Consider the following 144179-nt stretch of genomic DNA (forward strand, 5'->3'; position numbering starts at 1 on the left):
CGGAGAGTTTGTGAATGAGCAGGGCTGTTGAGCTTAGGCCCAAAGCTGTCTTTGCAAACCTAGGATCGAGATGTGAAAGGATGCTGGAGAGCCCAGCTGTGACCTGTGGAGCCTTTCCTGGTGGCCCTGGTTGCACGCCTTGGAGGGCATCTGTAAGAAGGTCTCCTCCTTACAAAGTAACCCACAAAATGAAAAAGTGAGAGAACCCCTGTAGCTGTTACTGCTCTCTACAGCAGGGAACCAAGCGCCATGGGGAGCAGCCGGGCTCCTGGCAGGGGGGAGCAGGGAGCCTCCTGGCATTACCAGGGCCGGGAGTCTTTGGGCAGCAGCTTGGCTGGGAGTGGGGACCCAGGGAGTAGCTGGGTTCTAAGTGGGGAGCAGGGCTGGCGCAGCCTGGCTGGGAGTGGGGAACCCAGGGGCAGCCTGGCTCTTGCTGGAGTCCTCCACCCACCCCAGTGACAGCCTGGATTTCTTGTCAATTTCCTGGCTCCAGCATGGACAAAATTTTAGCCAACAGCCGATGTAAGTAACGCAGTGTCTACATGGGCACTGCATTGCCCTAACTACACCAAGCCGCTCATGGAGGTAGAGTTATTGTGTCGGTATAGTAGGGCACTTACATCAGCGGGAGCAAGGCCGTAGCATGTACACTGACATAATTAGGTTGACGTAAGCTACCTTACGTCAACCTAACTCTGTGATGCAGACCAAGTGACAGGGAGATTAAGGAATTCAGGGGAGTATGGGAGACAGCAGCATCTCTGTGCTTCCCGCTAACGCTCTCATTACAATGTGATCTGGTCACAGCATGGTCCCAGGATGGCAGCCAGGCCCTTCCCCACAGGATCCTCTTGCTTGCTACATTCATTAAAGGACACCCTATGGGTTTCCTTACTATGGCAACAAAGGCCTATCTAGTCTTTAGAGCAACCAGACCAATTTCCCTCCACAGTCCCCTTCCACAACAAACAGCAAGAATCCAGAGAGTTCACAGAGGATGAGGGGCCAGGAAGGGGACATGGAAGACCCCAGGGCACTGCAGGTTATCAGTATGATGAAGTAGCTCTTGTGGAGTCTTGCAAACAGCACTTTCTGATCAATAGTTGTCTCTCTACTCTCAGGGAAATATCAGAATTTCAAAGTGGTGTTGTGAAAGGATCTGTAGAAACCCAACAACAAATTTGCACACCGAAGTATTGGTGCTTGCCTACTTAATCCAATAGAAACCACACAAGGTGATCTAATCAGTCACAACTAACCAACAAAGCTGGAACAGGAAATAGCCAAATCCCAAATATCAGAACTGTTTGCAATCAACCCAGAGTGCTGGAAAAAATGGACATGCACACAAAACCTGCCAGATAACTTCAGATAATGAAAAATCTGAGGACATTGCAGTCTGCTCCAGGATAGTCCACAAATGGAAAAAGAGCTACATTTGCTGAATACGTGATTCACTGAAAATTATTTCCCAAGCTTTAGGACCCAGAGAGAGAGACTATGGGGTGTGACGATTTTATCAGCAGGAGATGATCCTGTTGTTACCCATGAGTGGTGACAGTAGGAGGATCTGGTTTCCTATCTACGTCACTCAGACATGAGGCTATGGAAGAAAAATAGAAGCAGCTTTTTATCTGCAGCCCAGAGATCATCATCTTATGTTTACTTTCATTGCTGGTGTGTATGAGCATTTTGCTAAGATGTTTTTTCCATTTCTTATTTTTGTAACCCCCGCTTAGAGTTTGCCAGCTCCTGGATGGAGCCAGTAGTGGAGTCCTGCCTGATGAACTACAACCATGGGCGCCGACTCCGTGGATGCTCCAGGGCTGGAGCATCCATGGAAAAAATGTGCGGGTGGTTAGCACTCACTGGCAGCCAAGCTCCCACCCTTCCTCACAGCGCCTCCCATCCACCACGATTTGCTGTTCCACAGCATGCAGGAGGTGCTGGGAGGGAGGGGGAGGAGCAGGGATGGGGCGCGCTTGGGGAGGGAGGCGGAAAGAGGTGGGGAAGAGGCGAGGTGGGGGCAGGAAGAGGCGGTGTGAGAGTGGGGCCTGGGGGAAGGGGCGGGGGGGTGGGGATGGGGTACAGCAGGGGCAGGAAGAGGCGGGGAAGGGTGGGGGCTTGGGGAAGGGGTGGAGTGGGGTCGGGGCCTGGGACGGAGGGGGGACTGAGCACCTCCCAGGTAGAGAGGAAGTCAGCGCCTATGACTACAACAATAAAGGCCCATCAGAGTCCTCTGACCAGGGGTGAAAGTAACTTAAAGGATTTACTGGTATGCAGGGTGGTCGGGCTCCTGGGCAAGGTGGGGGGGTGGTTCTGGGCCCCCGGAAGTGGTGGGGCCTCAAGGTGGAAGGGGCATGGATGGGGCCAGACTCCCCAAGACAGCCCTTCAGCGCTGCCCGGCCCACACCGCCTGGGGCTCTGGTGGCGATTTAAAGGGCCCGGGGCTCCGGCTGCTGCCGTGGTAGTGGTGGCGGCGGCCAGGAGCCCTGGGCCCTTTTAAATCACCTGGCCCCGGGGCAGCTGCCCCTTTTGCCCCCCTTGTCAGCCCTGCTGGTACAGTCTTAAAGCACTGCCACGGCAGCGCTTTAATGTTGGCTGTGTACCGGCCTGTACCGGCAGCCACTTTCTTACCGGTATGCCGTACCGGCCTGTACCGGCTTACTTTCACCTCTGCCTCTGACACCATTTCCCAGCATGCTTGGAGTCAGGGGTGGGGACAGAATAGACCAGAAATTCCTGCTGAGGCCAGTAGGCTTCTGCATGGGGTGACAGGGACAGGCCATTTGCTGGGTCAGTGATGGGCCAGGGCTGTTTAGACTCACAGTGGGAGGGGACAGCCTGACTCAGAAACAAAGGCTATGTCTACACAGCTATTAGACATGCATGGCTGGCCCATGCCAGCTGACTCAGTCTCACAGGGCTCGGGCTAAGGGGCTGTTTAATTGCGTAGATAGTGTAGATTAATAGTGTAGATTTCCAGGCTTGGGCTGGAGCCCAGGCTCTAGGACCTTGCGAGATGGGAGGGTCCCAGGGCTGCAGCCTGAGCCCAGAAGTCTACACTGCAGTGAAACAGCCCCTGCAACCCAAGAGCCCGAGTCAGCTGGTACAGGTCAGCTGCTGTTTTTTCTTTGCAGCATAGACATACCCAAAGTGACTCGGTTTAGTTTCAGTTTGGGCTGTTTGAAGTTGGAGCTGAGAAGCAGAACAGCTCAGGGAGTGTCTGATTAACTCCCCTCCCCACAAAGAGAGTCTTTGAACTACTGTTGGATCTGGTGCCTGGATCAGACAGTTATAGCCCTGCAGAGACCAGCATCCAGAGTGGCAGAGACCCAACCCAGCACCAGCTACTGAGAGCCAGCTGAGACCTCCACAGGACTCCAGACAAGGAGCCAGGAGCAGACCCAGCCCCACTGAAGATGTTATCAGAAGGTCGTGTTTGTTTAAGCCGGCCAGTGTTCACAGTGCTGCAGCACTAGTCTCTGGACTCACCCTTAGCGTGCCGTCTGCCTGGGAAGGTGTGATGGAGGGAGCTGGGCTTGGGAAGAGCTGTAAGTGTAGGGAGGTGGGAAACTGGTTGATTTGTTAATGTTTAGTACTTATTAAACCCAAACCCTTTTCTTCCCCAGATCCTATTTTCCTGCTCCCAGTAAAGTTTCCCCTTTGTTATATTGTTGGTTTTGGATGTCTCGCTTCTTTGCTGGGATTTGTGTTGATGTACTTTATTGTTTCTTGTATACTGGGTTTTATGCTCTTTGCCAGCAGTGGTAGCATCATTCATTTTCCCAAGGGACAGCACCCCTTGTGTCCTGAGCACAGTGAGGTGGAGGCACCAGGCGTCACAAAAAGACCCAGCCCAGGTGAGGAGAGGGAGGAAGCCACTCCAAGTAGCAAGCACAAGGGCGGAGGCTTGAGCCACGCCTCAGGGGATGGGCTACATTTTTAGCAAATGCTATTGTTCTGGCTACACTGTCTGGTTTTACCCACATACGCTCTTGAATGAACTCACACGAGAAAATGATAAAAAAGACAGAAACACTCTATTACCTGTGGCTGAACACTTTACACAGAGCGATCACTCTGTGTCTGACCTATCAGATCTCATCCTCACAGGAAACCTGCACAACACCTTCAAAAGACAAGCCTGGGAGCTTAAATTCATAACTCTGCTATATACTACAAATCATTGACTGAATAGAGACACTGGATTTATGAATTATTTCAACAATCTATAACCCACTAACCCCCAATTGGCTTTCTCCCCCATGCCTCTTTTCCTCCCTATGACCTGAGGGGTAATGGCCATTTCACCTTGAATAGTCCTTTGAACTATGTGGTAACTATTTATGTTAAACCAGTGTTTCTCAAACTGGGGCCCCCGCTTGTGTAGGGAAAGCCCCTGGCGGTCAGGCTGGTTTGTTTACCTGCCCCGTCCGCAGGTATGGCCGATCGCGTCTCCCACTGGCCGCGGTTCACCGCTGCAGGCCAATGGGAGCTACTGGAAGCGGAGCGGGCCGAGGGACATACTGGCTGTTGCTTCCAGCAGCTCCCATTGGCTTGCAGCGGCGAACCCCGGCCAGTGGGAACCGTGATTGGCCGGACTTACGGACAGGGCAGGTAAACAAACTGGCCTGGCCCGCCAGGGGCTTTCCCTACACAAGCGGCGGCCCCAGTTTGAGAAACACTGTGTTAAACAATCTGTTCCACCTTGTATTTAGCTGTGACAGTCTGGATATGTCTACACTGCAATCATAGGCGCCGACTCCATGGGTGCTCCGGGGCTGGGCATCCACGGGGAAAAATTAGTGGGTGCTCTGCACCCACTGGCAGCCAAGCTCCCCTCTCCCCCGCCCCACCTCCTCCTCCCCCTGAGTGCACCGTGTCCCCGCTCCTCCACCTACCTTCCCCCGGCCGTCGCCAAACAGCTGTTTGGCCACTCTGGGGGGGAGGAGCGGGAATGTGGTGTGCTCAGGGGAGGAGGTGGGGAAGAGGCAGGGCTTGGGTGGGGATTTGGGGAAGGAGTCAGAATAGGGGCAGGGCAGGGGCAGGGCAGGGGTGGGGCCTCATGGAACAGGTGTGGGTGGCGCGGAGCCGGGGGCAGAGGGGGGTCGAGCACCCACTGGCGGGAGCAGAAGTCGGCGCCTATGACTGCAATTAGACATCCATGGCTGGCCCACGCCAGCTGACTCAGGCTCATGGGGCTCGGGCTAAGGGTCTGTTTAATTGTGGTGTAGACATTCAGGCTTGGACTGCAGCCCAGGCTGTAGGACCCTCTGAGGTGGGAGGGTCCCAGAGCCCAGGCTGCAGCCCAAGCCCCATTGTCTACACTGCAATTAAACAGCCCCTTAGCCCGAGTCTCATGAGCCAAAGTCAGCTGGCACAGACCAGCTGCAAGTTTTAAATTAAAGTTTAGACATACCCTGTGCGTTCCTTTCCCAGACCTGAAGAAGAGCTCTGTGTGGCTCAAAAGCTTGTCTTTCTCACCAACAGCAGTTGGTTCAATAAGTGATATCACCTCACCACCTTGTCTTTAAGATCCCAGGTCCGACATGGCTACAACAACACTGCATTGGGACAGAACAGCATATTAGAGCTCAGGTAGCTAGCTCAAATACATTTATAATGATCCCTCAACAGTTCAGTGTCCCTTGTGACAGAGAAGAGACAGCTGGACTGTGATGAACATAAAGCCTGCGAGCTATTCAGTTGCCCTTTCAGCTGGAGTTCAGGGTTGCCTGCATCTGGCCTTGCTGTGCTTAAAAGGTCAGAAAAGGAGGTAGGGAGTGAAGACGCTTTGTGATTCAGGACAGCACCAAGGCCAAGAGCTACATGTCTCACAAGACCATCTCTCACAGGTAAGGGGGACGGAAAGGACTGAAGCATTGTCTAGTGGGAGCAGGGGAAGGAGGTGGCTGCAGCCTAATTCCTCTCAGACAATCCTAAGTAATCATGAACATAGAGACGCCGTCTTTACTTAAAGTGAACTGTCAATTAAAAATATAACTTCCTGTTGACTCTTAAGCTCTGCGAATGATCTTCAGTCACTGGGCAGAGCTGACCTATGTGCTCTACTATAACAGCAGCATGAAATAAAAACCTCTCTTTGTTATTGCCACAGTCATCACTGGGGACCATGTAATGAGCAGTGCTGCCAACTCCAGGGTTTCAACATTCATGAGTCAGGCCTCCGCCAAATCATAAGATTTTAAAAGATAAATAAAAAGGCTCCAAATTGTATTCTATCTTCTGGTTTTTGAGCTTTTCCGTTTGCGTTTTCAAGCTTTTCTCCACAATCAGGAGGGCTAGAAACTTTTATTTTTAAAATGAAAGCTGAGAATCTCACAAAAATCATCTGCCATCAGGAGATAAGCCTTTTAAAAAATGCCAAGTGTCACGAGTAGTTGGCAACACAGGAAGTGTGATATACAGGAAACTCCTCTTTAGTTCCTGGCCCCTTCTGCCATGGCTGAGGCCAGTAACCACTGACTCCAGGAGCTACTATTAAGAGTTAAGTAATGGCTGAAATTGTTTGAACTCTCCACTGCCTTCCAAAACATGTTAAAGTACAGTTGTGCAGGACCCTGTTCCCTGTGTCCTGCAGTGGTTCAGTGTGAAATGTGCAGTCTCATTTCTATCTCCCCTTTAGCATCTGCATTTTGCAATGTACATACTGCTTCCCTGACTCTGCCATTCGCTCACACTGATTTCTGCCCATGGTCACTGTTCTGCACTGCCTGTCAGCTCGTGGTTTGTGCTCCATAGCAGCAGAAGCGTAGCTGGTTACCTACAGATTATTTTCCTTCCTGCAGGGTTTCTACTGGCCAACATGTGGGACTGCTTTTAATACCCTCCCTCAGAATAGTGTGGGTCTGATTTTCAAACAGCAACGGGTATTGCAAGTGCTCAGCATCTCTTGAAAATCAAATCCTGCATGTCTATGGCTCACTGCATTGGATTTCATCCAGCATGCATTAGGCTTCTCAGAGAGGTCACAGGCATAATGTGCTCACCTCCTTGTGCCCACTCTTTGGTTCATTTTTTCCTTCCCTCATGGAAATGCCAATGTTAGTTGGCATCTAGGTTTTGGAATAGATATTATTGACACCCTAGGCTTCTGGACTTCCAGTAGAACCCAACACAGACTAGTTGAAGGCTGTTCCTGTAATTTCCCCTAGGCGAGGGTAATGCCCTTTTGTGTATAGACAGGGGTTGGTTTCGGAGGCCTGCCCTAGCGGAAGGAGCAGAGTTGGAATTGCACTGTGTTCAGATGTGCTGCTGAGATTCCTAACTTTCATTGTAGAGACTGATGGATTGGCAGATAGACACCTCCATTTATGACTTTTTCTGTCTATTCTTTTTTTCCTTTTCTTTCTTTCCCCCCTTTTCATTGGGATTCTTCTCCCCTCACCTCTTTTTTGTATGTTCTGTATTTTTAACACCTGTGCTTTTTTGCTTCTCTTGCAATAAGTCTTGGGCTGTGGAAGGAGTTGTCCATTGGGGGCACACAACACAAAGGAGAAGTTGCGGGTTGTTGTCTGCACCTGCAGCCCAATATGCGTGAGTGGCTTCTGCTGCATTAGGGGCTGTCATGATGGGCGAGCACGTAGGAAAGTCTTCCCAGGAACATCCAGCTGCTAAAGCGTGTCCTGGCAGGAGAACAGTGTGGGGTAAAGAGGGGGAGGCAGATCCAAGCTCTTCCCCTGTGCCCTAGCTCCATAACTCATCCCTTCTGTGCTGTGGACCAGGCTGATTACCCCACGGGTTTGACAACACTGTGGTACAAGCGGTGTTTCTTTCCAGAGAGGCCTGAAGTGAGAGGGGCAATTGTTTCTTTTTCCCACTCTAGTAGTAGGTTATAAAGGGCTGCATAAGGCTTGGACGCCTGACAGTTTCATTAGCAAGTGTTGGCCCCTTTCCAAACAATTCTTTCAGGTCTCATTGTTTGGTAGGAAACAAACAGGGGGAACAGCACTGGGTGGGCATATTAGAGGGTCTAAAAATAGAAGGGCAGCTCCAGGGAGCCAGGCTTCTTGGTCATAATCTACTGCAAAGAGAACAAAACCCTCTTGCTCTGTCAGGAGGCTAATTTGCTACTGCCACCACTACTACACCGGGCCATGCTCTGACTGCTCTCAACTGTAGTCATAAGACCTGGCCTAACAAGCCAGGTACGCTGAGTTGACAGCCTCTTGATGCACTTCTGACTCTGCCCTAAAGTCTTTGGACTGACTCCTGCTGTAATTCTACACCACCCCAGTATGTCAGGAAAGAACTTGAACCTGTCGCTGCTAGGGTGAAAGAGCCAATGCAAGCCTGGCATGATGAACGGATGTTTTTGTCCCTCCTTGCTTGGAGATTTTAGGCCCTATTCCCCACTGCCTAGTTGCTGCAGCTGGTAGACCCCTAACTCTGCATAATGCTGAAGACAACGATGCACTACTAGGGATATTTGCCTTTGTAACTTCATTTGGAGTCAATATTATAAGTCATTCAAAAGTGGTGGAAATAGATTATAGTAGCATTGCATTAGCTGAACTGGGATCAGTGCTGTGGCATCGACTGCTGCTCACCACCCACACCCTTGCATTTGTCAGGGTAAGAAATGCCTGAAGAGAGGAAGTGCTGCAGCCAGAGGCATCCCAGAGCACAGATCCCAGCTCAGCAGCAGACAGCAACTACACACATGACCAAGATTCTTACAGGGGAGGGAAGGGAAGGGAAGAGAAGGAGGGGGAATTTTCTCAGTTTGGAGCACCAGCATCCTGGTAGGGAAGGACTCCCTGGAGCATGAGGGGTGCCCTTCATAGCTAATTTCCCTGCTCAGTGTCCCCCACACTAGGGAGAATGTCAATGGGGGCTTCAGTGATTGGAAAGCAGGTCAGAAGGACAGGTATTTATCCAGCAAACGAGGCGATGGGTCTGGCCATGGCGAGGGAAGTGCCTTCCTGGCAGGCAGAGAGAGCATACCGGGGAGAGGAACTGGCATTTTTCCTACAGGGTTTCCTTTAACGTTTGTACAATGTTAGGGCAATAAACAAGAGCAGGACCTGCCAGTTGCAATAGCACCTGGTTCTCTCAGCTACAGCCTATGTCTGCAGCTGCTAGTGGGTGCTACTGCTCACAGCTGATGGCGGGAGAAGGAGGGAGAGATTAGTATTCAGGAGTTTGAGTCTTTTAAATCCAGTTTAAGTTTTTTTTGTGTTGGTGGGGGAGGGGAAATAGCAGCTGGGGCTGTGAGGACTGGGGGCAGCACTGGCTTCACAGTCATGGCTAAGTAGTCACGGCAGCAAAAACAAATGCCACTGCCTTGAGGTTTAGGGCAGTTTAGGAACAGTTTTTTAGAGATCCCTAAATTAAAATGTATGCTAGGAGAACGTAAAAGCCTTCCATGGCAACCCCCCCACCCCCACTGGTAGTTGGGGAAGATTCATGAGTAAAACAAAAATCCCACAACTCCTAGAACAATGGGCAACAGAGAAATAATGAACATCCCTTTAAATAATTTACTTATTCAAAAATTCAGTGGGATCTTTTCAAAACAGTCCCCATCTTCCGTAGGAGGTAATCCTGATAGCAGGAGAGTTCTGTTTGAGGGACTAAGTGGATAAAACTCATTCCTGCCTTTCAGGCAAGCCTACTCATCATAAGACACCACACTCCCCTACATCCTAGTTAGTTAGATTGACTGTCTAGCCTTCCTTCCTATCCATGTGTATAAAGAACATACATCATCCACCAGCCTACCACCACTCACAAACACCCACCAAAATAATTCCCTTAACCAACACTCCTACCACCTGAATCACTCTATTGCACTGGCATACTGCTATTTTTATAGTGCCAGGTTAACCTAAAATTCCTTTCTTCTCAGACAGTGTGACAGGGGCAGTATCAGTCAATCACACAGTGAGGGTAGGACATCCTGTGCTCAAGAGGGGAGTGGTGCAGGGGCAATCTTCGAATGGCAGTGCTCTCATCCAATTAAAAATTGTCCATATGAGGATTTTATTTTCCATAGTGGATTGACATCATTGTTGGCAAATGAGATCATAGGGTGTCATAACTATAAAGGGAAGGGTAACAGCTCTCCTGTGTACAGTACTAAAATCCCTCCTGGCCAGAGACTCCAAAATCCTTTTACCTGTAAAGGGTTAAGAAGCTCGGGTAACCTGGCTGACACCTGACCCAAAGGGCCAATAAGGGGACAAGATACTTTTAAATCTTGGGGGGGGCGGGGAAAGGCTTTTGTGTGTGCTCTTTGTTTTAAGGGGTTGTTCGCTTTTGGGACTGAGAGGGACCAGACATCAGTCCAGGTTCTCCCCATCTTTTTAAACAAGTCTCTCTTATTTTTAAAATTGTAAGTAGAAGCCAGGCAAGGCGTCTTAGGTTTACTTTGTTTTCTCAACTTGTAAATGTACCTTTTACTAGAGTGTTTATCTTTGTTTGCTATACTTTGAACCTAAGACAGAGGGGGGTCCTTTGAGCTCTTTAAGTTTGATTACCCTGTAAAGTTATTTTCCATACTGATTTTACAGAGATGATTTTTACCTTTTTCTTTAATTAAAAGCCTTCTTTTTAAGAACCTGATTGATTTCTTCTTGTTTTAAGATCCAAGGGGGTTTGGATCTGTATTCACCAGGAGTTGGTGAAAGGAAGGAGGGGGGAAGGGTCAATTTTTCCTTGTTTAAGATCTAGGGGGTTTGGATCTGTATTCACCAGGAGTTGGTGAAAGGAAGGAGGGGGGAAGGGTCAATTTCTCCTTGTTTAAGATCCAAGGAGTTTGGATCTGTATTCACCAGGGAATTGGTGAGAGGTTTTCTAAAAGCTTCCCAGGGTAGGGAATGGTGACAGCGGACCAGAACTAAGCTGGTAGTTAAGCTTAGAAGTCCTCATGCAGGCCCCTACATTTGTACCCTAAAGTTCAAAGTGGGGATACAGCCTTGACATAGGGTATTAGAGCATCTGTTCGGTAGTACAGTTCCTCAACCAACTAGAAATCTCATTTCAGACTAGCACTGCTAGAGCAGAGGAGAAAGATGTTTTCCTAAGGTTCTGGCTGCACTTTTCCCCACACCCCCTGATTTATGCACTCCCCATCCATGGCCCCACAAAGTCGCGAGATCTCCTTATCAACCTCCTGCTGGTGCTGGCCAAGTTGGCCGTCCACCATACCAGGAGGAGGATGCTGGATGGGGAGGTGCTCTACGATTGTGGGGCCTATTTCCGCCCCTCCCTTTGATCAAGCATCTGGGAAGAGTTCCTCTGGGCCATGTCCACTGGCCCGTTGGACACCTTCAAGGAGAGGTGGGTGCCGTCTGGGGTTCTCTGCTTGGTGTCCCCCTCTGGCTCCCTGCTTATGACCCTGTGACCCCCATGCCCATTCCTGTTTTCTCATTTGTTGCCCCCCCCCGACCTTACTTGAACCCTGGGTTCAGTAATTCCTCCCCTTAGGCTTTCAGATGCAGGTGGGCTTGTGCCCACCCCCCCAGGATTTCAATAGTGTTAGCGTCCAGTACTCTGTCACAAGCAGCATTTTGAATTGATGTAGATGGGGCAAGCTGGCATTTGCCAGCTATAAGAAGGCCAGAGAGGAGTTTGTAGTAATTAAGATGATGAGGGCCTGGGCATGAGTTTTAGCTGTGTGAATGAAGAGAAAGGGATGGACGGATCTAAGGCAGACGTGGGCAAACTACGGCCCACAGGCCACATCTGGCCCACAGGATTGTCCTGCCCAGCCCCTGAGCTCCCGGCCCCTGAGCTTCCCGGACGGGACGCCTAGTCCCTGGCCCCTGCCCTGCTGTCCCCCCCGTCCCCCCGCAGCCACGCGGGCCGCGCTCTGGCCCGCCGCTCCCGCTGGGCAGTGTGGGGAGTGCAGCTGGCTCTGGCTGGGTGTCGCAGCTGCAAGCTCCTGCTGCTGGTAAGGGGGCGGGGAGCGGAGGGGTTGGGTAAGGGAGCAGGAGGTCCTGGGGGGCAGTCAGGGAGGAGGGGGCGGTTGGATGGGGCGGAGGTTCTGGGGGGGCGGTCAGGGGACGGGGAACAGGGAGGGTTGGGAGTGGGTGTCCCAGGGGGCCTGTCAGGGGATGTGGATAGGGGTCGGGAGGGCAGTCAGGGGACAGGAAGCAGGGGGGGTTGTTTAAGGGGGTGGGATCCTGGGGGGCAGTTAGGGGTGGGGGGTCCTGGGAGGGGGTGGTCAGGAGACGAGGAGCAGAGGGCGGTTGGATAGGGGGTGGGAGTCCCGGGGGGGCTGTCAGGGGGCAGGGGAGTGGATAGGGGTCGGGGCAGTCAGGGGACAGGGAGCAGGGGGGTTGGATAGGGGGTGGTCAGGGGACAAGGAGCAGGGGGGTAGGATGGGTTGAGGGTTCTGAAGGGGGCAGTCAGGGGGCGGGAAGTGGGAGGGGATCAGATAGGGGGCTGGGGCCAGGCTGTTTGGGGAGGCACAGCCTTCCCTAGCTGGCCCTCCATACAGTTGCGCAACCCTGATGTGGCCCTCAGGCCAAAAAGTTTGCCCACCCCTGATCTAAGGGCTTGTCTATAGGGAACTTACTGCGTGGCAAGCTGGGGTGTAAATCTACAGCATATCAGCCTGTCGTGCACTAAGCTGCTGTGTGGACCCTTGTTGCTGTGCACTATCAGTCCTGTAATGTGTTTTGACATACTCCCATTTCAAACAGCAGTAGATCAAAGCGCACTACAAAACTTTGGGTGCACAGCAGCAGAGTCCACGCAACAACGTAATGTGTGGCAGGCTGTACGCTGTAGAGTTACACCCCAGCTTGCTGCACATCGAGTTGCGGTATGGACAAGCCCGTAGAGATGTTGTGCAGAAAGAAGCATAAGACTTAGGCAGGGCCTGGAGGTGAGGGTCGAGAGAGAGGGCTGAGTCAAAGAGAGTACTCAAGTTATGGGCCTAAGTAACAGGTGGTGGTAGTGTCTACAGGGACTGAGCTCGAATGCTTACACTGCAATTCAACAGCCCCTTAGCCTGAGCCCTGCAAGCCCTAGTCAGCTGGTACAGACCAGCCACCAATATCTAATTGCGGTGTTGACATACCCCTAGCCATCAGTGATTGCCCAGGCTGCACCTGTGCTCCGCTATTCAAGGAGAAGAAAAGGCAACATCATCTCAGACCTGCCCCCAACCATCCAAATATCGGCAAAGGGGTGGAGCCTGGTGATCTCATGCTTCGTGCAGTCTGCTCCACCTGCTCTCCTCTGACGGCACACAATGACAGCAGTGACATCATTACATGAGCTCACAGCTACAGCTCTAGGTATGGGCCTATTTTGTCTAGTGGTTAATCTGTCCCTAGCACAGGGCCAGCGCTAGGGCTGTCCAACAGCATGCAAGTATGAGGTGCCCCCTTCACCCATGGTGCCCTTAAGAGTCTGAAGCACTGGGGCTCTGAGCCATGCCACAAAGTAAGGTTTTATTTTTTAACAGGAAGAAGGAGGAAAAAGATAAGAGTGGTGGGAATGCCATGGCGTGGGGTGGGAGGGCAGAGGAGGGGTGTGAGAGTGGAGGGTGTCCCATGGTGGGAGAGAGAGAGGTAAGAATGGAGGGCCTCCCATGGCAGGGGAGGAGGAGGGAGGTGAGGGTGGTGGGTGTCCCATAGCAGAGATGTTGGTGGGAATGATGGGTATCCCATGGCAGAAGGAGAGGAAGATGGGAGTGGGAGGGAGTCCTATTGTGGAGGGGAGAGCTAAGGGATAAATGTGGTGGGAAACCCATGCAGGGTGAGAGTTGTCCCCAATGCCTGATCCTATTGTGCATCCATAAAAACAAAGACAGCCATGCAACTCCACAATACACTCCAACTCTGTGGATGGGAGTAGACAGGAAGCTGGGCCGGAGAGGGGTGGGAGAAAAAAGCGAGGATGGGGAGGGAGGTTGAACTGACATGTCAGGGCCTAACAATGAACTGTCTGTGTCAGGAAAACAATCTTACTCGGCAGAGCTATTTTTAGGGGTTCATGTTTTTCCTCAGCTCTTCCCCTCCCCCTCGTCCCCACCCTGCCTTTTGTGCTGAGCGGCGCCTGGAAGATTGCTGGAGATTTAAAAGCCACGGATGGGAAAGAGTTCAACACAATGACGGAAACACAACAGGGAGGGCAGGGACATGCTCCCAGAAATAGCCCCCAAGTGGCGCCTCCCCCACAGTCCCTGGGTCTCAGAAGGGGCTAGGCATTATGGCCAAAGTTTTTCCTGGGGCCCTTTCTCTGTTTCCAGGACACAAATGTCCCATCTGTGGAGAAATTAGAGTCATTAACTGTCCCATATTCAGACATACAAACCTGCCTGTGGCATCAAATTTGTGAGGCACCCTAAATTCCTAGAGAAGCTGGATGTGTTGGGTCAACCTTCTGTCACAAAGCATTGGTGGGTCAGCCCCTTCTAACAATAGAGCTTTTGTGACGGCATGTGCTTGTGCCGTGGTCAGCCTCTGTCACGTATTGTACAGCAGGCTAATACTCTAATATTACTGCCAGCAGCATGTACTGCAACATCACAACCTATTCTTCAGCACAAAGAGTCCGGAAGGGCAAACTGCTTAAATAATGTACTAACCAAACCAAATCTCCACTAGCTCCAAATCCTGAAAAGGTTCAAAGTGAAGGTATTAAAATAAATGTTACGGGCTTTGACTTCCTGGGTTGGGCTGAGGTACTGTGGAACAAGTTGTTTTCATGGTGTTTCCATCCGAGCTGAGACCAGGAAGCAATGGGGGTCTCCTGAGAAAGCTTGTTCCTGTGAGGTTACCAATCTGATTTTGTGCCGCTTTTATTCTGCAGTCTCATTTTCAGGAGGGATGATTTCCCTCCCCCCTTTCAGCTTCCATCTCCAGCTTCAATTTTGAACTCTGTTTTGTTTCCACTGTCTGTACTTTTGGCCCGAACTTGTTGTCTCCTCCCACTTTGCCCATCCTCATCTTCACTTAAAAGAGAACTGGATAAATTCATGGAGGTGAAGTCCATTAATGGCTATTAGCCAGGATGGGTAAGGAATGGTGTCCCTAGCCTCTATTTGTCAGAGGGTGGTGATGGAACACTTGATCATTAGCTATTAGGTTCACTCCCTCTGGGGCACCTGGCATTGGCCACTGTCGGGAGACAGGATACTGGGCTGGATGGACCTTTGGTCTGACCCAGTACGGCCGTTCTTATGTTCCTGTGTTCACACACTCTTCCATGACTGACACTTGCTTGACTCTCTCTCTTTGTGGAACTCTCATTCCTGCCGTTATCTGCTCTAACCAACCTTAACTATGGCAGCTCTTTTCTCTATGTGCTCTCCTGACTCCAGTAGGTATCCTAGACTCCAGCACGTATCTGTAGCTCCTCCTCACACTGCTCACTTTCTAAGATACACAAAGAAATAGGACCTACTGGCTCCACTGTTATTTCAGGTTCCAATACAATAATGTCCTAGTTTTGAAAAGCCTCCATTGTTCTGCTCCAGCCTATCTCACTGACCTTGTCTGTCTCTATTCAGCCCCTCAGTCCCTCCGGTGATCCAGCAATGACCTCCCCTCTGTCCTTTCACAGAACCTTGTCAGTGCTGGTGTGAAAGCCTTCTCCTCTGAAGCACCTGCTGCCTGACAGGGCTTCCTGTGCTGCTCTGTTTCCTCGACACTAGAGCTGGGCAAAAATTTTTGGACAAACATTTTTTTGTAGAAAATTGCAGATATGGGTTGGCTGAAACATTGAGCAAATTTGTGTTGACTTCACCAGATGGTTTCAGCTGGAAGAAAATCGAACCCTCCAACCAACCAAAAGAAAAGCCCCTCAAAGTCACAACATTTTGTTTTGACATTTTTTAAATGAACCGTTTCAATTTTTGTTTAGTATTTGACTTCAATTTTATTTTTTAAAAAAGCTTAAAAAACATGAAACCAAAATGAAACATTTAATTTCAGGTCAAACAAAATGTTTTATTTGACCCAAAACAATTTTTTAAACAACTTTTTCAATTTGCCTCCATTGACCCAAAATGATTTTTTTTTTAATTTCATGTTTTGTTTTGGTCAGCACATTGAAAAATCAGTTATCTGCACTACTTGGCTCAATGCTCTGCCACATACCAAGTCTCATCTGAAAACAGATCTTTCCTCCTTGCATGTTATACCTCTTCATTCCTCTTCCCTGCTACTCCTTTCTTTCATTGTTTTGTTCAGCTCGGTGAAGCATTCTGGGATAGACTGGAAGATGCTATACAAACTGAAGTTGCATTGTATTGGATTCTAGTATGAGAGAGAGCAGCAGGGCTACTTAGCACCAAGGGGCAGAAGCTCCAGGAAGCCCTTACGTGATAGAAAGAAGGAAAGTACTGTACATTAGAGAAGAGAAAGACAAAGAGAGGGAGTCAGAATGACAGACGGAAGACTCCATTCTGCAAGCTCAATGAATGCAGAACATGCACTGAAGCCAGTGTGACTGCTGTGTGTGTAGGGGGAGAGAGAAATCAGCAGTATCTTAATAGACTACTAAAAATAGCAAGTAACCTGGGCTCCTTCCCTGGGCCACTACAGGCCTCCCTCGCCCTCCTCCCACTTCTTGTTTAAAATAGAAATGTTTCTTTTGGGGAGTGGGTTTCTGCTGGTTACCATAATCGCTGAGTGCCAGACTATGATATCCTTGCTCACAATGAGTAGTACCTTACTCCAGGGGTTCTCAACCTTTCCTTTCTGAGGCCCCCACAACATGCTATAAAAACTTCACAGGCCACCTATGCCACAACAACTGGTTTTCTACATATAAAACCCAGGGCTGGCACTAGGGGGTAGCAAGCAGGGCAATTGCCCGGAGCCCCATGCCACAGGGGCCCCCTTGAAGCTAAGTTGCTCAAGCTTCGGCTTTAGCCCTGAGTGGCAGGGCTCAGGGACCTGGGCTTCAGCCCCATGCAGTGGGGCTTTGGCTTTCTTCCCTGGGCCCCATCAAGTCTAACCCTGGGCCTGCTTGGAGGCCCCCCTGAAACCTGTTCGTGGCTCCCCAGAGGGCCCTGGACCCCTGGTTGAGAACCAGTGCCTTACTCCACCATTAGCCCCGTTTGACTTCACTGGGGCTAGGCTGTGGATTAAGGTACTATTCAAGAATGACTGAATACTAGCAAAGGTATCAAAATCTGAGTGCTCAGAGGAACTTCTCCCTCTGGCCCAAATTCTGGTGACCTCAGTCAGTTTTTACTCAGACGAAACCCCTAAAGAGTCCACTACGATTAGGACAGAATAAGGACTCAGTAACAGTTCAGACCTTCAGGATCTGGCCCTCTGTAAGGAAGCCCAAGAACTCCTCAGTCTTTTTTCCATCATTCTCCCCTCTCTTCTGTGTGTAGGGAATGTAGCCATGTTTTGGGCAACAGATTAGCAGGCAGCAGGGACTAAACTATGTCTGTACCATGGGGGTTGATATTAGACAATCATCATCAATCTTATTTTGAAGATGTCCTGATTTGGTCATCCTGTAACTCTGGCATAAGAGTCTAGCAAAGGTCTTGAGTGAAGGCAGGTGATGATACCTCTCAGAATTGGATCACTGGACATGGTATAAAATACAGACAAATGAAACATGTTGCGCATAAGTCCAGCCTTCTGGAATAGTGTCAGAACTCCTCAGCACCTCAAGAAGAAGCTGTTGTGTGTGGAAGGAAATGCTTCCTTTGAAGCCACCCAGATGGGCTTTCTCTTCCTATAGAAGTCAGCCAGCAGCTGGTCTGAATGAGATACAGAGAAACATCTGCATCTTAGTGCCTTTTTGTCTGAATCAGCCACTGGACCCTTTTGAAGTTTGCCTCTCATCAGTCACAGCATATGAATTTTTGCAGCAAGATGTTGCTGTGGCATGTGATGTGTTTGCGGCATTATGTTATAGAGCAGATCCTCATGTATTGAATCAACATCAAGGTGTTGCAAGAAGCCCAGAGTAAATTCAGGATGTTCAAATGTTCTGCAAGCCAGGCTAGCACTAAGGGAACAGAGAGGAGGCTAGTAGTGAGAGCAGGAAGTGGAAAGACAGGAGTTCCAGATTCTGGCTCTGGAAGCAGTGTGATCTCGTGGTGAGAGCAGGGGGCTGGGAGTCAAGAGAGCGGAGTATCATTCTCAGCTCTGAAACTGACTTCCTGTTTGTCTGTGGAGCAGTCATGTCCTCTTTTTGTGCCTCAGTTTTTCTAGCTGTAAAATGGGAACGAGATTAATTGGGTGAGCAAAGTAAGGTCCTACACTCAACGTGATGGTGTTTTTCTGTCTAACCATATGTAACAGGATAACTTTTTAAAGCTACAGCTGATCAGTTCCAATATTTCAGGGAATAGTCTAGGCATCAATGGGCAGAACCCTATTGATTTTGGTGACAATCAGAAGACCAGAAAAGTCTGATTTCCACTAAAATCACTAGTTGGTCACTCAGGATAAGAGATGAGTCAATGGCCTCATAGGGTATGTCTCTCTACACTGTAATAAAACACCCATGGCTGGTGTGTGTCAGCTGACTCAGGCTTGCAGGGCTCAGGCTAAAGGACTATAAAATTGCAGTGTAGACATTTAGGGTTGGGTTGGAGCCTGGGCTCTGGGACCCTCCCCCCTTGCAGGCTCCCAGAGCACGTGCTCCAGCCCAAGCCTTGCATCTACACAGCAGTTTTATAGCCCTGCAGCCCGAGCCCTGTGAGCCCAAGTCCACTGACATGGGCCAGCCTCGGGTATTTAATTTCAGTGTACACATACCCACAGAAGCCTGTGGGAGGGCAACAGAGTCACTTTGAATACGGGATGAGTACTAGGTTAGGGAAGGTGAGCCCTCCCCCCCAAGCTGGACCCCTTGATCCCCCAGCTCCAATCAGGTCTCACTCTAGATGAGCCTCTCATGACCACCCCTCCCCCCAAGCTCAGAGCCCTATTGATTTTGGTAAAAATGGGGAAACCAGAAAAGCCCGATTTTAGTGGAAAATAGGCGTTTCCAGTTTTAATCAAACTGAGCAGAGTTGGGGGAAGGGGGTCAGGCTGGGTGTATAGCTGGGCCTACATAAGCAACAAAGCATGCTGACCCTCTGGTTTACCCCCTATGTAAAGCGTTTGGAGATCCGGGGCAGAAAAGTGCAACAGAAGTGCAGATTTCTTCACACAACGCACAGTCAGCCTGTGGAACTCCTTGCCAGAGGATGTTGTGAAGGCCAAGACTATAACAGGGTTCAAAAAAGAACTACATAAGTTCATGGAGGATAGGTCCATCAATAGCTATTAGCCAGGATGGGCAGGGATAGTGTCCCTAGCCTCTGTTTGCCAGAAACTGTGAAGGGGCGACAGGGGATAGATCACTTGATGATTACCTGTTCTGTTCATTCCCTCTGGGGCATCTGGCATTGGTCACTGTTGGAAGAAAGGATACTGGGCTATATGAGCCTTTGGTCTGACCTACTATGGCTGTTCTTCTTATTAGCATGATGTGAGAGAGACAAGGTGGGTGAGTGAACTCATATTTTTTATTGGCCCAACTTCAGGGGAGCTGGAACAATTTGTTAGTGGGGGTGCTGACAGACATTGAACCAAACTGTATATGATGAAAACCACTTCAAGCCAGGGGGTGCAGCAGCACCTCCAGCACCTATGCCCAACTTCTGTTGGCAAGACAGACTGTGCGTGTGTGCCGGGCAGCCCCACCAACACTGGGCTGGGTGGCAGTCTGAGCTGAACTCCATGCCCCCAGCTGTCTGCTCCCCAGCCACTGGGGAGATTTCGGTTTCTTACCTCCAACTCCCTTCACTGGGAAGCCCAAAAGGAGCCTTTCCTGGCAATTAACTCCAAAGTGCATGAACGTAGGAGCCCAACAGCATCTGTTTCTGCTCTCTTGGGGGAAGGGATCCCCCTTCAGAGGTCTAGCGTTGGCGTCTCCGGGAGAGAAGCGTCCCGGCGGGCCGAGGGCTCCGGAGAGAGGAATCAGTGACCAGAGCCGGGCACTGATCGAAGCCATGTCTGTTCTCTCCTCCCCCCGGGCCTTTCCAAGGCGGAGCGCTGGTGGCCCAGGCAGCGCCCGCTCTCAGGCCGGCCCGTTATCTGTCAGGACACCCCCCTCTCTCCGCCCCCCCACCCTTGCACACCCCCTCCCCGGCGCTGCCAAAGCCCTCCGCCCCCTCCCCGGCCAACTTCCTTCCAGCCTTTCCTGGGCTGGAGCGTCCCCGCAGCGGCGGCGCGGGGGGAAGGAGGCAGCCGGAGGAGCCAGGACAGGAAGCGGGTTCCTCGCTGCGCTCCCGGAGGCAAGAGAGCGGGGCCGGCGGCTCGCTCGGCCTCTGCCCGGGGTGCGGTCCGTGTCCCCCGCTAGCGGGGCGCCGAGGAACCAGGCGGGGTTTGCTCGGGGAGCGGGGCCCGGGACAACACCCGCCTCCCTCCCCACCACCCCCTGAGCCATCGTCCTGCCCGGCCGCGGGCACCGCTCCGGCGCCCCCCGCTGATGAGAAGCCCGCCGGGCCCGGGCTGTGCGCGCCGCGGCCGCCTGCCTGCCGGGCAGCCTCCTCTGGCCCGGACCTGCCGGCGGAGCGCTGCGGCGGGAGCCCCCATGTCCCGCCCCGGGCGCGGGGCAGGGGCGGCGGTGTGAGGGGCAGCGCGCGGGGCAGCGGCAGGAGCGGGGCGAGCCGCTGGCGGGACTAACTCATGAAGAACAAGGGAGCGAAGCCGAAGAGGAAGGGAGCCGCGGGCGCCTTCGGCTGTGACCTGACGGAGCACCTGGAGAGCTCGGGGCAGGATGGTAATCGCCTCGTCAGCCCCTAGGGAGGGCCGGGGCCGGGGCTGCGGCGTGTGGGATCCCCGGGCACGGGCGGCTCGCTGCTGCCTGACCTTCTCCTGCAGGGTGGGGCCAGCCGGGCAGAGGAGGCTGGGTGTGTTGGGGGAGAAGGGGCTGATCCTGCTTTCCAAGAGCTCCAAGTTGGCAAGCCAGCCTCACACCTAGAGTCTGCTCCTTCCAGGCACTGAACACCCCGAATTGCCACTGAAGTCCATGGGTCAGTGCTTAATTTGTGCCAGGGCTGAGCCCCGGCAGGCACCTCTAGACTTGGCACTTTATAGCCCTGGCACCTCTGGGCTTGCCACATCAGTTATGAATGTAAAAAAATTGCTTGGAACCTGGTGCCTAATTGCTTGAGCCTGGGCAACTCTTTCATTACAAATGAAGCATGGGGGGAGAGGGCACTCAGCACCTACAGGACAGGGTCTGTAAAGAGGAACCCGGAATGCCCCTCAGCTGCCCCTCCCTATGTCCAATAAGGCTCCCATCTCCTCCTTCTGTTGCAGTGCGGGGTAAGGGACGTGGGATCTGGGCAAGGCGAAGGATGAGGGAGGGGTGTGTTTGGGGCTTTAAGGGGGCAGCTGAGATAATATAACCACATCCTTGCTTATTCTCTCTCTATCCTTGCCTCCCCTCCTTCGGGGCTTTCAGATGAGCATATGGTGGGTCAGACTGGGGGTGGCTGCAGTAAAGTCAGAGGGCTTTGGTTTTGAAATGACTGGTTTGGGATGAGGAAAGGAAAAGAGCTGACTTCTTAAAAGGGGACGGGGTGACGGGAGAAGCGGCTGAGACCTCAACAGATAGAGCAGGGGTTCTCAAACTGGGGGTTGGGACCCCTCAGGGGGTCATGAGGTTATTACATGGGGGGGGGGGGGTCGTGAGCTGTCAGCCTCCACCTCAAACTCCACTTTTCTTCCAGCATTTATAACGGTGTTAAATATATAAAAAAGTGTTTTTAATGTATAAGGGGGGGGTCACATTCAGGGGCTTGCTGTGTGAAAGGGGTCACCAATACAAAAGTCTGAGAACCCCTGAGATAGAGTCTTTGCTTCCGAGTAGATGGGGAAAGAATAAATATGCGTCTGCCCCAACTCCTCCATCTAAGTTAACATAATGTTCCAGTTACTGAGTTACTTTCCCCAGATTCGAGCTACTCTGAGTGACACTGCTCTTGCAGCAACGTCAGCTACATGGAGGGTGGGCCTTACAATTGGGTCTTTCACTGTATGATGATGAGGATGATTAATGATGTGCTGTAGGGAACAAGCCTGCCTTGGCAGAGAGGTAGACTAGATTATGTAGTAAGTCTTTTTCATCACACAGGAAAGATGTGCTATATATGTGTGTGTGATATTCATATATATGTGCATGTTACATATGTGCATCTCTCTGGTTACTGCAAAAGACAGTTTACAATGCAAATCAGCAGTAATATTAAGTAGTTACAATATCTTCCACGTATACAGTGCCTTAATCCCCAATGATCCAAACAGCAAGCAAATATAACACATTTTAAAACAAATAATTTTGCAAACATAACACATTGATACATGAATTATGTGTGCCAGTGAATTCCACCCATTACCACAGCAGCCACCTCTGGTGAGGAGCTGTTTACAGCAGCTCATAGCAACACTGCATAACAGTTTAGGATAGGAAAGAACAAGCATATCCAGTGGAAACTGCTGAGGCAATTTAGTGGGAAAGAACAGCATTATCCCAGGTGAAATTAGGCTAGGGCAGCTGGACTAAAAAGCAAGCGTTTATTACAAAAAATACAGTGGGTTGTTTTTTTATTACAATGAGGGGTGAGGACCTCATCTTAGGTGTCATTTGTAGGATGGTTCACAATTCAACCTACTTACATGGTCTGTCTTGAAAAGCAATGTGAGAAAATTGTGATATTCCTTTCCCTTATATAATACTGTGTTATTTGCTGAATAGCATGTCACATTGCCCAGTGCTGTAGGATCCAGAAAAGAAAGACCCAATTGTTATATATTCATTTAGAAGGATATGAGTTAGATCATAGGGTAGAAGTTAAATCAGGGGGTTAGGGGAGGATGGAAGAGACATGGGAGCACTCATTCCTCTATTAGCAGGATCAATACTCATCAAATATAATCTATCAGAGTGACTGGGAGGGCAATGAGGGGGCCAAATGTCACTGATGGGTTTACAAGCCTGCAGCTCTCCTCTAATTGGAACTATGAGATGAAATTTGAAGGGCTGCGAAGGCATGGAAGATAATTGTCAGTGGGACAATTTAACTATCCAAAAATCAACTGGCTGCAGGAACCAGCCAGTATCCCTGCAGGCAGGGGCTTTGTAGAGGTAATAGGAGATAACTTTCTCTTCTGTGCAGGCAGGATCCTAGAGGGTGTGAGTAAGTTTTTTGGGGGGAGTGATGCTGGCTCTAGCTATTGCCTATTCAGAAGCAATGTGGGACTGAGGTACTGGTTCAGAGCACCTGGTAGTCACGACATGGGGATAGAGCACTTTGACTGATGTCCAGAAAAGACTTTCTAATGTGGAACTTTGTGAAAGCAGATTTTCAAATGCACTCAGAAGGATTAATTGGAACTGCAGGCAAGGGTGTAGAAGGGACTGGAGCCAACTCAAACTGGTTCTACTTCACACAGAGTGGCTTTTTCCCAGCTTGCAAAGCTGCCTTGTGCGGTGATTCCACAAGCTCTCCTAAACCAGTGAGTGTTAGACCAGCTCTGTGCTTGGGAGGGAGATCTCTAAGGAACATCTGGGTGCTGCAGGATGTAGAGCTGGCAATTCTTTATGGTTTTCTTCCCTCTGGGTCAGTACATAATCATTAATTCAGCAAGCTCTTCAGGGGTGCTGTGCTCATAGACTTTAAGGCCAGAAGGGATGATCGTGATCAGGTAGTCTGACCTCCTGCACATCGCAGGCCACAGCACCTTACCAACCCCCTCCTGCAATAGACCCCTAACCTCTGTCTGAGTTATTGAAGTCCTCAAATCATGGGGTGCCGCTTTTCAGATGAGAGATAAAACTGAGCTCTTGAATTCTTGTGGTCAATTCATTTACGAACCAGTGGTGGTTTTTGTAAGGGCTTTAGTCCTGATGTCCTTACCAAATTTCCCTGGAGAGAATTCTATTCTGCTTAAGGTATTAACTTTTCTCCTTCTATAATTTTTTGTCCTTAACTGTTAAACAGCTACTATATTCCACCCCAGAGATGGCTGTATTTTAATGGTGGATGAGAAGATGCTTCTGTATTCCTTACCTACTATACCTAAGGCAGTGTTTCTCAAACTGGGGTCGCCGCTTGTATAGGGAAAGCCCCTGGCGGCCCGGGCCGGTTTATTTACCTGCCCTGTCCGCAGGTCCGGCCGATTGCAGCTCCCACTGGCCGCGGTTTGCCGCTGCAGGCCAATGGGAGCTGCTGGAAGCGGCGGCCAGGGGTGGCTCCAGGCACCAGCGCAGCAAGCGCGTGCCTGGGGTGGCAAGCTGCGGGAGGCGGCCTGTTGGTCGCTGTGAGGGCGGCAGGCAGGCGGCTTTCGGCGGCATGCCTGCGGGAGGTCCGCTGGTCCCGCGGCTTCGGCGGCAATTAGGCGGCTGGGACGCCGATGGCACGGCACCGGCGGACCTACTGCAGGCATGCCGCCGAAAGCCACCTGCCTGCCGTGCTTGGGACGGCAAAAAACATAGAGCCGCCCCTGGGGGTGGCCAGTAAGTCCCTTGGCCTGCGCCGCTTCCAGCAGCTCCCATTGGCCTGGAGCAGCGAACCGCGGCCAGTGGGAGCTGCGATCGGCCGGACCTGCGGATGGGGCAGGTAAACTGCCCGGCTCGCCAGGGGCTTTCCCTACACAAGCGGCGACCCCAGTTTGAGAAACACTGACCTAAGGCTTAATTAACAATTGCTTGTAAAGTGCTTTACAATCATGGGATGAAAGTTGGTGTAAAAGTACAAAGTATTATTATTAAATAGGGGCAGAGAGTCAAAATATGTTAGCAGGTACAATGGATGGCTCAGGGCATTGATAATGGGATACTGCGCATTTCTCTTCTAGGATGATTCTTCAAGTCCATCATGGATCAGCAGGGGCTGAAAGTTGTTGCTATCTGATGGCTGGTTAGTTGCTTGTGTGCAGGGGTGAAAGTAACTTAAAGGACTTACCAGTACGCAGGGCGGCTGAGGTCCTGGGCAAGGTTGGGGGAGAGGCTCGGGGCCCCTGGAAGGGGCAGGGTCTTGGGCGGAATGGGTGGGGCTGGGGCCAGACTCTCCCAGCCAGCCCTTCAACGCGGCGTGGCCCACGCCGCCCAGGGCTCTGGTGGTGATTTAAAGGGCCCAGTGCTCTGGCCGCTGCTGGGAGCCACGGGCCCTTTTAAATCGCTGGGCCCTGGGACAGCTGCCGCTTTTTGCCCCCCCGTCAGTGGCCCTGCCGGTACAGTGCTTAAAGCAGTGCTGCGGCAGCGCTTGAATGTTGGCTGTATACCAGCAGCCACTTTCTTACCGGTACACTGTATCAGCCCGTACCGGCTTACTTTCACCTCTGCTTGTGTGACGTGTATTTGCTGGGTCTCAGTCCGGTTCCTGTCATCACCGCAATTTATCCTCGCTGACTTCCTTGACAGTCTCAACTGAGTGGGTGGGGAGTCTAAACTCCCCTTTTACCCTTAGAGGTGATCCCTCTGGGCAGAAATGAAGCACGTTGGTTGAGTGGAGGGTGGCAGAGGGCACTGTACCTTTTGCGGGGGTAAACCAGTACTGCCAGTCCCAAGCATTCAATAATCATGAGTCAGCCCCCCCCAAATCATGAGATTGGTTTAAAAATCATGAGATTTTCTAAAATAACAAATATTTTTTTTTCCCTTTGCCTTCTGGTTTCTGAGCCTTTGGGGTGCACTCAGCTCACGTTGTCCAGTTTTTCTCTGCAACCGGGAGAGCCAGAAACTTTCTCTCTCAAAAAATAAACAGAAAAGCTTCAGATAACCCCTTGTTCCAAGACTGGAGGAGCTGCTCTGTGTCCCAGGGTGTCCCATTTGCAGTAGAGTTAATTCTACTGCTGCTGTACCCTTCTGTGGTTTGTTGCACATCTGTTTCCTGCATGATGCTGTCTGATTGGGATGCAGTGACCTCAGATTTTCCCCATACCGCCCCCCACCCACTCTTCGTAGTTCCCTCAATGGCTGAAGTATTCGCCAGTAGCACCCAGAGCTCTTTAAATTCCTTTGTTTGACTCCAGTTATTAGTTTTGTTCTCTGGCTGAAAAAGTGGGGCTGCTTCGTTAACAGCCTTTGAAACAAACGACCCTCTTGTGCTCAGCGGTTGAGGCTCCTTCTTTCCATGAGCAGAGAACTCTGAGTGGCTGTGACGTGGGGCCTGCTAGCAGTGCCCTCTGGAGAGGAAAAAGGGGTCAGTGTTCTGTGACTGCTGCCAATGTAACACTCTGCTCACCCTCCTGCAAGCCCTGGAATAGTATTGACCGTGGGGAGACAGCTGTGGAGTTTAGTAGTGGGGGAGCTGGGCCTGGGCCAGGGTGGGCAGGGCTTGCCCCAGTGGAGGCTGGATCAGAGCAGGGTTGGAGGAAGGCAGTCCCTGTGCCCTAGACACACTATGACATGATGCTCTTTGTAGCTCCTCCCCGTCACTGTGGCACAGCCCCCAAGTGGGACTTGATCACATTGTTAATCTCTAAACCTTCTCTCAGGCCTGGGTGGTATTTAGTCAGTTCATCCAGCCATCCATATATACCAAGGCTAAATCCTGAAAGCCATATTCACATTTGATTCAGGCACAAATTTCCACTGAGTTCACTGGGAATTTTGTCTGAGTTAGGACTTCTGGATTTGCCAATTAATGAATAGGAAAGCTTGGTAGCAGGTCGCAAGATTATTTGCATTATGGGAAATATCAACCCTCACCGCTAACTTCTCATCAGGTAGATGCAGCCAGTCCTATGCCTCAGCCATTGTGGTAAGATTCAACAACAGGGCAGCTTGTATAGAAGCTAGAACTTGTTGAGAACAGTTAGTGCCCACCTGGCAACTGACAGATCAGGAGGCAACCCTCCTACACTCCAGAGGAGCCCTGTGATGTTTGCACATGGGGAGGGAAACCAGGCACAGTGCTCCTATTCTCTCTGGGTTGGATTAAGACATAGGCATTTTTTATATGCCTAGTGCCCAGCTGCCGCAGTCAGGCGATTATGTCAGAATCACATATTTCATTTTATTTCAAGTAAATCTCCAGTCCTGGTTACACAGAAGAGCTTGAAAATGTGATCCAAGTGTGAGCACTTCAGCAACATCTTCCTGAGCCTTCAGACAGCCTCAGACACACAATAGGATTTCGGAAAGCACACACAACCAGGGCCTGTCTTCTTGATGACCCTCAAAAAGGATTTAAAATGACATATGAAGACAGGACTTCTTGTTCTATTGTGTGGGAATGTTTGGCTGGAGCAAGAAGCAGAAAATGACCTTGAATGTGTATGGATTGACATCCTAACAGATAAAGCTCAAGATGTGATATTATTTGGTGTCTGCTACAGGCCACCAAATCCCACTAGAATATGTAATGAGGCATTCATCCTGTTATCTATAATATGTTGTGGGGGAAAAAACCCTATATGATCATGGGGGACTTCAGTTTGAGTGACATATGCTGGAGGTCTCACGTTGCCAGTACTAAAACATCCTTAGAATTTTTAAACTTTATAGATGACAATTTCCTAACTCAAAACGTGTTGCAGTCAACATGGGAGAATTCTATAGTACGTCTTATCCTAACAGATAAAGAGGAACTGATAACACAACTAAGAATTAATGGCCTTGATCACATTAATAATGTGCAAGCAGAATAAAGTCCCGACCAGTACTATATAAACTTGGTGCTTTAATAGGGTCAATTTCACAAAGCTGAAAACAATTATAAGCCAAATCAGCTTGGAGGAAGAATTTAATCAGAAAAGTGTGAATGATAATTGAGAATCATTTAAGAGGACTTTACTAGATGCCCCAAAAGCCACAATCCCACATTTGAGGAAGAAGGCCATGCTGGTTAAAAAACTGAATTGATTTAGAGGGGAAGTGAAGGCATCTATAAAAAAAATTAAAAATGATATATAACACATGGAAGAAAGGGAAAGTTGATAGTAATGAATACACATCAGAAGTTAGGAATTGTAGAAAATTGATGAGGGCAGCAAAGGGACACAAGGAGAAATCTATGACCAACAAAGTTAAGGACAACCAGAAGGAGTTTTAAAAATATAATAGGAACAAAAATAATCCTGAGAATGGTATTACTTCATTACTAGATGGAAATGGTAGAATTATCAATAATAATGCAGAAAAGGCAGAGGTGTTCAATAAATATTTCTGTTCTGTATTTGTGGAAAAAACAGATGATGTAGTCTCATCATATGGTTATGAAAACACTCTTTCCATTCCACTACTATCTCTGGAGGATGTTAAACAGAAGCTGCTAAAATTAGGTGTTTTTAAAACAGTAGGTCCAGATAGTTTGCATGTAAGAATTTTAAAAGAGCTGTCTGAGGAGCTTGCTGGACTGTTAATGTTGATTTTCAGTAAGTCTTGGAGCACTGGACAGTGCTTCCAGAAGACTGGAAGAAAGCAAATGTGCCAATTTTTAAAGCAGGTAAATGGGCTGACCCGGGTAATTATAGGCCTGTCAGTCTGACATTGACACTGGGCAAGATAATGGAGCAGCTGTATAGGACTTGATTAATAAAGAATTAAAGGAGAGCACTGTAATTAATGCCAATCAACATGGGTTTATGGAAAATTATCCTGTCTAACTAACTTGATATCTTTTTTATGAGCTTATAAGATTGGTTGATAAAGGTAATAGTGTTGACGTAATATGTTTAGACTTCTGTAAGACACTTAGGCCTGGTCTACACGGGGGGGGGGGGAGGGGGGAATCAATCTAAGTTACACAACTTCAGCTACGTTCGACGTACTTAGATCAACTTACTGTGGTGTCTTCACGGTGGTGAGTCGACTGCTGCCGCTGCACCTCTCGCTGAGCTGGAGTACAGGAATCGACGGGAGAGTGCTCAGGGGTGATAGAATCATAGAATGTCAGGGTTGGAAGGGACTTCAGGAGGACCAAAGCAGGACCAATCCCCAGACAGATTTTTGCCCCAAATGGCCCCCTCAAGGATTGAGTTCACAACCCTGGGTTTAGCAGGCCAATGCTCAAACCACTGAGAATCCCCTAGACTAGACATGATAAATCGACTGCCGCTGGATCAATCGCTGCCCGCCGATCCGGCGGGTAGTGAAGACATACCCTTAACTTGGTACCACATGACATTTTGATTAAAAATCTAGAATGATATGAAGTTCACATTTCACACATTAAATGGATTCAAAGCTGGCTAATTTATAGGCCTCAAAATGTAATTGTAAATGGGAAATCATCATCATGTGGGTCTGTTTCCAGTGGGGACCCGCAGGGATTAGTTCTTGGCGCTACATTATTTAACTTTTTTATCAGTGACCTAAAACATAAAAGCATCACTGATAAAGTTAGCAGATGACACAGTGATTGGGGGAGTGGTAAATAATGAAGAGAACAGGTCACTGGTTGAGAGTGATCTGGGTCACTTGGTAAACTGGGCGCAAGCAAACAATATGCAATTTAGTATGGCTAAACGAAAATGTATGCATTTTGGAGCAAAGAAGGTAGGCCATACTTTCAGGATAGTGACTCTATCCTGGGAAGCAGTGATTCTGAAGAGGATTTGGGGGTCATGGTGGAAAATCAACTGCTGGCCCTAGCTGAACAATGTGATGCTGTGATAAAAAGAGCTAATGAGAACTTGTGATGCATAAACAGGGGAATCTCTAGTGGGAGTAGAGGTTATTTTAGTAGTAGAGAAGTTTGTATTTGGCACTAGTGTGACTGCTGCTGGAATACTATATCTCGTTCTGATGCCAACAATTTTCACAGGATTCAGAGAAGAGCCACAAGAATGATTAAAAGATTAGAAAACATGCCTTATAGTGATAGACTCAAGGAGCTCAATCTATTTAGTTTAACAAAAAGACAGTTAAAGAGTGATTTAATTACAGACTGAGTGTATCTACATGGAGAACAAATATTTATTAATGAGCTCTTCAATATAGCAGAGAAAGGTATAACATGGTCCAGTGGCTGGAACATGAAGCTAGACAAATTCAGACTGGAAATAAGGTGTACACTTTTGACAGTGAGGGGAATTGGCCATTGGAACAATTTACCAGGATTATAGTGGATTCTCCATCACTAACAATTTTTAAATCAAGATTGGATGTTTTTCTAGAGGATCTGCTCTAGGAATTATTTTGGGGGCAGTTCTGTGGCCTGCATTATACAGGAGATCAGACTAGATGATCACAATGGTCCTTTCTGGCCTTGGAGTCTGTGAATGTAAGAACTCAAACCAGGCATACAAAGGATACAAGCAAGGGATGAGGATGCGTATCCCACCAGGACATGGGAGTGGAAATGGCTCCAAAATGCCATTCCCTACTTCCTCACCCCACCGACACCCATCCTTAATATCCATCACCCTGCCCTTTCCAATACCCACTTCCTCAATATGGATCTTCTTCCCAGTCTCCCAGTACACATCACCTGCTCTCACAGTACCCTTTACTCCTGTTCCCATTACTCATCCCTCATTGCTCTCCCCAATCCCTACCATACAACCCTAAAAATCTCTCCCCAATGCCTATAATTAATCTACCAATATAAATCCTCCTCCAATAACGGTGTCTCCAGTACCCATCCTACAGTATCCACCATCTTTCCATTCCCAGTCTCCATCACCTCCCGTACCCTCTCTGCCAAAACTAATCACACCCTTCTAACATTCCTCCCTCAGCAGCCATCTCTTCACGCTCACCGTTCCTATGGAAGAAGCATTAGGATGACTGCATTGAGGGAGCATTAAAACAGGGCTCATTTAGTGTTAGGGAGCTAATAAAAAAATACTGCAATTTTGGACCGTAATAGCGCTCCCAAAGCATTGCAGTAGCACCGTTGTGAATTGTAATGTTTCAGAGCATTACAGCAGGGGGAGGGATAGCTCTTAGCCTATCTCCTAGAACTGGAAGGGTCATCTCCATTAATTTATTTTATTTTATTTAATTTAACATTTTTTTAAGGAGGTAAAGTAATAAATACTTTGCACAGAAGAAGGAAAACACAGAGCACTATCCAGTTCTTCATGCACTGACTCCTGATCTTGGGACAGTATCTTGTCATCAGATCAGCCATCACGACCATGTGCTAGGGAAACAGAGTTTTATGCCATTTATATTACAATCATACTGCTGCCCTTGCTCTGATGAGCAGGGAGACCTATCTTGCAGGCAGCATGTGATTTGCTCTAAGGAGATGCTCCAGTTGGAGCCAAGTTTGAAACCTGCTGTGCAGATGTGAAGCTGGTTTCTCCAGGCCACGTGGCCTTGCAGCCGCACGCATAAGCGTGCTCAAGCATATGTTTAGTATCAGAGGGGTAGCCGTGTTAGTCTGGATCTGTAAAAAGCAATAAAGAGTCCTGTGGCACCTTATAGACTAACAGCATATGTTTGTATGTCTGTGTGCTGTGTTGTCATGCATGGATGTGTGTGCATGAATGCATGCACATGTGTATCCATGCACAGGTGTATGTGCATTTGTTTGTGTGGTATGTTTTAATGCATTGCTCTGTGTGTGCAAATGTATTTGCATGCTCATGTGAGTGTTTCTATGCACAGGGACATATGGTGGGAGGGATAGCTCAGTGGCCTGCTAAACCCAGGGTTGTGAGTTCAATCCTTGAGGGGGCCATTTAGGGATTTAGGGCAAAAATCTGTCTGGGGATTGGTCCTGCTTTGAGCAGGGGGTGGACTAGATGACCTCCTGATGTCCCTTCCAATCCTGATATTCTATGATGATTATATACAGTAAACAGCTAGGTCTGTGTTTGTATGTTCATAAAGGTGCATTGGGGTCTGCCTTTTAAAGTATGTTTGTCTGCAAATGAAAATGTGTGTACATGGGTATGTGTTTGCCTTTATGAATGTACACTCGCAGGCCTATATTTGTGTGTAAGAATGCATGCACAAACCCCCACTTTTCTGAAAAGTGCTGAAGAATTATTAATGTCCACCCAGAAGACATAAGAGGGCGCTTCTTAAGGACTCATTGGAAAGACCCAATGCACATCTACTGCAGAAGGATGAAAGGCTAGATTCACCCTCCTGTGGTTTGAATGTGCAGTGCCAAGGATATCAACCTTGAAGTTTAGACTTCTAAGTCATCTCCTTAGTGGGCACCAGCTGGAGAACATATTAAAATGTATGTCACCAATATACTTAAGCAAATAATTTCACTATACTATGTGGAACATGTTGCAGTCTGTCGACTCGTGGTGTATATAGGTGTATCTGTATGGTTTCTCCTCAGGTCTGTGTATCCATGGTCTTGTGGTGGGCAGAGACTGCAGGCTCTGAGAACTGGAATCAGTTTCAAGGTGCTGTAATTTGACTCTTTGAGGAATGGATTAGTAAATTGAACCCCTCCCAGTGAGTGTGAGACCAACGTGCAAACGGGACGTTTTTCAAAGACAATGGCTGCATAGGAAATCAAAGGTTGAATGTATGAACTACGGGGCACATACTCATGTATGGAGCGAGAAGAGGGAAGGTATCATGTAGCACCTGGGTCTGCATAGGTGAAGGGGGTGCTTCTGTAGATTCCTACATAGATGTGTGCAGCCACAATGGATAGTGTGTGCGAATATGTAATAATCCCGAGGTTGCTTTCTCTACACCCACTTTCACTAGCAGTGCGTCATATTGCGGGTCTCAGACATCAGCCTTTATAGCAGCACTGTGAAAGCAACAAGAAGGCAAATCTGAGCTGGGTGTTAACATGGGAAACAATGGGAGCAGAAGCCATCTGTTTGCTGTTGTTACTTTGCTGTTCTTCCTTGTTTTAGATGTTGTTTGTATTACTTCCTCAGTCTGTTTGTTGGTTTCTGGGAGCTGGGTTTTCATATCCCTGTAGCTTGGTGTAAGAGCAGTTGAAGATTTGTGTTGCAAGCACAGCTCTCCCTTCTTTGTATCTATATTTCCCTAGCTAACTCCTGTGTGAATCACATATTCTGGGTCCAGGCTGCATCCTGCTTTACATTTACCTCATCAACCACTGCATGAGACACACATGTTGTTTGCATGCCTCATTCTGCTTTGATCCTGCATTTCCCTTGCAAACAGCATGAATCACATGTTCTGGCTGCATAATCTGAACTAGATTTTACAGAAGAGACATTCTGAATTAGCAAACATTTTCTCTTTATTGGTAACAGCAGATTTTATCTAAACTTGGTCACAAACGGCTGCGGGCTGCAGTATACAGGATTTCATAGCTCTAAAAGGCGCAGGGAGATATACTCCTTACCGGGTGAGATGCTAACATGATACGAAAGCAACAGCTGAAGTAAAGATACTTCAGAGCTCTTATCCAGATTTGATTTTTCCCAAATTTCAGGAGTTTTTGATTTTGGAACTACTGTAGATTTTGGGTCAGGCCCAGCTCTAGACTGGAGCTCTCATGATTCAGACACAGTACCAGAAAGGTTAATCTGTAATGGTGCCCTTATGTATAGTCTTCAATTCTACAGCCACCATATTTGCTGCAGAGTATACACTGTGCCACGGATTTCTGCTTCAGTATCTAAGTTCTCATTAAAAAAAAAATGTAGTCCTCTTAATCATAGAATCATGGGATCATAGGACTGGAAGAGACCTTGAGAGGTCATCTAGTCCATTCCCCTGCACTCATGGCAGGACTAAGTATTCTCTAGACCATCCCGGACGGCTGTTTGGAGATTTTTAAGAGCAGGTTAGACAATGTTGGAGATTCCATAACCTCCCTGGGCAATTTATTACAGTGCTTAGCCACCCTGACAGTTAGGAAGTTTTTCCTAATGTCCAACCTAAAGCGCCCTTGCTGCAATTTAATCCCATTGCTTCTTGTCCTATCCTCAGAGGTTAAGGAGAACAATTTTTCTCCCTCCTTATAACAACCTTTTATGTACTTGAAAACTGTTATCATGTCCCCTCTGTCTTCTCTTCTCCAGATTAATTGTGAAGTAAAACTTGAAACTATAAGCTGAGGGTGAGTGATGCAGTGATATCTATCTGAGTCAGCAGCCATCCTGAAACAATACCTTCAACAGAATGAACTGCTTGATTCATCTTATTTGGGGTATTGACTCTGAAACCTAAAGACGATAACATAAATGTAAACATTGCTAATTGGTTCACTGCTGATCATTGGGGAGACACATCCAGCTAACCTGTCTGTCCTACAATCCCAAACAGCTTCCCAGGTCTTCCCAGTGCCAAAAGCTCCAATTGCCCTCAGTCCTGCTGCCGAAACCTTCAGCTTCTCCCTTGACAACTTCTGCTGTCCAGTTATACATTGTCAACACAAAAATCTACAGCAGTCAAAGACTGATGTGGACAGAGGACATTGTAGCACAAATTGAATTTAGTGTCAAATTAAATAATACAGAGGTTACTATACTGATTGCAGAGGGGAGTTGGGCACCCATGCCTCGATAATAGTAATTGGGTGAGAGGGAAAAAATAAAATCATATTTGGAGAAAACACCCTTGACTTTAGTAGGAGTCCAACCTCTTTCCTCCCCCTACCACCAGCAGCTAATGCTGTGTGCCTCAGCATCATAGCAGAAGCTCCAAACAGTGCCCCAATTCAGGCATACATATAGGCAGGGTGGAGACACTAACAGAAGTAGCTTAGTGTTTAGTATTACAAAGTGAACATGTGAGACAATTCCTATCATAAATTGGCCTCAAGTTTGCTTGAAAGTCAGGCCAGGTTTGCAAACCTAGGGTCGGACTTTGAGTCTGTAACTAAACAAGAAAGCAGGGGAATTTGGTGTTTGGTTAATGACAGCTTCAGACCACACTAGTGCTGAGAGTCCTGTAAGGTGCTGTGGTTAGATCCTCTGTGTCGTAGCTAGTTCTGCAGTCCCACTGCTGCTGAGTTTGAACAACAAACAAATAGATGCTTTATTAACACACGGACGTGTGAGAACTATTATGAAATCTATGCAAGATCTTTGCCTAAATAAGAGCATACAAATAAAATTCTGGGGCAGCAATGCATGGTGCCTGCAATGGCCTCCCTCCCCCGATAATTCTTGGTCTGCACACGCTGCTGTAAAGCGATCCCATGTGCACCAGCACCTGACACATGCCCAGACTCTTTCACAGAGGCTTTGTTGCATGCCCCTCCCTGGAGTGGGGAACAGGCAAGAGGATGGGGAATGCATGTCCTGCTGCCAGATTCTCAGCTGCCTGCTGCTATTCTTGGAATTCTACTCTAGCAGCTGAGCAGGGTTGCAGCCATTCATCTTCCGCTCCTGCTCCTTCCATGCTTAGAGCTTGACTGACTGAATGCCTTCAGAGATGCTAATATCCCACATGCTCCCCAAGCCCAGGAGCAGCTCAAAGACTTAACATTTGGAACAGGAGGCTATGTCTGTTTCTACAAATACAGAACCGTTTAAAAAAAATCAAACAAACCTACATCTTAGGCCTTACTTTACATTCTCCCAATTATAGCTGGGTTGGGACATGGTTTGTGATATAGCGAAAGGTTGTCGTGTTGTGTGTCTCTGAAACTGGGTTAAAAACCTGGATGGTCCAAATGGACAGCGGCAGGGCCGGCTCTGGCTTTTTTGCCGCCCCAGGCAAAAAAGCCTCCGGCCGCCCCCCCCCCCCCCCCCGCTGGAGCCCCGGGGCGAGGGTGGCGAGCGGGGCGGGGGGGAGGGCGGCGAGCCCCGGCGGCGAGCCCCGGCGGGGGCTCCGCTCTCCCCCCGGCGGCCGGGGGGAGGGCGCCGGAGGGGAGAGCGGCCGGAGCCCTGGGAGGAGGGCGGCGAGCCCCGGCGGGGGCTCGGCTCTCCCCCCCCCGGCGGCCAGAGCGCCGGGGGCAGGGCGGCGAGCCCCGGCGGGGGCTCGGCTCTCCCCCCCCCGGCGGGGGCTCGGCTCTCCCCCCGGCGGCCAGAGCGCCGGGGGCAGGGCGGCGAGAGGGCGGCGAGCGCCGGCTGGGGCTCGGCTCTCCCCCCGGCGGCCAGAGCGCAGGGCGGCGAGCCCCGGGAGGGGCTCGCCGCTCTCCCCCCGGCAGCCGGGAGGAGGGCGCGGGGGGGAGGGCGGCGAGCCCGGCTGTGGCCCCGCTCTCCCCGGCTGCCCGAGCGCCGCGCCGCCCCCCTCCAGGTGCCGCCCCAAGCACCAGCTTGGTTGCCTGGTGCCTGGAGCCGGCCCTGGACAGAGGACAGTCATGTTGTAATTGGGTCCCTTGACTTGTTTCTAATTTTAGTAAAGGCAGGCAATTAGACATAAGCCCCAAACAAACTCTCAGATCCAATCCTTATTTAAAAATTACCACAGTGATTGCCGCAAACACTGCAGTATCTGTACTGTATATTGTTTGGGATTGATACTGTAGTACTTCTCTTTTTTTAATAAGGTCATCTTCAAAACTTAAGCTGAGATTCAGATCAGAACCGAGTAAATGGCTCCTGTCTTTATAATGGGCTAAATCAAAACCACTGATCTGAGCACCCCTAAAACTTAGATTGTGGATGTTTGAAAATCTGGATCCAAATTGTGAAGTTTGAGCCTATCTGTATTTCAGAACAATAATGTTTCACATGTGCTGTCTCTGGCAGTGTGTGCTATTCAGTATCTTGTTGTTGGCTTGCACCAAGAGAGGCTGGCAGAGCAAGTGTGTTAAACAAGATATTGGAGACTCTGAGAGTCTCATGTGAGGCCTGCACTGGTTTCCTTTTTGAACCTCCTCATTAGTGGGTTGCTTTGCTTATAGTAATGATGGTTAAACCTCAAAAGTTTCAGAGTTTTGCTCAGGGAGGATGATCCTTCGTTCTGGATGGGTATCCAAACCTCTTGGGTCTGTGTTGTAATTTGAATGAAATAAGCAATCAGCACGATCAAATTGGTTTCTTTGGACATGTTTAAATCACAGATGATAACAACTTTGAACCATATTACTCTTCTTTTGCCTCCCTTCCTCTCTCCTATCCTGTTTTCCTCTAGTGCTCTTCAGCGGGTATTTTATCTTCTCACTCCTGTGTTCAGTTAGCTTTAGCTACACCTTCCTTCCCATCTGGGCTACAGAGCAAATGAAAACAGGCTCTCTCATGAGACTTCTTGTACCTCCTGTTTCTGATCAGGCCAGAAATACAGAGCAACACCCATGTATATTTTAGTACTTTTCCTTTCAATCCCAGATGGAACCCAGAAGTACAACAGGGCAGAGGAATGAAACAAAGAAAAGTTAAACCAAATGGTTTGGAACCTCAGAAAAAGTTTGGGGTTTGGTTTGAGGCAAAGGTTTGGGATTGTGGGGAGGGGAAAAAGGATTCTTATTTTATCTGAACTGGTTCACTCACCCATCCCTAGTTGTTTGTTTCCATTTCAATAACTTTATTGGCATGACAAGATATGTGCATGTTGCCAAAGTCAATACATTAAGTGTCTGTGCCCAGGGCAGGCTTAACAGTAGTAACGGGAGAGCTGTGTTTGATATATGATGTCTGTTATTGTTCCTTTCTGACTTCGTGGTGGCAGCCTGCCAGTATTGTGGCTTTGAGCTTTGCCGTGCATAGGCAAGAGAGGTCTGAGCAGTAAAGTTTAGATGCTGCCGATGGTTTGGATGTGGGTTCCGGTTTAGGCTTGCAGGAATAGGAGTGGGGGGGAAGCTCTGATCCAGCCCAGTCACTAGAGCTGTTGGGCTAACGTTTCATTCTGGGGCAGTGTCCAGATCAACAGTGAGGAGAGGTTTCCAGTGGAGACCCAATTTCTGGCATTGTTAATGAACCTGCTTCAAAGAGAGAGGAGGAAGCATCTAATCAGCCCAGAGGAGGGTGACGAGTTCCAATTAGCCCTCAACTGTATCCTTGTTAAATACCCATCTGTCATTCTGCTGAACTAGTGAAGAAGATTAAGTGGATGTAGAGTTTTAAACACGGCAGACCTAAACCTACAGCCTTAAACTTTGCTTGAAGCACTTTCATATACACTATGCAGGATTGAAGTCTTCCAAGGAAATCTGTTGCAGGAAGTGGTGTTGATGATTCAGTAGATAGATGATAGCCTTCCTTCTCAGACAACACAGTGAATGCACCAGCATGGTGTGAGGAGGTACTGCCCTTTGTAAAACAAAGGGCACCTGACTGCTTGAGCTCCATAAAAAATGCTGTTTTTCTTTTTTCCCCCAGGACAGAGAAGTTTGTGGTGATTATTTGGTCAGATTATCATTTGCATATGTACTTTCTGCATCCCTCAGTTCCCTTTCTACAGTTTCAGTTGGATCTATGATTTGTCTTCACTCCCTGTCCTGAGCTGTTGTGTAGTGTTGCTGTACCCTGTGAAACAGCTGCCGAATCCCAGCCTAAAAGGGAAATAATAATGGTTCCCTGCGTCTGATTTTAGTGCATCTTTTATTATAGAGGTTAAATCTTTGTAAGGTGGTGGAATGATTTAGCAGAAGAAAATACAGTGTCAGTCAGTCAGCCAGCGTCTCTTCCTTAAGGGAAGAAAATTAAGTGAGCATAGATAAGCAAAGAGAAAACTGCTCCCCGTTTGGGATTCAGCTCAGAATTATTACCCTGAGGGTGGCACCCAGCCTCCCCAAAGGCACCCTGTCCCCTTGTCCTCCCTGGGTTATAACCCGTCTGCTAAACACCTGTGCCAGAGATGGGAAAAACTGAGGATAACCCCTTGTTCATGGGGTTCCTGCCCTCTTCCAGAGCCTCACTGTAGAACATTAAAAAGGATGCCACTCACTCACAACCCAGGGGAGACAAATAGTGTCCTTGATGCCCTGCACGGTGCTTTAAGAAAGTCCCTTTAGCTGCTTTGTGCCTCAGTTTCCACACCTGTTAAATGAGGCTGATAATCTTCAGCTATCCCTCGATGCGAGGATGATATGTGCCAACGGGGTTCATTGGTGGGTTTTTAAGTGTCTGAGGAGCCCAATTCTTGCCCTGCAGGTTTTCCCACAGAAGTGACAGGTGTAATCTTGGAGGAAATATAGTTGTTGGCTGGACTGTTGTGCCCTTTCTTTCCTCCCTTGTCGCTTCTCTGTCTCATGAGCATGTCTGTTCTCCTCAAAGTGAGCTGTGGCTTGGTGTATGGGTGGCACCACTGTGTTCTGTTCTGCGCTGAGTCCTCCCAGTTTGTTGGGTTGATGCCTCCTGTTTTAAGGTGTACTTTCAGTATGTCTTTGAAGCGCTTCTGCTGCCCTCCGAGAGCCCTGCTTCCCTGACTTAACTGAAAGAAGAGTACTTGCTTTGGGAGTCAAGCGTCAGGCATATGTACACAGTGGCCAGCCCAGCGGAGTTGGTGTTTCATGACCTGCGCTTCTATATTGCTGATGTTGGCTGCAGAGAGAACCCTGATATAAGTGCATCGGTCTTCCCAGCTGATCCTAAGAATCCTCCTGAGGCAGCACTGCTGGAACCACTCCAGCCGCCTGAGATGTCGTCTGTAGGTTACCCATGTCTCACAGCCATAGAGAAGGGTGGGGATAACAACTGCCTTGTAAACCAAGATCTTGGTGCCTGTTTGCAGATCCCTATCATTGAAGACTTGTTTGAGTAGTCTTCCAAAGGATGTTCTGGCACAGCGGATCCTGTATTCAATTTCTGTATCAATGCAGGCTGTTTGAGAGAGGTGGCTGCCAAGGTATGGAAAATGGTCCACATTTTCCAGGGGTTCTCCACTGATGGTGATTTGTGGAGTATGAAGAGTAGTTTGTGCAGATGAGGGCTGGTAGACTACCTTGGTTTTCCCGATGTTGAGAGAGAGACCCAGGCTGTGATAGGCATCTGCAAAAAGATTTAGGGTACTTTGCAGGTCAGTCTCTGTGTGTGCAAGAATGACTCAGTTATCTGCATACTGAAGGATCAGTGATGTCAATTCTCATGATCTTAGATTTTGTTTGGAGATGTCGGAAATTGAGAAGTTGACCGTCCATGATAGTACTGGCCTACTGTCCCTCACAGAAAGGGGCATGTGGAGCTTGCGAAGCTTAATTAGTTCCTGTTCATTAAGCACTTTGAGATCCTCGCAGGTGAGGGTGATGGAGAAGGCAAAGGGTTATTTATATCATACTGCAAACCCCAGAAATCAAGTGGCAAGTGCAGCAGCACATGCTGCAGGATTCCAGGCTGCTTTGGGCCTTACTTGGGAGTTCAGAACCCTTGCTTTCACGTGGGAACAAAGCTGTGGAAGAATCCCACACCCAAACCCAAGGAAGGCTATGTGTTACATGTAGGGCTCAAATATTAAACATTAGGAAGGGGGCTCCTTCTCTTCTCCTCCCCTCCCCCAGTGTCATTAAGTGTCCTGCTTACACATAAACCTTCTGTTTATTATCTGGGAAGGGAAGGGGTAAGGGCTATCTCTGACTGACTGACTCCCTCCTTCCTCTGGCAGTTTGCATGTTAATTAGCTCATCTGTACGAGACAAGCTTGCAGCCCTACAGAGATGTGATTCAGTGACCGAACAATGTCCAATTATCCCAGCTCGGGGAGCGAGAGGCAGGCTGCTGGCACGTGGACGTCACAACCCCAGCCAGATGGCTCCTTGAACTTACTTGGCTAGGGCCAGTAACACTGCTTGGGGAATTTGAGACGTGTCAGCAGTTTCAGCCGAGCACTTTTCCGAGCTACCAGCAACATAGTTGTCTGAAATATTAGGAATGACTTCGCTCCCACCACCAGCCCATTGAAGAATGCACAGAATGGAAGAAGCCACTGATGACTCGAATGCTTAGCGGCATAAAAATTCATATGTGAAATGAGTCTTTGGAGTCTCAAGTTGTTTTCTTTTTCTGTGGGCAGTTTAACAGACATAGTACAGTAATAACAACACCTTAGCTTCCTGAAGGACCTTTCATCTGAAAATGCTTCATCCATTTATCAATCTATTGATCTATCTAAAATACAGAAACAATCAGAGGGGATATAGGCCTATAAATAGGACACTGCAATAGGTTCAGGTTTCTACTCCAGGGTTGTGTTGACTTACTGTGTGACTTTGAGCAAGTCACTTCTCTGCTCTGTGCCTCAGTTTCCCCATTTGAAAAATGGGAGTAATGGTACTGATCCATCTTTTTAAAGATCTGTGGGTGAAAGTTCTCTTTGTGTACTCATTATTATTGTTACACAATTTCAGTGGTCTTGGATCCCATGAATTACTTCACCCATTACAGTTACCTTAGGGAACATAGGAACTGTCTTTCTGGATCAGACCAGATCTGGTCCAGTATCCCCTTCTGACAGTGGCCAGCACCAACTGCTCCAGAGGGAGGTGCCAGGAATGCCACAGTGGACAGTTATGGGATAATATGCCTGTAAGGAAAGTGCCTTCCTCCCCCTGGTGGGATAGGAGTTAGCTTATGCCCTGAAGGATGAGGTTTTATATCTTGAAGAGAACATGGCAGCTCTTTAATAGTACCCAGCAACACAGCCCAACACCTTAGGACAGGAAATAAAAAAAATAGTGTCTAAATGAAAGCGCAAAAGGGATAAACCTGAACAGGGATTTGGCCAGGGCTCTGGCTTTAACCCTGCTACTCTGGCAAAGAGTGCTAGGAGAGCTTTAGAGACCAGAACCTCCATTTTATAGCCATTCTAAAAGACAGCAACTTCAGCAGCTCAGCCTTTCCTGATCCCATGCTTGGATATTGGTGCTATTGACTCACAGCAAAGACTGCCACCACCACCTAGGTTTATCCTGAAGATCTCCTATCCAAGTACTGGCCATGTCCAGCCGAAGACCCGGAGCTTCTTCCGCTCCGGGTCTTCGGTGGCAATTCGGCGGCGAGGGCTCCTTCTGCTCTGGGTCTTCAGCGGCAATTCGGCGGCGGGTCCTTCACTCGCTCCGGGACCCGCCGCCGAAGTGCACCGAAGACCCGGAGCGGAAGGAGCCTCGCCGCCGAAGACCCCAGGCCCCCTGACTCCTCTGGGCAGCCCTGGTGGAGCAACTGGCTAAAGGAATGGCTGAAAGAGGCAGAGTGTGAATGAGAGATGAAAAAAATCCTGTGGTGGATCAGAATGGGGGAAATGAAAGAGAGGTGAAGGTGACAGAGAGAAACTGTGTGCGGAATCTGCAAGGCAAACAGTGGTGCTGAGTGAGAGCGGATGGCCATGGGGAAGGCATGGAGGGAGAATTGAAGAGTGACATGCAGTGGTAGAAGAGAGAGAACTATTCTGCCATAGGCAGGAGAATAAGGGCAGGTGCAAAGCTTTCTGAACAAGACTTAAAGTCATGGCAGATTTAGTGCTAGGGATAGAGCCAATGGAAAGACTCTCCTGTTTAGGTAGGTACAAGACAATTACACTGCCGGCAGGTGTAGTGCTCAGGAGAGGCAACAGAAAGAGAGAGAGAATATAGTATAGACGTGCAAAGAATTCTTTTTATTATCCTAATCCCCTATTTCCAGACACTGAAAAACATTGATCTTTGTGATGAAATTGCTCCTGGTTGTTTTCAGTCCAAGAAACAAATCTGGTTTTGGAAAGTTTGAGAAAATGCCATTCAGCTGTTTTCTGTGTGACTGGAACATGAGCAATCAAGCTTTTCACCAGTTAAAGAAATTTGCCCACTCTTCTTTTAGTGCTTGGATAATTTAAAAAAAAACCAAAACACCAAGCTTCGTTCTCAGAACAATGCCAAATTTGATGTGTCCATGGAGTGCTCCATGATCACCAGGTGTTGTGCTTCACTTGAAGAAATTTGACTTTGAAGTAAAGTCATAGACATTTAAAAATTGCCTTCTGAGAGTGCATCAGCTTCCTTAATTCTGGAAGCATGCGTCATGGTGTAATGATCTGAAAGTGCTCAGATTTCATAGTCTCCTAGAAATGAGAGGGATAATTGATTTACCATGTGGCAAGCCATCAAAATGTAAGGAAGTTTGATTAAACATGAGCTCAATACCCTTTTCCTGCAACAACCCTCCTTATATTGCAACTCGTGGTTTCTGCTGCATAATTAACATCTTAAAGCCAATGGCACAACAAACTCTACTTTCAGGACAAGGCATTTGGGGATCTATCTAGAAGACATACAAAGGAAACAGGGCCCAGAAAACAAGCCTTTGGCATTGGAATGTTGAGAACCCAGTGTTGTAGGCTGGGGATTTTCTTTTGTTCTTCGTGCCCTCTTCTTTCTTGTTCTCTACTCCCTCCTTCCTTGTTCCTTCCCTTGTTCCTCTTCATTCCCAGCAGCTACCCAGTCCCCCCCCCCCCCCCCGCCCCAAATTACTGGGCAGATGGGTTCTTCATCAGGGAGAGATTTAGTAGCACTACTGGAAATGGTGTAACAATGGGGCTTTAATCAGGGCGCTTGCAGCGGACACTATTGGCCAGGGGATTCTCAGAATTCAGAACGCAGAACAGTTGCTTCTTTCACAGACTGCAGGGGAATGAGCACAGATCTGTTCCCCCCGGGGCATTTTCATGCAGCAGCAGTCTCTGTGAAATAGAACTCTGCTGGGAACACATTGCCTGTAGTGACCCCAGGTACCAGCATGCCCATGTGAGAGCCTCTTTATTTAGGGCCTGCGTTGGGTTGCCCTCTTCATGTCAGCTGTGAACAGCCCTGTCCTGGGAAGTGTTTAGGAAAGTGGCCAACCTGTCTCTTAAAGAAAAACTGCAATGGGTAATAAAATAGTTTCCAATCCCTTGATCCAATGCAGCCAAGTCACTAATAATTATCTCCTTTAATTTTTTTATATAGAAAAGGCATCTAAATATGACCTATAAAAGCAGGAAGCAGCCCTATGGTCAACCTGGTCACATGAATCAAGTTGGGAAGGTAAGAGCAAAGAAAGAGAGACAGACACCAGCAGGAGATTCCAAGAGGACTTTTTAGTTCTGTTTTTTTTTTCTTTTTGTTTAGTGTGCACATCCATATAGCACTAATATTTCTTACCAAAAAGGAACTGTGGGAATCTCCTGCTGTTCCCTATCTCTCCGACTGCAGCCCTGAACCTTCCTGTCTTGATACATCCCATCAGTCTGTGTTTCCTGATGGATTTGGCAAACTCCCGGGGTTACACAGATGCCCAATTCATCTCAAAGGAGATTTTGAAACATTTTCAAGTATTTTTAAATACAGCTTTGTAATTTCCTTGTTTAACTTTCTGACTGACTGAATTTTTCTGAAGTCCTCTAAGGCAATAATGAAAATCAATGCTGCTTTCCTTCACAGGATTTTGCTGTTGCTGCTTCCAAGTTTCAACCCAGGTGCAGAGGGGTTTGTGGGTGCCTGTTGCCCTCAGATTATTAGGATCATGGCTGTACTGTTCCCTGAGTTCTTGTTTTCCAATCCTCCATTTTAAAGCCATCTCTAAAGAGTCCCATCAGGAGTGCCCATGCTATTGTGTGAAAGGGGAGTTAGGTCGCACAAGCTCTACTAAAATGGTCAATCAAAATGTACGAAACTTCCATAACAAGGTCTGAAAGTAGGGGAAACCTGTCTGGACTTAGGTTTTGTTATGAACTAAAACTGGGGCTTGGTTTGCAAACCCTTTGTCCAAATCTAGAGCATTTTAAAGGCAAACTTTGGTGGCATTTTGGGTTTAAACTGGGCCATATGAGTAGAAACCAGGTGAAACTTGGGAATCTTGGCTGAGTTTTGCTGTCAGTTTGTGGTTTTGTGAAGAAAAACTGGAAATAAAAGGTTCCTGTGACCTAAAACTGCTATGTCTTACCCAGTCACAGTGGCTGCCTGAATATATTTGTCCTGTGGAACAGTATAATCATATCATCATGGCTTGACACTGCATCATGATATTGCAGCAACTGGATCGCCACAGTACGACACTGCATCACATACAATATTTTAACATTTGGGTCCCCATGACATTGTGCATCACAGCTGTTTCAGGATGTGAATATTTGACATCCTCTCCTTGCTGCGTGATGCCTTGAAACTGGAAATAAATACAAAACTGTTTAAATGTTCTGTAAACCAGGCTCAGACCAGTGATACTGGGACTGGCCTGCTAATGTCAGAAAAGCTGGTGAATCTGTGCTCCCCCCCATCTTTAATATAAAAGACACAGGTACAATAATAATCTAGAGGCGAGCGACAAAGATGATCAAAGGGATGGAATGCAAGCCATATGAGCAAAGGCTGAAGGAAATGGATATGTTTAGTTTGGAAAAGAGGAGATTAAGGGGGGCACGTGATAACAGTCTTCAAATACTTGAAAGGCTGACATAAAAAAGATGGAGAAAAATTGTTCTCCCTTGCTACAGAGAGCAGGAACAAGAGGCAATGGGTTCAAACCGCAGCAGAGCAAATTTAGGAAGTTTTTCCTGAGATTTAATCTGTCTGTAAAAACAGTAGGACAATGGAACAGACTGCCTTGGGAGGTTGTAGAAGCTCCTTCACTGTAGGTTTTCAAAAGGAGGCTGGGTAGCCGTCTGTCTTAGATGGTTTAGACATAACAAATCCTGCATCTTGGCAGGGGGTTAGACTAGATGATCCTTGCGGTCCCTTCTAACCCTATGGTTCTATGAATTCCAGAATAAACTGAGAAACAAAGCTTCACCTTCAAAAGGCTGGCTTCAGTGCTGGCATATCCCAGTGAAAAGCCAAGGGACGGTCCCTTCTCGCCTTGCAATCTATGAATCTGTGAAGCTGGATTTGGTTGTATCCAGGTCCTGGGATATTCCAGGTACTGGCCTAGGGGGAGGAAATATATACAGCTTCCCATCCCTGAATCCTGCTTGGGCTATATCTCTGGAATCCCAACACAGAACTTCTTGCTGTTTATCGGGCTAAGGTGAAGAGTGAGAAAGGCCCTACCAGGCACCTATCTGATTCCAGGTCTGTTCTTTTCAAATGGTTCTGCAGAGAGTTGAGACAGAGAAGCAAATTCTGGATCTGAATATTCCCAACGTTCGGGGTGCTCCGGGCCAGTGTTTTTAATAGATTCATAGAATTGGAATCATAGAATCATAGAACTTGAAGGGACCTCGAGAGGTCATCTAGTTCAGTCCCCTGCACTTGTGGCAGGACTAATTATCTAGACTATTCCTGACAAGTGTTTGTCTAACGTGCTCTTAAAAATCTCCAATGATGGAGATTCCACAATCTCCCTGGGCAATTTATTACATTATTTAGCCATCCTGACAGTTAGGAAGTTCCTGAAATGTGGCGCCTAGAACTGGACACAGTACTCCAGTGAGGCCTAATCAGAGCAGAGTAGAGCGGAATAATTACTTCTCGTGTCTTGCTTACAACACTCCTGCTAATACATCCTAGAATGATGTTCTCTTTTTTTGCAACAGCATTACACTGTTGACTCATATTTAGCTTGTGATCCACTATGACCCCCCAGATCCCTTTCTGCAGTACTCCTTCCTAGGCATTTCCCATTTTGTATGTGTGCAACTGATTGTTCCTTCCTAAGTGGAGTACTTCGCATTTTTCCTTATTGAATTTCATCCTATTTACTTCAGACCATTTCTCCAGTTTGCCCAGATCATTTTGAATTTTAATTGCTATCCTCCAAAGCACTTGCAACCCGTCCCAGCTTGGTATTGTCCATAAACTTGATAAGTGTACTCTCTATGCCATTATCTAAATAATTGATGAAGACATTGAACAGAACTGGACATAGAACTGATCCCTGCAGGACCCCACTCATTATGCACTTCCAGCTTGACTGTGAACCACTGATAACTACTCTGGGAACGGTTTCCCAACCAGTTATGCATCCACCTTCTAGTAGCTCCATCTAGGTTGCATTTCCCTAGTTTATTTATGAGAAGGTCATGCGAGACAGTATCAAAAGCTTTACTAGAGTCAAGATATACCACGTCTACCACTTCCCCTCATCCACAAGTCTTGTTACCCTGTCAAAGAAAGCGATCAGGTTGGTTTGACATGATTTGTTTTTGACCAATCCATGCTGACTGTTACTTATAAACTTATTATCTTCTAGATTTTTGCAAATTGATTAATTATTTGCTCCATTATCTTTCCAGGTACAGTAGTTAAGCTGACTGGTCTGTAATTTCCTGGGTTGTCCTTATTTCCCTTTTGATAGATTGGCACTATATTTGCCCTTTTCCAGTTTTCTGGAATCTCTCCCGTCTTCCATGACTTCTCAAAGATAATCGCTAGTGGCTCAGATATCTCCTCAGTCAGCTCCTTGAGTATTCTAGGATGCATTTCATCAGGCCCTTGTGACTTGAAGACATCTAATTTGTCCAAGAAATTTTTAGCTTGTTCTTTCCCTATTTTAGCCTCTTCTGATCCAACCTCATTTTCACTGGCATTCACTACGTGAGACGTCCAATCACCACCAACCTTCTTGGTGAAAACCAAAGCAAAGAAGTCATTAAGCACCTCTGCCATTTCCACATTTTCTGTTGTTATTTCCCCCCCGCCCCCTCATTGAGTAATGGGCCCTACCCTGTCCTTGGTCTTCCTCTTGCTTCTAATGTATTTGTAGAATGTTTTCTTGTTACCCTTTATGTCTCTAGCTAATTTGATCTCGTTTTGTGCCTTGGCCTTTCTAATTTTGTCCCTACATACATGTGTTATTTGTTTATATTCATCCTTTGTAATTTGACCTAATTTCCACTTTTTATAGGACTCTCTTTTTGATTTTTAGATCACTGAAGATCTCCTGGTTAAGCCAGGGTGGTCTCTTGCCACACTTCCTAGCTTTCCTATGCAGGGGATAGTTTCCTCTTATGCCCTTAATAATGTCTCTTTGAAAACTGCCAACTGTCTTCTGTTGTTTTTCCCCTTAGACTTGCTTCCCATGGGATCTTACCTACCAACTCCCTGAGTTTGCTAAAGTCTCCCTTCTTGACATCATTGTCTTTATTTTGCTGTTCTCCCTCCTACCATTCCTTAGAATCATGAACACTATCATTTCATGATCACTTTCACCCAAGCTGCCTTCCACTTTCAAATTCTCAACCAGTTCTTCCCTATTTGTCAAAATCAAATCTAGAACAGCCTCTCCCCTGGTAGCTGTCTCCACCTTCTGAAACAAAAAATGGTCTCCAATACATTCCAAGAACTTGTTGGATAATCTGTGCCCTGCTGGGTTATTTTCCCAACAGATGTCTGGGTAGTTGAAGTCCCCCGTCACCACCAAGTCCTGTGCTTTGGATGATTTTGTTAGCTGTCTGACTCCATCTCTTGTTCAGAGCCCTGTGCTCTCTCTGCTGTGTGTGTGTGTGTGTGTGGGGGGGGGGGGAGGCAATCACCAGTCAGGAGCACAGGATGTATGCATAAAGCAGATGCAAACGTTTACAGGCTTTAAATGTCACCTGCTGAGCATATAATGGATGTTCTTTGGATTTTATGATTAGCCATTGTGTTCCACCAGCCAACACTGGCTCGTTGATGTGATTTATAAAATAGATTCAGATCACTGGCAGGCGAGCCAGATTCATAAAGCCCTTGGATTTCCTCAGAAATTTTATGATCTTTTACAAGATTTTCCTTGATTCTTATTCCAGTTTCACACTGATATGGGATGTTTTTGCACTGGTAGCACCACTCTGACATAGCACCTGGCTTGCCAAACACCTAGCCAGTATGGTGTTCTGGGCATCAATTCCATGGTGCGCTGTATCCCAACCTATCCTGAGTCCACAATGAATTACCCATTCCCCAGTCTTCCTGACTTGGTGCCTGATCCTGCATTCCTTGCACACTCAAGACTTCCCCAAAAACTGATAGGAGATTTGGTTGTGGAAGGAATACAGGATCAGGCACTGGAACTGCAGTTTGCTTTCAAGCCCAGTCTGAAGTGCTGGCGGGGAAAAGGTCTCTTCAGTATATTACTGTGCTTGGCTCTGCAAAGTTTATGGCTGTTCTAGCAGCACATGTCACTGTGATACCTTGCTCCTTCCCACAGAGGAGAGCATGCAATGAGCACTGGTCTTGGTATCAGCATTTGAGTGTTCTCACAAGCTGCCTTTTACCACTGAGTTACTCCAGATGCATAGACTGCATGGCGTTGGGCCTGATTCTGATCTCAGTTACACTGGTATAAATCCGGGGTGCCTCCACTGACTCGTGTGGAATTACTCTGGATTTATACCGGCATGCTGTTTTCCATATGTAAAGAGCAACATGAACTTAAAAGTTTCAGTGACTTTTCATGTAGTCTAAGTGAAGCAACAAGAAAGAACAAAAGTAAAGTCGCCAGGAGAGAGCACAGGGACAGGCTGCTTCTGGACTGAAGACAGATTCTTCTCCCAGTTACTGCCATTGTGAGCCAGGAGTAACTCCAATGAAGTCCATTGTGTAAGTGAGAGGATAATCAGGTCTAATATGCATTTGTCACTGCCAGGGTATTGTATTGGAACTGCATCTGGAGTTAAAGATAGAGGCAACACAAACTGCAACTTCTGCAGAACTTGTGCACCAGCGCACCTGTTTAGCAGGACAAACTGCTGAGAACACATCATGCCTATCCTCTCCACCTTCCACTGGTGGAGGCAACCCAAGCCCCTGGTCTTAAAATTCTTTGGAGCCCTCAATGAGTTGGGATATGGCTGTGTCAGAGTGACACTGGAGCTGACAATGCCCAGGGTGTGTAAAGTCAGAGACCAGCCGTTGACCACTGAGAGCAGTTGAGTGGGGAATCTCCTAAGGAGGGGATAAGAGTGACCACCTTCAGAGCATGAAGCAAACCTCACCATTTGGCCAAACCTTCTCCACAATAATTAGAGACAAGGAACCAGGGCCGGCTCCAGGCACCAGCCCACCAAGCTTGTGCTTGGGGCGGCACCTGGAGGGGGGCGGCGCGGCGCTCCGGCCGCCGGGGAGAGCGGGGCCACGGCCGGGCTCGCCGCCTTCCCCCCGGTGCTCTGGCCGCCCTCCCTCCCGGCGCCCTCCCCCCGGCCGCCAGGAGGGAGGGCGGCCAGAGCACCGGGGGGAAGGCGGGGGGGGGGGGGAGGGAGGGCGGCCGGAGGCTTTTTTGCTTGGGACGGCAAAAAAGCCAGAGTCGGCCCTGCAAGGAACCAAACCAGCACGAAACAGAAAAATCTCAGTAAAGCAAAATCTATTGGCCTTGGGAGAGGTGCAGAGCAGAGACTAAGGAGAACTCCATATGACCCTTGAGTACTGTAAATGCTCACACAGTACAGTGAACAGCTTAGGAATATGACAGAGCCGTGATGCCCAACCTTTTCAGACTGAGGGCCCAAGGTGTTATTTCCGAAAGATCACAATCGATACTCTGGGTCAGATTCTCAGGTAGTGCAGAGGGAGTCGACTCATAAGGAGGAACTCACAAGTCCCTTGCTGGGGATTCCTCTACTGTGGGCTATGCTGGGCTCCTGTGCCTCCCTCCTCACAGCCCCTGATGGAGGGACATCTTGAGACGGCTGTGGGGTGGTGGTAGCTGGTGTACACCACACTCCAGCTCTATCCCAGGTGCAGTATGGTGCCGAGGGGACCATTGCCAGATGGTGCAGGTTAGAGCAGCCCCCAGGCTGGGCAGTGAATCAGGGGCTGTGGTTCTCAGCGTCCCCTTTTCCCCCTCTCCTGGGCTGCCTGGGGGGACACCCTTTGTTAGCACTCCCCTACACTTAGGCAGAGCCCTGTGAGCTCTGATCCTTCTCTCCCTGGGGCTCCTACAGCCCAGCTTGGAATCAGGCCACAGAGCAGTCAGACCAGCTCTCTCCTTCCTCCCCTGAGGTGCAGCAGGTAGTCAGTGGGGAACTGCTGAGCAGAGAAGGGACAGCAGCTGTTCAGAGCACTGAACTCACACCAGGCCTGCAGGGGAAGCAGTGGGAGGCAGCTGGGGAGGAGTTGCCCCCTATCTCTCCCTCAGAGTATCCGGCCTGACTGAAACACCTGGGTTTAAAATCACATGACACGGCTCAGGAAGCACGTTTTCCATTCCCAATCAAACACACAGTTTCTGAACACAGACACCCTTGAGGGCCACAATTCAGAGCCTTGTGGGCTACAAGTGGCTCTGGGCCACAGGTGGGTCCCCTTCCCCCCTAGACAGATTAAAACAGATAAACTAGCACCCAGGCAGGGTGGCGCTAGAGCAGCAGTGAGGAGCTCAGACTGCCCCACAGCTGTGTGCCAGCCCAGGGGGGCTGAAACAGCAGTGATGCAGGCAAGCAAGTATTCTGTTCTTCTCATTTCTCTCCCAGCAGAAGCAGGCTATGTAAAGAGGAGGCCATGTGTTAAGGAAAGGGTTAGTTTAGCCACCCATCCCAATGTTCTAGGAGAGTCCTGAATTCCAGTGCGGTTTCCTGTGCTCCCAGCAGCACAATCAGTTAGTGGTTTGAAACAAACAGTATGTGTGTCCCTTGCTAGCCAGGGCAGCTGGAGGTGGATGTGTCTGTGTAGATTTTATGGCATTGTTGCTGCTTCAGGCCACTGCCTTGATGAGAGGAACAATAATGTCCTAAAGCAACTATCCCTATGATTTGATGACTGTTGAACACCCACCCCGTCACAGCACGCAGTGTGGGAGATGTTCAGACCACCCGGATGATGGCATCAGCAAAACCATGATATTTGCTAACATTTCAAGGGAACAGAGAGCTGAACAAAAGCTAGGTTGTCTGACTTCAACCCAATTTAGAGTTCCAGTCAGAAGAGGTGGGCCTGAACGAAAACCCCAGATCCAAACATCCTTAATTTTTGGTGTGTTTTAAATGTGGATTCAGGTCAAAAATTTGAGGCTTGGGACTATCAGCTTTGCCAGGCCGAGATGGGGAAGAAAAAATATAAGAAACCAAGTGTCCTGTGAAAAGAAGAAGAGGAAATGAAAAAGGAAAAGAGGTGGAAGAGATCAGATGAGAGAAAGAAATGGACGTGGGCTTAGTGAATGCCTGGGGACTGACATGATTGGCCTTTGAAGCAGGCAGAAAGTTCTTCTTTTCCAGTGAGAATTTAGCCCCATCTCTTTTAGCCTTTCCTGAGAAAATTAGAAATGTAGCTTCTCACTAGAGGGCTTCTGGGTAGCTTCTTGCCATTATGGTGGTATTTAGTCATGGGGGAACCAGTTGGGAAAAAATAAGGACTAGAGGTGGGAACAAGCAATATAGATTGAATTCAGTTCTAAACATTCCCAAGGAGGTGTTTTGGTCTGGGGTTTTAGTCCAAGTCCATCTCTCCGAAGAACCAGCCTAGAACTTTGCCCCAAACTTGAACCTGCTAACCCTGGCCAAAACCTTTCAGGAGGTTCCAGTGTATTTATTTCTTTAAATGTCATATGCCTGTTTGCATCTAAGTTTCAGATAGCGATGGAAATCTGGGGTGAGAAAGGTATTTCTGCCTTGGAAGTACAGGGTCTCTCCCAGAACAGCCTGTCCTTGTGAGATTTCCAGCCTGATTTCTAGACCCAGTGATTCTAGTAAGCTCATATAAATGTCTGGGTATGTCACCAACCCTCTGAACTCTGAGAGCTGTACGCATTGCTGTGAGGCTCATATAGAGGATGGCTGGTCTTGTGGTTGAGTCTCAGGGAGTGCAAGTGACAAGATTTGGGTTCCACTCCCAGCTCTGCCTCTGCCTCACCATGTGACCATGGACAAAGTCACTTACCCCATCTATGAGATGAAGATGAGAATTGCCCTCTGTATAGGGGCATTGTGAGGCTGAATTCATTACTGTTTGTCAAGAGCTTTGAGCTTCTCAGGTGGAAGTGAAATATATTTTTGTAAGACTGTGCTGGAGCCTGACCCTTTCACTGGGGGATTTGAATAACTCATTGATTTCAATGAGAGTTACGTGTATCGTGTGGGTTGATATACAAGCCCTAGAAACTAGAAAAACACACAGTATCCCAGACCAAGGCCTGGTCTACATTACAGAGTGAGGCAGCTTATGTCGACCTAACCTGTAAGCGTTTACACTAAAATGCAGTTCCCATGGATGTAATTCACTCACTACCCCAATTTAATAACTCCACTTCTGCGAGAGGCGTAGCCTTTAGGTCAATGTAGCTAGGTTGACAGTTTCAGTTGTAGACACTGCATTGCTTACGTTGACTATTGCTTCCTTTCAGAAGCCAACCCACACTGGTAGTTAAATTGGTGCAAGCGCTGTTGATGAGGACATGCACTGCCGACACAGGGAGTGTAGTGTAGATGTGCAAAACCGATTCAATTACTGTGGTGGCTGTACGTTGATGTAACTTAGGGCAATTTAATTTTGTGGTGTAGTCTTGCCCTGAGTAAATCTCAGTTGCCTAGACTTCTGTCCATGCAGAACATTGCTGCCCCTCTTTTCACATGTGCAAAGAAGAGCAAGCGCATTATTCCCATGCTCAGTCAACTTCACTAGCTTCCCACTAGAGTTGGTCAAAACTTGGAATTTTATCCCTACTTGGAACAAAAGGTGGAAACTTCCTGCAAAATGAAATTTCTGAAAAAATAAATATGATATTTATTGGTTTGATTTTTATAATAAATGTGAAAATGAAGCTCTTCAGCATTTTCAAAACAAAGTTTCAATATTTTTTCATTGAAAAATTCAACAAAATCCATACCTTCCCATGCAACATCTTAATTTAGTTGAATCAGTATTTTCCAAATAAAACTGTCATCAGAAAATTTTCAATCAGCTCTGCTTCCCCTGTTGTTCGGGATCCAGTTAAAAATTAAGCTGAATTTGGCTGCATGGAGTACGTGCTGTATATACTTTCATTTATTATTGCTATATAATGAATTCTCTGGTGGACTTGCCAGATCTTTTGTCTGAAAGTCTCACCTGATAATAGAGACAGAAAAGAACAGCAGGATTATTTTGTCTGTCTCCCAGAGGCCAATGCAAGCTGTTCCCTACAGTGTGTTCTTCAACCAAGTTTTAAATATTTAAAGTGATGGCATTCCCCCCACTTCCTTTGAGCAGACTATTCCACAGCATAATAATCTCTCACCGTTAGGACATTTTTTCTACAGTTCAACATAAATTCTGCATAGTTACACCCCCTTGATCAACCTAAACAATCCCTCTCCATTCTTGGTGTTTACACCCATGGCCAGATGTTTATGTGCCCATCTCCCCATTCATCATAATTTGGTCCAGCTATGCCTATTTACCATAGGTGTGTTATTTTTCCCTCATAAGTCAGTCACTAGAGATCGTTTGAGTTTCTGTTCTCTCTCTGCACATACAGTGTGGTATCCTGTTTGCTTTTACTTGTAACTACAGTCATGCACGAGGCTGAAGGATTCAAGGATTTTTCCATTAATAATCCCCACACCCTTTTCCTGGTCGGTGCAGTGCTTAAGAGGGACTGAAGTAATTCATTCACGAACAGAAAGCTACTGAGAGAGAGAGAGAGAGGAGGTGCAAAAGGAAAATGTGACTTTCTGTGGAATCTCTGATCCATTTCTGTAGAGAGCTTGTTATTTAGAGCGTGACTTGGATTGTGCAGGGATTGGGCCATCAGCAGTGTTTTCCCCAGGAATTGAAATGGGTGGTGGTGGTGGTGGGGGGGGGGTGTTCAAATTTACGGGGGGGGGGGGGAGATCAGGGCCAATGAGGGGTGAGACCATGAGGGTGAAGGTGGGCTGTATGGCACCATAGTAAAAACTGAAAGCTCTTTCATGACCATTTTATTAGATTTAAGTCATGTTTTGAAATCATCCCACAAATTAAAGTTGGCTACTCAAGCATTCTATGAAGCACGACTTCTACATCCTTCTTGATTTCTTGTTATAATTTTGCACAATTCTGTTAATGAACTTCTTGAATGCAACACGTTCATCTTTGGTGGCTTCTCGTTTGTCCAGTACTTCCATTCCTTCAGTTGATATGCTCATTAGTTCATTCACGTGATCAGGCAGAAGGTGACTTCTTTCAGAACACAATGATGAAAAAGAACACTCAACTGTAGCTGTTGTGACTGGGAGTAGCAAGAGATGATTTCCTACTTCTTTCATCCCAGGAAATATAGCATAAAGATCGGGTCGAGCCACTAGTGATGATAAAAAAGAAGTTGAAGTCAAATCTTCATTCATTTGTCGTATGATATTCCACTCTGTGTTCAAATTTTCTATTCTGTCCTGAGCACATGGCAGCCCCATTGCTGATAGTGCCTCACTTCACTCAACTACGTAGAGGTTGAGTAGAATCTAGAAGTCGCTGTTGTAGATTTTAAAGAATAAAGTCTGTGTCTTTAACACTTCTTGTCCTCTTCACTTAAGGATTCAATATAAATGCCTTCATTAGTCAACTTCTGGACTGAAGTCTTTGCTTCTTCCAGTACTTTTTCAATGGCTAGCTCTCTGATTGACTCAAATGTAGCTTCTATTGCTGGACAAAAATCTACTACTGTTGTAGCAGATGCCTGGATGGCATTGTTTAACGACCCAGTGGTTTCAACAGTAGACTTACAAGAAAGAGAATGGCAATAGTCTTCTCTGAACGTAGTAGCAAAAGTAATCCACCCGCCTCACTACTTAGATCCATCCCATCTTGGTAGATACTTTCCAAAGTCAGTAATAATGGCTGGAGTAATTTTAAGACAACATGAGAAAGCCAGAGGGTTTTCCCAGGTTGGACTAATTTGAACTTCAGTACCAGTGTATCTTCTATATTTTCCAAGATATTCAGTCTTTTTGGACTCTCGCTGAAAAAAGAATATAATGAAGACATTAAATTTATAGCTTTTTAAATGTCTTTTGAAGAGTCTGCAGCTTGTACTAGCGCTAGTTGGAGTAGATGGCCTCTGCAGTGTGTATAGGAGAGATTAGGGTTACACTTTTCTCTGAGCAAAGCTTGTACTCCACCATGTCTTCCAGAGAAGTTTGCAGTTCCATCAAATGCACAAGCAGCCATCTGCTTGGGGTCCAATTGACAAGCATTTAACTCTTCTAAGATGTGGGTTGTCACAGATGCAGCTGATGTGTCTTCTATAACTTGAACATCTAGAAATGCATCTACTGCAGGGCCGGTGCTACCATTAAGGCGAACTAGGCGGTTGCCTAGGGCGCCAAGATTTGGGGGCACCAAAAAGCGGTGCCCCCAATTTTTTTTTTTTTTACAGCGTTCCTCCCCAAGCGCGCGGTCGCTGCTCCACTTCTCCCACCTCCCATGCTTGTAGCGCCAATCAGCTGTTTGGCACCGCAAGCCTGGGAGGAGAATTAGAGCGGGGGCGGCGTCAGGGCCGGCTTTAGGAAGTGCGGGGCCCAATTCGAACATTTTCGGTGGGGCCCCGGCAGGGATGACTAACAAAAAAAAAATAACATGTAAAAAAAAGCCTTTCATTTCTTCCATGTATTATTTACTTTCCATAACTATATAAATAATAAAATTATATATTATGTATATTGCATCATATATGCTGTTGATCGGTTATTAATGAGCTCCGTTTCACATGTGTGGGTCTCCGCCACTCCCTGGGGGCGTTGTGCACATGTGTGGGTCCCAGCTGCTCCCTGCCCCCCTCATTGAAGCAGGTGTGCAGGGTTACTGCCCTGGAAACTGCAGGGCACCAGTGGACATGGGGCTGGCTGGAGGCAGGGCAGGGGCTGACAGGAGGTAGGGGCTGGCTGCAGGCAGGGCAAGGGGTGCGTGGCTGGCTGGAGACAGGGGTGTGTGGGGTGGGCTGGCTGGCTTCAGGCAGGGCCTCAGGGGTGTGTGGCAGGGGTTGGCAGGGCTGGAGACAGAGGAGTGCGGGACTGGCTGGCTTCAGGCAGGGGGGTGCGGCAGGGGTTGGCTGGAGACAGGGCAGGGGGTGCGGGGCTGGCTGCAGGCAGGGCAGGGGTTGGCTGGAGGCAGGGTAGAGGGTGCGGCAGGGGTTGGCTGTGGGCAGGGGGTGCAGGGCTGGCTGCAGGCAGGGCAGGGGGGGCGGGGCTGGCTGGAGATAGGGGCTGGCTGCGGGCAGGGCAGGGGGTGCAGGGCTGGCTGCAGGCAGGGCAGGGGTTGGCTGGAGACAGGGCAGGGGGTGCGGGGCTGGCTGCAGGCAGGGCAGGGGGTGCAGGGCTGGCTGCAGGCAGGGCAGGGGGTGCAGGGCTGGCTGCAGGCAGGGCAGGGGTTGGCTGGAGACAGGGCAGGGGGTGCGGGGCTGGCTGCAGGCAGGGCAGGGGTTGGCTGGAGACAGGGCAGGGGGTGCGGCAGGGGTTGGCTGTGGGCAGGGGGTGCAGGGCTGGCTGCAGGCAGGGCAGGGGGGGCGGGGCTGGTGCGGGCGGGGGGTGCAGGACTGGAGGCAGGGTAGAGGGTGCTGCAGGGGCTGACTGCAGGCAGGGAGTGCAGGGCTGGCTGCAGGCAGGACGGGGGGGCAGGGCTGGCTGGAGATAGGGGCTGGCTGCGGGCAGGTCAGGGGGTGCAGGGCTGGTGCGGGCAGGGAGTGCAACAGAGGCAGCTGGAGCCCCGGCCCTTTAAATAGCCCCCGAGCCCCCCACTATCCCAGGGCTCTGGGGGCTATTTAAAGGGCCTGGCCCTCCCCTGCTTCTAACGCCCCGGCCCTTTAAATAGCCGTGGGAGCCCTGGGGAAGCGGCGGGGCTCTGGCGGCTATTTAAAGAGCCGGGGCGGTAGAAGCAGCGGGAGCCCCGGACTTTTTAAATAGCCCCCAGAGCCCCGCAGCCCTACCCCAGGGCTCCAGCAGTGAGGCTCTGGTGGCAATTTAAAGGGCCTGGGGCTCCAGCCCCTGCTGGGAGCCCCAGGCCCTTTAAATTGCCCCCTGGGGAAGCCGGGCCGCCCTGGTACGGCGCACCGGCTCTTGCCGGTACGCCATACCAGGGCTTGGGCGCGGGGCCCTCTTAGGCGCGGGGCCTGATTCAGGGGAATTGGTTGAATTGACCTAAAGCCGGCCTTGGGCGGCGTGCTCGGGGAGGAGGCGGAGCAGAGGTGAGCTGGGGTGGGGAGCTGCCGCACGACTCCCCGGAGGGGGGAGCTGCCGGGGGCCTCAGGGCGTGGGGGGGAGCTGCCACGGGGGGGCACCTCAGGGCGGAGGGGGGGGGCGGGGAGCTGCCGCAGGGCTGGGCGGGGGGCGCGCAAGGTGGAAGTTTCGCCTAGGGCACGAAACATCCTTGCACCGGCCCTGATCTGCTGGCCTACCACTGATATCAAGATAACATACACAATGACTTAATACTTGCCCATTTGCATCGGTGCATTCGTCAGCCATGTATGCAAATTTTTTGAATGTGGTGAGAGAGTTCTTCACTTTTTCAGCTGTTGAGTCTTTCACTGTTGCACCATATGCTTCTAGCCAGTCAGTTAAGTTTCTTGCAGAAAGATAGTGAGCATTTGCTAGTCTTGTTCAGAACCAGTGTTCAACTTCAGGATGAACTAGTGACAATGCACTTAACATTGGTCTCCAGTTTGTAGTGTGTGGTATCTCTTGCTTAAATAGAAAGTATGATGCCACAGCCATGTTTGTTCGCATGTCTCTTGAGGTTCTACCCAGCTCACAGTGATTTCAGCTGAGCTCTCAGTGGGGGAACCTTGCTGCTAGTGCAGACTGGGCCCTCTCTTCCACTTAGACCTGATTATCAGTGATTTCAGCTGTAGTGGTCACTTAACAAAACAAAAGACTATCTATGGAGCCTAATCAGCTCTGTCTTTAAACAGTGGAGAGGGGCAGGTCAAATAGTACTTGTGACTCAGGCAGACCATCAAGTAAAAGACCGGTCCCCACCCTCTCTCTTGATTCCCTCAATCAGCACAGGCTAAGTACAGTTCTACTGCCCTTTACTCATACAATAAGAATAACATTTCATTCCCCTGCCCCCCGCCCCGCATTCAAGTGATTTGTAACCCAACCCCAGCCAAAATCTATCACTTGGGCAACACAGCTCTGTTTATGGATACCTAGGTAGATTAGGTGTGACTATAAATACAATCTGGTCCTGAAGCCTTTCCCCGCAGCCCCCAGCTCATCACTAGCTGTCAGAGAGAGCTCATTTAGACTTTGCTTACAACTCATAATTTGGCCAACATCACCAAAATGAATGCACTGACATCATCATAAAAATAACAGCTGTGTAAGGAAGCTAGTCTATGTTCATACTTTTCAAATCTATTATACTTTTTCAGATACACATATTTTATCATACATTTTATGTGCTTTTAAAATATGTATTAATGTTTCAATTTCAATTCAAATTTCTAAACAATCACTAAATTGGCAACACTGCATGTAACTAATTCACAAAACTGGGGGGGGGGGTGTTGGGGAAATTCAGGGAGGGTGTCTACTGAGTTTGTTTGTTTGGCAAATTATTTTCTAATTGTCAGTGCTGCTAGGGTGACCAGACATCAAGTGTGAAAAATCGGGACAGGGGGTGGGGGGTAATAGGAGCCTATATAACAAAAAGACCCAAAAATCAGGACTGTCCCTATAAAATTGGGCATCTGGTCACCCTAAGTGCTGCAGACTTCACCAGGGCCCTGCCCGCTATCCCTGATATGAGACTGCAACTGGACTCTTTCTACCCCTGCTGCCCTCTCCAGCGATAAAGATGCCGCAATTGTACAGTAGCTGACAATTTTGCTGATGATGCACAAGATGAAATACAATCCAGTTTATTCACATGCAATGGTGCTGGCTCTGCAGGGCAGATAGTGATGAGACTTGGGGACCAAATCTGCTCTCATTTATATTTGTGTAAATCTGGAGTAACTGACTTTTTTGAGTTTGCTAAACTGCACTGTGGGACTCTTACTGCATTGTAGCAATGCCCACGTGGTGAGTTCCTGACTAGCAGGCTGGCACAGTGTAGATTCACACCCTGGCATGCCATCTACCCATTAGCCATGTAGGAGGCCAACGTGGCTATTGCTGTAGCTTGCCTTTATTAAGACTAAATTCAATTTAATTTAATTTCACTAAATTCCTCACTGGGAAATCTGGGAGCCTAATCAGTCTCTGATGTTCTGTGCAATAAATTATTTCTCTGGTATTCACAAACACAGGCGGCGCTGAGATATAATTGTATTGTCTTGGCTTCTTTCTTTCTCTCTTTCTTGTTAGAGATAAGGGCTCTAGATTCATCCTGACTGAACACACGAATGCAAGAATAAAACAATCCTGGCAGCCTCCCCATTATTCCCATCCCCATTTTTTTTTTCAGCTCCTGTGTAGGAAAATGGCTCCTTACAGTCCTCATGGAAAAGGTTACATATGCTGACAGGAAGTCCATTTGCTTTAGGAGGAAGTGGGGCCTGACATCAACAGGAAGCCCTGTGCAGCATAGCTACTGCTGCTTCCAAGTGCGAGAGGCCTCGAAAACAATGTCGGCCTGCAGTTTAGGACTAGCTGGCAGGAAATGAATGCACGCTGGTGTGTGTGGTAGAGAGGAAATGATAAGCGCTACCTGCTCTGACTTGGAGCAGAGATAGCACAGCGGGGGGGAAAAAAAGGTGGGGTTTTTTTTTTCATGTTAGTTTGGAGCCTGTCATTTGTCAAATGGAAAACAAAATAAGGAACAAAATATGAAATATACCAGAAATCCATTAGGGAGTATGGAAGCTAGGGACTACAGTTGAGAAGAGGCTGTATTTATGACTCCTGTAACAGCTGGGGGTGCTGGCTTCTTCCCAGTGCTAGCATTGAAGATAACCCTCCACTTGGCCACACATGCATATCTATTGAGTGACTGAAGGGATATGAAGACTTAACCTCCCCAGGGTGGGGGAAAAGGGGAATCTAGGGGAATGGGTGGGGGGGGGGGAGGTGAAGGGAGAAGCTTAGAGACAGCCCCTCACAGTCTGGGACAGAGGGGACCATGGGATAGAAAGAGGATACAGAAATATAGATAACACTGCTGAACAGCCCTCCCCCTAAAGCCAAGGAAAAGAAACTCTGGAATTTAAGAGAAATACTGACTGTAATACCTCCTTTACAGGTTGTTTCTCTTAGTGGATGAGGGAGCAGACTTATTCTGCAGTGTTCAACTCAACTCTGTTCCAGTTCAGAGGGGCTGTCCCTTTATGACCGACTGTGAGGGTGACCACATGTTCAGCCTCATTATATTGTTGCCCCTTCTTCCAACTTCAGTTTCCTGTTCTGACAACAGTGTTGCTCTTCCACCCAACAGTAACAGATGTCTGGGACCTTGTAGGTCAGCTTCCCAGTGGAGGAGAAATCGGTGATGTGGAGTCTGGGTGGGTGTATTTTAAGTGTACCTTGCTTTATCTATACATGTACACCAGTCCGGAAACAGAGGTGGTCACAAACAGCACATAGAGGCAATCCCTTCTTCCAGAAATCTCAGCTCAACACCAGTGCCCGGTTCCCAGGTAGCAACTCTGCCTCAAGAATTGACATTAATAATAGACCAATAGAGGGTGCAAACTCTCCTGCTGCTTAGATGGCTCCCCGTACTCAGAACATTGCATAACAAAAGTTTTCCCAAGACTGAATATTTGCTCCCACACTAAGTGAAAGACCTTGAAATACTATATGTTAAAACAACACCTAGTGACACCTGCCATAACAATATGTTTATAAACTCTTAAAAACTGACCAAAGTTTTGCCCTGTCCAATCCCTCTTTTACACTGATGTAATTTAATGTCCCAGCCGAGAGCCCCCTGGCTGCTTGATTGAGCCAGGTTGGAACACGGTGGACAGTGAGGCTCACGTATTCTCCCTTTAAAAAGGGAGGCAATGAACATGCTTGGAGGCTATGCTGCAGCAGTGGCTGCCAGCAGCATTCCCGCACCTTGCTAACTGCAAATGCAGTCGTGCCTTCCTGTCTGTCACCTCTGACCTTTGCAGAGTGTTGTGGAAAACAACTGTCACTTTGAGCACGTGCAGAGTATTGATCTGACAAGGACGGCAGATGGAACACAATAGTACAGGGGTGGCCAAACTTACTGATCCTCCGAACTGCATACAATAATCTTCAGAAGTTCGAGAGCTGGGCGCACCTGCTGGGGCTGGGGGCTTCACCCCTGTGGGAGGCACTTGCCGGGGCTCGGGGCTTCAGCCCTGCTCCTGCTGAAGACCCGGGCCTTGGCAGGCACCTCCCGCAGGACTGAAGCCCCGAGACCCCCCCTCCCCCACCACCCTGCCACAGGGAAGAAGCTCTGAGCTCCCCCTCCAGTGTGGTAGGTGGAGAATGGGGGGAGGGCAGGAGGAGCTCTGTGAGCCACCCTTTAACTGTAAAAGAGCTGCATGTAGCTCACGAGCCACAGTTTCTTTACCCCTGCAATAGTATTTGCTGCCGACTTTGAAAGAGACACTGGGCACACAGCATGCATCCAGATGTTGGAGCCACGCCAGTTAGAAGTCTTACAGAACACACCACTCCCCCATTTCTGTCCTCTTTATTACATGGAAAGGAAAATTAAAGGGACCCTTGAGATCAGGGCTGGTGCACCTGAGAAGACTGCAGCCCTGTGGATTAAAAGATATGTCTGAGATCACCAAGCATCCATCACCTAACGGCTGCATCTGTAGACTAGTCCACTGAGTGAAGCTGAGTTCAGATATGAACTTATCTGAAGCTTCAGATATTTGTCCTGCTTTTATTGGCAGTGTATTCTCCATGCTGCCCAGAGAAAGAGTCCATGTCCTTGGGTGGGCAGGTTACTGCTCAGCGTTAGACACCCTGAGATAAAAACAACCAGGCATGATCTACATGGGTGCTCCTCCCATGCTAGTGCAGGTGATTTGCATGCTTGTGACTGGCCCCATCTTTTAACCCTTACATGTATGTAACTCCCATTGGGTGTGCCGAAACTAGGGAAATGACTTGTTCACAACATGTGGCAACTATGCACCCCAGGGGTCTTTTTCTCCACTAAGATTGAAAATGTTTTGGTTGCTAGACAACTTGTTCCACTTGAACTTCCACAGTATGTCTAGCTCCAGGTCTTTTACAGGTTTTCTCCCAGAGGTCTAGCAACTTTGTTGCACCAGGAGCGGACTGCTTTGTTGCACCAGGAATTTCACCAGAAGTCTAGCACTTTGGTATAACAGGAGCGGGTTTCATCAAGGGTCTAGCCCCTCATTCTACCAGGGAAGCATCGGCTTTCTGAGTTAAAATGATTTCACCCTCTTATAGTGGTAGACAGTGTTCCCTCTAATTTTTCCCACACATGTGTGGAATGAATTTTGTAATGTGCACCAATATGGAGGTGATGTGTGGAGGGGGCTCAGGCCTGGGGCAGAGGGTTGGAATGCAGGGGTGTGAGGGCTTCGGCTGGTGGTGTGGGCTCTGGGCTGGAGCAGAGGGTTGGTGGGGGGGATCCCAGGTGAGGGCTCCGGCTGGGGTTGTGGGCTCTGGGGTGGGGCTGGGGATGAGGGGTTTGGGGTGCAGACCACCCCAGGGCTATGGTGGGGAGAGAGGACTCCCCCCAGCTCTCTCTCCCTGTAGCAGCACCTGGGCTGGGGGGTGAGAGGTGCCTCTCCCCCCGTGACAGCTCTGGGACTGGGGCCACAGGATAGGTGCCTCTTCCCCAGCTGCAGCAGGTCGGGGGCTGGGTTGGGGCCTGGGCGCCTGTCCCCCGGCTGTGGCAGGTCTGGGGGATAGGTGCCTCTCCCCTGGCTGTGGGAGGTCCCCCAGGCCTGGGTTTGGGCCGTGGGGAGGAGCACCTGTCCCCCAGCTGCAGCAGGTCCACCGGGGCTGGGTTCCCTGAGCGCCTGCGCTTAATAGGCTGCTGCGCGGCCACACGCCCACGCAGCTTACAGGGAACTTAGTAGGTAAACTGTTTTCAGCCTCATTTGAGTGGGGCTGAAAGGAATGCGTGGCTGACCCCCGTTGTCAGCAATAAGTCTGACTCTCCACTCTCCCTTGCACCTTGTGTTGTTAATTACACCTGTAGAAAATGAATGTAAATTCTTCCTTCAGTCAAATTTGGTTACGTTGTACACTCACTTAGGCCAGGTGTAAATGACAGAGTGTAAGGCAGCAGAGAATTGGCACCAATAGGTTATTTTCCTAGTGTACAAAGGCCTGCTGAAGTCAGTGGGAGTTGTGCATGGGTGAGGTCTCCTGGAACAGGCCCAACAGGAGCAATTCTTGCAAGGGTAATACCGAACCCTAAATACATGCCTTGGTGAGTGAGCAAAGATGGAACTGTTTTTAAGTTTCTTTATTTATTATTTCTAATTCGCTTGCACATATTTTCTCTTACCGATTTGACATCTTAAATCCTTATTTCCTTTTTTCCCAGGCTGCTGTTTGCATTCACTTTTCAGTTCTCATTTGCAGGCTGTAAGGAGGCTAAGTTTGAGCTCTTCAGCTGTCTTTCCGTGATGCATAGTGCTTCTTAAAAAGTTTTGTACTGTTTGCCTTAAATCATGGGCTATCTTTAAAGTAGCCCATTGAGGTAACATCTGGAAATTGCTGTGCCTGCTCTTTATCAGTGGATCAGTGAAAAGCCTGAGTGAAAGTGTCAGTCTGTATCAGTTGATCAAGGGCAACATTTAAAAGAAAGCCATGACCTACCGCCGAAGATGTACTACATGGGGTGCAGCCAAACACTCCTCTGCCCACAGGGAAGCAGGTATACCAGGTCTGATTCTCCACTGCCTTGCACCATGTTGACATTTACATCTGCACTAAATGGGTGTAAAATTCTTCCAAATCCTTTCATGCCCACTTGGTGCAGATACAAATAATGATGCAAGGTGCCAGGTGGTGGGGAATCAGGCCTGTCACTTCCAGGATTCAGCTCTCTGCTTTCCAGACTACAAATCTGTTTGGCTACTAGAAAAACATTTATAGTGAAAAGATTCCCCTGCCTGTGCAAGGGAATAGCTGCCTACTTGAGCGATCTGGAGGCAGGCCTGAGCTGTGAAGTTCAGATCTGGATCCAGTTCTTGCCTTCCTCACACTGTCTGCAGATGTTCAGCTCTGTGGTTTTGGTTTGAACTGTGACAGAGACTGGGCCAGGCGGAGAGATCAATTGTGCCTGATTGGCACTGGGGGCAGAGTGGAGATGTAATACCCCTGGGATGTTCCGGGAGGGACTTCGCCCCAGGCAGCTATTGGTGTGCAGGGGGAGCACACCACCTGTTACACACCTGGAGGGGGTCCAGCATTCTCCCTCCAGGATGCCTGGCCAGTTCTGGTCCAAAGTTTGTCCTAGATCCAGACTTCTTTGAATTTGAATATCACGGATATTCAGCTCCAGGGTTTCAGGTTAAGCCCATCCCTGTTCTTCAGCAATATGTTCTGGAGGAGGTGAGACTCAGGGCCAGCCCTAGATATGTGCCCAGTATGTGGCCATACAGAGCACTGATCTTTTGGGGATCCCACTTTGTCAGCATCCTCTCCCAACTCACACATCCAGCTTCCCTGTCCTTTCCCCCCTAAGCTTGAAAGAACCTTAGGGCCTCAACCCTCCATGGCCCAACAGTGACAAGGAGTCAGCCCCCGCCAACTGCTGAAACCCTCCCTCCCTCTAATTGCCTAGCACAGCCATTCCTGAGGTGCTGTGAGAGTCACTGAAGTCTGTCAAGAGCCAGTCATGCTTTACTTCAAACAGGACCCAGCAAAACCTAGAGCCAGGCCTGAGGAGAGCAGACCTGCAGCACTGCCCATCTGCTTTCTTCATCTTAGTGTCTCTTCAGTCTATATAATGATAGTAATAACTTAGATGGAGCACCTTTAATCCTGAGGGCTCCTAAAACACTTTACTAACTGTACACAGACATCACTTTGCCCACCATTGAAATGCAGTCATCTCTGGTGTGGAATACGGCAGCTGTTGAGAACTATACAGCAACATAGCATTATCAAGGCAAAGCATTACAGTATAGGGCAGAAAATGAGGAAGAATTCTATATTTTCTAGACAATACTATAGGCTAAATTGTGTGTGTGAGAGAGAGCAACTGGGATAAAAGAGGGACATAGCACTGGGGTTCTAAAACTGTCTAACTTATACTATCTGCTGGTCCTCTTCGGGTATACCCCAGAACCTCTGCACCCAGAACAGTTTTCTAACAGTGAGACCTATGGGCCTTTCTTACCACCACCAAAAAAAAAAAAAAGGGAGGGAAGAAGCCACATTGGTTGGCATAGTTAAAACTAGACTGAAAAAAACCCCAAAACACTATAGCAAGGAACAGTTCTGCACTGGCCACCAGGGAGATGGACTAGAAGGGACCAAGCTGTTTTTAACTTCACCACTAGATTCAGTGATTCTAGGAATCCTTTGCAACGGTTCCCATTCTTCATGGGAGATGCTGTTTCCCATGGTCTCTTAAAGTAATGGCGGATGGGGCTCTGCTGGCACCTCAAGAGGACTGATTGTAAGTGACTGGGCAAATGTATTTCAGCAGGAGAGGGGAGACAGCAAATGGAAGCAGGCTTGCTGTTCATCATCTACCCGCTGCTGATGCCTTTGTGGGTTGTAACTCTCATGCTGAGAGTGAATGAGAAATATACAAAAACTATATATTTTCCTGTTTGCCTAACAACCCGAAGATGAGCTAATGTGGCTTATGTCCTTGTCCATTCCTTTTAACAGAGGGAGAGAACGGAGAAAAAGAAGGGAGATGAGGGTATGATGGGGCAGAGAGAGAAAGAAGCAGACATAATGGCACACCCACAGGCTGTGGACCGGTTTACTAATTTTGACTGAAGTCAGTGAGTGCTCAAGAAGCATCAGCTGGGGAGTCTTCATTAACAGAAAACTCTCCAATTACAGCTTTGCACTTTTGTTATTCTCCTGCTGACTCCTTCCCTCAGCTCCCTCGAATGTCCCATCTGTATATGGCATCAGCTTGCTTCTGTATTCAATCAGCTTTTGATACAGCACTTAAACTAAGCATCCTTTTCACTAGGTGTCACCAGAAGCAAGGTTAATGGTGAAACTTCTGTAACATCAGCATCGCAGCCCTGCTCATTTTCATATACCTAAGCCTCTACTACCAGGGAGAGCATTACATTACACCAGGGGTGGGCAAACTACAGCCCGCAGGCTGCATCCAGCCCATCAGATGTTTTAATCCGGCCCTCAAGCTTCCGCTGGGGAGCGGGGTCTGGGGCTTGCCTTGCTCCGTGTGTGCCATGGCTCTGTGCGGCTCCCGGAAGCAGCAGCATGTCCTCCCTCTGGCTCCTATGCATAGGGACAGCCAGGGGGCTCCGCACGCTGCTCCCGCCCCAAGCGCCCCTCCCTCCCCCAGCTCCCATTGGCCGTGAACCACGGCCAAGGGAGCTGCAGGAGCGGCGCCTGTGGACGGGGCAGCGCGCAGAGCCGCCTGGCCGTGCCTCCGCGTAGGAGCTGGGGGGGGGGGGGGGATGCCGCTGCTGCTGGGAGCTGCTTGAGGTAAGCACTGCCCGGAGCCTGCACCTCTGATCTCCTCCCACGCTCTAACCCCCTGCCCCAGCCCTGATCCCCCTCCCGCCCTCTGGACCTCTCGGTCCCAGCCTGGAGCACCCTCCTGCACCCCAAACCCCTCATCTCCAGCCCCACCCCAGAGCCCGCACCCCCAGCCGGAGCCCTCATTTTAGCTCCCTCAAAGAGTGTACTGAACACAAGATGGGTACAGTATCAAGGAGCAAAATCCTGGTCCTTTTGAAGTTCAATGAGTTTTGCCTTTGTCTTTGATGGAACTCAAGTTTGGCCCAAAGTATTGAATGCCGTGTTGAATTGCATTAGATTAGAATCAAAGGGCTAGAACCAATGTAGTCTGTGGGAGCTGAGAGTGCTCAGTGATTTGCAGGATCAGGCTCATTTTGTGTATGTATTTGCCAGTCAAAATGATAACATGGGACTGTGCTTTAGTCACTGGGATAGATTGCTAAGGGTATTTTTGTGGAAATCCCAGTGCCAGTGCAGCAACGGTTCTCACAAACGAAAAAAAGAAAGTGTGTTGGTTGGTCGATGATTTAGTTGCTCTGGCTCCTGCATAGACAGGATCAGAGCAGTGCCAGCGATTCATCTTTTTAACTGAATTGATGGCAGCCAAGGGGGAAGAGGGAAGGAGGGCTCCAATAAGATGATTAATTTTTAAACTTATTTGATGCTGTTTAGTTGTCTCTTACTATTTAAACACAGGTGTGTGGGGGTTCCGGTAGCGCAGCCATCACTGCCAAAACCAACAGTGGTATCTAATGGCGAGGCAGTTTATTTTTTCTTCTTCTGTAAAGTGAATCTAGTGCTGGTGAAAGGTGTTGCATTGACAGCCCTGGAGACTGAAGCTCTCTGTCTATCCCCATAGCTATGCAGGACAGGCTTTCCCCCATGCTGCTCCACACCAATGGGCCTTATCCCCGAGTTGGAGGGATTTCTCTGAGGGAGAGAGGGAAATTCAGGCTCCATGGTCCATTCAGTCTGAGGCTGCCAACAGGGGGCCCATTCAGTGCCAGTATGATGAGATTGGCGGGGGGAATTCAGGTTGTGTTTGGAACAGTCACAAATTGCAATTAAGAATCTGAAGGCAAGTTGGAACATTAACAGCTGAGTTTAATAGGAGGGCAGAGCCCCCTAGTGTAGATGCAGAATAAGCCAATAGCAGGAATTCTGCTGGCATAGCTACACCAGCTCTCCAACATTAGCCATGCCAACGAACGCATTCCTCTATCAGCATAGCCATGTCTACACTGGAGGTTTTGCTGGCATAGCTATGTTGGTAAGGGGAGGTCTACACAAAAAAGTTGTAACACTTTAGTTATACACTAGTATAGATAAAGTGGTACAACCCCCCTCATGTGAATGCAGTTATGCGGGTATAAATGTGTTTATGCCGGTATAACTGTTCTTGCAGGGCGAGGGGAAGGCACCTTTACACTGGTACAACCTCATCCACATGAGGTCTTTTAATAGTATAAAGGGAGTAAAGAATCATACTCCTTCCAGAAATAACTATACCTGTACAAAAGCCTTGGGTTCTATTCCCTGCTCTGCCACTGATTTGCTGTGTGATCCTGGGAGGGTCACTTCCCCTCTTGATCTCAGATTCCTTATCTGTAAATCAGGGATAATAATCCCACCATTGCCATGTGCTTTGAAATCCTCAGTTGAAAGCAGTTCTATAAATGCAAAGCATTATTGACTGTATTTATGTATTGATACTATACATATAATATTTCAATGCTAATATTATTCTGCTGAGTCTCTTTCTTTTCATGCTCTCTGTTTACCTAAAAATAAATGCAAAATGCAGTGCTAATGGAGCATTAAGATTGGAGAGTTAAAGTCACTAAAAGTAAGGAAATGCAAAAATAAAAGTTCCAGCAGTTAACCACATTAACTCAGTTGTGCTGCAATATGTAATAATGGCTATTCCTTTTTTGTGGTATGAAGGCAGATTAATATATTACTGTTTATGTGGTAAAATGTGTGCCCTAGCTGTGTAATGTATAAAATAATGGGTGGTTGAATGGAGGTAAATCAGGTGTTCTTCTTTACGCTCTCTTCTAATCTCAGAACAAAGAGGTATAAAATTAAATTAAAAAACAAGTAAAAACTGACAAAGGGAATAATTAATTTGCACGTTGTGTATATATAACATGCGGAACTCACTACCACAAGATTTCACTGAAGCCAAGAGCTTAGAAGGATTAGATGTGGATAATATGAGCATCCACAGTTACATTAGCTAGGATTAAAGAATTTAGAAGGGATATAGAGCCTTTTTAAATAGAAAAATTGGTCAAAATCAAAGTACAACATTTTGATTGACCCAAAACTGATTTTTTTTCTTCAGATTTTCAGTTGACAGAAGTTGAAATCTCAAATGCCTTGTGTTATTTTGGGATGGGAATATTGTTCTATATCTAGAAATATTCATGGAATGGGAAAATCATTTCATTCCCAGCTTTAGTCAGGAGCCTGGTGGGAGGTAAGAAACCGTGACCATGCATGGCCTTCATCAGAGGGATATTGATCAGGATAGAAGGGAGACATGATATATAACTTCTGTATGAGGAGTGTGACTTGGATAGGAATGTGACATGGCACATGTTCATGGAATGAGTCTATGATAAAGGTACATAGTCCCGTTCCGTAGGGTCCCACCATCGGCATTCAGCGAGAATGGTGTTAATCACTGAAACTGGTCTTTTGTTTTGTTTTTGTCTAAGAGGAAGAGAAGCATCATTTTCTCTCTCTGTGTTATGTTTATAACTCAGTTTCCCTTCTGACTGATGCCTGGTTCCACACTCTCCTCTTCTTCTCCATCTGGTTTCTATTGTAGTTTCAAATGAGGACAGTTTGGCTGTCTGGCAGAACAAGTGGGGGTTTGTGTGACACTGGCTGCCTCTTCCAACTTCCAAGCCTCCAGCATGCTTTTAATTATAGAAACTTATGAGGATTGGGACATCTACTCCCATCTCTCTCTCTCTGTCTGTCTCTCTCTCATGCACACATGACACACACACACACACATTGCTGCAAAGTTCAGATCCAAATCTGAACTTCCTCAGAACCCCAGAATGTTCAGATCCAAGATTTCTGGTTGGCCTGTTATGGAGCTAGAATCCTGTTGTAAAGTTCACTTTTGGATCTGAACTTGCCCCCAAGTTCAGGGATGATTAGACCCATTGTTTTGGTTCTGACTCATCTCTGAAATAGAAAAACAGCCAAACCAGAATGAAATGATCTCAGACTGGCACAGAATGGGGGTCAGCTGCCCACTACCACTCTCCCCTTCCCTCCTTCTAATGCCCTAATAAATCAGCTTGGTAGGAGATCAGCACTGCTGAGGGATTTCAGTGCTACAGGTTCTGCTGAAACAGAACGTTTATTGTGCTCCAGTTTCACACAAGTGCTGCATTTAGGGGCTTGCTTTGCAGGAAATTGATACAGTCCTTTCACCTCCAGGGACCTGAGGTCAAGTCTATAATTTCTGGCCACAAGTGAAATGAGTCCCATGTGAAATTTTTTGACATCACAAAACCACCACACAATTTGGCACAACTGGGTGTTTCTATTCAGAAGAATTGAAGGACTGGAATAGAAGGAAATCACGGTGCATGATGATTGAGAGGCACTGGCAGAGCTGTGTGGGGAGCCCAGCACTGGAATAGCAGGGGCTCTGTTTGTATATTACCTGTTTATGCCATGTTAGGCTGTCTCCGAAGTTATCTGCCCCTCACTTCCATGAATGCTAAATTCACACAGATGTTTAAACTCGATAAAAGTATAGAAAAGGTTTGCTGCTGACCTGTATTCCCTCAGGTCGCTTCTGTTGCTTGCCTGTGGATTGGGCTAGTCTCCCTCAATTGATGCATAACAGGGTGGATTTGATTTAAATCAAATTGATTTAAATCACTAGTCAGGAAGTCTCGATTTAATCATGGATTTCTACATAAAAGTGCATTCTTGTTGGTTGTTATAACCTTAATACATATTCTTCACAACTCCGAGATAGATGTAGGTTTCAGTTTTAGAAGGTACACACTATACATTTTTAAAGTGATTTATTTTGAAAACTTTTCAGATTAGTTTTACAGAGACATCAGAAAATGAATGATTGTTTGGTTATTTCATTTACCAAAGGTAACTGAAGCAGATATTTATGAAGTCATTGGGAGGTGAACTATCTCCAATTCAACAGGTTAATCATTAATATTTGGAGGATTTTCTTGCCAGGCTGTATTAGGAGGAGAACATCACCAGACAGATATTTAAATTGTTTTATTTAACTAAAACATCAGTGTTATGTATTCTGGATTTTTTTCTTCAACAGCAAACATATAATATTTAAAAAAACAAGCATATGAATTTTTGAATTTAGTTAAACATTCAAGTTTTTTTTAAATCAGGTTTGTTTTTGTTAAAATTGTTTTTAACTAACATAGTTAAATGAAATATTTAAAAAACAAAACAAAAATTAAATCGACTATGTCAGCCAGGTCAACGTGAGAAACTTAAAATATTGGCTTCTACTGCTAACTCAGTCGTCTTCACCTTCATTTTCCTGTTTGTTCATATTCTGGAAAAGAAAAACAAGCTTTCCTGCTTTTTCAGATCCCAAACGATTTCTCAATTTGGAATGAATTTAGTCCAAAGGAAGAAAATATTCTTTCTACATCGGCAGAAGAAGCTACTGAATAAGGAAAAGTTATTTACTTGTTCCCATAATATAAGAATTAGGGGTCACCAAATGAAATTAATGGGCAGCAGGTTTAAAACAAATAAAAGGAAGTTCTTCTTCAAACAGTCAACCTGTGGAATTCCTTGCCTGAGGAGGTTGTGAAGGCTAGGACTATAACAGGGTTTAAAAGAGAGCTAGATAAATTCATGGAGGTTAAATCCATTACTGACTATTACCCAGGATGGGTAAGGAATGGTGTCCCTAGCCTCTGTTTGTCAGAGGGTGGAGATGGATGGCAGGAGAGAGATCACTTGATCATTACCTGTTAGGTTCACTCCCTCTGGGGCACCTGGCATTGGCCACTGTTAGAAGACAGGATACTGGGCTGGTTGGACCTTTGGTCTGACCCAGTATGGCTGTTCTTATGTACTACTGTTAAAAGTGAGATTATCACTTCAACAGTCTCTGAATCCAAATGCTTAAGTGACTTCCACCAGTTCACTGGTGTGACTTTCTTTAAAACATCATCAGCAAACATATATTTCTTGAATGGTTCACCCTTAGCTTTGAAGTTTTTTATAGTTGGCATTATGGAGGGATGATTGCTGGATGTCCATGTGATAGCCAACTCCTCTTCTTCAGCAGTTAAGATTTGACCCTGGTACCGAGTATTGAGAATATTTGCAAGAAAATGAGCTGGAGATAGTGCTTGTCCCATTTGTTTTTTTAATGCTTGTAATTTAACTCTGTCATCGCATATTTCTCTTTTTAAGATTTCATTCAGTTCCTTCCAAATTTCAACAGCGTCAGCAATAAAACAGCTATTTCCCTGCATTTTGTTTGAGGCTACAGAAATAGGCTTCAGGGTACTCAGCATGTGTTCAATGTTTCTCTTAAGCCCAATGTTGAGAACTTTGGCTGTGACAGTGCCATCTATTTTTTCACGATTTTGTTCACAAACTGTCATCAGATTAGGCCAGTTCTTGATATAGTGCTCAAAACAGTCCACTACTGAGTTCCATCGCACGTCTTGTGGGAGAGTTAGCTTGGTTCCTCCCACTTTTTTCAGAGCAGCTGTTGCAAAGTGGTTGTTACGGAAGTATTTTGCAATTTCAACAAGATTAGCCTTTATTTCTGGAACACTGAAGTCTTTGGCTAGGAGGTGCATCAAATGAGCACTGCAACTGCATGTTATTTGCTTGGGACTCCCTTCACTCTCTTCTAAATAATTTCTTCTCATCTTGGATACATTTGCAGCATTGTCTGTGACCAAGCTGCATACTAGACATTTGAATTTTTTTCACAGTTTGTTATAGCTTTTACTGCTACTTCTTGTAGGTATTCTGCTGTGTGTGCATTTCCTGATGTATCAATTGTTTCTGTAAGGAAGACATTCCCTTCTTCTGTTGTCACACAAGCACATACAACAGGATCATTGTGGACATTGCTCCACCCATCAAGACTCAGGTTAACAATTTTACCCTCTAGACCTTTTGCACACTGCTCAATTTCTCTTACACTTTATCCAGCAATTTGCCTGCAACATCTGCTCTATTGGGTGGACTGTATCCCAGTCTTAATGACTGAACCATGTTAATGAAGTGTGGGTTCTCAATCATACGGAAAGGAGAGTTTGTTGCATAAACAAACAGCACAATTTTTTCATCAATTACCTCTTTTTGTAATCTGCTGGTTCTTATCACAAACTTATCTATGGTTGTTTCTGGATGATGGAGATTTCTTTTTTCTTTTTGCTACAGGTGATATTCTGTGGCTGACATACATGATGTGACTGAAACACTATAATTGGCAGATAACTCTGAAACTATAGAAAATGATGGTGATCTTGAAGGTGGATAGTCTTCAGAATCCTGTATGTTGAGGATGGAGTCTCCTAAACAAAATAAGTCAATGCAGTTATTTAATTATTATTACCATACTGCTCATTTAGTATTACTCATTGCATTCACTGACACTCAGTACTACTTCAAAGGTGAAATTGTAAAAGGGAGATCTGCCTATTTCAGGTATTTATTTTTTATCACAACTGCATCTAAAATGGTAGTACCATAGAGTAACAACTATATTTTTTGCTCAAACATGAGAATTCAAGAATAGTCCATAAGGAAGACAGGCAGTCCTCAATAAAGAAGTATGAAATAAAAAAGTTTACCAACCTGAAGATCCTGCATGTTCAGACATGTTCCTTTCATCATCTTCAGCGCAGCTTCCTCCTGAGAAGGAACACTTCTCATGATGTTGTTTCATTCTGGCAACCAGGCCTTGCATTTGTTTGTTGCACTGTTTGCATTTTACACGCATGCCTGTCTTACCCACAGGTAGAGGAACTTCATTAAAATATTCTCAAACTGGGTCTCTTTTACGGCCTACTGCCATTATAGGTTTTCCCTTCTAGTGAAAGAATGGTATGGTAGATCTCAAATCAATGAAGGCTATACTCAGAAGGACCTCAAGACTTCTGGAATATGCTGCTCAGTTTCACTTTTGTTTCTACTGCCTGTCCCTCCCGTCTCACATTTGTCTTCAGACTTCTTCTTGTCCAGATCTATTCCGCCCCAACAATCTTCTATTCTTTAAACTTTTTGAAACTTTGCACTTTTAGAGAGAGGTAAGGGATTGACTCTGTGTACACAAATTTGCAGAGGGACAATAGGGTTGAGGTCTGTTATTTCTCACCTCTATATATTTATTATTTATTTATTTATTTATTTATTTTAAAACATTTTTGCTGTTAACAAGCATGTTATCTCTGAAGACACAAATCCACAGTTTGAGAACTGCAAAACTAAGCATTTCTGATGGTATCTTCCAGACTGAGCACTGAGTCCCATTGGGTAGATAGAAAGATTAACCTAAATAATCTATACAGAAGCCCCTGGAGCCCCATAAAATTGGGTCCCTAATCCATGAACTATTGGAACTCATTTACAAAACTTTTCTTAAACCTTACATTAATACGGTATATTGTCTCATTAGAATTAGAATTTATAATCCCTAGTCCATGATGAGATATCTTTGAACTATAATGTACCTTAATTAAAATGATCTTTAGATAGGTTTTTTCCTCAAAAAACATTTTATCCAAAAAATCCGATTTAAATAAAAAAAATCTGATTTTATTTATTTATTTTTTTTAAAAAATAAGAACATAAGAATGGCCCTACTGGGTCAGACCAAAGGTCCATCTAGCCAAGTATCCTGTTTTCCAACAGTGACCAGTGCCAGATGCCCCAGAGGGAATGAACAGAATAGGTAATCATTAAGTGATCCATCCTCTGTCACTCATTCCCAGCTTCACTGACTTTTATCCACACTGGTACGTAAGAGATTCTCTCATCTGCCTGAGGCCTCTTTCCCCAATTTATTCCATGCAAATCCCAGGCTCAGCAGATGAAAATAACTTTTTTTAAACTAGTTTTTCCCCCTGAGGTCAAATTAGTCACTTGTAAATGACTCTTGAATTTCTGGTATCTTTTTTCTTATATCTGTTTATCCTTCACACTGTCTGACTAAGGTGTTTTAAGGCATAGACCATATTACTCAGCCATCTAGATGCTAGTAACTGGGTTTTTGTGTGGGTTTTTAACATTCTTTACAGTTTACTCAATTAATTTGTCTCTCATTAATTTGTCCTTTTCCTTGTGGCAAACACTAGTTCTGAATTTTGTGGATTTCTAAAAAGCATTTGATAGTGTTGACTGAGAGTCACTGTGGCAGACAGTATGAATCTATGGAATCCCCAACAAAATAATTCACATTATTAAAAATTTGTATCAGAATACTCAATATACAGTAAAGATAAACCAGGAGCTCACTGACTAGTTTAATGTTAACATTGGTGTGAGTCACTGTTGATTTTGTTATGCGACGGACTGTCAGCATGGAAACTGGCATTGCATGGATAGATGGTGAGCTTGGAGACTTTGACTTTGCAGATTACATCTGTCTTATAAATAATTCAGTTGAAGATGTTCAGTGAAAGACATTTGGTCTTGCAAATTCTGCCAAGCAAGTAGGTCTTCTTATCAATAAATCAAAGATGGAAATTATGAAAATTAATTTACCTACCGATGATTTTATCTACTTGGAAGGTGAAGCCTTGAAAATCCTCAATGAATGTATTTATATGAGTAGCATCATTCATAATACTGATGAGTGCATGTTTGATATGAAGTCCAGAATAGGTAAAGCGGGTGCTGTATTTCAAATATGTAATCATATGGATCTCCTCTGTGATTAGCAAAAACACCAAACTCAAGATCTTTAGAAGCAATGTCCTAAGTGTCCTTCTATACGGAGCAGAGTCATTGAAAAATAATCCATCCATTCAATGCAAACTAAACTTCTGTCAATGCACGTGCCTGCACAGAATACTCAAAGTAAAATAGATAGTTAAAATAAGTAATGAAGAGGTCCTAGAATGGGCACAACTATCTACAACAATACAAGCAGTACAAAAGAAGAGGTGGACATATTTGGGACACCTTTTAAGAATGTCCGATAATAGGCTGCCTAAACAAGCATTTCTTTGGCAACCCCATAGCAAGAGATGGAGAGGCTGGTCTAGAAGCAGTCTCCATAGCACAATAGTGGATAAAGTGGCATTATTACATCTGAATATAAAAGACCTAGAAATATGAGCCCATGATGGGTGCTGTTTGACTTCTGCCTTATGCACCTGCTGGTGTGGGAAGGAGGATGATGATGAAACAGTGATTCACCCACCTTCCCCCCAAAATAAATTTGAAATTAACATGGATCTGTCTATCTTTTAGTATTATTTGTATTTTATCCTCAACCAAGACTGAAGCCTCATTGCGTTAGGCACACACAGTCACTGTTAGAAAGAGCTGACAATCTAAACAGGCAAGGGTGATTGGGGGAGGGGAGAATTCTATTTAGTTTGTCTTTCCAGCTAATCATTCATATTATGCTCCTCATCACAGTGTCTGAGTGCTTAACCACGTTACAGATAAGCAGCTTTTGGTTGTACTCAGAGATGGAAATGTTTTTCTCTCTCCTCTCCAGGGGCATGTCCCAAAGGAACATTTGGCTTTTCAGAAAAGGGGTGGGAGAAGCTTTCTTCTTTCCTCTCTTCCCATCAGTGTCCTTCCACGTGATTTATTAGTGTAGTTGCCGTTGCTGGGAGGAGGATGCTGTTACTGTGAAAGGATGAGTCTCACATTTCATCTTGAAGGCAGTGACATCATGGAAGAACCATAGATTCATAGTTTTGAAGGCCAGAAGGGACGTGTCTGACTATCTAGTGTGACTTCCTGCATGGCACAGGTCATAAAATTTTATGGAAATAATTCCGGTTTGAACTAGAATAATTCTTGTTTGAATTAACCCTTCAGGATGGCGTTGTGTAGCTGAGGGGCTGCTGCTGAGAAAGTTCTGTCTCTTGCTGCCATGCATCTTGCTTGTTTTGTAGACAGTTTCATGGTTTCTAATGAGCACAGCTATTACGACAGGCAAAGGCCACAGAGACAGAAGTCACATCTCTGGGTTAGTCCTGACCCATCCTCTTGTGGGTCTTTAATCAGCACAAGGTCCTTGAGTTTGATCCAGTATTGGATAGTGAGACAGTATAGTGCTCTAAAGACACAGGACAAATTTGAAATTTCCAGAGAGGAGAGTTACTCGGTTTGGATCATGTGACTTTCAGAGTAATTGCTGTCAGATATATGAGATCTATGCATTGCTGGGGTTCATAGAATCATAGAATATCAGGGTTGGAAGGGACCTCAGGAGGTCATCTAGTCCAACCCCCTGCTCAAAGCAGGACCAATCCTCAGACAGACTTTTTCCCCAGATCCCTAAATGGCCCTCTCAAGGATTGAACTCACAACCCTGGATTTAGCAGGCCAATGCTCAAACCACTGACCTATCCCTCCCCCCATTTGTGTGTGTTTGTGTGGAAGCAAGCAGAGAGCAATAGGGATGTGCAAAGAGGGCCTTCCCAAGCTAAGGCACGGGAGACTAAAGGTCAAGAATTCCCAAAATGACTGCAGTGGGTGCTGCAATGAATCACCATTGGGGTCATTGATGTAATCACCCAGGTGAAACTCCACATAGAAATAATTCTATAGGGAGGGCTTCCCAGCTGAGTGCTATAGAGACAGTTCTGACACAGCTTAAACCTGTTGATTATCAAGCCATGTCGCAAAGCCTTTCTGTACCCTGGCTTTTGACAAGGGGGTAGCTTAGGGAGACTGTAGGTAGGCTAAGGAGGGATGGGATCTGTGAAACACAGCAGAGGGAGGGGTGACAAGCGGTCATGCTGTCTTACTGGTTTAATTTGCACGACTTGCTCATGTGCTGCTGAAATGATGGGTGCCATTTTTACACTGCCAAATGAACACATATGAAAGGAGATGCCCGTGAGCACCCAGTACATATATAGCTTGGGATAGTTCTATTCCAGCATGTTCACAACCTTTCATAACACTCAACATTTGGGCTGAATTTTTTCATACTAGGTGCCATCCCCAAAGGTGTATTAGATTATGAGGAGGAGGAGGAGAGTTTGAGGAAAACCCTTTTCTTCCCCATTTTTCCGTTATGAAAAATTGAATAAAATTAATCTTTCCCATTGCAAAAATGGTCAAACAAACAAATCTAACCACATTAGGCCAGACTCTCTTGTACCCAGTGCAGTTGAGAGGTGTGGGGAGCCACCCGGGTTGCTGTTAGTCACCTTTGGGGCAATCTGATCCTCAGGCTGCTGGTCTTGCAGAGCAACTTTGAACAGCCTTAAGGGGCCATTCCTGCAGCTGGGGATTGCTAGAGTGTAACAGTGTTCTAGCCATGCTTCCTTTCTCTTGGCCCCAACTTTTACCCTGGGGGTGGGGGTGGGGGTGGGTTAGTAACAGAGGTGGCATAAAGCTGGCTCAACACCACCTGAAGATTCCGTTCTGCTGAGGAAACCTCAGTGAGCCGCTTAGCCAGGAGCACCAAACCATAGAAATGTAGGGCTGGAAGGGACCTCAAGAGCTCATCTAGTCCAGCCCCCTGCACTGAGGAAGGACCATGTAAACCTGGACCATCCCTGACAGGTGTTTGTCCAACCTATTCTGAAAAACCTCCAGTGACAGGGATTCCACAACCTCCCTGGGAAACCTATTCCAGTGCTTAACTACCCTCATAGTTAGAAAGTTTTTCTTAATATCTGACCTAAATCTCACTTGCCGCAGATTAAGCCCATTACTTCTTGTCCTACCTTCAGTGGCCATAGAGAACAATTGATCACCATCCTCTCTAGAACAGCCCTTACCATATTTGAAGACTGTTATCAGGCTTTCCATCAGCCTTCTTTTCTCAAGACTAAATAGGCCCTGTTTTATTAACCTTTCCTCATAGGTCAGGTTTTCTAAACCTTGTATCATTTTTGTTGCTCTTCTCTGGACTACCTCCAATTTGTAAACATCTTTCCTAAAGTGCGGCACCCAGAACTGGACGCAGTGCTTCGGCTGAGGCCTCACCAGGCCAAGTAGATTGGGGACAATTACCTCCCATGTTTTATGTACGACACTCCTGTTAATACACCCCAGAATGTTATTAGCTTTTTTAGCAACTGCCTCACGTTGTTGACTCATATTCAATTTGTGATTCACTATAATCTCTTTTCAGTAGTACTACTGCCTAGCTGGTTATTCCCCATTTTGTAGCTGTGAATGTGATTTTTTTCTTCCTGACTGTGTAGTATTTTGCACTTACCTTTATTGAATTTCATCTTGTTGATTTCAGACCAATTCTCCAATTTGTCACGGTCACTTTGAATTCTAATCATGTCCTCCAAAGTGCTTGAAACCACTCCTACCTTGGTGTTATTTGTGAATCTTATAAGCATACTTTCCAGTCCATTATGCAAGTCATAAATGGAAATATTGAATAGCACTGGATCCAGGACAGACCCCTGCAGTACCTCAGTAGATATATCCCCCCACTTTGACAGCGAACCATTGATAACTACTCTTTGAGTATGGTCTTTAAAACCATTTTGCGTCCATTTTATAGTAATTTCATTTAGACCACATTTCCCTAGTTTGCTTATGAGAATGTCACGTGGGACAGTGTCAAAAGCCATACTAAAATCAAGATATATCACATCTACAGCTTCCCCCATTCAATAGGACAATAACCCTGACAAAGAAGGAAATTAGGTTGGTTTGCCATGATTTGTTCTTGACAAATCCATGTTGGGTATTACTTATAATTCTGTTGTCCTCTAGGAGTTTAGTAGTTTGTTCCAGTATCTTTCCAAATATTGAAGTTCCGTTCTTTTTCTGTTTTGGTTGCATTCCTTCCTGGTGGTTGTTAATATTAATTATGTTGAGTATCTGGTCACCGTTAACCTTTTTAGTGAAGATTGAAGTAAAATAGGCATTAAACACCTCATCCTTCTTGATATCATCAGTTATTAGCTCTGCTTCCCCGCTAAGAGGAGTACCTATACTTTCCTTCATCTTTTCTTGCTCCTAAATTATTTAAAGAACCAGTTCTTATTGCCTTTTATGTCCCTTGTTATGTATAACTCATTTTTGCCTTAGCCTTTCTGGTGTTGTCCCTAAATGCTTGAGCTATTCTTTTGTTCTCACCCTTAGCAATTTGTTCATGTTTCCATTTCTTATAGGATTCCTTTTTGATTTTCAGGTCATTAAAGAGCTCCTGAGGGAGCCATGCTGGCTTCTCACTATTCTTCCTATCTTTCCTTTGCACTGGGATAGTTTGCTGTTGCACCTTTAATATTGGCTCTTTGAGAAACTGACAGGTCTCCTTGAACTCCTTTTTCCCTCAGATTTTCTTCGCATGGGACCGTGCCTACCAGTTCTCTGAGTCTGTTACAGTCTGCTTTTTTGAAGTCCATTGTCCTTGTTCTGCTGTTGTCACTCCTTTCTTTCCTTAGAATCATGAAATCTATCATTTCACGGCTACTTTCATCCAAATTGCCTTCCATCTTCAGATTCTCTACCGACTCCTCCTTGTTGGTCAGAATCAAGTCTAAAATGTCTGTCTCCCTGGTTACCTCCACCGCTTTCTAAAACAAAAAGTTATCCCCAATACATCTGGCCCATTGTGTTCTGAATGGGAATACAGTGACAGTGGCTGAAGTTTGAAACCTGATCCTTGGCATGGGCAGAGACCTCACTAAGGACTGGTGCCTTGGCTTGGCTTGGCTTGCAAGGACAGGCATGAAAATATTATAAAAGGTTGAACAATCACTTCTGACTGACCTCATGGCATCTGCTAAGACTTTTAGTGGAGTGCAAAGATGTCCACTCCTCTTATGACCTCTCCACACATTCTCTCTGCCTGACCTGAGCAGGATCCTACTGCTGGGAGAGAGTGGACATGAGGGGACACGTAAGTGTCATGCTACATTAAGTAGCAAAATCCTCCAGGAAAAAACCAAAAACCTTTCCCTTAATGGCCAGGACAAGAAAAAACGGCACTGGTGGGTTGGTGTAGGAAATGGATCCAATAACCCCTTCCCGTCCCTCCCCAATGCACTGCTCCATGTTACAGCCCCAGTGGTGCTGTGCCGCATGGCACATAAGAGGTACAGCCCCCCAGGAAGGCTCCTGCATGCCTTCTCCATTGTGTAATGGAACCGCACTAGTTGTGCTACATTCAGACCCTCCTTGTTCTGCTGGATGTGGGTCCTATATGTCAAAATCCCGGCTGGTATGACCTTACTGCTGCATATTATAACCACTAGAACCCAGGAAAGGTTCAGTCTTTAGCCTCGCTTCGTGGCACTGCAGCAATGGCTATGCCTGCTTGTCTGGTTAAATGTAGAGCTTAATCTATTACTGTTTGTCCTACAGAGTGTACGGGACGCACAATGTGGCCGAGTTAATGCTGCTGTGAGGAACCTTAATGTCTGCATTTCCTGACTGTCTTGGGATTATAACTGTGCAACCTTCACACTGCATTAATGTAGTGATTTGCATTTAATAGGGAAGGACTCTGCCAGCTGAGTGCACTGGGGACAGCAGGGGATTGGATCTGAACCAAAAGGGTGACTGGCTCGTATACTTGTGTAATGAGAGAAAGCAAAACCTCAGATTGAAACACACTTGAACTCCAGATCTGGATATGAATTTAGTGGTTTGGGCTCTTTTCTAAATCCTTAGCTGGTATAAATTGTGGAGCTCTTTTGAAGCCCATGGAGCTATGTCGATTTGAGGATCTGGCCTATATTTCCATCTAATCTGATCTCTCTAGGTATTTCTAAGCCCTCGTCACTGGGCACTAGTCTCACACACAAGAGTAGATGCTTCTCTGATTTTTATCCAAACTAATCAGACCAGTTGGCACAACTGCTTTCAACTACCTGAAAGGGGGTTCCAAAGAGGATGGATCTAGACTGTTCTCAGTGGTACCAGATGACAGAACAAGGAGTAATGGTCTCAAGTTGCAGTGGGGGTGGTCTAGGTTGGATATTAGGAAACACTATTTCACTAGGAGGGTGGTGAAGCACTGGAATGGGTTACCTAGGGAGGTGGTGGAATCTCCTTCCTTAGAGGTTTTTAAGGTCAGGCTTGACAAAGCCCTGGCTGGGATGATTTAGTTGGGGATTGGTCCTGCTTTGAGCAGGGGGTTGGACTAGATGACCTCCTGAGGTCCCTTCCAGCCCTGATATTCTATGATTCTATGAACACAGCTAGGCTGGAGATCTCATGAGAACAGCTTGCTTGGAGGATTCCTGGTACTTCATGATCCCAGTTACGATTTAATCACTTTCCCCTCTGGAAAAAGCCTTTTTTTGCATTTCAAGGTATGGCTAGAGCAGCCTTTGTGATTAACAGCCATTATTGTCAGAGCAGATGATGACCATGGCTGCTGCAGAACTGTCGTGTGACCTGCTGTCTAGCTCTGTAAAGCAATTTGTGGCCACTTAAAGGATTTTATTTTGCTATTCTTGATCTCACCCATTACAATATCCTTTTCTGGTCACTGCAGAGAGGCTCTGCCACCATTTAATGGGATTGTCTTCTTGAGGACCCTCATGAAAGATCTTCTCTCTGCCTAGTCACTGCTGACCTCATCTTCCTTTCCGTTATTAGTCCCTTACGTGCTGAGGAGCTGTGCCGAGTTCATTGAGACCCACGGCATTGTGGATGGAATCTACCGGCTCTCTGGAGTGACATCCAACATACAGAAGCTGAGGTAAGGGCAGGGGTCTGACTGCAAAGGGGGGTTCAGTGGCATTGCTCAGTACCATTGTGTGGGGCTAGTCCAGGCATAGACTTGTTGAATGTGGTTTCTCGGTGGTGTAATGAGGGCAGCATGGCCCAACCCTGTTACAGAGGAGAGCAGGTTTAGAGACAACCTTAGTTCCTAACACTGGTAAAGACCAAACACACTACTTTATGGAGACTAACTTTTGTCCCCCCAAAAGCACCCCCCTCTGGATCCATTAACGGAGTACTTTAGGGGCAGCCCAGGAGTATCCAACCTCAGGAGAGGGTAGTCGCTGTATGTCAGTTTTCAGACCCATCAGTGGAGCTGTGTGAGGGAAACCAGAGATGAATGAACCTGGAGCCTGAGCTTCAGGAGAGGATCTGGGCCAGGTTGCAGGTAAAAGAGGCAGATCTCTGCTTTCCAGCCTATAACCTATTTCTCTTTTCCCTCTGTCTGTGACAGACAACTAGGCATGGACTGTTTCCAGCTCCTGTTCTTCCAGGCTGTTATGTCTCTGTCTGTGTTGTTTCAGGCAGGAGTTTGGCTCTGATCAATGTCCAGACCTGACAAGGGAAGTTTACCTTCAGGACATTCACTGTGTGGGGTCACTCTGCAAGTTGTACTTCAGGGAGCTGCCAAACCCCCTCCTCACTTATGAGCTCTACAAGAAATTTACGGTGAGCCTTTTATTCTTGTTCACAGCCCGGCATGCACATGTGTTTTGGTAAAGGTAGTTTGTGTTTTAGTCTCACTCTGATGACCCTGTGTCAGGGGTGTGTGTGTGTGTGTTGGGGGATCATCCATCAGTGCTCATGCACCCTTGTTCTGTCTTTTCATTTTGTCTGTTGCAGTCTCTCTCTTTCTCACTTTCTTTGTTTCTCTCTGTCCCTTCCTTGTTTCCCTCATTCATCGTTTCCCTCATTCTCTTCACTATTTCTGTCCCTCTATCTTTGTGTTACACTGTCTCCTTCTCTTCCATATCTCCCTCTCTCGTTCTGTTTTTTTCTCATTCTTTCTCTTAATCACTTTCCTTTCCCTTTTTCTCTTTGTCTCATTGAACCTTTCCTTCCTTCCTCCCTCCCTCCCTCCCTAATTCTGATTCTTTCCTCCATTGCTGTCCTTCGCTTGTAATTTTTATAACATGTGAATACACAGGGCCTGATTGTCTGATGCACTGTGCAGTCATTTACACCTGTTCACAGTGAGTGCACAGTGGGTGTAAAATACTACATCTTGCTGATGTGCTAGTGTCTTTCACTTCGTTTGCATTGGTGTATATTATGACACAAGGTAGAGGGCCATGGAAAATCAGGCCATAATGATCATGTCCTGGATACAAAGAGCAGGTGAAAGTGGAAACTGTTCAAGCAGAAATCTATAACCTCATTTAAAGTAATAACTCCATTTTGCAAAGCGAATATAGTTTATGTGTGGATACAAGTAGGAGTCTGGGAACAGACTGCTGGGGGCAGAAAAATAGACCATAACCCTTGCTGCTGAGCCTCCCTAAGTCTGTGCTGGGGACCATAGCTGGATTTCTAAAAGGGCTGGACAATTTGATGACAGATAATATTTTATTATTGGCAGTGCAGATAGTAACACCTGTAGTTAAGGTTGCCCTGATGCTTTCCACTATAAAACCCTGCATTCATTTGGTTATAACTTTGCCAATCTTTAACCATTTTGGCTGAAATTTTCCATGCTGCCTGTCTGTTTCATGTTGAATGTTTTTAGAAAGTTTCAGATAAAACAGTTCAGCCATTTCTCAGAACGATATTAGGGAAAAATACATCGTATTGCCCATGTTCAAAAATTCTTACAACTGTTTCGTTGAGAAGCTCTGGTGTCCCCCTTTAGCTTTGAAGCAGGGACTAGAAATTTGGCAGGGGGATCACCCTGGTGTCAGGAATGTTAGATACTATGGTGATGAGCATGGTATATGAATTTATATAGAACAGAATAGCCTTTTGTTTTCCCCTTGAAAGTATGCGCAAGTTGGCCAAGTTTTAAGTCTCTGAACAATCTCAGTTTGCACTTGCTCACTAGAGACTTGTTAGAGTTTGGCAGCTAAATTCTCCAAAGGTTCCATCTGTATTGAGCATGCTCCAACTAAGGGCTGCAGGGGCTGAACAGGACTTTCCCTGCAATTAATGCTCCTGGCTGCCCAGGGACAACTATCATGCCCGACATAGGAACTGAGAGCAGGAAGATAGTCTCTCTTGTGTTTTTACTGCTGGGCCCAGGCAGGAGGACAAGAAGGAGGAAAAGGCTGATGGGAATGCAAAGAGGTGAGGAGCTGGGTCTGGGGGGTAGTGAGGGAGGAGACTGAGATAAGGAGTAGAGGGGATGGAGGACTGGGATGATTAAGATTTGGCAAAGTTAAAAGCAGCTGAAAACAGGTTCTTATTACAGCTGTGTGAAATTGTTCAGCCAAAACCTTTTTTGGCAAAAAATGCAAGATTGGGTGACACTGGAACATTTTGTGAATTTGTGTTGGTTTTGCCAAATTGTTTGGGTAAAATAATAAAAAAAATCCAAATGTGAAAATGTTTCATTATGACATTTTTTTAAAGGAAATGTCTCATTTTTTCATTTCTAAATGACTTTTTGTTTGGAAATTTCCTTCACATTAATTTTTTTAAAATTAAAATGTGAAAAAACACTCAAAATCAAAATGAAATATTTTGTTTGACCCGAAACAATTTTTTTCAACGTTTTGATTTGCTGAACATTTTGAAAAATGTTGGCTTCAGGTTGACCCGAAACAATTAAAAAAAAAAAAGTCAGAATTGCAAGCGCACGGAAAAATCCATTATTCGTAGAGCTCTAGTTCTTATAATGGGAACTGTTGGGCAGCCTTAACTATAGGCATTGCTACTTACAGTGGGTAACCCATTTGGCTAGAAATACTAACAGAAGCCCGCAAAAAAGAAACTATTCCCCAGAGTCTAGCGAAAACCACCAGATGGGGAGTTTGGTTGAATGTAGGATGGGTGCCCCAGTGCCTAGACAGCAGTATGCGGGTGGGAGGCAGGGATGCCTGCTAATCCTACCCTGTCTGCCTCACTCAGCACTGTGTCCGAGGAAGGATAGACACAGCTTTGAGTCACCACAGTGATTCAGACATTAGTGTCTCAGGATAGGCAAATTCTTAATGACCAGAGAGGGATTAGCCTTTCGGCTTCAACGGTATCAAGTTTATATATGCGATGACCCTGCCATGGCATTGCTGCATATTTATCTTTGTAGTATGACACTCCCTCCTGCTCTGGGCCTTCACCAGCTCATAATCCAGTTCTGATCAAGTTGGTGACTCTGGCACTGGCAGACTCATTCTAACACTAGTGTAAAGGGACTGATTGCTCCATCAAACCAATTCAATAACAGAAGGCCACACACCTTCTTCCTCCCTCAGTTTTACTCCACTTGCTTGCCAGAGGCTAGGAGGAACAGGGTACCAGCTGAGCACATCCAGTGTGGTCAGTGGAGTAGAAGGGTAATAGATCATGTGTGTCCTTGACTGTGCATCTGAAACGCCCTGTCTCCTTGCAATTTTTTCTTCCCATTCACAAGGTGAAAGGTGAAACAATCAGTAATTAATGCTACATTTGAAAAAAATACATTAAATAAAAGCAGTTGGTTTTTCCTGGGATTCTGTATCCTCTGCTTCTTGCTGTTCTGAATCAATAATTCCACATGTTGAAGATGATCCCCCCTGGTTTTGTAAGCCATGCCATGGGTTTCTAGCTCAGTTGGCTGAGAAGTATGGCTGTTGGGTCTGAGTCAGTCATGACATCACACAAATCAGCATTTGCTTGCTGTCTGTTTCAGCTTCCTTTCCTAGAATCTAGAAATGAAATGTATGAGCCAAAATCTGCACTGATTTACAGCCATGCAACCTAGCTGATATCTGATGTTTCAGATTTGCATCCAAATGTTTGGATGCTTCTCCTGATCCATCTTTGGTCAGAACCAATGGCCTGGAAATCTCACACGAGAAGTGTTGGATTTATTGTGTTTCTTGTCTCTGAAATGGTGGAAACGGGTCTTTTTTATAGGTCAGTACTTCCACTGGTGGACTGAAACAAAAAATAACACTGGTCTACAATTTTTGAGACGTCGTCTGCTTCAGAGATAAAATGTGCTGTATAAAATATGTATTTTGATGTGCTGAATTCAAATATAACAATTAAAACAACTGATTGGCTACTGTTTCTAAAATATTTAAGTTTTTACATTTTATGTCTATGTATATTGTGTAGATAGTAGAGTTTTAATCATAAATTGTAAACCTAGGTCTTTTCATGTGTTTATGGTTGCTTTACATGATAATATTTCACCTGTCCTGTTTATGTAACACTTTAAAAATCAGCAAAAGGGTTATATAAATAAAATTTATTATGAAACAAAAGGCAAAAAACTATTATGTACATAGTTTAGTCCTATTCAGTGTCTACTCGGCGCTTCTTGGCTTGTCTCTTGTATTCATTAAATGGAGCATCTCTTGTCACTGTCCAGCAATAGTCTGCAAGCATTGATGGTCTCCATTTGCCCTGATAGCGTTTCTCCATTGTTGCAATGTCCTGGTGAAATCGCTCGCTGTGCTCGTCGCTCACTGCTCCGCAGTTCGGTGGAAAAAAATCTAGATGAGAGTGCAAAAAATGTATCTTTAGTGACATGTTGCAACCAAGGCTTTTGTATGCCTTGAGGAGGTTTTCCACCAACAACCTGTAGTTGTCTGCCTTGTTGTTTCCGAGAAAATTTATTGCCACTAACTGGAAGGCTTTCCATGCCGTCTTTTCCTTGCCACGCAGTGCATGGTCAAATGCATCATCTCGAAGAAGTTCACAAATCTGAGGACCAACAAAGACACCTTCCTTTATCTTAGCTTCACTTAACCTTGGAAATTTTCCACGGAGGTACTTGAAAGCTGCTTGTGTTTTGTCAATGGCCTTGACAAAGTTCTTCATCAGACCCAGCTTGATGTGTAAGGGTGGTAACAAAATCTTCCTTGATTCAACAAATGGTGGATGCTGAACACTTTTCCTCCCAGGCTCCAATGACTGTCAGAGTGGCCAATCTTTCTTGATGTAGTGGGAATCTCTTGCACGACTATCCCATTTGCAGAGAAAACAGCAGTACTTTGTGTATCCAGTCTGCAGACCAAGCAAGAGAGCAACAACCTTCAAATCGCCACAAAGCTGCCACTGATGTTGGCCATAGTTTATGCACCTCAAAAGTTGTTTCATGTTGTCATAGGTTTCCTTCATATGGACTGCATGACCAACTGGAATTGATGGCAAAACATTGCCATTATGCAGTAAAACAGCTTTAAGACTTGTCTTCGATGAATCAATGAACAGTCTCCACTTATCTGGATCGTGAACGATGTTGAGGGCTGCCATCACACCATCGATGTAGTTGCAGGCTACAAGATCACCTTCCATGAAGAAGAATGGGACAAGATCCTTTTGACGGTCACGGAACATGGAAACCCTAACATCACCTGCCACGAGATTCCACTGCTGTAGTCTGGAGCCCAACAGCTCTGCCTTACTCTTGGGTAGTCCCAAATCCCTGACAAGGTCATTCAGTTCACCTTGTGTTATGAGGTGTGGTTCAGAGGAGGAGGATGGGAGAAAATGTGGGTCCTGTGACATTGATGGTTCAGGACCAGAAGTTTCATCCTCTTCCTCTTCCTCTTCTGACTCAAGTGAGAATGATTCTGGTGCATCAGGAACTGGCAGTCCTTCTCCGTGGGGTACTGGGCGTATAGCTGATGGAATGTTTGGATAATGCACAGTCCACTTTTTCTTCTTTGACACACCTTTCCCAACTGGAGGCACCATGCAGAAGTAACAATTGCTGGTATGATCTGTTGGCTCTCTCCAAATCATTGGCACTGCAAAAGGCATAGATTTCCTTTTCCTGTTCAACCACTGGTGAAGATTTGTTGCACAAGTGTTGCAGCATATGTGTGGGGCCCACCTCTTGTCCTGATCTCCAATTTTGCAGCCAAAATAAAGGTGATAGGCTTTCTTAACCATAGTGGTTATACTGCGCTTTTGTGATGCAAAAGTCACTTCACCACAAACATAGCAGAAGTTATCTGCACTGTTCACACAAGTACGAGGCATCTCGGCTCACTTTGGCTAAACAGAAATGTGTCCCTTTGCAAAATCAAACACTGACAAATAAGAGAGCACGACACTGTATGATTTCTAGAGCTGATATAGGGCAATTTGTTCAGCAGAGTGATGTAAGCTTCGTTTTGATTGCATCATCCATGACTTCTAGGAATAACATGATGCAATTCATATCATGTATGACGCAATACCAGCTTCAGATTGCATCATTCATTGTTTTGCCTAAAAAGCAAGTACTGTCCAAACCCAGTCATAGATTTATTCATAGATCCAGTCAAAGATGTATTTTAGTCATTTCTGGTTTAAACTGAGATCCCTTCCCTTTATAACTCACTTATCCTCCGCCATTCCCAAGTCAAGTGTCGTATATACTGACCCAATAGCATATCTTGAAAACTAGAGCCAATCAACAATTTTAAGCATCATTTTCGTTCTCAGTGACCCAGAATTAGTAAAGTTTGACTACATTTATTTCAGAAGCATTTTGGCTGTAGAGCAGTGTAATCAGCTGAGATGGGTCTGAGTTGTAAGATTTAGATCTGGAGCAGAACTTCCCCGAATTCAGGAGTTTTAAGCTCTGGGTTTTCAGTTCAGCCCATAGCAGAGATGGGGTCAGGCACAAAGCTCAGATGTGGATTTCCCAAGTTCAGAGGTATCAGAGCTGCCTTTTTATCTGGGACTCTCTCTGGAGCTGAAGCTTGTGGAGATAAAAAAAAAAACAGGTTAACTTTCACCCCACTAACTTCTTTGAACCTCAGAAAAGGCTCAGTTCCTGCTTTGAATGAAGATTACGGTCAGATCTTATTTAATCCAAATAAGGTGTCCGTCTCTCTCTCCATCAAATGTTTTGACGTTGGAGGCAGGCTGGTGGTATATGAACCCCTGATCTCTCTCTCTATATTCATTATTGCTGCAAAGTCCTCTCCTTGATTGATGCCTGATTAATGGTATTTAAGTTTGACAGCACACGTGTACCATGTCAGTGATGTTAAAGGACTGGTGTTGGTGATCCTGGTTATGCTCTTATTGGTGAGATCATTGGTAACAATGGTGAAGTTATTGACTGATGACATCAAAGGTTTTGTTGATGATTCTGCTGCCTGGTGTGGTAACTGTGATGGTGGTGGTGTCTACTATGCACCTGTGGTTGTGGACTGACAACAAAGATCAGAAATAGGTTCAAGCCACAGAATTCAAATCTGGGTTCCCAAAGTGGGGGCTGCTTGGATCCCGGCATGCAGTTCATGCCCATCTCTGGTAGCGAAATTGATGATGGCAATTTACACGTGGTTTTGCATAAAGGATGGCTTATAGTGAAAAGAATAGTGACGAGAATAGTGACAGCAGAAAAAATAATGGGAATGTAGTAGTGACAGTGAAAACACAGGAAGGTGTTTCTGTGGCTGTGGTTGGTGATTTCAGATTAATAATATTTAAGCAACTGATGGTTAGGAATGGATTGTTTTCTTTATCTCAGTTCTAGCTTTGCTGACGTCCTTATGTAGGCAAAACTCCAATTGGCAGGAGCGGGTCACAGTGTCTTTCTTTGAACTCACTCCAACCCCTGGAAGTAGCAGTGTGGGCAGATGGATCCTTGATAGCCTCACATTGTTTGAAGTTCCTAGTGGCTTGTCCTCTCCCATTGCAATGTTGAAAGGGAATAGCTGACAGAAAACTAACAATGCAGAGAAGAACTCCCAGGAATTGAGACAATAGGTCAGGGGTCTCAAACTCAAATGACCACGAGGGCCGCATGAGGACTAGTGCATTGGCCCGAGGGCCACATCACTGACACCCACCCCTTGCTGCCCCTGGCCCTGCCCCCACTCCACCCCTTCCATGAGGCCCCGCCTCTTCCCTGCCCCCATTCCAACCCCTTCCCCGAAGTCCTCACCCCAACTCTGCCCCCTCCCTGCCCCCATGGGGTGCAGGAGGGGTGTGGGGTGTGGCAGGGGCTCAGGGCAGGGAGTTGAGGTGCAGGAGGTGTGCAGGGTATGGCAGGGGGCTCAGAGCAGGGAGTTGGGGTGTGGGGTGCAGGAGGGGTGAGGGGTGTGGCAGGGGGTCGGGGTGCAGGGTATGGCAGGGGGGTCAGGGCAGGGAGTTGGGGTGTGGGGTGCAGGAGGGGTGAGGGGTGCGGCAGGGGGCTCAGGGCAGGGGGTTGGGGTCAGGAGGGGTGCAGGGTGCGGGCTCCGGCCCGGCGCCGCTTACCTAGAGCGTCTCCGGGGTGGCAGCGCCATGCACCGTGGCCAGGGCAAGCTCCCTGCCTGCCTGCCCTGGCCCCTGGCCCCGCTCTGCTCCGCTCCAGGAAGCAGCCGGAGTCCCAGGGTGGGGGGGAGGGGAACGGCGCCATGTGCTGCTCTTGCTGCTCCTCCAGGTACCTCCCCCAAAGCTCCCATTGGCCGCGGTTCCCTGTTCCCAGCCAATGGGAGCTGCGGGGGGCAGTGCCTGGAAGCAAGAGCACAGAGCCCTCTACTCCCCCCACCCCCGGCCCTGCCCGGGGCTGCAGGGCCATAGTTCCAGCTGCTTCAGGGAGCGGCGCAGGGCTTGCAGCGCCACGGGGTAAGCAGAGGGGTGGGGGGTGCGCGGGCGGGGGGGCACGGGGAGCTTGGCGGGCCGCACGAAAGAACCCCGCGGGCCGCGTGTTTGAGACCCCTGCAATAGGTTCTTATATCCCTCTCAGCTCCTACTCTGAGGAGAACTGCCTGGCTAGTGGTGGTGGGGAGGTGCATAGTCTCAGTTTTATCTACGCTATTCCACTCTAATCGCTAATGGAGACGTTTGTTACTCTGTCTATGCAATTGTATTTCTAGGCATTTCATTGTAGCTAATCTAAAATACCTCATCATCACAGGAGCTGCTATATCTACATACAGTCGATAATAATGCTTGTTTTTATTTATAAATTACTTTGCCTTTCATCCCCATAAGCCCCAAGCTGTTTTCATTTCACAGGGTTTAAAAAGGACCCATTTTTTATTTGTTTTCAAAAAAAATTTGGAAAAAGTTTCAATATTTTTCATTTATTATTTATCGTTTCCTCCTCTTTTCCTTTCATTTCTTTTCCCTCTCTTCCTCCACCCCCTCTCAATATTTTTTCTTTTTTTTTCTTTCCATTTTTCTCCCAGTCATTGTATGTGTGTGTGGGAAACCAATTTTCAAAAATGAGTGGGAGGAAGGGGGGGGGGAAGGAAATTGTCAAAAAGAAGAAAAAGGAAATACATCTCACAGCTGAAGATCTCAAAGTGTTTAATGAATTAAGGCCCAGACTTTCAGCCATGAACTGAAGGAGACTAGGGCTCTATGCCCCACAGCGAGGTGGGTAAGTATGGTTATCCTTACAGGGAGGTGAAGTGACTTGCCTAAGGTCTCACAGAAAGTCAGTGGCAGGACTTCCTACTCATAGCTCTGTAATGTAATGAGACAATGCTCCCTCTGACACCTGCCAGGCCTCTGTACGTGTCTGTCTCTCTCACTCTCTCACTCCCTCTAAATCCATCACTTCAACGGACTATTTCCTCTCTCTCCACAGGAGGCAATATCTCGCTGCCCGGAGGAGGAGCAATTGGCCCGTATTCAAAATGTCATCCAGGAACTTCCACCATCACATTACAGGTAAGAACTCAGTCGTTGAAACTGTGGGGATCCATGCGGTAGCTCTTAGGTGTGGGAAAGATTCTCTGTGGGAAAGGCTTCTACTTCGGGGAGGAGCTGAGAGGTGGGTTCATTCATTGCCACCAAATTCAAGAGCAATTCACCTGTCCACTAAATAAAATTAAACAGATCATTGCATTACGTGTCTGAAAGAGCAACCAGCCCTCTCCAGCTTCCGTCAACCCGAGTCTCCCTCCTATCTGCCATAACGTACTTGGCCAGTTGCGCAGTGCTGTCCAAGTGGGAGAAGGCAATTAAGCCCATGCATTTAAGCATACAATGTGATCTGAGCTTCCACAGCCACCATATGCATCAGTAGCCCCCTTCTTCCTGTTTCCTACTGTCCATCCTCCTCAAATTCATTTGGGTTGTACCACATGAAGCCATCCACAATAACAACATCCACAGTGTTCTGCACCACTGCTCAAAAACCCTGACATCACAAATCGCTGCTCTGGTTTTGAGCCATGGTGCCCATTTTGCCAGTCTCATATATACAGACACCACAGTCACTGGGGGAGACTGAAACCAGTACCATCAGCACCAAAACATAGGCCTCTCTACCTCTTGGGCTAAAGGAGAATTCCGTTAGCAGATCTTATATGGCAGACTGCTGTAATCTTGGGGGCTAGCAACTAATGGGAGATTTGATCACGTGTGCAGGAGCTGAAGACTTTTTCTTTATCCAAACCAAATGCTTGCAGGACTTTGGAATACCTGATCAAGCATCTGACTCACCTGGCCTCCTTCAGCAACATGACCAACATGCACACCAGGAACCTGGCCCTAGTGTGGGCACCTAATCTCCTCAGGTACAGTAAGGACCTCTTTTCACTTCACTCTTAGGGCAGCACTGCTGAGCTACTGCTGGAGCATCTGAGAGTGAAACTGACCAGACAGTAAACAGAAACTGATCAGTCAGTCACAGACTGATCCCGCTGAGAAAAATGCAAAGAAATAAACAGCATAAATAATAGTGCCAAGTAAATATGATTTAAAAAATTCTCCCAGATTGAATAACCTGAGGTTTTACTAATAATATCCAGGGAAGGAAATCTATGGATTTCTAAAAACTATATTCTTTTTGACAGTGTCCATTTAAAAATGAGGCGTTTGCTCATCACTATGGGATTGAAGCAAGTGTTTTCAAAATATGTGTGGTGAAGTTTGATAGGACAGAGCAATGAGTGACTAGGGAAGGGGAGATAGTGGTACATGTTATAGACAACTTGAATCCAAATCCATTTTGGTCACAAGTGAAATGAGTTTGAAGATCTTAAGATAGTTGCTAGTGGACATTTGCTGGTATCACAATATCAGCATGTAGTTTTTCATAATTTACCCTGCCTGAAAATCTCTGCTGAGAGCCAGTCCTGCAATTGGATCAAATGTTGAAACTATTGAACATTGCAAAGTGGACGTTTACTATTCAGACATTTCCATTCCAGCTTCTGTCCTTCTTGTCAAATGACCTGAAGTCTGTTTCCTTTGTAATGCAAGTCCCAGGGAGGACAAGAAAGAGGCAGGCAATGCAACTGCAGTCTCCTTACATGGTTATCCCGTTGGCAATGCCCCAAGCCGTTATCTAACAAACCACTCATTAACTTTACAAAGGATCCATTGCCCAGAGATAATTTCTTCAGTAACACTTTGGCATGTCAAGATAAGGAAGGTTTTTCTGCTGAGAGAGTGAGAATGCAAGAGTGCTGGGTGGAGTGAAGGAAGGGACAGAGACATAAAGACAGTCATAAAAAAATAGAAGGAAAAAGAAGAACCTGAGACATGGAATTCAAATCTTCTCTTCCCTCAGATTTGATTGGGTTCAGTTCTGGTGGTTTGGCTTCAAATCCACCTTACAGAGATAAGCTCAAGCCACAAAGTTTGGATCCGAATTGGGAGTTTGGATCCAGAGTCTGAGGGGGAGCTGGGCCCAGTGTTCTGGTTTAGTCTCTAAAAGGAATAGAGAAAGAGGACAGAGAGAAGGTGAATAAGGAAAAATAGAATGGAAATAGAATGGTGGAAATAGGAAAAAGAAAACTTCTGATGAATAAAACTGGTGAAAATAAAAAGGGGAGAGAGGAAATGGAGAAAGCAACTCAGAAGGAAAAAGGAGAGATGAGAGAGGACATGGGGAGAGAATAAAGAAAGAATGGAAAGGTAAAGAGAGAATAAAGGACTAGAAGAGTAAAAAGAACGAGACTCAGAACAACAGTGCGTAAAAAATTCCTATTCCAGGACATTCCTGCTGTATCAGGGAAAGGTTCCATCCATGACCCACTGGGGAAGGTCAAAGCAATTCTCTCCCTCACATACTGTATCTTAGGATGCAGGGGTTTTATTGTATTTATGGCCGCTCCCCCTGTGGTACAGGTCAAAGGAGATCGAGGCTGTTGGCTGCAATGGGGATGCAGCTTTCCTGGAGGTGCGAGTCCAGCAGTTGGTGATTGAGTTTATCTTGAATCACGTGGATCAGATCTTCAGCAACAACATAACAACCAGCTCCATGGAGAATGATGGTAACTACCTCCCCTGCCACATATGCTAACTGCCGGCTGCTCTAACCCTAGCCCCATCCCCTCCCACCAACACCCCAATTTGAACCCCGTCCTTTCTCATAGACACTCCCAAACCTTCTCACCAGTACCCCAACCCCTCATTGACCCTAACACTTCTCACCAACACCCCAAATCCTTCTCCTCAACATCCCTGATCGTCCCTACCAAAACGCAAACCCACCCTAAACCTTCCCACCAATGCCTGACCTGACTAATCGTGACACTTTTCATCAACACCCTTCTCACCAGCATGACAGTACTCCCAATCCCAACACTAACCTTTCCCATCGACCCTCACAGATCTACCCTGGATATCCCAACCCATCCTAACCTTTCCCACAGCCACCCCACTTAGCTCTTCTCACCAATGCCTAGAACCCTAAACCTTCCCACCAACAGCCTGAGCCCAGCCTAAAATCTTCTCCTTGCAATGTCAGGCCTTCTCCAATCATAGCTCTTCACACCCTTATCCCCATCTCTGTTGACAACCTTCTCCTCCCTTTGCTTGTCATGTCTTATCCTAGCCCTTCCTGCCATCAAAAAACATGCCCAAAACTACAGTGTGTGCTTTGCATGGCATTCGGATCATATGTCTAAGGATTTGCTGCTTTATAACCAGGGGCATTATTTCATAAACTGAGAATTTGTCCTGGACTTCAGCAGAGTTGGGAAATACTGTTCTTGTTACTCAGAGACAGGCTTGTAGAGAAAGTGCTTTTAATGGGGGCTCTTGGTCCTGATTAGCCTCACGTAACCTCAAACATGTGCACCCCTATAAGTCTGTAATTCTTTTCACCTTTTATTTGAACTTTAGGGAATTTTTAGCACTTAAGGAAGTGAGGGACTTACCATGTCGCCTAAAGACACAGTGTGGACAGTGGCTGTGCAACCTCCCCACACTCAGCTCTTTCACTATCCATCAACCCTGACCTGCAATGCCCCCTTAAAGTCCTCTGCTGGAAACCACCTGCTCAGAGCTCCAGCCCTGACCTGCAGACACCCTTGTTCTTCCAGTGCTAATGCAATGCCTATGGCCTTCTGTTCTCCCATGGCAGAGGTTGGAGGCTGCAGAGTGAAGAATTCTGCCCTAGGATTATTTCAAACTGGCATAAATATCATGATGGAGTAGTGACTCGCCAACATAAAGGGTTGGTGATGTGTTGCAGAGCCTTTGATCTCCAGGTCACCAGCTCAAATCTGGCCCGTTTTGGTAGTGACTGAACATTGTTGTCTGCTAACAGCTGTGTGGAGCCCTGTGAGGAATAAACGGACAGTCTCAGTCCAGTTCTTAGTGGGAAAGTTCCCATATCACAGAACCCACCAGCACTGGCGCTCATTGGTTTCCTTGCTCAGCAGATAGGCCAAGAATTGACTAGACTGTAGAGGCTGAGCTCCCCTCCCACTCTGAGAGGAGGTTGGCCCATTGGTGAGGCAGTGTGTGGGAAGCTAGTCTTGCTATTGCCCACACAAACAGAGGCCTTCACTCTCCAGGGTTGTCCTTTTGTCAGAACTAAAATTAATTACAAAGGAAAAAGAAATGTCACTGTTCAAAACAACCCCCTAAACAAACAGGGAGAAAGATTACAGAGTAGAGACAAGGGCCAGCCACAAAGTTGGGATCTGGATCTGAACTTCCCCAAAGTTCAGGGGAATTGGGATCCAGGTGTTTTGGAGGGACACACATCTTCCATACTCAGGCTTCAGCAGCAGCCAGTACAGCGCAATACAGAGCGTGGCTAATGAGCAGAGCCTTGCTGGGAGGCACTGCAGTCTGATGAAGAAGATTGCTGTGGTGACAGAGGACACATTGGACAAGTGCATCTCTATGCAAGTGCTTTTCCCCCTGCAAGAGGTGATCCTGTGGAGGAAACACATGAGAACCCTTCTTAGATCCCCCGTTCAGGGTTGGAATCTTCTTTTTTCCTTTTCAGAGAATATGCCCATTGTGAAGAGTCTGACACTGCCCTCTGCCTCCCTGCCTATGAAACTGGTGAGCCTGGAAGAAGCTCAGGCACGGAGTCTGTCAGCCTCCCACCCTGCCCGGAAAGAGAGGAGAGAGAACAGCTTGCCTGAAATTGTCCCAGTCACTGGATCCTTCTTCCACACTGTCGTCGACCTACCCGACAGCAAGTAGGTGCCCAGAGAAAGCTGAAATACTAACCAATGAAAGCATACCTCCCCACGGTCATGGGTTTGGTGGGACTATCCTGCTTTGATCCCCCTAAACCTCCTGTCCTGACTGAAGTAGAACATTTCCCGCATTCAGTGGCGCCCGCAGCTGTACACACCATTGGCTGGGCAGAGCTAGGGAGGGCAGTGCCTTCAGCTGCTCCAGGGCATGCTCAGCCCCCTTGGGTGTGCTCAGTGGCTGCAGGGGAGCACAGGGATGGGGAATGATGCTGCTTCTGAGAGGGGTGGGTGGGAAGGCAGGGGCTGAGTGTGGCGCACACTCAGCAAGTGGCGCTCTGGTAACAGTGCCTGCAGCTGGGATGGCTTCATAGGGATTGGCAGTGACCGGCTGTGCCCCACTTTAGCCATTTGAAATGTTATGTGAAAGACAGAGAGAATGCTCCCGCTCCTGCTGCACCCCCACTCCCCACATTGTGATCCCCTTCTCCACCCACTGATGAACATACCATCACCATCAGGGTTACTGGACTCCCATCTCCAAGGAGAAGAGATCAGACTCTCCTTGCAAGCATTGAAAATGTGATCCTACAACTTCCCTAGGTCTCTGTGTTCTCATGCGTCCACCGTTCCTCAGCACAGAACCAGGCAGGCCCATGCTGTAAGGCAGCTGCCTTGGCTTCCCTGAATCTGCCATGAATGTCAAACAGATCTTGAAATCATTTGTTGTAAGAGCTCCACCTGCTGGTGGCTGTCCTGAACTGCAGCCTGAGGCATCCATCTGCCTAGTTCAGTAATTTTCAACCTGTGGTCTGCGGACTAAGATTTCCAACGGGTTCCACAGCTCCATTTGAAATTTTTTAGCAGCCCGCAAATGAAAAAAGATTTAAAACCCCTAGCTTAGTTGTATAATTCACTGTGTTCCTTCATGAAAAGAGAAGAGCCACTAGGGCAAATATCAGTCCTGCTGTATCACTAAGAGTACATCTGCACTGCACACTCCTCATGGCAGCGTGTAGAGTACATACCCTGAACGCCCCGCTAGCACGGGTATAAATAGCAGTGTAGATGGTAAGACAGGGAAAGGCTCTGAAGGGGGGAGAGAGCGTGGAGCTGCTGGAGCCTTTCCCCATTGCCTCTTCCCTGCCAGAGCCTTTCGCTGATGTGTGTAGCTACATACCACAGTGTGGACACAGCCTGCCTTTCACTGCAGTGTGTATCTACACATACCCTGTGCACCAGCACTGTCAGTAGTGTAGGTATATAGCCGAAAAGATATTGACAAGAGGGCACAAGTTCAGAGAAGAAGAGTGTGAACTCAGATGACCTTGCTGCACTTGTCAGGTAGGTGTGTATATAGATAGATAGATAGATTAGATAGATACATAGTATTATCTATCTAATCCTAATCCTAATCTAATCTAAGTAAAATATGGGCACTGAATTGTCCTGGCTCAGAGATAATAGCCTCTACAGCTGGAGACTTACTAGTGACCCATAAGGAACCATAAGCAGTGATGTATCTACACACTTCATATAGTAACAGCAAAGGACTACCCACCAAAGGTAAGAGGTACAGAGGCAGCCCACTCCCCGAATAGGATACCTCCCCTCCCCTCCACCCCCAGAGTGTCCTTTTCCTCACACTTTCAGGATAACGGGCCTACTCTAAACCTCTGGTCCCTGTAACACAATGAGAGGGGACTCTGTACCTCTAACATCCTCTTCTCTGTACCAAACTTATAGGAAGGGTTGTTGAGGGCAAGGCAGAGATGCAGGGAGCCTGTGTCCAAAAGCAGGAGCTGCAGAAAAGGTTCTTGCACCAAAAGAGGTGAGAGTGTGGGAAGGGTGAAGACCAGTCTGATGCTAGATGAACAGAGGGAGTGAGGCAGGGAGGTGAAGGCAAAGATCCACACAATACACTATACAAAGGAGAATATGCATGTGCTTCTCCTGCAGTTTTACACTCAGCTTTTCAAAGGGTCCCAAGGGAGTTAGCTCCCAATTCCCACTGAAAGTCACTGAGATTTGTGGGCCTAAACCCCTGGGACTCTTTAAAAACCTCTGACTTAAGGTTATTATAACATTTGCCTTGCAAACCCCAGAATTAAAAAGAGAGAGAGAGAGAGACTAAAAGAAGAGCAGAGGCTGAGGGGGATGGGGGAGACAGGTTTCTGTGGCACACCAGGACTAATGTTCAGCCCCAGGTACTTGGCACTAATCTCCTGTGCATTTTCTCTTCCAGGAGAAAATTGTCCACCAAATCCAAGAAATGGAAGTCAATATTTAACCTGGGCCGGTCTGGATCAGATTCAAAATCAAAACTGAGTCGAAATGGGAGTGTGTTTGTGAGAGGGCAGAAACTCTCTGGTAAGAACCAGCTTGTCAGTTAATTTCCTCTCTCAGCCAGCTTCCCCTAATCACTCCTCTCTGGTCTGGCAGTGGTACAACAGATAGCCTGTTGATGTTAGTGCTGCAAGAATTCAGATCTGGGATGAAAGTCAGATTAGGCTTCTAGAGTTGGGAAGCAGGAGGAGTCACATAGTTAACTCCTTCCATCGTGGGCCTTTCACTTGAGTATGGCAATGAGAGGCAGTCAGAACCAGGGACTGCCAACCCAGAACATCCATTGTGGTGCTGGGGTGAATACGCTTCGTTGTCCAGCACCCTACCCTGGGCTTAGGAAGCACTAAGCCCCAGTTCTGCAAAGCTTTTTAGGCTTAGGAGCCTAAATACCATAGAGGATTTGGGCCTTACGTGTTGTATTTGATAGCTTGGCTAACCCAGAGTGGGTTTAAGGGGAGCTGCGCTCCTGGAAGTATTATGCCTCATATGGTGCATGGCCAGGTTAACACATTCTATGTGGTACTGAGTCAGAGACTGGTCTATGCCTCCATGGCATTAAAGAACCAAAGTGTCTTCATATAAACTGGCATCATGAGTTCCCATGTTTATTGTCTTGTGGTATTTGGATAAATAAGATCACATTTGCCGAGTTTACAGGCGAAAAGATGTTTTTCCTAATGGCCAGCATCCCAAACTCTAGATTCTCCTGCACTGAAATCTAACAATTGCTCTGCTTCCTAGGAGCATATCCAGTATTGCCAAGCCTCGGGGTTCAAAAATCATGAGTCAGCCTCCCCCCCCCCCCCGCCCCCCTGCCCCCAATGATGAGTTTGGTTTAAAAATAAGGAGATTTTAAAAAAATAGGGCTGTCGATTAATCGCAGTTAACTCACACGATTAACTCAAAAAAATTAATTGTGATTAATCACACTGTTAAACAATAGAATACCAATTGAAATTTATTACATATTTTGGGATATTTTTCTACATTTTCAAATATATTGATTTCTATTACAACACAGAATACAAAGTATACAGTGCTTACTTTATATTATTATTTTTATTACAAATATTTGCACTATAAAAATGATAAACTGAAGAAATAGTATTTTTCAATTCATCTCATACAAGTACTGTAGTGCAGTTTCTTTATTGTGAAAGTGTAACTTACAAATGTAGATTTTTTTTCTTACGTAACTGAATTCAAAAATAAAACAATGTAAAACTTCAGATCCTACAAGTCCACTCAGTCCTACTTCTTGTTCAGCCAATCGCTAAGACAAACAAGTTTGTTTACATTTACGGGAGATAATGCTGCCTGCTTCTTATTTACGTCACCTGAAAATGAGAACAGGCATTCACATGGCACTTTTGTATCCGGTGTTGCAAGGTATTTACGTGCCAGATATGCTAAACATTTGTATTCCCCTTCATGCTTTGGCCACCATTCCAGAAGACATGCTTCCATGCTGATGATGCTCATTAAAAAAATAATGCGTTAATTAAATTTGTGATTGAGTGGACTTGTAGGTTCTAAAGTTTTACATTGTTTTATTTTTGAATGCAGTTTTTTTTGTACATAATTCTACATTTGTAAATTCAACTTTCATGATAAAGAGATTGCACTACAGTACTTGTGTTAGGTGAACTGAAAAATACTATTTCTTTTGTTTTTTACAGTGCATATATTTGTAATCAAAAATAAATATAAAGTGAGCACTGTAAACTTTGTATTCTGTGTTGTAATTGAAATCAATATATTTGAAAATGTAGAAAACATCCAAAACTATTTAAATAAATGGTATTCTATTATTGTTTAACAGCACAATTAATCGCGATTAATTTTTTTTATTGCGTGATTAATCGTGACTAATTTTTTTAATCGCTTGACAGCCCTAAAAAAGTACATTTGGGGTTCTTTTAATTAGCTGTCTGGTGTTGGAGCCTTTAGGGTTCATGTGTTCAAGTTTTTCTCTGCAATCATGAGGGCTAGAAACTTACTTTTTCTTCTTCTTCTTCTTCTTCTTCTTTTTTTTTAAAGATGGGATTGAGTCTCACATAATCTTATGAATCCAGGAGCTGGGACTTTATGAAAAAAACCTTAATACCACAAAAATATCAATAAACTCACTAGAGTTGGCAACATTGCAATATCACTTGTATGGTTGGTACTGTATAATAATTAGAGGTGAGGTTGGATGAAAATCCTGGAGCCAAATCCCCTTGAACTTTGGGAGAGTTAGGATCCTGATTTAAGCTTTGTGGCTCCAGCCCATCTCTGATAGTATACTTGCGCACCTGCAATCGCACCCACCCCATGTGATTTGCATATGCAGTGCGAGGTCACACAGGAAGCCTGTGACAGCCTCTTTTTTAACCACAAGACCATCCTACATCTCTGCTAAGGAATACTTTCAACATGCTACCAGCCCAAACCAGTCATGGACCTGAGCTACAGTGCTCATTTCCAGGCCTGGCCTCTCCCAAAATGTAGGGGTGTTGGAGCCTGAGGTTCTTTCTGGGCCCAGATCTATGCTAAACAGTGCACTGAGGGAGATTGGGCTGTTTCTTGTTAATAATGGACACTAAATGCCTTTTCACTGCATTAACCCACCCTCCGATCATTGCATTGGCTTTAATTATGCTGTGCTCTCCAGCTGCTCGGAAACTGACAGGTCCCAGGAGCTGACGTAGGTTTCTAAACTTATTTTTTCACAGAAAAAGCAACTATTCGACCAGCTAAAAGCATGGACTCTCTGTGCTCCCTGCCTGTAGAAGGTGAGACCCTGACAGCCTGTACCTAGGGCTGCCGAGCTGCGGGATGGGCCTGTGAGCTCTAACGAGTGTGTGCATATGTGTTGGCAGGTGTTTTGTTTCTATGCATGCTCACACACCTATGTCTGTGTTTACTTTTCTCTCTGTGTTGCATGTTCTCATGTGCTTCCACCAGGTGTTTACACATGTCCATGCGTTACCATACCTGTGTATATGCACTGCTCTCCCTCTGTCTGTGTGCTTGTATGTTGGCATATGCATCCGGGCATGTATATATGTGTTTGTGTGAATATCTGTTACCAGTACAATGGGTTTCATTCAGCTCTGCATTATTCCAATGGGCGCGAGGTCCCTATTTGTGGGAAGGCTGCCTGGAAAGAGGATGAGGCATTGCCTGATGCCTGTAACCAGCCAGCAAGGCCGAGGCACGGCTGATTGGCAAGGGCACACGGGGATACACGGAGCCAGTAAGGATCCTGCACAGTTTCCAGTGGAGAGGATCCTGTCTAGCTCCAGCTACCTGTGAGAGCTGCCATCTCTGGGTAGAGTCCCTGGGGGAGGAGCCTGAGGGATGTAGGTCCTGTCCCCTGCCCTGTATCGGAGACTCTGAAGGGCTGGGGCTGTTCAATAGGGCCCGTCTTGTCTCCTGGGTGTATGGAGGAAGGCTTCCCGCTGTCACTGCTCCCTTTGCCAATTCTCCATTTGTCTCCTCTCCCTAGGGGAGGATGAGAAAGGCCGGTTCAAACGCACAGTCGCTGCTGGAGGGTTTTTCATCCCGGTGATGAAAACACGGACAGGAGGCGCAAGCAGCTCAGGTGACCTCAGCAAGGAGAGTGAGTGGGACCGTGAGGGGGCCCCAGTGGGGGCCGAGGGAGGCTCAGAGCTCAGCGGGGATAAAGCTGGCCCCAGGGCCCCCCAGGCAAGGCCGCTCCCCGAGCAGTTGAAGGTGTTCCGGGCAATGGAGGACACTGAAAGCGAGCAGACCTCCCCAAAGACGTGCCGCATGTTCTACACCTCCGAGACAGCCTCCAAATCAGGCTTCCCCAGCAGCCTCTTCCCTCTGGAAGCTTCCCCCCGGCACCAGCGGAAAGTCCTGAATATCTCAGAGCCCTTTGCCGTTTCCGTGCCCCTTCGGGTGTCCGCAGTCATCAGCACCAACAGCACCCCATGCCGCGTGCCTGCCAAGGACAAGCCTGCCCTCTCCAGCCTGGAGGAATCGTCCGCTCTGCGGCCGGGCAGTGCTGCTCCCACAGCGCCGGAAGGGGATGGCCAGCCCAGGACTGAGCAGGCCACAGACAGGGAGGAGAACCAGCCCAGGGCTGAGGCTGCACCAGGTGAAGCTAGTAGAGGTGAGCAGTGCACAGCCCAGCAATGAGCTATGCAGGGCTGAGGAATTTCCCCTGGTAGGGACCCGGGTCCAGTAAGGCCATTCAAGCCAGTGCAAGGCAGTGGAGAGACCTGGGGCAGGGAGAAGCTCAGTGGTCCCCAGTGGAGGCATGGGGGGGGGAAGGGTGGGCATTGAGGGGACAAGCACTGGGTTGGTATAGAGAAGTAAGGTCGTTCCACAGGGGCATGGGAATGGGGGACTTAAACCATGTGAACTTCCTGACAGCAGTGCCCTGTCCATGGCAGCGGGGACTCTAAGCAGTGTAGTGAAGGATTTTGGGTTTTATCAGTCAGGATGAGTTGAACCTACACAGGTCCTTTATCTCAGTGCCCTGGGCCAGCTGCAGGCCCTGTGTTGTGAGTGGTTTATATTGCTGATTCGTGTTTCTAATCCAGGTTCTACCACCGAGGAACTGATGGCAGCCAAGAAGCCTGAGTCCTCGGAAACCTCAAAGCCAACAACAGAAAACCAGGAGCTGTTAGGCAGTGGCAGCAGCACCAGTGGCAGGCAAGCCCCAGAGCAGAGCCCTGGCTTGAAACAGACACCAGCACCAGAGGGCCCGGTAGGCCTGCACTCAGCAGGTGAGATCGAGCAAGGCCAGCTCAGGCCGCAGGAAAACCCCTCAGAGAGAGGCAGCCGGCAGCAGGAGACACCAAGGGTTAAAGCAGAGGAGGCCTTGTTCCCGAGAGAGCTGGTAAGGAGGGAGCCTTGAAAAGAAGGAATATCCATTGTCTCAAAGGACCTGAGGGAGGTGGAAGTATCCCCATCTTGCTGGGGATTGCTACGGGGGACTGGGGAACTGCTGTATGTGTGTCTGCATCCGAGCAACCTCAAGCTGTGATCTTGACATGTAATATAGGCTAAGCAGGGTTAGGCTTGGTCAGGTGTTAAATGACCTTCTCTATTCAGTATACAGCTGTCGTGTCCTCTCTCACTCCCCTATTCTGTTAACTATACCCTGCTGTCGGTACTGTCTTTGGAAGCCTCTCCATATGTCTAATCGTTTTGACCCTCCATCTCTGACCCTTCTCCCCCTGTTTCTGCCACGTCCTTTATGAGGACTGTGATTTTTCTCAGGAAGATTTTTTTATTCCATTCCTGATCATCCGGACATGTTGTAGGGTCACTGCTGCATGCTGAGTGGAGTTTTGATTTGAGTCACTCAGTCAGCCCAGATCTTTCCTCTGAGTGGTTTCCTTCCAGTGTGCATGACCTTGCATTTGGCAACATTTCTTTACGGGGTGTGTAGTGTCCCCTGCTGGGATAGGTGAGTCTATTTCATGGGGCAGGTTGGGAGGCAGTCTGAGGAATTGTAGCTATTGTTTCTTAGCTAATTCACTTTGGGCACTTGCCATCAGACCTGAGTCCTAGCTCCACCTCTGATGATCTCCCCTGTAAACCCATTTGTTTACAGGCATATGCAAGGGAGGCATTGTGGCCTAGTGGATAAAGCACTGGACTGGAGCTCAGGAGATCTGGATTCTATCCCTGGCTCTGTCAATGGCCTGCTGGGTAACCATGGGCAAGTCACTTCACCACCCTGTGCCTCAGTTTGCCCATCTGTAACCTGGGGGTTGTGATATTGACCTCCTTTGTAAAGCACTTTGAGATCCACTGATGAAACTGCTACATAAGAGTGAGATATTATTATTATTATTTATTATTTTATTTAGCCAGATTTCTGGTGGCATGTGTATGTGTGCCGGCATTCCCACTATCCTGATGGTATTCCCGGCGGGCTGCTACAGGCAGCATTGTGGGCAGAAGGCAGATGGGCATGTGGAGTGATTGCTGTCAGGTTATGACATTTCTGGTGTTTTTCAGGCTGAAGATGCTGCTGCCAATGCCCTGATGGAACCGCTGTGGCCGGAGATTCAACAGGAACTCAAAATTATTGAATCTGAAGAGGAGCTCTCATTCTTGCCTACAGATGTCCCCAAGACAGGCCCACACCAGCCTGCGTCCTCTGCTTCACCACAAACGGACAGCTTCTCTTCTGGTTCTGTGCTTGCCGTGACACTGGCTGAACAGGAAACTCCATCCAGAACCCCACAGGTCACATCTCAGTTGCCTTTATTTGGTGCCACCTCCAAAGAAAGTTCAAAGGAGCCTGGCAGCCTCCAGGGTGGTAAACCTGAAGTGGTAGCACAGCATGACTGCTCTCCTAACATACCTCAACTGGATACTGTCCTGTCTGGGACAGCTTCTCCAAAGAACCATCTAGTGCTGGAGAATGTCAGCAGTGATCTTCCACCTCCCCACCAAGACCAGAAGCTTTATGATGAGAAGCAGCTCATTGAGGGTCCTTTAAAAGAAGATGTCTCAGATAACAAAGGGATGTGTCCAGACCAAGCCAAGGAGAAAGGCAACACTGGCCTGCTGCATAGCAAAAAGGATGGCATTGCTGTAGGCCAGGATGGAGCCTTGACCCAGAGGGAGAAGCCTGATAGAGTGCCTGCAGAAGATGGCCTGATCTCATCAAAGAGGGCAAGTGGAGCTGGAGCCCAGAAGCCCAAAGAGGGCGGCATGGCTAACAGAGCCCAGGACTCTTTCGACCATGAAGAGGAGGATGCATGGACAGACAATGTCCAGGGCTTTGAGCTGGTAGAGCCATGGGAGGATCACCAGTGGGTCACCAGTCCGCTCCATTCCCCCACCCTCAAGAACCTCCAGGAAAAGGCAATGCAGGACTTCCAGTCACAGAGCTATGAAGTGGAGAGGGGCCTTTCTGTTCGGCCACGGTTCAGTCGCAGTCTTTCTCTGGATAGCAAAGACATGGTGCTGAGTGTGTGGGCTATCCAGCCACCTCTCACAAGTGCAGCTGAAGAGCTCCCACATGGCTGCACTAGATCGGGGACCAGGGACCTGTTAGAAACACTGCCAACCTCATCACCCAGGCCAAGCCACATCGAGCGAGCCAAGACCTGTCTGAGTCCTCGAGAGGACTCTTTAGAGCCTGAGGGATCAAGTGATGCCCTGAGCAGTGAGGCAGAGCCTGCAGCAGGGAGGCTGCTAGCCAGGCATGAGGAACTGCGCCCTGCCTCTCTTTCAGAGCCAGGGGAGAAGGTAGTGGATGGCAGCAAAGAAAACCCTCAGGACTTAACGCCCAAGTTGCCTTTTCCACACTGTAATACCCAAGATGGTTTCTTGCAGGCAAAGAAAATAGATGAAGATCCATCCAGGCCTCAGGATGCTGCCCCCATTGGAGCAGCTGTCACCAAAGGGCTGTGTTCCACCAGCGATTCACAGCTGAGTAACAATAAAGGCGAAGACGCACCCCGTAAAGTGAGAACCAGGCCATCATCTCTCAACTTGGATTCACTCCTCCCTGCCCCCGATTTCTTCAAGTTTGAGAACCTGGCGGTGCCCACTTCACCTGGAAACCTCTTATGTGTGCAGAAGGAAGGGAAGAGCAGCGATTCTGTCCTGTCACTGCCTGCTGCCTGCCCTGCCAGGAACAAAGGCGACCCCTGGGGATCTCACTTCGATCCCCGGGAGCTAGACCTGGATTACATGGCAGTGGCCCACGCTGCCACCGGCCGTCGTAACTCTGCCCCTGTGAGTGTGTCGGCGGTGAGGACCTCCTTCATGATTAAGATGTGCCAGGCCAGAGCTGTGCCAGTGATACCGCCCAAGATCCAGTACACACAGGTCCCACAGCCGCTGCAGACTCAGAACGCCGACCGTGACATCCCTGCATCGTTGGGGAGGAAGGAAACAGAAGCTCACTCAGTCAGCAGGCAGACCCCCCGAGCAGCTTGGGGACAGCTGGAGCCCCCAAAGAGCCCTCGGGTAGAGAAGAAAGCCAAAGAGGAGAAAGAAAACAGTGACCCAACTCAAATGGATTCAACTTCTTCTAGGCACGGCAGCCTCAACCCTCTGCCAGATCTCTCCCTCTCCAGTCATAATTCCACCCAGGAGGCGCCCGTGCTGCGCCGAAAGCACACTTCAGAGAGGGAGACCACAGGAGACAACCCACAATCCTCAAAAATGGAGAGGCCATCGGGATTTTCCAAGCCTTCCTACAGATCCAGACCAGGAAGGCCCCAGAGCCTTATCCTCTTCAGCCCACCCTTCCCCATCATGGACCATCCATCTTCCTCAGCAGACTCCAGGGTGTTGTTATCACCCATAAGAAGCCCCTCTCAGAGCAACTCTCCAAACCCTATTTGTGGCGATCTGTCTGGGAACCTGCAGACAACATCTGAGGGGGTCACTCTGCGGAATAAAATGACCATCCCCAAAAATGGGCAGAGACTGGAGACCTCCACCAGCTGCTTTTACCAGCCCCAGAGGAGGTCAGTGATTCTCGACGGGAGAAGCGGGAGGCAGATAGAATAACGCCAGCTCACCTCACCCCTCTTCCCTGGTGGATGAGATGGGAGTGCCCACCTTGAGACCAACTGTGCTATTGTTGTTGTTGTTATGATTATAAATATTCTATGCAAAAGGGACACAAATCCTTTATTTCCTCCTGCAGAGCATTTTGCTACTGAGGTTCTCATTCTCTTTGTCTCCCTCTCTCCTTTTCGGGCAACCCCACATTATCTGCTCTATGGAAAAAAAATTCCTAAGGAAGTTTGTTTTCTTCAGTGTCACCCTCTGTCTGAAAAAAACATGGCATGGTCCAATGGACATGTATGTGAAGGAGGTAAGACCAGAGGGTACATTTTTCTCCCTTGCACCCCCAGGCGATGATGCAGGACCATCTGTCCAGCCATCCCTGCTGTACTGCTCTGGATAGCATAAGCAAACTGCAGAGGAGAATGGTGATAGCTGAAGGTGAGAAGGTAAAGCTGACCTGTAAAGATCACACTGAGTGTGTTAACCTAAAGAGCTTTCAAAGCAAACACTCTGTCTTGAAGACATTGCCTTCAGCTGTTCTCTTGTAACACAGAATGCAGAATGTGCAATGTCTGGAATGAAGGTAGCTGAACAACATAAGCCCAGCTTCCCTTTCAACTTAGTGATTCCCACTTGCCTGGCTGTCTTGCAGTCAGTCCCTCCTTATTTGTTGGGGGTTGGCTTGTACCTGGTGCTCTGGTTCCAAGGTGGTAGAGATCACTCTGGCTTAATTTAGTGAAAAGAAGGTTCTGGCCAAACAAAGACCAAGAGTATCAGTTTTCAATTAAGCCTAGGGCTTAATTACCTGTCCACAGAGTTCCCCAGTCGCTCTTCGCACCTGCAGCTGCACAGTGGGATCTGAGCAGCTAGGCAAGATCATGAGAATCCTCTGATCAGCACATCCTTGGCCAATGCCCCCTCCCCGCCTGGTTTGCATGTTCCCAGCCACTGGCCTCTGGCTACTCTTGCACTTCAGATTCCTGAGATTTGAGGCCAGCTCACTGAGTGCCCGGCTGACTTTTACCTCCCCGGCCGTTGGTGCTTTCAAATTGATTAGGAGGAACATGCTAGAGAGGATGATTTGTTGGTGCACAGGAATGGAGGAGCAACATGCATGTTATGGGAGGGAATTCAGCTGGAATTAAACTGTATCCCGAGGGTCTGTTATCATTACTGTCAATATGTAGTCATACAGGAACAGCTGCCATAGGAATGGAATTAAGGCTTCCGCTACAAAGTCTTTGACTTAGGGTTAATTGCAGGCTCATCTGTCAGCTGGTGTGTGACCAGGGGCAGCTCCAGGCACCAGCGCTCCAAGCACGTGCCTGGGGCGGCAAGCCGTGGGGGGCAGCCTGCCGGTCGCCGTGAGGGCGGCAGTCAGACAGCCTTCGGTGGCATGCCTGCGGGAGGTCCGCCGGTCCCGCAGTTTCGGCGGCAATTCGGCGGCGGGTACGCCAAAGGCACGGGACCGTGGGACCTCCCGCAGGCATGCCGCCGAATCTGCGTTACCAGCAGACCTCCTGCAGGCGCACCGCCAAAGGCTGCCTGACTGCCGTGCTTGGGGCGGCAAAATACATAGAGCCGCCCCTGTGTGTATCCAGAGGCAAGTGCATGGCTTTGTACTATCCTTGGTGTCTCCACAGTTAAAATGTCACTAGTGACCTTGCAGTAGAGAGAGACACCAGTACTGATACAATCCTAGTAATGGTGTCCATGAGGGCCATTCTTAGCCAGTCTTAGAGCTCATAGTCCTTCTGTGAGCTAGCTTGGGCTGTGGTAGGAATAGTAACTGAGCAGCTGCAAGGGCAGGCCTATGACTCCCATAGCCAATGACAATCAGGAGATGCTCCCATCCAAAGTTATAAATTAATTAACATCTGTTAGTTATCTGTGTTTAGATCTTTATTTGAAGGCACCTGCATTCTCGGAGTCTCAGGTGAAGTGTCTGCTGGTCTGCAAACCCAGCCAATGGGGCCATTCGGTCTGGGTGGAGAGTAAACTGCCGTGTCATTGGTCTGGTTGGGACTAGAGGTGTATAGGCTCCAAGAACCAGGGATGATTCCCCACCACCTGGCATCCAATTTTGTTATTTACTCCTGTGCAAAGCGAGGACAAATTACTGAATCAGAATGCTCTGCCCTTTGACACCATCTTACCATTTGACCCCTGCTTTGCCCGGATGTAAAAGACCACACAAGAGGCAAGGTGGTGGAGAATTAAACCCATGCGGGTTCATAAACTCAGATGGGATAGTAGTCTGGAAAGAACCTAGAATCCCCACCCAGATTCATGCTTTCCCATAGACTTCAGCAGGGGTTTTACTTGAGTAAGCACTGTGGGAGCTGGGCCTGAGCATGCAGCCCCACAGCAGTGATCTCCTCCTGGCCCCTGCCTACGCAAAACCCTCCGCAGCCCCCAACTAAACGAGGGCATAGCTAGTTCTCCAGCTTTCATTGAACGTGATACAGCATGAAGCTGCAGTTCCACATATGCCAAGAGCCCTTGAGTAGCTCCTCTCCGGTGGAGGTAACCATCACCGCAGAGTTAACAGGAAATGATGAAAGTAGGTTAGCTGCAATATTTAGGGGTTTATTACACAATTCTGCAAAAGATAATGTGACTGGAAAGGATTCCCAGGTTTTTCAGTTTCAGGGAATGCATTTATTTTGGGTGGTGACTTACACCTTTCCCCCGATCTTGTAGGAACCCAACCATTGCGGCATTGTGCTAGTGACTGGGAACTGGAAGGTGAAAGTAGAAATAGACTAGGCTAGATTCACAAAGTGTACTGTCCAAAAAACCAACAACAACAACAAAATGAAAATCTGACTCCTTAAATTCTTTCATTTAATCAAACCTGTTACTGAAACGGAGGCAAAGTCACTCTATAGAAATATAGAATTTTAATCTTGACAGTGCCCCTTCAAGAAATAAGGCTGTAGGGTTAAGTGGGAAAACCCTTCTAGGGAAGATCACTTTATTAGGAAATGCTACTTAACACTACTAAAGCCTGGACCCAAACACCACATCCTTTGAGGGTCTTCAAAATTTGAGCCTGCTCCCAGATCTGGATTTTATAAATGAGCATTCTCTTGATAGTGGGTAAAACCTTGGACGTGAACATCTCCAAATCTTGTGGTGTCTGAAGTCTGATCTGAATTTTGCAGCTTGATCCCATTTCTAGTTGAAAACTAACTGGCTTCAGCTGGTGCATAAAGTACTAAGGTAGGCCTCAGAGACAGACAGCTCTTGTGGCAAGCTAGGGAAGGTCTAGCAGAAACAGTCCTGTGCTTATAGAATTATAGGATTGTAGGACTGGAAGGGACCTCAAGAGATCATCTAGTCCAGCCCCTTGCATTCATGGCAGGACTAAGTATTATCTAGACCATCCCTGACAGGTGTTTGTCTTACTTGCTCTTAAATATCTCCAATGATGGAGATTCCATAACCTCCCTAGGCAATTTATTACAGTGCTTAACTTCCCTGACAGGAAATTTTTTTGCTAATGTCCAACCTAAACCTTCCATCGCTTCTTGTCTTATCTTCAGAGGTTAATGAGAACAATTTAGCTCTCTACTCCTTGTAACAATAGTTTATGTCCTTGAAAACTGTTATTCTGTGCCCTCTCAGTCTTCTGTTCTCCAGACTAAACAAACCCATTTTTTTCAATCTTCCTTCAAAGGTTATGTTTTCTAGACTTTTAATCATTTTTGTTGTTCTTCTCTGGACTTTCTCCAATTTGTCCACATCTTTTCTGAAATGTGGCGCCCAGAACTGGACACAATATTCCAGTTGAGGCCTTATCAGTGCGGAGTAGAGTGGAAGAATTATTTCTCGTGTCTTGCTTACAACATTCCCGTTAACACATCCCAGAATGATGTTCTCTTTTTTTGCAACAGTGTTACACTCTTGACTCATATTTAGCTTGTGATCCACTATGACCCCCAGATCCCTTTCCTCAGTACTCCTTCCTAGGTAGTCATTTCCCATTTTGTATGTGTGCAACTGATTGTTCCTTCCTAAGTGGAATACTTTGCATTTGTCCTTATTGAATTTCATCCTATTTACTTCAAACCATTTCTCCAGTTTGTCCAGATCATTTTGAATTTTAATCCTATCCTCCAGAGCACTTGCAACTTCTCCCAACTTGATCTCTATGCCATTATCTAAATAATTGATGAAGATATTGAAGAGAACCAGACCCAGAACTGATCCCTGCGGGACCCCACTCGTTATGTCCTTCCAGCTTGACTATGAACCACTGATAACTACTCTCTGGGAATGGTTTTCCAACCAGTTATTCACCCACCTTATAGCAGCTCCATCTAGGTTGCATTTCCCTAGTTTGTTTATGAGAAGGTCTTGTGAGACAGTATCAAAAGCCATACTAAAGTCCAGATATACCATGTCTACTGCTTCCCCCCCATCCACAAGGCTTGTTACCCTGTCAAAGAAAGCTATCAGATTGGTTCAACACGATTTCTTCTTGACAAATCCATGCTGACTGTTGCTTATCACCTTATTATCTTGTAGGTGTTTGCAAATTGCTTAATTATTTGCTCCAGAGAGCAATTAGAGATGGACCAGTGCCACAAAGTTTGGATCAGGAAATCAAGTTCTGCAGAGTTGGGAGGATTTAGATTAAATGGTCCACGTCAGCTGATTGTAGAGCTGGGCCCAAGTCACCAAGTTCAGCTCTGGAGACAAACTTTCCCAGAATTCATGGGGCTTGGAACTGGGAATCGGTTTCAGACCTGTTGCCACTAGACTAGAGAAAAGGTCTGAGCTATGCTGTAGGGTCATGGTGCAGTTGGTAGAACCGTGTGTACAGTAGATAACTGCACCATTGCAACTTGCACCAGTGCAGCTGAACCAGGGCAAGTTGTAATAGTGTAGCACATTCACATTAGCCAGCCCATTTTTGGGTGCACTTCTGCCCCATGTCCATGTGCAGCATACCCTCCACCCATTGGAGTAGCATTGATGGGAGACAGGTCCGTCCCACAATTTAGAGTCTTCCTAAGTGTAGGGGAGGTGCCTGTTGCCTGGTTTTATTAGCATGGAAACACTTTCCCTAACTAGATCACAAGGCTGCAGTTCCCCCCATCCTGTGAAAAGCGTGAAGGCCTCTCGTTTAGGGTTTGTAGGTGGGCTCTTATGCCCTCAGGCCTAATCCTGACATTGTCCATCACACTTCTGTTGGTTTATAAGGTGTAGAAGACGGGACAAGGAATACCCAGATGGGTCACTTCCCATTCTATAGAGTACAAAGAGGGGATGCATGCAGCTCCCATTAATTGCAGGGTGTTGGTGGGTATGGGAGTGGTGTTGGATGGTGGGGAGGGGGGTCACCTGTATCAAGGGGAGGTGGGGGTGGGGTTCACCTAGCTGGATAGGTGGTGTGGTGTGCGGGTCACCTGGCTGAAGGGGAGGGGTGCTGGATGTAGGGACCACCTGGCTGGATGGGCGGGGTGTTGGGTGGGTGGGAATCACCTGGCTGAAAGGGAGGAGCTTTGGTGGCTTGTGTGGTGGGGGATGGGGGGGGAGTCACCTGGTTCCATGGCAGGGACATTGATGAGTGTGGGACTGGCTGGTGCACTCATGTCCTTGGGGACAAACAGGAAGTAGGACTGTACAGTACATTGTAAACGATATTAACTTAGACTGTCCATCCCATTTGCTCATTTTACAAAGGGTGAGGCACTTCTTTGATGCAGCCTTTCAGCACGTTAGGGCTCTGGAGGAGGTTAGGTCTGCAGCAGACACCAGCAGCAAAGCCTGCAAATGTTTCCACCAGCCAGAGTCCAAAAAGTGCAATCAAAATCCTTTTATCTTTTCTTTCTTTAGATTGTAAAATGCCTGTACTGAGGAATACTGTGTTAAATTTATATATATATATATATAAAAGAACATTATATATAAAGATATTAAAATGTAATTAAAAATGAAGGAATTGTCTAAACAGGTCCATCACGTCTGTGAAACTTGGGCTGATGTACAGATATTGTTTTCCGTTAAAATTTCTTTACCGCTGAGAGTGTGAGCTGGAACAAGTTATAACCAGCACAGGAAGGTGAAGCTAGAATCTTAGATCTGATTATTGTCAGTCGTGGATCGACGCTAGATCCTACCGCCATTGAAGTCAATGGTAAAACTCCCACTGAAATCAACGGGAGCGGAACTGGGTCGTAGAAGAGGATGGAATAGATTGGTGAGTCCCAAAATACCATGACAGATTTCTCCCTTAAATGTCCGATGGAGTTTCAACTCCACATTTTCCCTGGGGCTCCCTGATTTTTAGATCTCTGCCATCTTTCCTCTCAAAGATAAATATACATGGGTTGGTGAGATCCTATGGTTGATCCAAACCCTGTTTAGTCTTAACCTGATCCTGAGTAACAGCCTGCTCCTGCTACTAGTGTAATGCATGGAAAGCTTACCATTGACTTCAATGGGAGCTGGACTGAGCCTGGAAAGAGAGGGCAATCAGTAGCCAAGTCCTGTTTAGGGCCCAGTGGTAAGTGCAGACACCAAAAAAGCTTGCAGCTCACTCCTGCATCCATTGGTCCCCTTCAAAATATTGACTTGATGCAAGTCAGGGGGAAGGGTTGGAAATCAGATATCGGGTGAAGAGGACTGGCTTATGGGCTATTGATGATTTCTTCTGCTACTCCTGATGGATCGCATTTTTGTTAAGTATTATTGTCCAGGTGGATTGCCTGCCTTTGTGCCTTTTATTGCTTTAAGAAATTAAGTTTTGCCAGATCTCAACCATGAGATTAAACTGGAGTTTTTATAAAACAGACATGTGCCCTAGTGGTGATTTGAGACTTTATTATCCCCTGTATGATCTTGGTGAACATGATGAATGAATGCTTCTGTCTCCCTCTGTTATCACCTCTAACCCCTAATTTGCCATCTAGAAGGACCATGGAATGGGGAGGGGGGTTTCCATTAAGGGAGCAAAATAAGTTAGTGGCCGGATTTTCAGAGGTGCTGAGCACTCAGGACGCCTTCTGAAGTCAATGGGAGAGGTGGATGCTGCTCAGTAGCTTTGAAAGTCAGGCCAGAGGTTTTGGGCTGTCACAAAATCACCCTTATTTTAAGTGTTTAAAGTTTTATGGGCTAAAGGTCATATTCCTGCCAGCCTCTTATAATATTGAATAGATGATGTTTCCGTGGTGTTAGTGCATGTTTCCTCATTAGTACATTACATGTTGGAGTCTGCTTTATTTAAAATAACAAAAGAGAAATAAAAAGATAGGTGGTCAATACATTTCTAACACTAAGTAAAGGAAAAATTAAACCAGGCTAGAAAAAAACAACACAAGAAATTACTACGAGAACAAGCACTTCATTTTAGTTTGATGTTTCTTGCATATAATTATGAATTATAAAGGAAAACTATGAACCTAACTAAAATCATAAACTGGATTTCTCTGATATAACTGCCTTATTGCCATAGCCTCTGAGCACCTGCCATTAGGGCATTAAGTCAGTGGTTCTCAAGTAGGCGTACGTGTACCCCCTGGGGGTACACAGAGGTCTTCCAGGGGTATTATCTAGATATTTGCCTAGTTTTACAACAAGCTACATAAAAAGCACTAGCGAAGTCAGTACAAACTAAAATTTCATACAGACCATGACTTGTTTATACTGCTCTCTATACTATCCACTGAAATGTAACTACAATATTTATATTCCAACTGATTTTATAATTATATGGTTAAAATGAGAAAGTAAGCAATTTGTAAGCAAGTAGTTTTTAAGTGAGGTGAAACTTGGGAATACATAAAACAAATCAGACTCCTGAGAGGGGTATAGTAGTCTGAAAAGGTTGAGAGCGACTGCATTAAGTGACATTACTTTTTGTTTACACCTGTTCTCTGTCTTGAAAAAATGGAGCCCTTTGTAAACTGCAGCCAACTCTGCAATCTGACCTGCTGTTCACTTCCTCGAAACAACTGAGCCTTTAGGCTAAAGAAAATACATTTTGTCAACGTATCAGCTGAGTCTGGGACTAGAATTGGTTGGGAATTTTTTTGACTAACATTTTTTCATTGGAAAATGCCAGTTCATAAAAATTGACACTATTAATGGGAAAGAATTAGTTTAAACTAATTTGCCATTTAAAATTTTTTTAAAAAAACTTTCAGAATGCCCCATTTTGGCATTTTCAGAACAAAAAAATTCCATGTTTTGTTCTGAAACAACTTTTAGTTTCAAAATTTAAATTAATGTATAGTAAAAAAGGTGTCAGAAAAATTGGAAAAGATCAAAAGTCAAAACAGTGTTTTAGAATGGTCCAAACAAATATTTTTGCTTGACCCGAAGCTAAATTTTTTTTGTTCAGTTCAGAAATTTTTTTGAGATTTGACATTTTGTCCCATTTTGGGATGGGAAAATTTGTCAAAATCTCAAAATTCTTGGGGGAACAGGAAAATGATTTCCTGTCCAGCTCTGCATGGGACTGGATTTCCACTCCAAATAAAGCCTCCACCGTGACACCCTTCCTTAATTTTGCTTTCCCTTTAGGAAAATTACTAGAATATGCTTCCTGTAAGTTTCTATGGCAACTGGCATATATCCAGCATACCAGTCACATGGCCATTAAACATCATAATACACTCTGTCTTGACTATGATCTCCACTAGCTGATGACTAATTTTGCTCACGGGGTTCTTCTCTCTCTTTATACCCATCTTATTATTCGCTTGCCACCAAGAGTATTTTATAAATCTGCCCAGAACACCCAAGGTGCCTCTCAACTGACGACCACGATTTCCATGATTAAAGAAATCAAGCAAATTACACACTAAAGCCCTGTACATACGACAGTTAAACTGTGCTGCAGCCACCATGTTGAAACACATGGAAATGCTCCAGCACACTTTCCACCAAGTCATTTTTGCCTGATTGCAAATCACTGTGGATTTGAAAGGTTGACTCAGTACAAATTACAGCGTAGCCTGAACCAACAGTGCCTGTGCTGGAGGAACTGGTTACAACATGACCGACTCCTGTCCCTGTGTGGCAACAAAGACGGCTCCATGTCTAAGCATGTTTCCAAAGTGGCTGCTTTCCATTTCTACTCAGGAGACAGGTTGCTAAACCTAGCACAGAGGAAGGCTCCTGTAGAAACCTGCCCTGCCGCCTCACACCCCAGCCCACCTAGTACTGTCAACAAGACACACCTCGCTGCTGCTAGGTCTTGACCTGACCTGGCCAGCAACCACCATAGAACTGGAGGCAAACTGGTAGCAAAGGAGAGACAGGCAGGGTAGGAAAGGACATTAGCCCCATGGGGGGGGGGAAGGGGGGTTGTTGGCATGTGAACAAGGGCACTGGAACAGTTTGTACAATGGGGGAGCTGACAGCCACTGAACCAAACTGTAAACCCTGAATATGATGGAAACCACTTCAAGCCAGGGGGTGCAGCAGCACCTCCAGCACCCCTAGTTTCAGCACCTCTGCCTGTGAAAGAAAAAAACAAAAACACGTACAGGATAATAGCTAGAGATGGAAAAGGGCTGTTAGATCTTTGAGGCCATTCTCTGCCAGGGCAGGAGCCAGTCCTCAGATACAAGACACATTAGGCTAACTCATCTGAAGTTCTCTGAGGGTTAAGGATAAGATGGTTCAGGGCACTGCGGATTATAGACAGACTAGAGGTGCAAAATTCAGCTCTGGGTCTGGCTTTCAGGCTCCCAGAACTTAGCTAGAGCATGTGTGTTAAGGTGAGGGCTTTCGGTTCAGCCCATTATTAAAAAACAGGAGCTAGCTTACTGCATGTTATATGCAAAATGTGGCTCAGGTGCCAGGGTTGGTTTTTGAGCTCCTACAAAGCCCGTGGGCATTCAGCTCCAGGCTCTTAATCCAGGCCTAGCTTTACAAGTGAGCTGTTTTGTGTTCCCAGCACATCTGTGGCAGTGTATATATATCTAATAGTTCACTCCTTCATCTTAAAGGACCTGGAAATATTTATGTTCTTATTACATTTATGAACGGCCATACTGGGTCAGACCAAAGTTCCATCTAGCCCAGTATCCTGTCTTCTGACAGTGGCCAATGCCCGGTGCCCCAGAGGGAATGAACAGAACAGGTAATGATCAAGTGATCCATTCCCTGTCGCCTATTCCTAGCTTCTGGTGGAAGAGGCTTCACTATGTCAAAGACTATTCAGTTGCTGCTTAAGAACGAGCCACAAGGATTCAGGATGTGACTGTGGCTAGAGCTGGGTTCAGCTGGGGGAATAAAACATCTCATGAAAGAAGGGTGCAGACAGGCAAGACCTGAAGAGAAGAAAAAAAAACCCAACGACCAATGATGGATACAGCCCGAAATACACTAAACCCCTTTCAAAAGCAGTGGGAAAGGGTTCTTGAATGCTGCAAACATTCATGCTCAGCAATCAGTATTATTCATTTGTGTACCATGAAACATTTTACTTTAAGAACCAAACTCCTGGGATAGTGTAGTTGTTGCTGGGAGCAGGAATGGGATGCTAGAAGCCTGATTGATTCATAGTAGCATTGAAAATGGCAAAGACTCTGTTTGGAGCTGCCTCCACCAGCCCTGCAATCTCTCCACCAGCCACAACACCCTAACAAAGGTGCACCCACACTGGGAAAAAAAGTTGGGATTTTATCCTCTTAGCTAACATGGTAACATCCTAGTGTTTACCTGAACTAGCTTCCTGGGAGAACTACAAACTGCATTGACCATACCAGGAGTTCACCTCAGCTGGTAGCCAACGTGGTAAAAACCCTAGTGAAAACTAGGCCTCAGCATCCTATCCCAGCTCCCTTGATCAGTAAAGCCGCTTCCCTAACTAGAGGAGAGACCACCCATTGCGGGGGGGGGGGGGGGGGGGGGGGGTGTTTCCCGGAGGAGGCTGCCTGCCTCCATGAGCAGCATTTCAGAGGCTTTTCTCAATCACTGCTGCGGGTGAGAGGAATTCTGTTACAAGCTGGCTGGCAAATTTTAGATCACACTTTCCCTTGACAGCCCTGCTGTTGATGCAGGATGGCTCAGGACAATACTAGGATGCAAGGGGTGTGTGGGCCAGAGCTTCTGTGCAAGCAGTATAGGACACATGGTGTATAGGCACAGTGTGTTGGTTTGTGCAGAGGTAACTGGGCACCACAGTGCTACGTGATGTCTGGCTGCAGCAGCAGGGCATTGCTTGTAGCTATCCTGTCATGTTGTCCAAGAGTTGGCAGAAGCCACTGGCCAGAGGTAGTGTAGGTCAAGAACAGGCTGAGGAGGAGAGTGAATGAAGGCCTGGGTGCAGGCGCCTGCACAAGGAGACAAGATCATGTGTAAGAATGAAGGTACTTTTATGAGTGAGGCTACAGGAGAATGACAGCACAAGGGAGGGGGCAGGTGCATCAGAATATGAGAGGATGTGTACGTGGAACGTAGCAGAAAGAGGAAGGCAGAACTAAACTGCAATGTGACTCAGAGAAACGAGAGCTCTCAGTGTTGCTAACACCAAGCATTAAAGAACAAAACCATGATTTTATAAAATAAACCCACACTAACTGTAGGGTATATTTGGTGTCTGATGTTAAGCCTTGAGGGCGCTCCATGTTTCCCAAGTTTTTCTCTACTATGATGAGAGATGGAAATGTTATAAATAAAAAACAGCTTCTTCTCAACACAGTTCCAGGAACTGGGCATACAAGAAAAATAGCAAATATCTCAAGGTGTATGATGAAAGTGACAAGAGGTGGCCCTACAAAAGGTGCTGCTCTGCATATACAGTTGATAGCTGGACATGAAAGTTACAAATGTGCATTTTTGTGGACAAATAGTTATGAAGATTTGAGCCTCAGAGCCCTTCGTCTAGGGAGATTACACAGCACGTGTGCGTGCGTGGTAAGGGGACAGATATACTTTCAAGAGTTTTATTGTCACCTTATCTCAGTTCTACATTACTTATTCACATAGCCAAGCACTATGGCCATTTCGGAGATAAGGCAAGACCTACACCAAGCTGTAGTCCAGAATGTGGAAACTAGGAGGGTCCCTAGATAGCTATTAATTAGCACATGAACCTGTTTGCTGCCATTCCTTATCTCTTGCGCTACCTTGTCTCTACTGCTCTGAACTTCCCCACCTACTATTGGAATCCTACAACCCCAGTGGGGATCTGCAGATATTGGAATGAGGACCCTCAAAGCAGGAAAACCAGAAAAAGCTGTGCAGGATTCTTCTGAGCTGGCTTGACAGCATTCTACCATCACTCCACTCTGCTCTTGCCACCTCGGTAGAGATGCTCGAAACCGCCGTTCCAGACAACAGCACTGCTGCCACTCACGCTAGTTGGTGTTTCTCTTAACTCCATAACACCAGGATCAAGTGATTAATTCTTTTCAAATGTGATGGTCAAGTAAAGGAAGTTTCTGGTCCTCCTGCTTGTAGAGAAAGTTTAAAACGACCAGCAAGTAACCCAGAAGCTCAGAAACCTGAAAGCAAAATACAAAGAACCCCAACCTGAGATTTGTAAATAATGCTTTGAGCCAGTCGTCATGATTGGAGTGCTTGAGGGAAGCAGTATTGAGACAGTTCTAGGCAGCCCTGTTTCCACTCCTTATTCACCTACAAAAGAGGTGGATCTGGCATCTGCTCTCCATTCCACTTGTCAGATTAGTTTCAGGGTGTCTTATTCAACCCTCCGGATAGCCCCACCTCACCACCAGCTATTAAAGCAGAAGTTCCCAAGGGGAAGATATTCTCTCAACTCAGCAATCTAATCCTGTGGTTTTGATTATTTCATTTTTGCAAGCCACTTCTTCAGAGACATCAGTACCGAGGAGGCTGTGCGGACCATCATCCAGGCATTGTGGCTCTGCAGAGCTCCTGGGGGCAGCCTAAAACCAAGTAAGAGCACAATCTCATGCTGAAGTGGGTATGTTACAAAAACAGGTGTTAATTCATGTGGGTGAAGGGCTGGCTGTCACACCAGAAGTGTGTTTGGAGAGTGTGGAGAAGCTGTATGTGTGCGCATGCTCACATAAAAATGATACTCCAATTTCTACTCTCCCTCCTCCCCACAGGTGTTTTGCCTCTAAATTGACATAAAAGCTGCAACTCTTCGCTATTGCTACCCTGACTTAGAAGTCACTGGTTCCCATATGTCTTCTAATACCTAAAACTAAACTTGTAGCTTCAAGAGAGGTCTAAGCAAGAGAACCAACCCATCCGCTCAAGTCAACCCTGGGAGAGTATTTGGGACTAAACACTGCTTGTAATGGTGCTTTAGAGTCCATAGTCTTGAAGGAGGCAGCCACCAAGGCAGCCTGCCTTCTGTTGGGTTTCCCCCCCCCCCCCTCCTCTCCAAACTCCTCCCTCCCCCCCCCCCCATTTTCCACCTCTGCCCCCAAATGCCACCATGTGTCAGTGACCCACCTCTAATTCAAGAGTTCTATCCCACAGCCCTTTGTGATTAGACTGGCAAGTCTGTTCAGTGCCAGATTTTTCCACAGCACAACATTCTAGATGCACAGACAGTGGCAATTCAATACCTGCGAGAAGTTTGGAGCCACCAACTTTTTGAACCCAGATCTGCACTGCCCAACATTTAGGTGTCTGGAGGCAGCTGGTGTAGCCTCCATTTACTCAAGATCCTGGACCGTGAGAATTTGAAACTCAGCTTTTTTATTAAAGATTTGGAGAATATACAGAAACACTGGAACAATCAGGGCAGCTGGTAGGTTCTTAGGAGCTGACCCCTTACACTTAAACAGATTTCAGATAAAACATTCTGTACAAGGAGCATGTGTCACACAATGCATGTAACTTACAAAACATTCATTAGGAATTACACCAGACCAGAATGGACCCATTTAAGCCTGACTTAGGTCAATAGTAATTGTCTGCTTAACTGGGAGTTTTAACTGTTTATGCTAGGACAGAACTGGGGTTCAGTGAGGTTGTAGAAGAACATATGAGTAAGAATTAATGGTTGTCCTTGAAAGCAAATTACTCTACTTGATCAAGGGGGCTCAGTTATATGCATTGAGTTAGCTGGAGATGGAAAGTGGAGTAGCCTGGTGGGGTTGGGAAAGGAGGAATATTTTGTCCTGTTAACACATCTGAGTACAAAACTGCATTTTTTCAAGATCTCCAAGGAGCTGTGAAAACTGTTGAGTCATATTAAGGAGGCAAAACATTGCATGCATTGGCACCATTTCAGAGAGATGGGTGTCCTATAGCTTATCAGTGATAAAAAACCAGGTAGGCTTGAACATGGGAAGCATATTATGATGTAGTGAGCTAGCCTTTGATTTGGGTTGACTAGTAACCTGCTTTTATCCTTTAAGACTGAGAAGTTAGGTATGGTAGAGGGTAGAAAACAGAAACAGTCTGCCTCCTTCTTAGAAGATGGAGATCTTTAACAGAGGCCCGAACTAAATATGAATGTTAAATAAACTTGGCGATTCCTGCAGTTACAGGTCTAAGTTTCCTCTTCCTTGCAGGGAGGAAGGCTCTCTGGTGTTGTGACAGCATCTCTCACTTGTACTATATACCAACAGCCTTGTGCATCAAATTTGTTCTGATATCATTTACATTAGCCCTAGTTTAAAGAAATTGTTTTCTGGAGCAAGTACATTTATGGGCCATTTCCCTTTTCAAGGCCATTTCTGGAATGATCAGAGCATCTCTCAGACTCAAGAAGTCTTCAGAACAGTGAAGGATTTGGGTCAGTGAATAGGCGTAAAAGCTACAGAACTCCAGCGAGGCGAAGGGAAGGCATGTTCTTTCTTGGAAGGATCAGCTCAGTGTACCAGTCTGTCTGGTTTTCAGGGAGATGGGGGAGGGATGGTAATGAGGGGACTGGGAGAGCCTCAAATCCTCCATAGCACAAGAGGAATAGTACAGATGAACGAATGCAGTTTCATGCACCAAGACTTCAGAGGGGTTGTTGGGAGGCCACTGGATCCTCAGTATTCAATTCTGCTCCAATAGAACATGGTGCAGATAAGAACCCAGAACTATAAAGAAAAAACGGCCGTTAGATTTTAAAAAAACCACACAACAATCCCATTGTCAGATGACATTTCAGCCTTTCAGTGGATCAGGTCAGGGATTTCCATCACCAAATCCACCCCCGGTAGCCACAGAAGGTTGCAGTCTTCACACAGGAGCCAACTCTTCAATACAAGAGTTGAGCTGGAGCAGGGCAAGCTATCTGCAGCCAACAACTCTGCAGTTCAGCACTTAATGCATTTTGTTCCACAGCCTATGTATTATTGATTTCAGTCTAGAGGTTGCTCTTGAATTTTTTGCCATGACTATTTATTTCTTAGGCAGGGCTGGTGCTACCATTAAGGCAAACTAGGCGGTTGCCTAGGGTGCCAAGATTTGGGCGCACCAAAAAGTGGTGCCCCCAATTTTTTTTTTTTTTTTTTTTTTTTTTTAAAACAGTGTTCCTACACCCCCTCCCCGAGCGCACCGTCGCCGCTCCACTTCTCCCGCCTCCCAGGCTTGCAGCGCCAATCAGCTGTTTGGCACCGCAAGCCTGGGAGGGGAGGAGAATTAGAGCGAGGGTGGCGTGCTCGGGGAGGAGGCGGAGCAAAGGTGAGCTGGGGTGGGGAGCTGCCTCACGGCTCCCCGGGCTGGGGGGGGTCTGGGGGGGGGGGGAGCTGCTGCAGGGCTCCCCACCCCAGCTCACCTCTGCTACACCCCCTCCCTGAGCATGCCGTCGCTGCTCCACTTCTCCCGCCTCCCAGGCTTGCAGCACCAGTCAGCTGTTTGGCACCGCCAGCCTGGGAGGGGAGGAGAATTAGAGCGAGGGTGGCATGCTCGGGGAGGAGGCGGAGCAGAGGTGAGCTGGGGTGGGGAGCTGCTGCACGGCTCCCCGGGGGGGGAAACTGCCGCAGGGCTGTGGGGGATGCAAGGTGGAAGTTTTGCCTACGGCGCAAAACTTCCTTGCACTGGCCCTGTTCTTAGGTGATTATTTCTCATCATGAATAGCAAATACTCCAAGTCGTGTATTTTTCTGCTCTCATGACAAGCCCAAAGAGCTTTGAAGTGGCCACATGAACACTTCCAGCAAGAGTAATTGACACTTTTCTGTGAGCAAGACTGGAGAGCTGCACAAATGTTGGCAAAGAGCAAATAAAAGGAGTGGTGAATACCCAACTGAACATCTGTTTGCATTAACAGCGGCAAACTTTTTTGGCAACATTCATCACCTACCCCTAGGCTAAGGTGGGGGAGTTCATACTTATTAGCACACTTAAGTGCTTTCACTTTGTGGGCCATGGGATCAGTCCACTGCCAGAGGCTTTTGATTTGTAGAGTTAAAAGAAAGCGAGTTAGCTATACAGTACAGAGATTTTATTCTGAACATCAGCAGGGTGCACTTATGGGGATTAGGCACAGTTGCCATTAATTTCTCAGCATGTGGAGGTCAGATCAGAACTGGTGATCTTCAGAACACAGCCTTACTTAATGGAACAGAGCTAAAGCAGCTTAATCTGCAGACTGTCCTTCAAGGCAGCCCACATCCCTTACCCTCCCCCCAAGTGTGTTCCCAATTCAGAATGGCCCTACGGTTGGATGCGGAGCTACTTGTTCTCCAGGGATCAGTCCTTTCACCAGTGCCAATCCCCATTTCCCCTCATGTTGTTGGGAGGTGGGGGGGAGGGAAAGAGGGGAAAAGAGCAGATATTAGGTACTCACAGTCCAGCAGAGAATGGCGAAGCCAAACCAGGCAACACCCCAAGCATGTCTGTCCATTGGACCAGAGATAATGTCATAGCAACCCTGTGGGAACAGAGCCAATAAGCAAGTCATGACCAGAGTTTGAGCTTTTACCAACTATGTTACAAGCTCAGATCTCTCTTGGAGAGAGGTGGGGTTCTCATTCTCCAGGAACACAAGAACACTGAACTAGCTAGTTTGCATGACATTAACAAGTAAGCTAGAACATGCTTTGATTGCAAAGCAACCACCATGGTCAGAATGTTCTACTTGGTCTTAGGAGATAGCTCACAGTTGGCATCCCACCCTAGGGCTCTGCCAACTCCCTGATACAAGAGGAAGAAATGGATCCAGATTATGGCTTTATATTCCCTCTAGAAACAGATCGCTCTCAATTACTTCAGGCCAACTTACTGTATTAACTATGCCTTTCATTCCAAATCACCAGGAGAACATGAGATTTCTGTTTTGCCAGAGGGAATATAGCTGGGGACGCCAGCCCTCTGCTAAGCTGCTAGAAGCTAAGGTCACCTGAACTTCCCCATAACCCCCACCTCCAAACATGCATCTTACATGCAGTCAGCAGTCTCTCCCTGGGAACAGGCTGCTCCACTGACTGGATACTGCCATTCCAGCTGCCCACCATGCTCCCAAAAAACTGAGCAAGGTACAGTTTACCATGCACTGCACCACAGCAGGTTGCTAGCATTTGGGAAAGGCATCAAAGAACCAACAGTTCCTTTTAAGCCATAGAAGTTGGCAAAAGCTTCCCACATAGTGCCCTATCAACATGGCTTTGTCCCTTCCCGCCTCTAGAATGGGGCCCTTTGGGTAGGTTAAGAGAGTTTAGTCACTATGTATGGGATATCAGTCACCATTCAACACTGGCTACTATACCAACCCTCTTGGTCATGAAGCCAGACACCCTCAGAATGCAATTCCTTTGGGTACTATTGTCCTTGGCTGGCAACTTGTACCAGTTCCACTGGGACAGCACCCCTCTGTTGTCTCCTGCGTTTAGGGCCCTACCAAATTCATGGTCCATTTTGGTCAATTTCACGGTCAAATATCAAAATTGCAAATTTCATGATTTCAGCTATTTAAATCTGAAATTTCAGTGTTGTAATTGTAGGGGTCCTGACCTAAAAAGAAGTAGGTGGGGGTCCGCAAGGTTATTGTAGGGGGGGTTGTGGTACTGCTACCCTTACTTCTGCACTGCTACTGGTGGCAGTGCTATCTTCCGAGCTGGGAAGCTGGAGAGCAGCAGCTGCTGGCTGGGATCCCAGCTCTGAAGGTGGCGCCACTGCCAGCAGCAGCATAGAAGCAAGCATGGTATGGTATGGTATTGTCTTGTCACCCTTACTTCTGCACTGCCACTCTCCAGCTGCCCAGCTCTGAAGTTAGTGCAGAAGAAAGGGTGGCAATACCATGACCCCCTAAAATAACCTTGTGACCTCCCTGCACGTCTTTTGTGTCAGGACCTGCAATTTGAGATACCCTGGTCTCCCCCATGAAATCTGTATAGTATAGGGTAAAAGCACACAAAAGACCAGATTTCATGTGGGGAGACCAGATTTCATGGCCGTGACACATCTTTCATGGCTGTGAATTTGGTAAGGCCCTACCTATGTCCTAAATATCAGAAATGCTCCTGTACTACTCTGTCCTGGGCCAGTGATGTGGACAGGAAACTACAGAAGTTTCTCCTCCTCAGAAAGGCTTTGGGAACTAGCAGATCTATCCTGTCCCCCTAGTATGTCATAGGCTTCCAATCCCCATTGTGTTTCAAGTGGCATGCTGCCCCCATCCCCATGAGATAATCCAGTGCTTAATTTGTGCTAGGGCTGAGCCCTGGTACCTCTAGGCTTGGTAGTTCATAGCCCCAGCACCTCTGGGCTTGCTGCATCAGTCATGAATGTAAAATAATTGCTTTAGCCCTGGCACCTCTTTTCATTACAAATGAAGCACTGAGATAATCCCACTAATCAATGAGAATTACAGTAAAAGTGGAGAGAGATTCTTGCCTTATTATTATAGTAGCCGGAGACTCCCAGTTTGCAGCCATCCAAGTTGATTGGAATTCCTTGGACATCCATGACACAGCACTGGCGTGGCCAAGGGAACTCTGAGTCACTGTTTCTGCTTCTGAACACAGACATGTAGTTCTGCCAGTCAGAGGGGCCATTCACCCCACAGCACTGATTCTGGATTTGGGAGAAGAAAGAAAGACAGAAAATTTAGATTCCCCCTGCAACACAGGGCTACAAGCATTATACAGGAGCGGACATCCAGTCCTCAGTGGTTCCCCCCTTTCTCTCTCCTTCCCCCGCACCCCCACTCCCAGAACAGTGACTAGCTTGCATCACACCAGGCATAAACAGATTTATAGGAAAAGTAACATGTTGACAGATATTTCAGGGGCCTGAAGTATCATTTGATGCACCAGCACCACTGGGATGCTGGAGGCTAGGCAGGGCCACATATGAAGATTCCAAGCCAGATTCTAGCCTTCTTTTATTACTGAAAGATTCTAGGGTGAGAATGAGAAATTCCAGAGCTGTGTAATGTTTAGATGCTATCTTTAGTTATATGAGCACTGGTCACCTGTAGCATGAGGCGGTCCCATGTCCTGGTGACACCTTCACTCATCCACTTATCATCATTGTTGGCTGGCTCTAGGTTCTGATACTTTTCCAACATTTGCTTCAGGAAGAGATTGGGTGTGAACTACAGGGCAAATGAGATAGAGAGCACACACAATGTTATTAGATTCATAGAGTCCAAGGCCAGAAGGGACCACTGTCGTCATCTAGTCTGACCTCCTGTATAACACAGTCCAGAGAACTTCCAAAACTTATTCCCAGAGCTGATCTTTTAGAAAAACATTGTCTAGCTTCAAACTTCCCACCATTGGATCGTGTTGTACTTTTCTCTGCTAGACTGAAGAGCCCATTAAATATTTGTTCTCCATATAGATACTTATAGAATGTAATCAAGTCATCCTTTAACCTTTTCTTTGTTAAGCTAAATAGACTGAGCTCCTTGAAACTATCACTATAAGCCATGTTTTCTAATCCTTAAATCATTCTCTTGGTTCTTCTCAGAGTCCTCTCCAATTTATCAACATCCTTCTTGAATTGTGGTCACCAGAACTGTGCACAGTTCCAGTGGTCACACGAATGCCAAATACAGAGGTAAAATAACCTCTCTCCCCTACTTGCCATTCCCCTGTTTATGCACCCCAGGATCACATTAGCCCTTTAAGCCAGAGAGTCACACTTGGAGTTCATGTCCAGCTGATTATCCACCATTACCGACAAATCTTTCTCAGAGCCCCTGCTTCCCAGATTAGAGTCCTCCATCCTGTATGTATGGCCTATATTCTTTGTTCCTAGATAGATACATTTAGCCATATTAAAAACACATATTGTTTGCTTGTGCCCATGTTATTAGATGCCTTTTTGAATTGAGTAGGTTTTCTGCTTCATTAGGAGTAGAGAACCAGCAAACAATTTTGGACAACTAGGTTAGTTTGGAAGTCTTCCTCCTCCAACCGGAGATGCTAGGAGTCCGAGAAGAAGGACTCTGGTATCTATGGGTTTTCTGATGCTTCCAGAGTCTGACAGCTGAACATGTCCTCAGAAGGGTTTGCTGGGGAGGCGGCAAGGGAAGAAGCTGTTTGTTAGTGTCTGGAGGTTTGTTTGGACCCAAGTACTACACATACAACTTTTTCCAACAGCTGTAAGAACCTACATGGGTCTCTCCCCTACACTAGTAATGCTCAAATGGTAGGACCAGAGGTCTTCCATCATTAACACCTACAATAGCATTATCAATATGCATCTGAAAAACAGGTCATGGTCCAGTAGCCTCAGTTAATGGACAGACTTAGCTTGCATAAAGAAAGTCTTCTTTCCTTGACCCCAAGTTATGGAATTACACATGCCCCTAGGAGACTAGACCTTCTCTTCAATGGTTCAGCAGTATCCATTACTGTCCAGTCTCTAGCCAGCCCTCCCCAGGTTTCCACTCTGCCATAGCTGCATTGTATGCTTAGAGCTTTGGCATTTTGTGGACATGTTCAAACACCCCACCTCCATCCTACTCTTGAGAGAACATGCATGGGAAACCACCACTCACAAAATCTCGATGAGTTGCTGCTGTGATGCAAGAAGCCACTTCAAATCCATATGTGACCAACATCAGAATGATATACTGGGAAAGAAGCAAAGCAGAAGGTACAGTTAGCTCTCCAACCTGGGTCTATTCTCACAACATGATGCATTTCAAAGTGTGGGGTTACAACATCAGATTCAAGGTATTTTGGAGCAGGGTTCCTTCCCCATTCCATCCTATGATCACTAACCTCCACCCGTACCCTACCTGAACAACCCTGAGACTCAGAATTAAGTTCCTCCATTGTGAGAGTCCCATTCATCCAAGTTCTACCCTGTTAACAGATACATTCCATAATCTGGATTTAAGGGAAGCCCTGTCATTAGTGATTGTCTTATTCCCTGGAGCATAAGGGTTCATATGCTCATTTTATTTGTATTCTGCCTAATGGCACTCCGACTGCTCTGATTATCGATAGTGGTGTCTTATCCTTCTTAGGAAGCAGCTACATTCTTTGCCCCACTGATACCTTGAGAGAGCAAGTTTGAGGTTCATTACAGGGTGTAGAAAATTAGTTATGTTATCAGTCTTAAAATTTGTTTCACAGAATTTCTAGATTGCTCTTTATGCTGTAGGCACAGATCAGACTTCTCCATTCTGCCTCTTTAATAGAGCTTCTGAAGAAGTAGATAAGAAGCTGCATAATGATCTGTTGACTAAGCATCTGAACACCATTTTAGCATTGTCCACGGCTTGTCCAGCAACTCCAAAACACGTCCCAACCATATAGATATTATGGAAGGCGAAGTTTCCTCACAGCAGTGATTTAATCTTACTTTGATGTTCAGTAGCCTAGGTAGAGGTATCAATATTTGATGCCACCAGCAGCAAATAATGAGGACACAAGTTTGAGTGGTCAATAGGGATTTACACTGTATGACCATGTCAAATATGCTGTTCAGGATTCTGCTGGAGACTCAAAGACCAATCAAGGCATTTGTACCACACCTGTAGCCACATGCTGCCATATTAATGTAAGGGGACTGTTGCCCCCTTACTAAAATTCAGTGGGGCTGTTTTGGTTGGCTAGCTCCCAGCACTAAAAGGGGAAGGGTTGATGGCAAATCAGGAGCCTGAGACTGACAGTCCCCAGGAACAATGGGGAGAGGCCAATGCTCCAGATCAGCCTGATTGACAGGGTGGGCAGGCTAATCAGAGAGTCAGGAGGCCAGGGGGGTCCCGTCCTCCGTCTGAACTGGAATTGCCTGGATCAGACAGGGTGGGGCTGAGCAAAGGAGAGAGCAGGGGCCCGAGCAGAGCTGCAGCCACAGAGCCAGAGCACAGCCCAGAGAGAGCAGACCTGCCCTGGGAGCAGAGCTGCAGCAACCAGAGCCAGAGGGGCCAGACAAGCAGCCAGGAAGCAGGTCAGAGCTGGGAGCAGAGTCACAGAAGCAGCCTGCAGAGCAGACCTGTCCTGGGAGCAGAGCTGCAGCAACCAGAGCCAGAGAGGCCAGAGAAGCAGCCCAGGGAGCTGAAGGCAGAGCAGCAGCAGCCGCCGTGCTGAGGCAGAGTGGAGTTGGAGCTGGAGCTGGAGCCGTCCAGAGCTGGGTGCGGTGAGCAGCTGGGGAGAGCGAGGGGGACCCTGGGCAGCAGGCCCAGCGCAGGGAGACGCCTCAGCCAAGAGGCTCTGCAGGCCAGGCTTGGAGGGGGATCATAACCCCGACCAGGCAGGGGCGACGCTGGGAAGAAGGGTCCTGCCACCTAGAGCCTGAGAGCGTCTGGCCACCGCCAGAGCAAGTGTCCAACCCACAGCGTCTCTGCAGCACAGCCAGGGCCTGAGAAGGAGGCCCGGGACCTACAAGGAACAGACTGTGAACTGCCCTGACGTTCCAGAGACACTGCTTGTGATGTTCCCTGCCACAGAGCAGGGTGATGGGTTTTCCTTTAACCTTTCCCATTTTTCCTTATTCTTTTTAAAAATTAATTGTTAATTAAACAACTTGTATTTGCTTTAAATTGTATGAAATGATCAGTGGGTCAGGGAGGTGCCCAGTGCAGAGAGAGTACCCTGGAGTGGGGACACCCTAGCCCCTGTCCTAGGTGACCACAGGAGGGTTGGGGGTCGAGCCCCCCAGGAATCCTGGGCCCAGCCTTGTCAGGGTTTACGAGGACTCTGCCAGACAGGAGAGTGGAAGGGGAGTCCTCAAGGGCAGGGAGGCCTCTGGGTAAAGGAAGTGGGAGTGAGGACTCGGATCCTTTCGCTAGCCCACTTCACCGGGGTAGTGCAGAAGCCAGGAAAGTTCCCCACAATAGCAGGACCATTCCCCCGCTTACATTAAGGTATCCCAAGGAATGGTGTGACTATATTTTCTAAAAACCCAGACAACTTTAATACAGCTACAGTCCTTCCATTGCAGTGTTTGCCTCCTCTAGAGCTGGCGACAGGCATCAGAACCCACCACAAGACCACCATTTTGATTCCTATTCCCTCAGAATCTCTCTCAAACCAACCCAGATAATGGCGGAAGGGAAGCCTGTTATGATATGAACCCCCTACTGGACTCAGTTCAGTTAATAAGGAGCCATTTCCCTCCTTTTCCCTATTGGTTTTCCAAGATTACTTTTCCCCACGATAGAACAAAACTGAGGTAGCAAGTGCCAACTTGTTTTGAAGGGAACAAGGTTCAGTCCTCCTGGTCACCCGCGGTCATGGGTTTGAGTTGTTGCTTAGTTACCATGGAAATAGTCTCCCACACTCATGTCCCTCTTCCTGGTACAGATTCCTTTTGTTTGTGGACAATGTGGCTGTCCTAGGTGTCAAAGAGGAAGGGGGTGGCCCTTTAGGCACATTGGGCCCTAATGCCATTTAAGGCCTGGACAATTACAACCCAAATCTTGAAGTTAGCGGTGTTCAACAGCTTGTGAGCACAGGGGGCAGAAGACTGGAATAACATGATCTCAGTCTGTTAACGACCTGTGGACTAATATCACTCCACTTACCACCAGCAGCATCGTCCGGTTTGACTTAATGACTCCAATGATGCCCAGGACAGACAGATTAAAGAGAGCAAAGCCAACAAAGATGCCAATCCAGGCCGCACCGTAGATGTCATCGTTATTAGTGGCTTCCAGCAGAGGATACAGAGTCTGCTGATCCGACACGAAGAAGATGCACTCTGCCGTCAGCGCAATGCCGCACATCTGAGAACCAGAAGTCAGACTCCCATCAGGTCAGCCCAAAGCAGTACCACAGCTATGTCCAAGGAGAGCTTCTATTAATCACATTCCTCCTCCTGCCCCACACACAAGGCACAAACTTCCCAGCGAGACCACTCCCTCCCCACAGGCCCACAATCCATTGTGTTCTGTCCTCCCATGGGTATTGGAAACATAAAACCCACTGAGCATGGGCCCTCTCTTCCCCAGGCCAGCACAGATCATACCTGCTGGGCTTGTCTTAAAACTAGATTTGGAGCATTCCTTTAAGAACGGCATGAACCTAACCCTTCCCGTCACTGTGGGAAGGAGCTGGGCTGGAAAGAGGAGTTCAGGAACCAGGGCTTTTCCCTCCAGAACCCATGGCACAAAAGCTTGTTCTTCTAGATGTGCTGTTGCTGCCCCTACTTCCTACCAGGCCAGGTACCCTCACCCATCCATCCCTTACAGAATTCATTTGCTTGCACGACTCAGCCTGGACCTTGACCTCTCACCTAGCCTTGCACTTATTTTATTTAGACTGAAGTGGTAACGTGAAGAATGACCCCATTGCTGGGCTGTGCCTTTTATTACAGTGCATCTGATGAGGAGTGAAGAGCCCCTAAAGAAACCATCTCTCCACCCCCACCCCTCACAGCCTCAGATCACTTACCCCAATAATCACATTGCCAAGAATTAGTAGGGCTTGGAAAAAGCGCACTCCATTATCGCCTTTCGCCATCTTCAGCTCCTCATGCAACCTGGAGGGGGGAGAAAAGTGTTCAGGACACACAAGTCTCACAGGTTTATTCTAGAAATGGACATTATCCCTGAGGAAAGCCAAACAGAACCCCACAAGCCCCCACATACACTCTTCTCCTCAGCTTCCAGTTTCAGAAGGGAAGTGTCAGTGCTGGGGAAAGTTATCCTGTTAGTAGTCTGAGCTCCCCCAGTAATCCAACTGGCAGGGAGATCAGCAATATTTGTGTGGGCTGCTGGAGATGGTTTGGGCCTTGCCTACACTAGGATTTTTACCCACCAGCTGGCAGCACCACAGTGCGAACCTGTAGCATAAGCACTATTCCACTAATGCAGCTACAGTCCCTGTGTATACCATAAAGACAAGGCATAGGAGTTAAAGAGTTGGATGGACCCTACACACGTCTTCACTGAAGACGTCTGCTCCATCCCAGACAGCTATTCACCCTGTAACCTCCCCCCCCCCCCCCCCCCCCCTCCACCACAATTGCACTATGTGAGCCAGTTTTGTGGTGGCCACTTCTGCTTTGTCATAAACACCAAGCATGCTCATTTTCCTATAGAGCTTCGGGTCCAGGTCAGAGATATCTGGTCTATTTGCATACCAGCAAATCACAGGAGTCTAGTCTAGGGCTTTGGTTTATAGCTAGTATATACACATTCCGGTGACTTCTTTCTTCCTGACTCATACCTACTGGCGAGATCATCGGCTCCTTCTCCAACTGTGTACTTCAGGCTATGGCTTCTGTCTCTGAAGCAGTGCTACTTCCTTTGGTTTCCACAGCAGATAACCTGCAGCAAATCTGACCCAGTGTCTTTCTAGTGAGAGACACACCCAGGTTGGTAACTGAAGCTACCCTAAAGTACTCCTTACAGAGAGGGCGTGAGGGAGGAAGTTGAACCACTAGCAGCAGGAACATGGAATACTAGCTTAGTAGCATTCCAGCTACATTCTCAAGAACTCTCTACCCTGCATTCTAGTCCCAAGCACTCCACATGGAATTCACTCTTCTCCAGTGAGCCGCATGGCATCCTCCACAGGGTCAAGAGCCCGGGAAAAAGACAAGTTCAGATTCTTTATCTGATGGGAAGGTGATGAAAACCCCTCCTCCAACGGGGACTGAGTGTGTGGGGGGGGGGGGGCGGGGGGGGGGGGAACAAACAAAAACAAAAAACCCCACAACAAAAAGGTGGGCTGAGAATAAATGCACACCTGATGATCTCTTCCTCCTTACTAAGCCCTGGTCTCCCTTCCCACAGACTTCCTTAGGTCCTCTGAACTGCAGTGGGGCAACCAACAAGCCACAGGAAGTTCTCTGGTGGACCACCAAGCCATGGAGACACCAATAGAAAGAAGAGTTACCTAAGCTTCCATGACCTCCCTCTACAACAGCTTTTCTAAGGCTATTCTTACACGAATGGCAAAAGACAACCAGAATTCCATGCAGCTGCAGCAGTGGTGGAGTTGCTAACAGAGAGAGACCTCGGGCATTTTTACCACTTCTCTAGGGACGCTCCACTTGTAGTCCTACCGTAATGTAATTGGTTCGTGTAGACACCCAAGCACAGTGCTGCAGACCTGCCAACCTCAAATTGGACACCGTTCCTACAGTTTGGTTTAGCCACTGTCTGGTGTATGCACTTGTACATAAGAAAGAAGAAGAGGAGTTCTTTAGGGAGCCTCAAGCCCTGAGGACAGTGTAGTTTTAGAAGAGCCTCACACAGCATCTCCTTAGCCAGCTGCCTGTCAGGAGACGGCATGGAAGGGAAGGAAATCATCCCTACTAGAACCTGAACAGTGCTCTGCACACTTCATGGGAAAGAGATGGTTCTAAGCTCAAAGGAGGCTTTTTCTGGACCAGATTGTTGTGGGTCAAGGCTGCTCTGGGGCACAGGTTGGAAACTAGGAGCTAGATCCAGATAGGGGCTTAAGTGTTGCAATTCTCAGTGTTGCAGCACTCAAAATTTAGGCCTCCTGCCACCAAGTGGAATCCACAAGCCCTGGAGCAGGTACCCAGACTCCCTGTACAATGGATAGGGATACCATGGAGAGAGGCTCCTAAGGAAAGGATCCACAAAAGCAGCAGGGAACCACCAAAGCTAGCCAATGGGAAAATGCCGAGGAGCAAGGGCGGGAGGAAGCACCTCTCTGCACTACGGATTCTCAGGTGTGGAGTCAGGTGCCAAAGCCGCTTTTTGGAAGAAACAGGGCAGGGGAAGAGGGGAAGTTTGTGGCAGCTCCCCCTTATAAGCTTTAGCTCAATGGTTAGAGCACTCACCCAGGATGTGGGGGAGACACAGGTTCAAGTCCCCGCTCTGCCTGAAGAGAAGGTGCCCAAATTGGGGTCTCCCATGTCTCAGGTCAGTGCTCTAACCACTAAGCTCTGGGATATTCTGATGTCTGGGCTCCCTCAGTGTCTCCTGTTGAAGCGGTTTCACTGGGTGTGAAATAAATATTAGACCAGAGTGGGAGTGCGAATAACACTATAGGGAATGCCCTAACCACTTGAAATGCTGGTCCAATTCTCTGCTGTACATTAGGCAGAGGAGGGAATTAAACATGGGTCTCCCATATTGCCGGTGAGTGCTCTAACCACTGGGCTAATGGTTATAAGAGAAACCACCTCCTCTCCACCAGCCATGGTGAGTTTAAGGGTGCTCTGAGCACAGCCACTGGGTCAGGCCTGCAGGGGAAAGCCTAGTTTGAGGATCCTGCTGTGTCTGAGGTCCGAGATTGGCACCTAGACTGAGGTGGCTGGATGCACTCTCTAGCAGAAACGTAGGCCACTTGGAGACTTTAAAGGTGAAAATTCAGGCTCTTGGGGTCCTAAAGGCCCAATAGAGTTAGGCAGCAGCTGAGCAAGGGGGTTGAAGATTTCAGTGGTGTCTAAATGTGGGTGTAAAGTGCTTAAGTCCTCATGTGGAACTAGCCCCAGGTTATTGCAGACCAGCCAGTTATTTGAGGAATCTTGCTTAGGATGTGTCCTCCCAACCACACCCTCACCCCCTATGAGCTAAATACCTTCTGCAAACTTTGGATATGCTGTCTGTTCTCAGAGCCTCCTCTATTGGCCAGATCCTGCCTGTCCCAAGCCTGCTACTACTGTGTGCACCCATGCCCATGAGAGAAGCTCCAGGACTTCCACAGAAAGGAAGGGTCAGCTTTCAAAAATACCTGCTTTTGGGAGGAGGAATTGGGCAGGTATATAGTCATCACCATCTGTGTGCCAGCTGCCTAGTGACAGATTCCTAGTAACATGGTAGAGGCACCAGCCCTTTACTAGGGAACATGAAATTACAAGGAGAGTAAAGGCTGAATAGAATGAAATAAATGCAGAGACAAAGAAGGGAGAGAACCTTTACTAGAAGGCCTTATGAGAACAGTAACATGGGGCAGCATTATTCAGAGCATAGCGCACCAGTAGGAGTCAGAAAGCCCTGAGTTCTATGCCCAACTCCACCACCATCTCCTGGTGTGACACCAAGAAACTTACTTCCTCAGATTCTCCATGTTACAGATGGGAAATAGTACTTCCCTACCTTTGAAGAATGCCTAGTTGAGACTGAAAACCATGCCAGGTGTCATGACAATGTCTGGACCTTCTGGGCAACCAGAGAACCTCTCCTCCGAAACAGATGAGCTATGAATGCCCTGGGACTTCACACATCCCAAATCAGCCCATTCTAAACACCTCAGAGCAGGGATAAATTACAAGTGAGAGCAACTAGCACAGCACTTGCTACGTTAATGCACCTGCAGAGGCAAGAGAAGAAACTCTGCATGTTAGCCTTGGTTGAATTGCACACGTGTAAGTGTAGGGAAGACCTCAAATCTACATTGATCTGGAATAGTAGGAGGGCCTTCTCCTCCCATACCTGACAAAGAGATGGATGCCAGCAACTCCTGTCTGTTGTCTTTAGTCGAGGGTGTCCAGAGGAGGGGTTAAGTCTTTCATATAAAGCTAGTTTTTGTATTGGTTTCCAACCCAACGCAAGTTGCCTCCAGTCCAGTTGAAGGCAGGGGAAAGATGGGGCATCACATAGGACCCCAAGTGCTTCATATATTAGGTCTATATGAAACAGAAGGAAAGCCAGGGGTTGGGTTTCCTCCCTCTCAGGGTAAGTTAGTCAGACTTCAAGAGTTGCAGCATCACTGATCTTCAGCAAACTATGGGCAGGTCTGTGCTTTCTGTGCCCCATAAGCTGCACTAGGAATGGGCTTGGCCTATACTCCCTCCCCCTACACACAACAACAGGCTGTGATAGACCCATAAGGCCAGTGGGGGAAGTGGAAAGGATGCACTGAGAACTAAGCCCATTAGTGTTTTGGGTGCCCAAACCAAGCCAGATTTTCAGAGGAACCAAGCAGCCACATCTCTCATCCAGCGGCAGCTCCAGCAAGTCCAGCTCAAGACAGTTTTTAGGCCTTCATTATACTTAACTCCTGTGTTGGAAGTGGACAACCTGATCTATTCCCCATAAACTTGACAGTGAAATGGATAAGCGCGTGTGCACTCAGCACTCCAGGTAACTCTAGCTGAACACCAATACTGACAACTACAGAAGAAACTGGGCATATAGCCTTGCCTTCTGCAGGACAGAAGTCTTTCATTCTGCAGGCACCGCCGCTTAAGTGTGTGTGTGTGGGGGAGCATTGCATCTTTTCTTCTTGCCCCACCTCCAACTTGCCCATCACATTAGTGCTCCCCTCAGAATAGCAACTAGGCTAATGCACTACCAGTTCTCTCCTCACACCCTCTCACTTTCATGGAGCTGTTTCTGCATCACATTCTTAATGAGTGCGGTAAGAGGCTAGAGACAAGGGACCCAGTCGTTTTACTGAGCAATCTCATGTAGGATTTACCCATCATTCAATCCAAGGTGCCCATTCCAAATGCGTCAGCAGTGACATTCATTTGAATGAATTTGAGTGACATTCAGAGTCATTCATGCACAACAAACCAACCAAGCCTTACAGCAGCAGAAAGATTTGGTTCACCCACCCAGCACTAACCTGCCTTTAACCTGATTCATCTGAGAGGTGCAAGGACCACACCTTCCATTTCTCTAATTAACAAAGCCCAGATTACAGAACATTTCCCTTCCAGCTTTAGAAAAATGTTTTCACTCATGTGAGGAGAATGAGAGACTTCAGCCAAATACCAAGGTGTGTCTCCTAAAGCCATTTCTCAGCCTAATCATGGAGGGTTACTGCATTCTGCCTTCTTCATGCATTCAAAATAAGAGTTCCACTCTTGTATGCAGTGGTATAGCTGTGTGGGTCCCAGGATATTAGAGAGACAAGGTAGGCGAGATAATAGCTTTCATTGGACCAACTTTTGTTGGTGAGAGATGAGTTTACACAGAGCTCTTCTTCAGGTCAAGAAGAGCTCTGTGTAAGCTCAAAGCTTGTCCCGGTCACCAACAGAAGCTGTAATATTTTTATTAGACCCTCACCCCCCAGTCTCTCTAAAGTCCCATTCTGAACAACTGCTAAAGGGTAACTGAGGGCTGACAGTAGGGGAGACAGGTTTTCATTAGACAAAATGACATTTAGTGGAAAAAGCCTCGAGGACTTTGACAATTAGTCTCCAAAATTTAAGATACTAACTAAAGATGATGGGAGAGAGATATAATCTTATGGATAAATTTAGCCACCATATAGAATACTTTAAACATTGTGGATGAAGTGGGATTTTTACCCACAAAAGCTTATGCCCAAATAAATCTGTTAGTTTTTAAGGTGCCACCGGACGGACTCCTTGTTGTTTTTGTGGATACAGACTAACACAGCTACCCCCGATAAAAAAAACTCTATTGGAGCTGAGCATTTTACAAGTGTTGGTTTGCCCTTAGTAACGTTGCTGTCTTTGAACGACTGTACATACAACAAGCTCCTCTAATAATTTCACCCACCACTAAAATGAAACAGCAGCTTGTTTAACAGCACTCAAACATTAGAGGTTTAGAAAAGGAAGAGTAGCCAGCCAGTTAATGCAGATCACAGTAATGAAACAGCCTCACCAAACAAGCCTCAACCAAACTTACTAATTAAGTCTCCTTTAGAGAGAAATTGTTTGCTATGAAAGCATGCTTGTCAGAACACTGGAGTGCCTGTTCAATTATCCGGAGTAATCACCTAGGAAATAAATTTGGGATGAACAATTGTTTTCTTCCCTCCCTCATTAGCTTTATGGAGCCAAACCAGAAGAGGTTTCCCCCCCTTTTCTCTTCTTTCAGAAGAAGAGGAGTAAGTGTAGAGCTCACACTTTAGCTGTGACCCTTACTTCCTGCCCCCCAGATATGTTGGCAACACATAACGCTCCTTTTTTCTAAATGTTAATATCCCTTCAAGAAGCAAATTAAAGGGATAATACAGAGTAGGCAGCCTGCAGGTAGAAAAGAAAAGATACTTAATAAGCTCTTGCAGTTAATTCCACCCAATTACTAAACACCCACTCACTTCTAGTGCTAGAGAACTAAAATAAACCATTAACTATGAAAGCCTCCTTATTTATTGTGTCACACAGCAGTAGCTTGAATACCTCATTAAAAGGAATACAGCAATTTACTCACCTTCTTTACTGTGCTGCTATCCCACAGAAACTCAACCACACCTGTAAAGCTAAGCAAGCCCCCCCTGTAGCTCAGCCTGTCTTTAAAGGGCCCTGAGTGCTTGGGAAAAGTGGTTTTGATTGGTGGGGTGTGCAACACATGAGAGGAACCTGTTTCTAGCCAAACCTGTTCCTGGGTTGGGATGGAAGCAGAAGGTGTCTCTTTGATTCTGTGATTGTACTGGAATGTGGTTGTACTGAAAATACACACACTAAAGTGTTTCCATTATTATAGTCTATTGGGGTGGACAGGTGACTCACTCCTATGAGATCTCTGAACTTTAGAAAGGATGGGTGAATAAGTACATAAATGTGAATATTACTGACTGATGAACTGTTGTTTTAATGACTATTCGGTATCTCCAAAGAAAATGCTCTGACTAGAAAGGACAGAAGGGTTTTTTAACAAATGTCTTCACGTAATCCTGTCCTGAAAAAAGAGGGGTGGGTGAAGAAAGAAAAACCCCACCAAATTGGGCTTGCACCCTGCTCTGTTTCTTTATGGTCCATAAAGAAGGCATGAAAGATAGGTGTGTTTGTTAGATCTTTTTTTTACATTAGAAATTCAGGTTTTACCTACCCTAGAAGACTCTAGATGCCAGAAGCTGGGAATGAGCAATAGGGGATGGATCACTTGATGATTACTTGTTCTGTTCATTCCCTCGGGGCACCTGGCATTGGCCACTGTTGGAAGACAGGATACTGGGCTAGATGGACCTTTGGTCTGACCCAGTAATGGACGTTCTTATGACTCTATGGATGACTAGAGAACTAGTAGGATTATGATATCACACTTGGGCATTGATCCTGCACATGCTTAACATTGCACACGATGAGTAGTACGTAAAGTGCATAAAGTTAAGTATGTGTGGAAGTCTTTGTAGGATCACTGAGGGGGCGAAAGCTGGTTCACTGGAAGGGGAGAGGGCTGAGGAGCATTTGAGACAAAGGATGTCTTTGTTTAAGATTCATAAGCCCCTTCCATTCCACTCAGTTAGGGTCTGTGAAAACTCACGGTCTACATTTCTGAGATCGCCAGCTACTGGGATGACTATACTTGACCTTCTTCATATTTTTATGTTAAAAAACAAACGGGGGGGAAAAAACCTTGGGGATGGGGGTGCATGGGGTCCTAATCTTTCAGGACCTCTTTATGCATCAAAAAGAGCATAAATGGGCACAAACTAAATTTTTGAATAAATCCTCAGTAAGTCACTTTTAAAGTGCCTTAAGGAAAGAGAATTGTGAAAGGTCTTAACATTCTGGGGGCCTCCCCTCCAGATATCTAACCAGGGTCTCTAAACAACCAAAGAAAAGCCCAGCTCCTAGAGAATGTAGGCCAGGTTTTTCACAGAGTCCCGTGCCTGCTGGACAGGACTTTGATAGTTTAACCTGGGCTCTGTGGATACCCACCTATTGCTGTCAGGAGAACCACATTAGATTGTCGCAAGGCCAAGTGAAGAAGTAACCAGCTGTTCCATACAACCACTGTTCTTGTGACACCTGGGGTAGATTGGACAAGGGGGAACTGGGGAAAAGAAAGCATTAAGGAGAAGTGTCTGTCACTTGTCTTGTTAGGGCGGTGAATGTGTGAGGAGATGGGAGTGTTTGGTTGAGATAACAGTCCCCTAGAGGTATGAGGCAAAGTCTGCACTTCATCAGAGAAAGTTTCCCTGGTTAGAGGACACTTTAAGTGGCATTGGGGTTTATGCTGTTACCAAAGAATTCATAGCAAGATTTAAAATATTTACGCTCCCTAGAAGCACAGATTCTAAGCCCAGCTGAGTTGATTCATCCCCCTGGTTCTTTTGTAGTACTGGAGAGAAAATGAGTGGCATGCAGTTTATTGGTCTGCTCTGATCTACTGGACATGAAAGATTCCTGGGTTACGGGCATGCGTCTTGGCTTCACAGACCTGCCAGGCTATATGTGCAACAGCAGCAGCTAAATGCAGGGGTCCATCTTTTGGCTGCAGTGGTGATAGTTTGCTACAGACCGGGGGGGGGGGGGGGGGGGAGGGGTGTGTGCTGTGTATTTGGTTGTCGTGGTAATAGATAGCCCAGCAGCTTTGGCTGGCTGTTGGTTAGTCCTGAGTGTGGAAATAAATGGCTGCTACAAGGTTTACAGCTCTCTGTGTCTCCAGTAGAGTGACCAGATGTCCCGATTTTATAGGGACAGTCCCGATTTTTGGGTCTTTTTCTTATATAGGCTCCTATTACCCCCCACCTCCTGTCCCGATTTTTCACATTTGCTGTCTGGTCATCCTAGTCTCCAGTGATTTCTTCCTAAAACTGTTGCCCCCAAGGATATAACAGGGGGGAATACAGGAGGGACAATAGTGAGGATAGAAGGGAAATGGAAGCCCCATCTCTTGCCAGAATGAGGCAGAAAGTCTGGCTTGTTAGAGCAGGTGAGGAAAGCGCTCGCCTAGGAAAAAAGGAGGAGAGGTCAGCATTGTGGAGAGCTGGGGCCAGCCAGTCACCAACATGAAGAGAAGCTTTCAAGAAAGTGCTGGTGAGTGTTTGTTGCTTGACATAATCCCCAGTCAAGGGCTTGCAGACAGGTTGTAATCTTAATCCTATCTTGAGTTGGAAATAAGGGGAGAGATGGAATTCAGTCCTTTGCTGTCACTGTTGTTTGTCTAGTGACAGCTTTCTGTCAAACTGGCTTAGCAGGCTGATAGGGAGATGGTTGGGGCAGATCAGGAAAGAATTTTGATGTCCGAAGGAGGAGCAACAGAATCCTTTTTTTAAAAGCGAAGCTCAGTTTGAGCATGCACAGACACAGGCATGTACATACAAACACATACTCACAGGTGAGTGCACATAGAAATACATGCGTGTGCATACACACATGCAGTCCCCCACATGCACATACTTGCTCAGATCCAGCGATCCACACGCATATGCACACACACACAGATCCATACCATACGTACTCACACATGCACATGCACAGACACACACATAGGTAGGTGCACATCTGCATGGACTAATACATGTGCGACCCATGGGGTGAAAGTGGGTTGTAGGTTCCCTGCAGTGCCTGGTGCACAGAGGATATGAGTCTGTTACAGTGCCAGCTGGGTAGCGATGGCTCTTTAGCTCAAGCTGCAGCTGCTTGTGTTCTTTAGCGTGGGAGGTCCCTAATTCAATCCCTGGTGTGCTGGCCAAAAAGACAGCCGTCACACGTGCAACGCACACACTGCTGTATTCATAGGCACATAACATATTGACCTTCAAACTGGGAAATCTACAATTGACTGAGCCCCAGATTGCTCAATGTCCCAGCTCAGTCCCTTGGGGCCACTTTAACCATCTCGTAGCCAATGATTTTAGTTTATTGTTCATTTATTGTGTGATGTGATGGTTAACTAACGTGTTATGTCATATATAATCATTGTATGCTAACTAGATTTAAATTATAGGATTATAGAAGTATAAGATTGATCAGTAGTTAGAAGGGATAATTATGTATTAGGTATGTCAGTAAGCTGGGCTGAAATGCAAGGCCTACAGGCTGAGGCCTCTAAGATTTTAGCTTAGCGCAGGGGTGAAAGTGGGCCGGTCCGGCGTACCAGTAAGAAGCCAGTACTGGCCCGTGCGCAGCCCACGTTAAAGCGCTGCTGCAGCAAAGGTCCCTGCTTAAAGTGTGCTGCCCCTTCCCCCTCCGCCCCCCCGTCGGTGGCCCTGCCAGAAGGGACCCTACTGGCAGGGCCGCCAACGGGGGAGGCAAAAGGGGCAACAACGTTAAAGTGCTGCCGCAGCACTTTAATGTCCTTGCCCCTTTTGCCTCTCCCGGGCCATTGACAGGACGGGGCAAAAGGGCAGCTGCCGTGGGACTTGCGATTTAAAGAGCCCTGGGCCCTTTTAAATCGCTACCGCAACCCCGAGTGGTGGGGGCCAGGCGGTGTGGATGGGCTGGCTGGGGGAAGCTGACCCCGCAGCCCCGCCCGAGGGCCTGCCCTTTCCGGGGGCCAGAGCTGCCTCCAGACCGGTAAGAATTTATTATTACTTTCACCCCTGGCTTAGCCATACTAGGCCATAGGCTTAAGAAATGCTTGACATAAGTAAGGACCAAACAATGACCCTATGCCACAAGATTACGGGAAAAGACCTACCAATGGATGATATTACGAGCAATTAACAGCAAGAGTAATTTTTTGCTTACAAGCATGGGCAGCGGGTATAAGAGGCTTGGGGGAAAATGGGGCAAGAAATGCCGGCTACAGCGCACCTCCCTTTGGAGGCATGCCAGCCCACCACCTTGGGAGCGCTGCTGGAGGAAGATCCCGCGAAGTGGGAGGGCCACTAGTGCCCGGACTGTGGCCCCACCACTCCCGCTCCACCCTGAGGCCCTGCCCCCACTCTGCCTCTTCCCACCCCCGCTCCGCCTCTTCCCTTGAGGCCCTGCCCCACCTGCCACCCACTCCTCTCTGCTGCCTCCCCCGAGATCCCTCTCACCC

General features: G+C 47.0%; 2 protein-coding genes across 2 annotated transcripts; one reads left to right on the forward strand and one right to left on the reverse strand.

Moving 5' to 3' along the window:
* The first annotated feature begins 20636 nt into the window (after positions 1-20636).
* ARHGAP31 (Rho GTPase activating protein 31) lies at positions 20637-108314 on the forward strand. The gene is made up of 12 exons (XM_065423207.1): positions 20637-20730; positions 82870-82972; positions 83520-83664; positions 92663-92745; positions 93489-93596; positions 95155-95300; positions 97271-97469; positions 99712-99836; positions 102530-102589; positions 103306-103935; positions 104369-104667; positions 105798-108314. The coding sequence occupies exons 1-12, from the start codon at positions 20637-20639 to the stop codon at positions 108312-108314; spliced, it is 4509 nt and encodes a 1502-aa protein (XP_065279279.1).
* Positions 108315-123265: 14951 nt separating this feature from the next.
* On the reverse strand, positions 123266-133083 carry UPK1B (uroplakin 1B). The gene is made up of 7 exons (XM_065423199.1): positions 133015-133083; positions 132147-132347; positions 129171-129245; positions 127635-127757; positions 127055-127234; positions 125010-125093; positions 123266-123316 (listed from the first exon to the last, which is right to left on the reverse strand). Exons 1-7 carry the CDS (start codon positions 133081-133083, stop codon positions 123266-123268), a joined length of 783 nt encoding a protein of 260 aa, XP_065279271.1.
* Positions 133084-144179: the final 11096 nt, after the last annotated feature.

This window comes from Emys orbicularis, chromosome 1 (assembly GCF_028017835.1).
Source record: "Emys orbicularis isolate rEmyOrb1 chromosome 1, rEmyOrb1.hap1, whole genome shotgun sequence".
In the NCBI taxonomy this organism is placed as follows: Eukaryota; Metazoa; Chordata; order Testudines; family Emydidae; genus Emys; species Emys orbicularis.

Excerpts from the sequence above, each read along its gene's own strand:
- UPK1B (XM_065423199.1), bottom strand. The coding sequence starts at position 133,083 with ATGGCGAAAGGCGATAATGGAGTGCGCTTTTTCCAAGCCCTACTAATT. Across the intron at positions 132,348-133,014 it reads TTGGCAATGTGATTATTGGG|ATGTGCGGCATTGCGCTGAC; the intron begins GTAAGTGATCTG and ends TCTGGTTCTCAG. Across the intron at positions 127,758-129,170 it reads CAGCAACTCATCGAGATTTT|TTCACACCCAATCTCTTCCT; the intron begins GTGAGTGGTGGT and ends TTTGCCCTGTAG.
- ARHGAP31 (XM_065423207.1), top strand. The coding sequence starts at position 20,637 with ATGAAGAACAAGGGAGCGAAGCCGAAGAGGAAGGGAGCCGCGGGCGCC. Across the intron at positions 95,301-97,270 it reads CAGCTCCATGGAGAATGATG|AGAATATGCCCATTGTGAAG; the intron begins GTAACTACCTCC and ends TTTCCTTTTCAG. Across the intron at positions 97,470-99,711 it reads GTCGACCTACCCGACAGCAA|GAGAAAATTGTCCACCAAAT; the intron begins GTAGGTGCCCAG and ends TTTCTCTTCCAG.